Source organism: Xyrauchen texanus, chromosome 43, assembly GCF_025860055.1.
Source record: "Xyrauchen texanus isolate HMW12.3.18 chromosome 43, RBS_HiC_50CHRs, whole genome shotgun sequence".
NCBI lineage: Eukaryota > Metazoa > Chordata > Actinopteri > Cypriniformes > Catostomidae > Xyrauchen > Xyrauchen texanus.
Window position 1 is genome coordinate 5,843,542 of NC_068318.1, and position 144,179 is coordinate 5,987,720.

The following is a 144,179-nucleotide window of genomic DNA, read 5'->3' on the forward strand; positions in this document are numbered from 1 at the left end:
TCTCCTCGTGAGACTTTGTCGCTGGCTCTACCAATTTCTATTCTTCAGTAAATTTTGATTCTTTAATTGAATTTCTCGACTCCTGGTTTTTCTTTCTCCATATCTGGTCCGGGCCATAACTGTTATACCCCTAACAATAGCAACCCTTCTGCTGTGATAATGCAACTTCAACTACGCTATCAATATCCAAAGTAGCCGAACGTAATGTCGCGTTTTTTCTCGAAGTTGGCAGTAACTTATCAAAAGTTTTTAATTAAATATAAAGAAGTTATACAAATTTAATCCTTACTGTTTTCTCCAAGGAACTTAGCTCCTTCCTTAGGCACTGGATGAGGTCTGCTCACTCTGCTGGAAAATGACTCTAGGGGCAGTGTGCGTCGAACACGTGTTCCACAACAACACTAGGCTGCCCACAGATGCGCCTGCCTAATAATCGGCTTGATATACTTGGATATTGGCCGATGCCGATTATGTTAAAAAATGCAAAATATTGGCCATTTAATCGGTCGACCTCTAGATAGAAGTCTGTATGTCTGGACTGAAGTCGGAAGGGAATGTCTCGGTTACGTACGTAACCTCGGTTCCCTGAGACAAAGGGAATGAGACATTGCGAATGCTAGCCGCACCACAAGACTCAGAGTTCTGGAGGCACGAGCAATGCGCTCCTTATTCTCAGTCAGAAATTCTGAGGAAATGGTGTGTGCGCACCTGTTTTATAGTGGTCAGTTCGCGCCGAAACGAGCGGCCAGTTTCGCACCAAAACAGGTGGAATATTAGAATATTGCCGTTATTGTAGAGAGGTTTCAAATAGGTCGTGTATGAAGACACTCCCCATATGCGTTAGTAAATGCAATGTCTCGTTCCCTTCGTCTCAAGGAACCGAGGTTACGTATGTCACCGAGATGTTCTTTTAAGCGGCTCTTCAGAATAAAACCGTTCAAACGGTGTAGTTTTCAGTGTGCGTCTTCCAGTGTCAAATGTCAACATATACAAAATATATAAGATATTAAAATGAATAAATGTCTATTTTTCCAGCCCAGATACAGTTCCTATATATCGTTATTTACACAGGGCAAATATACTATTTATTACATGTACTTTAATTACGTATCATATTTTAATGGGGATATAATTTATTACAGCTAACAGTTACACAAGCAGACAAGGTTTGAACATCAACCGTAGCGAGATAAAACTTATATTCACGGCTTTTTAACAGTTCTGTGTATAAATTTGAAGGCTTTTTATTGGATCAATACAGCTAAACTTCATATTATGCGACTACACATTACTTTATGGAGAGTTTATGACTTACTAGTTAAGTCTTGCCTTAAAAACCGGTGATGCAACCAAATTAAGCACTGACATAGTTACAAACTAACTACTTAGCCCTTAATGTGAACTTTCCGTCCTAAATTACAAGAGAACTTACACACAGCTGGCGCAACCCTACCCAGGTGTCGGCACGGAAGTCAGAACTAAGGTAAGCAATGAAAACATGATGAAACTAAAGTAAGTTTCTAAATAATACCGATGGTCTTATTTTCACATACATTATTGGCTCCTGTATACAGATGGACATCAGAAAATTATTTGGACGAAGCAGGGCTAGGAAACAGAAAGGAGAGATGAGTTTGTGGGAGGTAAACAAACTACATGATTAACAAACTACATCCTTAGCCATCAGAGTCAGGTTTCAGACATCAGATGAAAAAGCATCAAGTCTCAGGAAAACCTCTGTCAAGTCTATGGAATTGCAGAGAAAATAAACAAATTTTTGTGTTCTGTAGTACTGTCTTTGATTATGATAACATTGAATCAATCTTTTGGATATGAAATTAATAATTTAATTAACTAGCGCTAGTTTAGAACACTACATAAACAGTTGTCACTAACTATGGCTGCTGTGTGCTACTTACCTAGCGACTAAAAAGACTATAGTTTGACTTGTTTTGAGTTGTTGTTGCAAGTAAACTTAATGAGTTTCAAACGTCAGTTTAAACTTACACCAATTATGTTAGCTAGCTAGTTATTAATTTATAGAAACGACACACCTGCATTTATAAAGTTAGAGATAGCTCAGCTAGTTTCACAAGCTAGCAACCAAACTCAGCCAGTTTAGCTACCAACTCTGCCTAGCGACCAACTCTCTGCTCATTCTGAGACCTTTTTTTCTAAAGCCATTTCGGCTGAGGCCGTTTTGCCTGATGTTGGATAATGCAATTCCATAGACTTACTTGACAGAGGTTTTCCTGATGTGTAATGTGTATTATAGAAGAATGCAAATGTGCAAGAAAGTTATCTCCGGTTTTGTTATTTGCATATACAGTGTATGCATTTTATGCCATAAAACATTTTGAGAATGTTCATGTACAGTATGTTAAAGATACTTAAATAAATATTTTCATAAAGATTAATATCTCTACATGTTTACCTTTCCCAGTACTTGTTGCAGTATAGGAATAGTGGGTTAAGCGAGGTTTTGTATAGTGCATTGTGTTGCACACTTCTTGCACACAGCAGGCTTTCAAGAAAGAAAGAAAAAAAGGGATATGAGTAATGGGGGGGGCCTGTGCCCCAGTAGACCTTTATGTCTAGCAATGCCCCTAATCTGCAGGCTCCATCTAATAATTTAGAAAATATAACGGAAAAAATCTTAACTTTACAAAACGTCTCGGTTACGTACGTAACCTCGGTTCCCTGAGATGAAGGGAACGAGACATTGCGTTACTAACGCATATGGGGAGTGCCTTCATACACGACCTATTTGAAACCGCTCTACAATAGCGCCAATATTCTAATATTGGCTATGGTGTTTGAGCCAGCCTGTTTTGGCCCGAAACTGACCGCTCATTTCGGCGCGAACTGACCGCTATAAAACAGGTGCACAGACACCATTTCCTCAGAATTTCTGACTGAGAACAAGGAGCGCATTGCTCGTGCCTCAAGAACTCTGAGTCTTGTGGTGCGGCTAGCATTCGCAATGTCTCGAAGTAACTTATTAACCTAAATTGGAAGATTGAAAACTCAAACAATTGAGTTGAAATTTCATAACACATTATTTTGATCTTTAATCTAATTTGCCCCATTTCCAAACAAACAAATCCAAATTCCCCAGTCTTCTAGATGACCCTTCTTCGAAAGCCGCCAACTTCTCCATCTCCAAGCACCACTCCTGAAATGGGGGCACTCCAGCTGACTTCCATCCCCTTAAAACAACTTGTCTGGCAATCATGACACTGGTTAGGACACATTTTTTTTATGTCTTTAATCCCTATAGTGATGATCGCCCCATTGCCTTAAATACAGTGTATGGGGCAAAATAAAATTTTAGTACCAATACGTCACACATAAATCTCTGAACCTTGAACCAAAATTCTTGGATTTTAACACGCCACCAAAAAACATGGGTTGTGTCTCCAACTTCTGATTGGTCTTGCCAGCAGGTGGGTGTGTCTTTAAGACCAAGCCTATACAATCTAGATGGGGTCCAAGAGAATCTATGTCAAATCTTGAATTGCATAAGGCGCATCCTTACATCTCTAGATGCAGATTTCTATCAAGAGATTTCTCCCATAATCTCTTGATAGAAGTTAAAGCTCCATCCCCCAGACTCAGAATTAGCATCGAGTAATACACTGATGCCTCATGACCTTTTCCAAAAGCAGTAATCGCCACTCCCAGAGTATCTGCTGCTTTAAGGGGGTGTAAAAATAGTACAGAGCAGGTGGTGCAGCTGTAAATAAATCAAAACACAAAACTTTATTTTTGTTAAAATATTTGTTCATATTTAAACTGAATGTGTGTTTTGCTGCATAACCGTAGTCTTTGTTTTAGAATCTCATGTTTAAATTAAAAATGTAACAAACCTTTGTATTAAAGATATCGTCAGAATTCTTTAAAAACATTATTGCATTTTAGTCAAATAAACCTGTTTGCTAAAATACTGTATTGTTGACCATTTTAGCATTTTACGCTCTTTTTGGGGGGGTACAAGAGGCACCGTTAAATACTTCTGTGGCAGCGGGGGCGTGGTCAAGCGCCTGTCCGGGAGAGGAAAGCGGTAAGGGCGCTTACACCTGAGCTAAATTATGCCTAAACACCTGTCTCTAATTCCAGTGAGCACGAGGAGAGCGGCATAAAAACAGACACAGAGCCTCCAGACGGGGAGAGAGACCACAAGCAGACCCAGTGTTTGTCATTTGTATTGTGTGTGCAAATAGTGTGAGGAAAATATAATTAAAAAGACTTACCTTGAGGGGAAGACCTGTTTCCTGTCCTCCTTCACTAGAATGGTGCTACACTGGTGCATCAAGGCCACCAGCAATCCCTGCTTGAGCTCCGGCAGGACCAAGATCGCCAGTTTTTTGAGATCATGCGGGCTCAGGCAGAGGACCGGCTCGCCATCCGGAGCCTCCTCAGCCAGGAGACGGAGCCGGCCACAGCCGCGACCCGGACAGCCACGCTCACCTACCCCGCCCACGTTACAGAAGATGGGGGCAGCAGATGATCCTGAGGCCTTCCTCGACTTGTTTGAGCGGACGGCGAAATCTGGGGCTGGCCGCCCGAACAGTGGGCAGCCCGTCTAATTCCTCTCCTGTCCGGGAAGCTCAACTCGCGGCACAACAACTGCCGGCGACAAATCTCCTGGCTTACACTGACCTGAAGAGGGCCATTCTGCAACGGGTTGGTCGGAGCCGGAAGAGAATCGCCAGCTCTTCCGGGGCATGAAGTTGGAGAAGTCCGATCGCCCGTTCGCGTTTGCCCAGCGGCTCGGGGCGCCTGTCGGCGCTGGCTGCTCGCTGGGGACCACGGCGTCGAGGAGTAATCAACCAGGTGGTACTGGAACAGTTAGTTCAGCGGCTGCCTCGGAAGACGGCGGGTGGGTCCAGTGCCATCGCCCGGCGTCGCTGGAGGAAGCTGTTCGGCTAGCGGAGGACCACTTGGCGGCGATCCCGGAGGGCGGAGTCCTCTTCTTCTCTCTCTCTCCCCTTCCCTTGTATCTGCCCATGCCCTCGCCCCTCCCTGTGTTTTCTCCTTCTGTTCTCTCCCCAGGGCCCGTTACTGCTCTGCGCGAGGCGTGGAGGGTTCAGAGGCCTGCTCCCGCGTGGGAGAATACGCCCTCCCATTCCCCGTCTTTCAGCCGCTCTCCTCCTCAGGTGGGGGCCCGCCAGCACAAGTGCGGCCGCAACGCCTGGGCCGGCCTGTTGGAGGTCGCGGAGACCCGGGCCACTTCGGGATCAGTGTCCGCTGATGGAGGTGGGGGCGGTGGTGCTGGTCTCCGGCGTCCCGCAGGCTGCCCCTATCGGGCTGGAGCATACCGGATTCGGTAAGGATCAGGGGGTATTTACCAAGCTTTGCTGGATACCGGCTGCAATCAGACCACCATCCACCAGCGCTTGGTTCAACCCGGGCTTTGGGTTTATCTAAACTGGTGAGGGTGAGGTGTGTGCATGGGGATGTTCACAAATATCCCATGGTGACGTTGGCGATTATATTTAGGGGAAAAAACATAGTGTGGAGGCAGCGGTTAGTTCCGCCTCACCCATCCACTAATCTTGGGTACTGATTGGCCGAATTTTAAAGATATATTAGAGGGTATTTGTGCGGATGGGTCCTGCATAAAGAGGTGTCGCGGTGTCGCGATGCTTTGGCAGGGAGGCGGGCAGGACCGTCCTCGGCTGCTCGGAATGGCGAGGAAAGGGGCGAGGTGGCCGCCCCTCCTCTCAGGGAATTCCCTGAAGGGACTTTCCTCTAGAGCAGTCGTGGGATCGAAACTCTTAAACATGCTCTTGACCAAGTGAGAGTGATTGATGGTCAACAGCTCCGGCCGGCGTCGCCATTGCATACCCATACTTTGCTATGATTAAAGATCGGTTATACAGAGTGGCGCAGGACGCTCAAACAAAGGAGGAAGTGACACAATTATTGATTCCACGAAGCCGCCGGAAATGGTTTTCCAGGCGGCTCACTACAATCCTATGGCCGGTCACCTAGGGGAGCGGAAAACACTTCTCCTTCTAATAGCCCGTTTCTATTGGCCGGGCATTGGCGGTGGCGTCCGCAGGTGGTGTCGCGGCGTGCGTGAATGTCAGCTGGTAAACCCACCGGCCACCCCAAAAGCGCCATTGCGCCCTCTACCATTGATCGAGGTCCCCTTCGAGAGAATTGGGATGGACCTCGTCGGGCCATTAGAGCGGTCAGCACGCGGACATCGCCGTGTTAGTCCTAGTGGATTATGCGACGCGATATCCGGAAGCAGTGCCTCTGAGCAACATCTCCACGCGTAGTGTTGCAGGGGCACTCTTCAAGATAATCTCCGGTGGGGATTCGAAAGAAATCCTCACCCGATCAAGGCACGACTTTTATGTCACGAACACTCGCGAAACTTTACTGAGCTCTTGGGCATCAAATCGATTCGCACTAGCGTTTACCACCCGCAGACAGATGGCCTAGTGGAGCGATTTAATAAAGCGCTCAAGAACATGATTAGTAGAATTGCGTACCGAGGACGCTAGAAATTGGGATAAGTGGCTAGACCCCTGTTGTTTGCAGTACGAGAGGTCCCACAAGCCTCCACCGGGTTCTCCCGTTTGAGCTGCTGTACAGGCGACGCCCGCGGTGTCCTTGGCGTCATCCATGGCGTGGGAGGAGGACCTTCTAATAGTAAAAATGAAATTCAGTTCGTTCTTGATCTTAGAGCAAAACTCCACACACTGGGGCGATTAACACAGGAGAATTTGCTCCAAGCTCAAGAACGCCAACGCCGGCTGTATGACAGGGGTGCTCGGCTCACGGGAATTTGCACCGGGAGATAAGGTACTCGTATTACTCCCAACATCGAGCTCTAAATTACTCGCCAAGTGGCAAGGACCCTTTGAGGTCACACGACGAGTTGGGGATCTCGATTATGAAGTTAAGCGTACCGATAGAGGCGCGACGTCAAATTTATCACCTCAACCTCCTGAAATTATGGAGGGAGGCGGCCTCTGTGACGTTGGCCATGGTAGTTCGGAGAGGGCGGAGCTCGGGCCGGAGGTAAACAAAAACTACAATCTCAACACTCCGGTTACTTGTGGAGACCAACTCTCACCGCGGCAGCTCACAGAGGTTTCTGAATTACAAAAGGAATTTGCGGATGTGTTTTCCCTCTACCGGGCCGTACAAACATCATACAGCACCACATCGAGACCGAGCCGGGCGCGGTGGTGCGTTGCCGCCTATCACTTACCCGAACATAAAAAGAAAATAGTACGGGAAGAATTAGATGCGATGCTTGATATGGGCGTAATAGAGGAATCCCACAGTGATTGGTCCAGCCCGGTTGTTCTTGTTCCCAAGAGTGATGGGTCTGTTCGATTCTGTGTGGATTACAGAAAAGTCAACGCGGTGTCTAAATTTGACGCGTACCCAATGCCCCGGGTTGATGAACTGCTCGATCGGTTAGGTACTGCTCGATTTTATTCGACCTTGGATTTAACAAAGGGTTATTGGCAGATCCCTTGACACCAATGTCCCGTGAGAAAACAGCCTTCACTACGCCGTTTGGGTTACACCAATTTGTGACGCTTCCTTTCGGTTTGTTTGGGGCACCAGCCACGTTTCAGCGACTCATGGATCGGATCCTCAGACCGCACACCGTCGCCGCTGCCTATTTAGATGATATTATCATTTATAGCAATGATTGGCAGCGGCACATGCAACATCTGAGGGCCGTCCTGAGATCGCTGCAGCGGCGGGCTCACGGCAAACCCTAAGAAGTGCTGCGATTGGCGTGTGGAGGTACGGTATCTGGGGTTCCACTTGGGTCATGGCCAGGTGCGGCCCCAAATTGATAAGACCGCGGCGATTGCGACTTGCCCTAGACCGAAGACCAAAAAGGGGTGAGGCAGTTCCTGGGGCTGGCTGGCTATTATAGAAGGTTCGTGCCTAATTATTCGGACGTCACCAGCCCGCTGACTGACCTCACTAAAAAGGGGGCTCCAGATCCGGTTCAATGGTCGGAGCAGTGTCAACAGGCGTTTATGCAGGTTAAAGCCGCACTTTGTGGGGGGCCGCTTCTTCATGCACCTGACTTCTCTCTCCCTTTTATTTTGCAGACGGACGCTTCAGACAGAGGGCTGGGGGCCGTACTCTCGCAGGTGGTGGAGGGGGAGTAAGCTCTCCTTAAGGGAGACTAAGTACAGCACTGTGGAGAAGGAGTGTTTGGCCATCAAGTGGGCGGTCCTCACCCTCCGGTATTACCTGCTGGGGCGGGCCTTCACCCTCTGCTCGGATCACGCCCCACTCCAGTGGCTCCACCGCATGAAGGATACTAACGCCCGGATCACCCGTTGGTATCTGGCTCTCCAGCCCTTTAAATTCAAGGTGGTCCACAGACCGGGGATGCAGATGGCTGTCGCCGACTTTCTCTCCAGGAATGGGGGAGTGGTAGACAGGCCAGATGGTGCCCGGCCTGAGTTGGGCGGTGGGGGTATGTGGCAGCGGGGCGTGGTCAAGCGCCCGTCCGGGAGAGGAAAGCGGTAAGGGCGCTTACACCTGAGCTAAATTATGCCTAAACACCTGTCTCTAATTCCAGTGAGCACGAGGAGAGCGGCATAAAAACAGACACAGAGCCTCCAGACGGGGAGAGAGACCACAAGCAGACCCAGTGTTTGTCATTTGTATTGTGTGTGCAAATAGTGTGAGGAAAATATAATTAAAAAGACTTACCTTGAGGGGAAGACCTGTTTCCTGTCCTCCTTCACTAGAACGGTGCTACAACTTCGTATCATCTCAAATACAAGGCTCCATAGACAACCGCTTTTGGGGGGTATTCGTGCACTGGTCAAGCCTCGAGCCCTTCGCCCAGGACAGCGAGCCACAAACGTTTTACACTATCCTATAAGCAGGTCTACATTAACTTGTGAACTACTGTAATGGAGTTTTATAAACAAGGTTTGGGAGGAGCAAGGTAATTTAATCTGATTAAATTAGGACAAGTCTCAGTTGCCTCTGCTTCTGAGACCCTCAATCAATGCATCTTATCACGTGGTTTGTTGTGCATCACACGCGGAGACTCACAGCACTGGATGCTCATGCTATTCCCCGCGATCCTCTCACAACTTACCACATGCCCCACTGAGAGCGAGAATCCCTAATCACGACCACAAGAAGGTTACCCCATGTTACTCTACCTAGCAACTGGACCAATTTGGTTGCTAATGTGACTTGGCTGGAGTCACTCAGAACAACCTGGATTCAAACTCGTGACTCCAGGTGTGGTAGTCTGTGTCAATACTCACTGAGCTACAAAGGCCCCCAATGAGCAGCATTAGTACTTGAACATGTTGCTTAATATTTAACAATAAATTTGAGCCATGTGTTAAGGTTAAAATCTCATGGAATTATTATAAATCTGCAAACCGTTAAAGTATTGCTTATAATAAAGTAAAACTTACTTTGAGAAATGTGAACTCAATGGTCATCAATATTCATCAGACATAAATTATGAATATTTATTACTGTGCCTTTCAGTTACAGAATTGTGTTTTTATTGCAATTGTAACAGTAATGGTAGGCATGGCACTATAACAACCAATCAAGACCTATTTCATACTGACAGACAGAGAATGTTATTTATGAATCTGTCAGTAGATCACAATAAAAAAGAATATTAACAGAAAAAAATACATATTTGTCATTTATCTAATGCCTTAATTGAAAAAAATACAGTAAAATATGAAAAATATTATTAAAAATAACACAAATAAAGCAGTCGAGTCATTTCTTTCGAATTTCTTTCCATTTGAATTCTACTTGCTTAAATTCAAATTTGAATTCTGCATCCTGTTTATTACATCAATTCAAATTCAGGTACTGGCATTCTCTAGTTTGTATTGAATGGTGCACAACCCTGGTGCGCTCTCTACTAATTTGCCATTGTATGTGTCATGTTCTCTGTTGTCTTTTGTTTTTGTGCTTTTATGTTGAAGTTTAGTTTAGTTCCTGTTTCCTGTTTGGTTTTAGTAGTCCTTTGTAGTTTCATTTTATGATTGGTTTTCCCCTGATTAGTTCTCATTCCCTGATTGTTTCCCCAGGTGTTCCTCATTCCCTTGTTTGTTCCTTTATTTAAGTCCTTGGTTTCCCTGTTTCCAGTGTTAGTTCTTGCATGTGTTATTATGCTCTGTGCCAGGTTTTCTTTACCCTGAGTTTTCCCTGTTTTTATTCATAAAAGCTGCACTTAGATCCGCATTCTCTACCTGCCTTCGTCACAGAAGAACTAACCTCAGAAGGCTCTAGCAGCAATCTTCCTCAGTTGAGCCGAGTGAACCTCCCTTTAATTGAATACTCGCGTATGTTTAGCACCATTGCCAGATGCACTGGATATGCGGACCGACACCTAAAGTCCATCTACCAGATCGGCCTCCTTGCCCATGGATGGGAGGAGTTGCCGGAGACTGGTGAGTACACTTGGATGGAGTACGTGGATATGATTTTGGAGAGGTTTGCTCCTGAGGGTACTCCCAACAAGCCAACGCCCACGCCTGCCAAGGCCAACGAGCTGGAAGCCTCGTCCTTCCCAGAGCCAGCGTTGCCAGCCTCGTCCGTCCCATAGCCAGTGTTGCCAGCTTCGTCTGCCCGGAGGAGGAGGAGGAGGAGGAGGAAGAAAGGCTTCTGCTCCCCAGTCTCCGCCTGCCACGGTCAGCGAGCCAGAGCCCACACCTGCCACGGTCAGCGAGCCGGCGCCTGTAGCCTCGACCGTCCCAGAGCCGGCGCCTGTAGCCTCGACCGTCCCAGAGCCGGCGCCTGTAGCCTCGACTGTGCCTCCCAGGGCTCCGCCTCCCATGCGCTCCCAGGGCTCCGCCTCCCGAGCCTCCCAGGGCTCCGCCTCCCGAGCCTGTCCTGTGGCCTCCTCGCAGGCCCCCTGACCTGGTCCCTGTCCTGTGGCCTCCTCCCAGGCCCCCTGACCCGGTCCCTGTACTGTGGCCTCCTCCCAGGCCCCCTGACCCTGTTACCGTCCTGTGGCCTCCTCCCAGGCCTCCTGACCCTGTTCCCATCCTGTGGCCGCCTCCCAGGCCCCCGTCCGTTGGACTGCCTGTTTGCCCCTTGGGCTCCCTTGGACAACTTGTTGTTTTTTGTTTTTTTTTTTTGCTTTTTGGAGTGTCTGGAATCCGCTCCCTAAAGCGGGGGCTCTGTCATGTTCTCTGTTGTCTTTTATTTTTGTGCTTTTAAGTTGAAGATTAGTTCCCGTTTGGTTTTTGTAGTCCTTTGTAGTTCTCATTCCCTGATTGTTTCCCCAGGTGTTCCTCATTCCCTTGTTTGTTCCTTTTATTTAAGTCCTTGGTTTCCCTGTTTCCAGTGTTAATTCTTGCATGTGTTATTATGCTCTGTGCCAGGTTTCCTTTGTTTTTCTTTGCCCTGAGTTTCCCCTTTTTTTTTTTTTATTAATAAAAGCTGCACTTAGATCCGCATTCTCTGCCTGCCTTCGTCACATTATGTCCTCCAGGAAAGCCATCAATTGATGCAATTTACAATCTATGATCAATTTTAAGGGGCCGTTCTCAGATGGCTCCATAATTAATTTACTGACCTCAAACTCGTGACCCAAACAATATTTACTCGTGAAAATCTGACAAACCCACCCATCTGACACCACTTGAACAAAAACGAGTGCTTAACCAATTTTATTAGAAGTTTTATTTCTCATTTCATGCTTGCTCTTAAGTTTGTTAACAACCCTGATCAAAAACACTGCTCTTTGGCTTGCTAGGTCTAGTCTATATAAGCAGAGCTCAGCCTTGCCTCAGGGTCTTGCAAAACAGGCAGTGGGCTGGGCCAGTGTGACAGGCTCCTGAACAGCCAATAGAAAGTCTTGTGATGTCAGCCTGTGGTCAATGTGCAATCTTACTGGGAGGGGAAGCTTTGTTTGCAAATGAGTTCTGTAATATTTCATCCTGTTCTCTTGAAGTCGAGTTAAAGCTCACAGGTATGAGAAGTTGCCTACAAACCAAATCCTATAGAAGAAATGGTAACAATCTGGGGCTGAACTTTTGAAAAACACCAGAAATTACATATAACTATTGGGGATTTTGAGGACATTTCTACAAAGTACAAGAATGGTAAGTACACCAGAGAGCTTGAGCTGTTTGTTAGTGAAATGTTTATTTAAATGGTTATTTGTTCTAGGGTTAGGCCAACCTGTTGAGGTGATGTCAGTGTTTAAAGGTGTTGTGTTCCATGTACTGCAGTGTTATGTGAAATATGACACAACTAACACATTCAGTTCAGTTTAAGTATCGTATAGTATCATGACATAATCTTTGTTTTAACGTGTTACGGCTTCATCTAGATCTTTGGACTGGTAGTCAGGAAGTACGTGGCCTACATTTGAACAAAATTGGTGGCAAAAAATAAAAATAAAATAAAAAAAAGTTTATTCTGTCTAACCAAAAATATTAACCTACCTTCTGTGGTTTAGTTTGATGAAATGTATTTGTGCCTTTTACAAATATGGACTTCCTGTCTGAACTCTTTCAAATTGAATGTTGATAAAGCATTGATCATCAGTAAACAGCATGAGTCATGTTTGTTAGATAAATATTAATATCTGCCCTATTTATTAATATAATTCACATTTATTCTGTTTTGTGTTGCCACCAAACCTTCGATGAATAGTTCACCCAAACATTTTTATTTACTAACCCTTAGTTATGTCATTTAAAGGCCTTCATATCATCTGTATGACTTTCTTTCTACTCTGAATCTGGGAAACACCAAATTAGATGTTTGGCAGGATACAGAATAAGGTTTTGTTGATGTAATCAAATATTGATATATTGCAATTATTTTTCTCGTGATATTGTATCGATACATTAGATCCCTGTATTGATATATATTCTGCTATTTGTGTATTCATTTCATGTAAACACACAACAAAGTCAGCACACTGTTAACCCCAAATCAATTTAATGACTAACTCACCAAGAGAAATAAATGTGATGCTTCGAGCTACATGCTCTTCATCAGACATCAGTATATATCTGTACCAAATGAATTGGAACTGAAAGCTTGTGAATCGTAATCTAAACAAATCATGGTATTGTTATGTATCTCAATATATCGAATTGTGACCTGTGTATTGCAAAACATCATAAAGTGCCTGGCAATACCCAGCCCAAATGCTGACTCTGTTCTTTTCCATAAAATGAAAGTAAATGGAAAAAAAAGCAAAATTACCGTTAGAGTAGTCCTGAAGACTTCGTAAGTCTTCTGGAGCAATTTGAGCAAGAAACAGACAGAAAACTGATGTCGTTATTCATCTTTTGGGTCGAGTATCAGTACAGATTTCCCTATTTGATTCCGATTCACAAGCTTTGATTTTGATCAGAATTTCCTGTTTCAATTTATTTGGATTCATTTATTTCAGGCCACGTCCACATTTAATCATTTTGGTTCGAGAACGCAGTGATTTTGCTATATATTTACTCCTCTCAACAACACTGAGAATTGTATTTTTAGAAAATGCTCTCCATAACCACATACTTTGGAAAACAATGATGTTAGGAAGCTGAAAACAGAGGTTTCAAACTTAAACTGATTAGACAATTGTGATTTACATATTCAAGGCAAGTTAAATGTTAATAAAATAAGAACAAAGAAACAAATTACAAACTATAGAACAAATAAAAACAAAGATACAAATTAAGAAAACAGGGCATATCAAGTATTCAAGAAAGCATTCAGTAAATGAAAAAAGTAATGAAATGTAACAGTATTGGGTAAAAAAATGTAATCCACTACAATGTACTTCTCTAAAATGGTAGTCAGATTACTTTACTGATCACTTGTAAAAATTATCACATCACTAATAACTTTAAGTTCCTTTCTAACACACTTTTTCACATAACAAATTAAAAATAATGTAAATATTTCTGACTTGTTCGTTGTCGCACATGCTACAACTGTAACAGAAACACAAACAGATGTACGTATGAACATAATCCAAATGTGCATTACATAAATAATATTATTTTCAAAATATGGGTAGCCCAAGTAATATACTTAAAATGCATTATATTAATTGGATGTCAGTACCAGTAATCTGATTGCAAGAATTTAAAATGTAATGCATTAAACTACTTTTGAATATAAAGTATTCAAAGTATCTAGTAATTATCTAGTAATTAGATAACAGTAACTTATTACTTTGTAATCAGATTGTACCCAACCCTGAACATACAACTACTTAAATTACTGGTCTTTATTGTATGATTGTAATACAGTAATGCTTTTAAAAGCTACTAATGTTAGAAAGCCAAGAGCAGTGAGTGGTTTCCTTGTTACTGTTATTTGTTTAATATGAACAACATACTGTATAGACAGCGGCAGGTCTATTAGACTGCATTTACAATTCAAGTCATTATTTTGATTCTTTGTCCCGCTGTTTACATTAACTTTAGACATAAATGTTTTAGTTTACATTAATACCTCATCAAGACGGCCATTTTCACAGAATTTTTAAGCATGTTGGACCGTTCAGAAATGTTTATTTTTTTATTCTGTTTTTTTTTTTTACCAATCCTTATTCGTCTTTACGGCAAAAATGATGTTGTGCCTCAACACACAAAGCTACAGTGCAACCTAGTCTCATAGAATGAACGTTACTATAACTAAATATTTGCAAATGACTGTTCCATGCTGTTTTCTACATTTCGCCGCAGATTCCTGGTGAAATGAACACTAGACAGCGCTACAACATCTGTGCATGTTATTCACTTTCATACAAAAAATTTATAAAACGGCTGATTATGACTTTATAAACGCTTATTTTTCGCTCTCTTACTCACACACTGCTATGTTATGATATAGAAACACTTTTACTACAGTGCATGATTTGAAAAACAATACGTTTTAACGCTTGTATTCATAGGCGGAAATCGCGGGGGTCACCGCACTGAATTAAAGTGGCAGCGCATTGTTCACATTAAAATAGAAATAGATTGACAAGAAACCGTAATAATTTCATCATATACGCATAATGTGTGAAACGGGCGTAATGAAGCACAAACGTAAATAATTTTTTGCACAAATGTTGCCATGTCACGTAATGTTCACGAGACCAGGGGCCTCATGTATAAAACCATGAATAGATTTCACCCTTAAAGGGGTCATGACATGTTTTTTTTTATTGTATTATTATGTTCCCTTAGGTGCAATTATAGTATTAATATATATTTTTTTAAGAAAAACTTTTAAAATCTAGTGATTTATGACCTTTTCCCACCCTGTTTCTCATCCTCTGATTCAAACAGTCTGTTTTGGGGGCGTTTTCCATTTAAGACTTAACCCACTGTTATGATTGGCTAACGTCAGTGCCTATGTATCAATTATTGACGCCCCCAGCCAGAACAATATGCAAGTAAACTAAGTAAAAACACTGCGATTATTCATATGAATGAAATTGCGCTTTAAAAAGTAGTTTAAAGTTTAAAATAGATTACTTACAGTTTGCGTCGTCGTTGTTCCCAGAATAGTCGGCACGGACTTATCTTTGAGCAACAGTTTTCTGGCAAAGCCAGCATCATATTGAGATTTGTTCTCAAAACAGTCATCCTTAAAATGTACAGAACAAACGCTTAAGTTAACACTGCCGTGACTGGAACGTCCGCAAAAAATAAACTGCATCCATTCCATTTTTCCCTGACGTCTGGATCTTTCGGCAGCTTATTCAGAGGTTTTGTTTGACCACAGCCAGGAACAGCACATCTGTGTGGCATCGTAATTTTCCTGTGCACAAGTAGTCTCTGTCAGAGCTCGCTGTCCATCGACTGAACACTTGTGAGGCGCACGGCGATACGAAATGAGCGTAGTTGTCTTGCGCTTAAATCGTAGTTATCTTGTGCTGGAGGCGGTCATATGCAAACGCTGTTACGTCACTTCTAACCGACACGTCACTTCTAACCATGAATCCAGAACGAGCTGTATTTTAAGCTTGATTAAATAAATGATTCGTTTAGAATGGGGAGGACATCTTAAAATATTAAACTTGCAGGACGTTTTAATGATACAAAGACCTCTTATATACCAAAAGATCAAGGCAAATTTGGTTTCTCATGTCATGACCCCTTTAAAGTGAGTAAGAACAAATGTCGGATTTGGCATACACACTAAAAAAAATCTGATTTACAAAACTTTACGTATGGCAGAAACAGTGCACAGTTCATTTAAAAATCCCAGCTTGCGGAAGACATATGCAGGTGATTTATTCCCCTCCCCGTCTCCTCCCCAAAATAACCATATATGGAGTGTAAAATCCCCGCTTTACTATGCAGAACCTCATTTACATACAATTACCATATGCATAGCCATCCAGACACGTGACTACCAAATTTAACGGTATGTTATAGAGATTGCTAACATGTGACCAACTGGGCGGCAACGTCATCAAAACGCAAAGAATTATGGGTATGTTTGGCCCGTTTACATGGGCTGGCATCACTTAGCAGGCTAGTGGCATGAAAATAATATAAAAAATTAGCGTGAAAAACAGAATATAATCCTACAAAATGCAGCGGGCTAAAGAAAACATTGTCGGACCATACCGCCTAAAACTACATCCTAATGCAAAGACGAGATATGACGAGAAAATAAAGGGAATCAAAGGACTGGATCCTTACGAGCATAGTGACTGGTCTGGGGAGGTCAACCTGAAAAGGCTGTGTTGTGGTGCTTTTGCAAACAGCCTGAATGTTTGCAGACATGGTTGCTTGCGATAATCAGAACTGTCCTATACAGTGGTTCCATTTAGGTTGCGTGGGATTCAGCAGCGCACCAGCCAGAGAAGAGTTATGGCAATGCGATGCTTGCACATGTCTGTGACTTATCACCCACAACCTACCTCATACATTTCCAGTTCTCTTTTCTATGGACTCTTTATAAATGTCTTCATCTAAATGTATTTACATGTTAAATATGTAAAGAAACTGAAATTAAGTTGGTTGTTACTACCATTTAAGTTATGTAATTGTGTATTGCAATCCAAACTGATTTTGCACAATTCTTCCTTAATACAGATAAAGGAGTAGAATTTCATTCAGTCTTTGTGTATTTTATTTACAGAGATGGCTAAAAATCATTACATGTGAGAAGTGACATTACAAAATCTTTAAAAAAACGAAACATATTTACATATTAGATGGGAGCATGGTGTATAATTCTAACACAACGGCTTCACAACAATACTTGGACACATATTGGTCAAAGCACAGCACACAATCACAATTTTATCCAGCAAAGTCTTGTCCTCCCCCTCACAAGGCACCACATATCCCAGGCCCAGTCAGGATCACACTCCAACATTTCATAGGCAGGTTTGCCTGCAAACACAGTCACCAAATAAATTGCTATGTAGCCTAGACGTACAACATTTAAAACTGATTAACGTTACGCTTTAGTACATAGTAAACTTAAGCTCATTTTCTAGCCATTTCATGCTAGTTAACAGTTAACATTGGCCTAACGTCAAATCTAATGGTCTGGTTAAATCAAACAAAACACGCTGGTTATTTGCTCACAACATAACATTTACAATTACTCTCTGTAACTTAACTTTGTGAAAATGCTTTGAACACACCATCATGTGTGGTGGAGTGTTATCGAAGGTAATCTTGGGCCTCCTTACTGCTGCTATCCATGCCATTCGTCGCCTTTTTGTCACCTCTGAAACATGGCTTGTACTATTATTTTTCCACGCTGGAAAACGATAAAAGGATTTTCCGTTCTTAAGCTTTATGCCACTTCTATCGTGAGAACGACTATTGCAGTTTATAACACAGCAGGTAGAAGGCATCTTGAACACTGCGTTCTTCCATCCATGCAATCAAGTCTGGCGCCTACTGTTTGTGCCGTGGATTGCCAAAATGCTTTGCGTTCACCACTGGTAATACGTCACGATGACGTCACATTAGCAATCTCTATACTATGAACGCATGAGAGAACGCAGACTGTTAATGCCTCAAGTTCACCGAAGTTAGATGCTGTTGCTAAAAATAATTTTTTTATCTTTTTCTTGTTTTGGAGAAAAATATTTAGACATCTTTAAAACAAGATATGTTAACCCAAAAAACATTATTTTATAAGATATTAATTTGTTTTGAGATTATAGGTCCGTGTACATTCGGATAATTAGTTTTCTCGTTTTTGTCTTCAAAATGAAATAACCAATAGGCCTAAACCGTTCATTTAATCACGTTTCGGTTATCTATTTTTATCACATATTATCACATATTATTTATGTTATTATCTATTACATTTTTTTTTTTCATTACGTTGTTACACCAAACGCAGGGTTGGGAGGGTTACTTTGGAAATGTATTCCATTACAGATTACAGAATACATTTGTAACATAATCTGTTAGATTACTCAAGGTCAGTAACGTAATCTAAATACTTTGGATTATATCTTCAGCACTGGTAGATTTTTTTTCACTTGTTTTCACTATAAAAACTCTGCCAATACAGTAAGACAAAATACACATGTTAAAAATACATTCTCTGAAAACCCTAAATATCTTATGCAGTGTTGTTTCTAAACAAGATAAATCTAACTGATCTTGTTTTAAGGATTTTTAGATATGTTTACAGGAAAACAATACAAACTTATTATCAAGAATACGAAATTTGGGCTAATATCAAAAATCTTACTAGAAAAAAGAAATGATGATCTAAAGTGAATTTTCTTGATAAAAAATATGATCGTGTCTGGTAACATGTGCATGTAAAATGGCTAGAAATAGCATTTTAGCTTAGCGTAAAGCTGATAATTTACACAAGGTTTATTTCTATTTCTTATGCTCCAAACTTACTTCAAAGTTACTTTAAATTTACTTCTCTATCTGCTCGTATGAACACATCATAAGAAAGTGTTTCACCGCTGTTCAATTGCACTTTGGATTGCATCATTTATGTGTTTTCCATCTGAAAGGACTAAATATTAATAGAAACAAAATTACAATAAAATGAAAAGTAATCTCTTCAGTAATCAAAATACTTTTAGAATGTAACTGTATTCTAAATACCAATGATTTAAATTGTAACTGTAGTGGAATACAGGTACTTATATTTAGTGTTTTAAATACGTAATCCCGTTATATGTATTCCATTACTCCCCAACCATGACCAAACGTGCCCTGTTCCTGATTTACTTTCTCTGACAAGCAAAAGCATTTTCTTGGTTTATTTTCAAATAAATAAATTAGATAGATGAAGAGATGTTGTAAGTGTATTGGATTCAAATGACTTACTCCACATTTAAGTTGTGTAACAAAAAGAACATTTCTTTTTACACAATCTTCACACAGCTTTTTTCCATAACACAAGGAAGATCAGTTCATTGTGACCACAGCTGTCAAGTTCTGAAATGGAGCATTAAAGTAAAACATAAAAGTAGGCCATACAACTCTATTCCAAGTCTTCTGAAGTCATACAATAGCAGCCTGTGGTCTCATGTTTAAAAGTTGCATAAGTATAAAAATGTTGTGAACCCCACTTCTCACACTCATGATGGGATTTATAAAAAGTAAACTTAATGTGAAAAATTCGTAGTACTACACAAGCTCTACCCCTTGCTTACACACTTTTTTACTTCTGTATGTGAATTGGCGACTCCAAAATTGCATCAATTTATGCTTGCAACAATAAAAATATTGCCAAGGGATATGGGCCCGTGTACCTTCGGATAATAATTTTTCTCGTTTTTGTCTTCAAAAAGGAAAAACCAATAAACCGACATGTGACGAGGAGGAGGGAGGGGCCGGGCCTTGACTATGTTTATGGATAGCAAATGTGTTTGGATGGATGGATGGATGGACCTACCCATTTGAACCTAAAAACATCCCCCTCACACTCAAAGCACGAATCCCAAGTGTAATTAATTTATTGATCATCTGTTTTATGAAACTTTTTTGTATCAATATATACCAAAAAAAACACCAAAAGTGTATTAAAAGTGTTGCACATTCATCCACACTGGTCTTGCTGGTAGGCTACATCAAGCCAAAAATCCAAGGCAAACTACATGGTGTATAGGCCTAGTATTAATAAGATTGGTTATTATAATGGGGTAATAATATTAAAAAACAAAATCAAATTGTGGCTAAAAGAGCCTTATTCAAGTACAACAATTATATTACTTAATTTTCATTAAGTTTTAAACAGATTAGCTGTCCATAATATTTTATTACTGCATAATGGTTGAACGCATGTAGTGAAGGTAACATTTTGTCTGTGTTAAAGAGAGACAACTGCATAATAGATACGGGTTTCATTTTATTCAATCAGTTTATGGTTAATTTTGTATCCTAAAAATAAAATGAAAACTATTTGTAGACATTACAAATTTAAGGTTCATTCTGTTCTTAACATGCAGCCTACTTAAAATGGACATAAATGTACTCCCCACCAACATTTCACTTTAAAAAGGTATTAGGATAGACATGTTGGGCAAAATACAGTGCTTTCTAACTGTACCTATGGCAACCTGCACACCTGAAACTGTAACACGAGCACCGCATTGACTGTAAAAAAAAAAAAAAAACTGTCTTCGATATAGGTTACATTATAAACTTGAGGTGATTTTACTCTAGCAATGTCCCTTGTGAAAATTTTTTTATTCTGAAAAAAGGAATGAGGAAGGACAGATGACATAGCAGGTATTACCAATCAGTAGAAATGGCCGTGTCACACCCATCCACTTGAATTCCTGTTTATCTATTTCTTATATGAAACGAAAATAATAATTATTATAAATAAAGTGTTTTCATAATTTTGCTCATTTCTTTCTAGATTAAAAACGAGTAAACGGTCATGTAACAAGGTTAAAATGGGAGAGGAGGAGGTGGAAACCAGCTGAACAGACATTGTCTGTGTGTGTCTCTCTCTCTCTCTCCCGAAATGCCACATCCAGCGGCAATTATCCCTCTCCTCGGCTGATTAGCCTAATTGGGGGCTGGACGTATGTAGTCACGGCCTAGCCCCGCCCTCCTTTAGTCACAGGTCGGCTTATTGGTTTTGGAAAAAAGCTGTGTGAAGATTGTGTACATTTTTTTTTATTTTTGTTACATAACTTAAAGGTGGAGCATTTGAATCCAATACACTTACAATATCTCTTTACGATCTGCTAGCTGTCTGTTCTGTGTGTATGCTGAAAAAATATCTGGTGTTTGTACACAGCCTTGGGTCTGTAAATGGGAAAATATCCACACAACACGCTTGCATGAATTTGGGGGGCGGAGCTTCTGAGGGAGCACTGAAGGGAGGGGTGTTTGTTAGCTGTTGAGTTCAAATATCAACAGTCTTTCCCAGGAATTGCTTACTCCACCTTCAAAGGATTTTTTCAACCAAAAGTGAAAATTCTCTCATCATTTACTCACCCTCATATCATCCCAGATGTGTATGACATTCTTTCTTCTGCTGAACACAAATTAAGTTTTTTAGAAGAATATTTCTTGGTTGACAAAGATTCCAGATCTGTATTTCACCCACACCCATCATATCGCCTCTGAAGATTTGGATTTAACCACTGAATTCGAATGGATTACTTTTATGCTGACTTTGTGCTTTTTGGAGTTTAAAAGTTTTTTGCCACCATTCACTTGCATTGTATGAACCTACAGAGCTGAGATATTCTTCTAAAAATCATAATTTGTGTTCTGCAGAAGAAAGAAAGTCATACACATCTAGGATGGCATGAGGGTGAGTAAACGAAGAGAGAATTTTCATTTTTGGGTGAACTATCCCTTTAAGGGTTTGGAACGACATGAGGTTACACTCTCTAAAAAATTTCAATATTGATAATAAAATTCCATCAAATTGAATTGAGTAATCTTTAACAAAATACATTTAAACAATGTTTTTAATAAGTTTCATTAATTTATTTTTGTAAAAAAAAAAAAAAAAACAACAAAAAAAACAATACACAATACAATTTTATGGAATTTTGTTATGAAATTGAAATGAATAAATCCTAAAAATAGGCTAAAATATATTCCTGAGTGTTAGAAAATAATGATAGAATTTTAATTTCCTGATTAAGTATTCCTTGGACACAAAAACATTTTTACAACAATTTTACAACATAAAACTCAAAGACTTCACAATGTTACTTGCTTAACTTACTCTTGTTGAGAATATTATTATATTGTCCCAGACTCTTAACTCATCTGCTTATAAACTCATGTAGGCTAACTACAACACAGAAGCACAGGCGCCTACCAAACTCAGTCAAGTTCAGGATCAAGTCAATGATGTTAAAGTGATTCTCAAAGACAACATCAACAAAGTACTGGAGAGAGGAGAGAGGTTAGATGACCTGATCGGCAAAACTGATGACCTTCAGGCCACGGTAAGCCTCTTACACACAAGAAGAGTTGACTTTCTTAAAAACAACACCAACATATTTTCTTGCTGATATTTTATAATACCTATTGAATCTAAAACTAATTTTTTTTGACAATAACAGCTGATTATTTCTGTAATTATGTGCCCTCACCCAGGCTGACTCATTTCAAAAGACATCCACACGTGTTGCCAGAAAGATGTGGTGGAAAAACACTAAGATGATGATTATAATTGGAGTGGTTGTGCTTGCTGTTGTTGTGTTAATCATTCTGTTAGCAACAGGTGTGATTCCCTCATAATAATAAACAAAGTTAATGTACAAATGTTCCCATTCAATAATTGAATGGTTAATTACATCTACATCCTGGTAAAGAATAATTGGATGGCTTTATGGTCTGGATAAATGTATGTGTACAGTGCTATTTATTGGTGTTCTATACATTTCATAGGAAATAAAATATAAATCTGTGAAGAGTAGATCAATAGAGTTTTTGTAAATATGCTTGATCTGATATTTCTTGCGATGAATTGTAATTAAACTCAAATACATTTTTCAAGATGTATTTTCAGCTTTTAGTTTGAGACTAACCACTGTGACTTTACACTTTCATCCCAGGAGAATCAGAAATATTTCAGTCATTGTATTTAATAAAAAATATTGCTGTCAAGGCAACATATAGGGATTTATAACATAGTTGCAGTGACGTGCGGCGATGTCTTAAAGAGGCTAGGCACTGAGTTATGAAAGCCAGATTACCTGATTTATTGTTTAAGCTATAATACGTAATATCAGTAAACGTTACGCACAAGTGCGGCATATCAAGAAATGTACAAATCAGGATGTATATCGTGTACACACTCTCTCTCTCTCTCTCTCTCTCTCTCACACACACACACACACACACACACACACACACACACACACACACACACACACACACACACACACACACACACACAAGCGCGTAAACAGTGAACGTTACGCACAAGCGCAGCATATCAAGAAATGTACAAATCAGGATGTATATCGTGTACTCTCTCTCTCTCACACACACACACAAACACACATACACACACAAGCGCGTAAACAGTGAACGTTACGCATTTATCAGATCCTTCAAATCCTCACGGTTTTCCTTTACCTTTTCATTGTGGTAGGTTATATTCAGCTTCCTTTGCTCATCAAGTGCAAGGTTGATCCGAGATTTTCCAAAGGTTTTCAGTGTAATTTGACACTGGATGTGAGCTGACGACTTTTCATGCTTGGTTAAAGCTGCTGGCAGGTTGTTCAAATCACAATATCCTGCTGAAGTCCAAACAGTCTGACAGGTTGAAAAAAGCAGGCAGGGATAGCAGTACAGCCGCTGATTGTTAGAACAGCCACATAGCCAATCTTTTCTTACATACCAATCAGTTTGAAATGATCGGATAATTTTTGGGCCCTTTTGCTGTGCTAGTCCATCTAAGGCTGGCGTAGACCTCCCTCTTGCAATTAACTCATATTTGGTTATAAAATTTCCTAATTCCGTGATTACGGCCGGTGTTCTGTCATTTTGAATTTGGCGGGGATTAGGCATGTACGCTAGCTGTGGTGTAATGACGTTAGCTACGCAAATGTCCAGAAATATCTCGATTTTAATTGGTCCATGTCTGATACGTAACGGAGATGATTACGGGCATAACATATTTACGTCAAAAGGCACAGCAGATTTGTGCTTTTTGCCGTACATGTTAAAGAATACAGGATCGAAGTGCGCATGCGCAACATGGGTTTTCCGCTTGTTGTCTGCAATGAATGGACCGTAAAAGCACTGCTTATTCTACCATATGTTTTTAGTTGATTATGCGTAACTGCTACATTTGTCATCATAACGTCTAAACAATTGGAATAACACACATATTGCATATATAAATCACAAGAATAAAAAGTAAAAATACAAATACAAGTTTATTATTTAATAAACATTTTATTTTTGAATTTTGGCAGGGTAGGCAGTACCTAGTTTGCCTACCCAGACCATTGTTGCCAACTTAGCGATTTTAGCGACTTTTCAGACCCCTTTAAAGGTACGTACACACTGCCAGCGACATCGCGCGCGACAGCGACTCAATACCATTCATTTTCAATGCGAGCACAGCGACTTCCGGCGATACGAGCTGTCGCGACCGTTGGCGCTAGATGTGGGCGTGTCCAGCGACGCGACAAAGTTGAGAAAAGTTCAACTTTGGAGCGACTAACGGAAGCGACAGCCAATAGGAGAGATGACGGGAGAGCTCACGTGATCCTTCTCTCTTTCTCTCAGCTCCTGCAGTAACGGAAAGATGGATGAAAGGCTAATTCTTGCTGTTAGAAATGTTCCAGTGCTCTATGATATGTCTCTTCCCACGTACAAGGACATTTTAAAGAAAAATACTGCGTGGAAAGGTGTATCTGAGATCGCGGGGATTTTATGGACCCATACAGACCGACATTTGCATTTTCGCCGCAGATAAACAGCCGCTATGGCAAACAGCACGCCTTGTTTCTCATTCATCTTTGATATAAAGCATTTTATGTACTGATTCCATTTATATTTAGTCTTTTCCCTACAAAATGTTTGTTTTTAGTGGCAAGAAAAGAGATTCGCTGTCAACAGCAATGGAATGACATCCGTGAATGTCATTTATAAACGTTACTAGGCAACCAGTAGTGGGAACACCCACTAGCGACTTCACCGCCAGCCACTGGCGACCTGCAGCGATAAAGTCGCTGGCAGTGTGTACGCAGCTTTAGCGACATTTTTTCAAAAAAGCGACTAGCGACAAATCTAGCGACTTTTTGGACAAACCTTAGCAACTTTCCAAATTCCAAATATCGCCAGTACTGCAAGCGTCTTACTTCCCCGCTGCGTCTGCTCTGTTCAGTGAGCGGCTGATAGCAGCAGCACATTCCGTTGACTGCACGCCAGCGGACATAGACATGAATGAGCTGCGCATGTGCACGCTGTGTTAGCAGGAACGAATCAGTGATCACATAGCAGCTGCCTTCTCCTTTGTTTTAATTCAAAACATTTAATTTGACCGTTTTTCGGCTATATACTTATATAAAAACAGAATGAGCACGGTTTAGGGGAGATAACCGTTATTATAAACTAAAGTAGGCTACAGTACCGACAAATTAGGCAGAATGCAAATACGACGCGATGACGTCATTAATATGCTAATGACGCATGACGTCATCTGGTGACGTTTAGCTACTTTTCGAGCAGGCTTTAGCTACTTTCCATTGAAAATAGTTGGCAACACTGACCCAGACCGCACGTCAGTGCATAGTTGCATACCTCCAGACCTTTGAGTCTTCGGTATGGCTGGAAGGTTGTATATTTCATGAAAATGTCTCAAGTGACTCCTGCAATGCAAATTTCAAGCTTTAAACTACTGTAAAATCACTTTGTACTCATGTCATTGAATATAAAACTGACAAAGTCCATGCTCTTGGTTTATTGTGGAATGTTTTTGTTTATATCTGCTTTTAAAGTTTAAATTCACGCTCTTAAATGTAGCAATGTGTACCACTGTTTTTGTCAAGATGATGATTAACTTAAATAAATAATATATTCTATTGTGGAAAGACTGATTGGCCTGTAATAATATTGTGTGAAAGGGCGGAGGGCGGGACCGGGTGTGTATAATCACGACCCGGCCCCGCCCTCCGCCCTATCACATATTGTAAATCAAGCATTTAGAGGAATGTTCCGGGTTCAGTACAAGTTGAGCTGAATCGAAAGCATTCATGGAATAAGATTACTACAAAATATTTTCAACTCTTCGTTTTTATTGAAAGATTAAAGCTAAAATCTGTGTTACACGTACAGTGGAAGTGAATGGGGCCAGTCTATTCATTAAAATACATTTTAAAAAGTATAGCCACTAGACGAAAATAATATGTGAACACGATTTTAGCATGATAAATCGCTCAGGTTATCGGTATAAAGTTAGATTTGATATTACAACTTCGTCGTCATAACAACACAACACTGATAAACCCGCAATTTTAACATACTAAAAGCATATCAGAGCTCCTAACTCTACCACACTAGAATCACGTTAACATGTATGTTTAAATCTTGTGGCTATACTTCTGAAACAGTGTTTTTATGGACTTTGTTATGTCTTTTGTTAACGAGAAACAAATTGATTTTTTTGTAGTAATCAACCTTTTACTACAAATGCTGTTGATTGATCTTAACTTGGATTGAACCCGGAACATTCCTTTAAAAGGATAGTACCCAAAAAGTTAAATTGTCATAATTTACTCATACTCACCCTCATGTTGTTTCAAATCCATACTTTCTTCTGTGGAACCAGAAGGAGATGTTTTCAAGAATGGTATTGCTGCTCAAAAAATATAAAAAGGCAAAATAGTCCATACGACTCGTCATTATTTTAACTTTTAGTCGTTATTCACTTAAAATCTTCCTTTTCGCTGTAGCTCTAAAATCAAACATGCCATAAGATGATATGCGTCAGGTTTGATGCCAGTGACTTATTGAGAAAAATAAGTGTGTAGTAAACGGATTAGGTTTTTCAGGTGAATATTAGATGGAGGTTTTAATGAGTAAAAAGTACCTCCCTAAGCTAAAACTTTAAACTAAACCTGACCAACACGGTCCTTAAAACAAATGAGAGGTAATCAAAACAGACATCCTTCACTAAGCCAACACCTAAACCTAACCGATAGTATCCTAAAAGCAAATGTGAAATGAAAAGCATTCATGTCACTCCTACTTTAGTCCTGTGTGTCAGCATCAAGATTAGAACCTCACTCAATTTTTATAGGCCATTCATTTTTTATCAGGAACACCACAAGTGTGACAAACTTATTTAATTTGGTACAATATAAAAGCATTTCAAAATAAACTTTCTGGTTCAACATTAAAGCACACTACTGTGATAAATAGTACAGAATGAGAGAGTGAGTAAATGATGACACAATTATCACTAATACTGGTTCATACTGGTATTCCTTTAATCATTGAAGAAATGACAGACTTGAAGTCCATACACTTTAATGCATCCATTGTATTTTTCAATGGTTTACATGAGTGTAGCAAAATACTGTAATATGAAATTAATATGAAATGGCCAACACTCTGTGTGCGTTATAAACAATAAATTAATAGCTCTGTATACAAATGAATTCTAAATGATTTGGGGTTTCTACTAATCATTTTACTCAACGCAAAAATGCATGAGAGCTTCTCATTAGTGAATTACACAACTACACAAGCTCTAGAAAACCAAATGGCAAAAAAATTCAAAACACACACAAAAATAAATTCAGGAAAAGTTCATCATCCAACACTTAAATTATTCTTTAGTGTGCACACTTCAATGATATTTCTGGTTATGCATGAAATGGTGAATTCACTTGCATCCAGAGACAGCCTACAGCTGATAACTGGAAATGTGGTAAAACGTGTAAAGTCTTCATCAATTCCATATTTAACATGTCTCACCCTCTTGGTTTCTTTTCTTAGCTTGACTTTCTCCATCATTCCATCTGTAAAACAAAAAATGAGAATATTAATCATGTTTTAAAAGACAACATCTCATTAAATGTAAAGGAAACCCAATTCTTTAAAATTTCAATAAGCAAACAAGAAATTACTTTCAAATAGAATCATAGTAGCAATAATTAAATTCCGTTAGCTAAAAAACTTGAAAGTGAAATAGACATGTTTACAAATTCATAACTCATAAAATTAATGCAAAACCTTCAATTGAATGAAAATTAAAGTATAAAAGAAAAACATTACAAGCAACATTCCCCATAGACCATATGTTCTTTCCAAGATTCCGAAAAGTAAAAAAACAAAACAAAGAGAATTTGTTAGATAAAATTAACAATGTTTACAAGTGAAGCTTTTTCCACCGCTGTCAGTAGAAAAATCAAACAATACAAATATTTAAAAAAAGCACTTCTCCAGCACAGCTGCATCCAAGTACAAAATGGCTTTTAGCTCATGGACTACAGGAAATTACAGCTACAAATAAGAAAAAGCAAGCATTACAGGTAAGATTAAAAGTGCATATATTAACACTGGAGAAAGTCCAGAGAAAGTGACCAGTTAATTAATTTTTTCCGGCTCTTGTCATATTTTACCATTACTTGATGGTGCCTGAAAAAAATGGCATAACATTATAATATATTATTACATTAAACCAATTCCAAGAAGATTTCAGAGGAACATCAAAAGGATAGTTCACCCCAAAAATGACAATTATGGCATCATTTACCCACTATCATGTCATTCCATGCCGTATGTCTTCAGTAGAACAGAAAGAGAGAAATTCTGAACACTCTTCTGGTCACTTGTTTTCACGCAATTACAATAAATGGGGACTCAAGTATTCAAGTTACAAAAAAGATGCAAAAAGACCATAAAAGTGGTCCATACGAATCGTGCACTTTGCGTGAGAAAAATTCCTAAACAAATTATTTAGACTAGGGATTTAACACGTTAATTAAGTGCAATTAATTATATAATAATTAATGCATTCAAAAATAAATACAATTAATCATGCCCCCTGATCTTTACGTAAATTCCATAAAAAATAAAACAACAATTTTCCTACTATAGGAGCAATTTATAGGAGCAAGTGTTGAGTAAGTTACTAAAAAATAAAAATTCAAAACAAATTCCTACTGTAAAATTGCAGACTTTAGTAATGTGATCACATTTTATGTAGTCGGTAATTCATTTTAAGTTACTTTCTAAAAAACCTTTCACAGAAAATTATTTTAGTTTTTCCGCTCAATCAACCCTTCAGCTGTCACAAAATGCAACTAGATACTTAACGTAATTCATGTTCAACTGATTTACACACACACACAGTTTATTTTTAAATGTGTAACCCCAGTAAAATAATTAAAAGTAATTACCTTATTTGAAAGTCAGTAAATGCAATCTAATTTCAAGATTTTGAAATGTTATGTGCAATATATATATATATATATATATATATACACACACACACACACACACACACATGCCTAATTGTGTGTGTGTATATATATATATATATATATATATATATATATTTATATTACACATAACATTTCAAAAATCTTGAAATTAGATTGCATTTACTGACTACACACACATGCCTAATTGCAAATTTTACATCCTTTTTTAGCTTGAAATTTTGGAATTTCTCTTTTTATGTACCATGGAAGAAAGTCATACTTACATGTTTGGAATAATGAGTGAATAATGACAGAATTACAATTTTTAGGTAAACTACCCCTTTAAAAATAAAAAGATAAAAGCTTGAAGTGTCCTTTTTATGTTTTTTTGTTGCTGTAGTTGTTGTAGTACAATTCGTATACAGGATGTTGGAAGACCATACCAAATGGGAGCATTCGAGAGCGTACGTCTCTCGTACCCTGTCCGCAATGAGCGGGCGTGAGACAATCGGGAAGTCAGCTCACGGCCTGCAAGGAAGTCCCCGCTGGCAGGTACAAACAAGGTATATGTCAGAGTTAGGAGACAACATTCTTCGGTTTTCTTTGGTTGTAAATCCATATTTTCTGATACCCATTTAGCAGTACTGTACCTGTTAATTTTTACAGTTACAAAATGACAAGAAACAGCCAAAAGCCAGCTGTTACATTATTGCCAAAAGACCGAAGTCTCTATGTTACCACTAATGTAAAGCACTTCAGGGTGCTGTGAAACTTTAAAGAAAAACAAAAATTAAGCAATGTACATTACAAAAAGATCAAATAGTGCTTTATAAACTAAGAATGGCTTGCGGTGAGCAATGCAATGACGTACCTGCGTGTTTCTGGTAGCGTTTAAACATTAGTAAGGCTTGTAACTGTTTTGATGGCCACCACGGCGTGGGGATTTGCCGTAACCACTCTGCTGATCTAGAGATGGGAGCACAAAACAGACACAATGCAAATGTCGACGGTTAAAAATGGTGGTGTACAGTTGCCTGAGAATATGTCTGAGAAAGACGAATTAAAAGAACCCATGTATGATTACAGAATATGTAAGAATACACCCTCAGAATGGAATTAATGAGCCAATTTCAAAAGATAAATCTCGTAGTTTGACGTGATACTTGTGAGATACTTACGTTAATTGTATTCAAACATTTTGCAAAATACTGTATTCTGAAAATATGGTGAGAGACAAAATCTGTGGAGTGAATGTTTGAAAATTGTTTTATTCTTTTTTTAAATGGGCCAGTGGTCATTTTTGCATGGCCTATACATTTACATGTTCAGTTACTGTCCAATGGATTCAAAGGCACTTTGACAAATGTGTTTTCCAGACATCCCTTTCTATTTAGCACCATCGTTATTATAATACATATGTACAATATAGCTCTGTGCAAGCAAGCCTTCCCTGTAAGACATAAGCAATTGCAGCAATAATCTAGAGGTTGGTCTCAAAGCGCAAGGCATATATAATACAAGCATGTGCATTCTGCTCTCATAATTTAGTGCACAACTGTCATTGTCCAGGTACAGTACCAACAATCCACGACACAATATATCCTTAGTTTTTTTCATCTGCGTTCACAAACAGTATTACATACTGCTGTAGTCACCATATCCGTAGTAGTTGTTGTAACCAGAGTAATCATAGCCCCCGTATCCACCATAGCCTTGATTGTTGTAGCCATAGTTTCCATAATTTCCATAACCTTGATTCCAGTAATTTCCGTATCCCTGGTTCCAATTCTGATTGGGACCTGAAATTAGATACCATATTTATTTTACAAAACTCAACAGCTGAGGTGATCACAAGTGAATATATAAAAGGATGTTTTATTTGTTTTGAGATGGAATTAGCTGAAAATATTCTGATTATAAAATTACAGGTTAACCCCCCCAAAAAAGTTCCATTTAAAAATAAAAATTTATAAAATATGCCACAAAAATCTTCAATTTTGTTAAATGTGACATGTCAAAATCAAATAAACAACATTTAGAATCAGATACTTTAGTCATTTTTTTAGCTCCATATGCGTTGAAATTCATAATATTCAGAGTTATTCAAAACTGATTTGAGAATCTCTTTTAAAAGTCCAATTCAATTCCTAAATTTGAATTGATGTACCAATTGAGATTCAAATTTGATGAAAAGCAGAATTGAATTCAAAGAAATTAATGTATGTGTGACATTTACAGCACTAATAATTACATTTTTGATACACGTTTATTAAATAACACAGTTATAGCTCAATATTTTATATAATCGATATATAATACAATTTTAATTATACATCAATATTTATTTTATAATGTTATCTGGAAAAAAATTGTTATCTGAAAAAAAAAAAAAAAACACTGTAGTGCTGTATGACAAAATTAAACTGCTTTGATGGTGGTGTTAATTGTTTTGGCAGAACTGAATTTTTTTTCAGAAAATTCCATTCAGAAAATGTATTCCACATATTAAGAGAATATATACATTAATGCATTAATAAATCAGTTCAAAATACTGGTTTTGTTTTTGAGGCCTTTGATGGATTAGATCCTTTACATTTACAGAATGAAACAATCCTTTTGCTCCTGTCCACATTGTTAGGTCCAGTACTGCAAACTTGCTTGCTGTACCTAAATTTAGACTGTCTACCTTTGGTGGTAGAGCTTTAAGCATTGCTGCACCAAAACTTTGGAACAAACTGCCTCAAAATCTATGTGAAATTATATATCTCCAAATCTTTAAAACCCAATTAAAATGTATTATCAATCTGTTTTTTCCAATGAATGATTCATGCAATGCTGTTGACTCTGTATTACACTTTTTTTGTTTTACTTTGTACATTTATTTCTACTTTTGTCCATGCTTTGTGAAGTGTCCTTGGGTACTTGAAAGGCACTATATAAAATAAAAAGATTATTATAATTAAAATAAGTTTTGATTTATTGATTATTGGAAATTAATGATGTCATTATTCATGTTTATCACAAAAAAAATTGGACTAATGAAGTTCATCTGTTGTGTGATTTTTAGGGCTGGGTATCGTTCAAAAATTTCCGATACCGGAAACCTTGGGGCTGAGGGATTAGTGAATATTCTTGCTTTATTGATTTTGCTTTGAAAATTTTATAATTTATTTAAAAAAAGAAAAACTTACATCAAATACACTTCTAAATTCAAACTGCACTCCAAACGATACAAAAAAGCAAATAATTAAATAATAAAGTGATAAAATAATATATATATATATATATATATATATATATATATATATATATATACACACACACACACATACGCAACCACCTTTCCTTTACCTTCAGGCAAGAATCCGTCTAAACATGCAGGCGGAAAATTACTTACACAAATGAAGACATAAAAACAATTATAAATGTAAAAATACTAATTATAATGATGAGAATAATCACTGAAATATAAATCATGGTTCGAGGTGAATGTGTTTTTGTATTATTTTATATAGTTTGTATTATTTTATGTTGCGAGTTGCATTCACAATAAACTGCTGTGTGGAAATAAAGTGAACTGAACTCAAAGCACCTCCTGAGCTGAGATGTCTGAGGTCATTTGCAGCACTCAAAAACAGAAAGAATCGGAAGGCAGAAACAAAGTGTGAGATCCTTAGAAGCGTGTGTTCCACGAGACTGCACGCCTCTGTATCAGCGCGTCATATATGCCCATATACGGCTGTTCTGTCATCTGTACATAATAATATAATAAAGAGTGTTTCTTCAAACGTGTGTCTTTGTGTCTACGGGCAAATTATTTGTAATATTAATTTGATAATAATAATAATAATTATTATTATTTAACAGATTAATGGGAAAACGAGTCAAATATCATCATGACATGATCAAAGACATCAGCTATTGGCGATCACTCTGACCATCATCGATCGTCTGTTTGCTCAACCCGAATGTACATTTCTCTCTATAAATTAACAAAATGTTCAGACAGTCTCTTGCTGATTTTTCCGACACATTCAGAATCATTACCGCTATTCCCGCTGTCAATGCGGCTCACTTTGTGTGCGCTTGTAAAAATTATATTTTAAAGGCTCTTTATTACATTTTAGTATTTCTCTGCAATGTAGAACAGTGTTAGTACTGATAACATTCTTTCTCAGCCCTGGAACTCAAACCATTTTCTGCTACTAGTGTTTTTCCTTGATGCCTAAACACAGTCAATCACCGGCACTTTTAGATTTGGGCACATCTAACATGCTACATGCTTATTACTGACGCTGATGAGATTAACCCCTTAGGTATCGAAATTTGATACCGAACAACAAGACATTTTTCGATACTCGATTGTTTAGAGGCAATTCGGTCAGTGCCTAAAATGTATCGAACTCGATACCCAGCCCTAGTGACTACATTTCTTTGAATTGTAATTCATTAAATTCATTACAGTCATTCCAATTCTAATTCAACATGAAACATTGTCAAGTCAATTCAATTCAAATTCCTCCTCGTGAAATGAAAGAAAGCCAATTCTTAAATTCGGAACTCTGGTCAACCCAGATAATAGGGAACGATGTGCTATTAATTACTAGGTTATATACATTTTTATTTTAGATTTGGATTATATATATTGGGATATATTTGAAATGAAATCGAGTATAATCGTCATGTGGTACCTCCTCTCCCTCTGGATCTGAAGGAGTATCCTCCTCTCCCGCCCCACTGCTGCTGTAATTGGTACTGCTCCTTTGACATGGCCACCTTTATCTCACACTGCACACATAACAAATACCAGTTACAAAACCATTACATTCAGAGAAGCATTTTCAAGTGAATCTCATGAACCTGTCAAGACTATGTCTAGGTCATATAAATATGAAGCTATTTACTTTCTATTTAAGTTGACAGACTTTTTAGACTACTATTAAAAGTTATGTTAGATGTATGAAGACGTATGACATTTTAAAATTAATTGAGGCTTATCAATATAGCACTTTTCAAAAAATATATAGTTCCAAAGAAGTTTTACCAAGAATATTGCCTTAAAATAAGAGCAATATTCAGTGAGCAAGCTAAAGTTAACATATGCAAGGAGAACCACCCTAAAATTATTCACACTGGAAACTATTCTGGAAAGTATGTATGTTGCAAGAAAGAAGAGATGAACTCTTAGAAATGAATAGAGAAATGCTGATTTTAAAAGTGTGCAGATTTGTTTTTATTTCTTTCTGTCAAATTGATAGCTCACCCAAAAATGAAAAAAATCTTAATAATTTTATAATTAAAAATAAAATTTAATTATAATTTTTAGAAGAAAATTTCAGCTCTGTAGGTCTATACAATGTTAGTTAATGGGTGCCAAAATGTTGCCACTTGAAAAGTCACATAAAGGCATCATAAAAGTAATCCATACGACTTCAGTGTTCTAATCCATATTTTCAGAAGTGATATTATAGGTATGGGTGAGAAACAGATAAAAATTTAAGCAAATGCTTTGCTTGAAATTCTTCTCCCTACCCAGTAAGGGGCAATGTGTATGAAGAATGTGAATCAACAAAAACACAAAAAGAAGAATGTGAAAGTGAAGATTGACTGAGGAGGGAGAATTTATAGTACAATATTGATCTGTTTCTCATCCATACCCATCTTATCACTTCAGAAGAAAGATTACTTTTATACTGATTTGTATGATTTTTGGAGCTTCAAAATTTTGGCACCAATTCACTTGCATTGTGAGGACCAACAGAGCTGAGAAAGTCTTCTAAAAATCTTAATTTGTGTTCTGCTGAAGACAGAAAGTCATACATATATGGGATATCATGAGAGTGAGTAAATGAGATAATTTTCATTTTTGGGTGAACTTTCCCTTTAATAAGTACAATAGCAAAATTAAGTAAAATAAGTCAAATTAATCAACTCATAATATGTGAGCAGTCTCAAACAGTAATGTCAAAATCATTAAACATGAACTTCTTTGATTTTTTTTCCTCATTTACTATACTTTTTTCCCCCTTATGGCCCTCTGAGAGTCTCCGCACCCCAGTTTGAAAACCCCTTCTTTAAACGACTTTTACTGTTTTATTTAGCATTTTATATACTATTAAAAAAATATGCTCATAAAGTTCCACAATCAAGATTCAAAACCCTTTTTTACATGTGTTTACTTGACAGTTCTATACAATTACGTATTTATCATGCCTCTCATTTCAGTCTAACCAGCAAATGGATGTCCCATTCCATTTTGCGCTGCCCGCGCTACTCCTGCCAACAATACAAATAAATGTTTTAGAATGTTTGCTTTGACATGTCCAGTGTAGATGGCCTCAAGCCGTTGCGTCGCATCAACAGACACACCCGGTGTAGAATTAGTTAAGAAAACTTGGCAACCATGAAAAGCCTACAGTTAGGAAAAAATAATATTACTTGGTGGAAGAATATTCTATTCTGATATATTTTACTCATGACTAAAAACACCGCTTCCCATGGTAAAAACACCCTGCCTCTTGTGGCGTGTGGCGTATGGCTTAGTAAATGAGTCCTTTAGGGATCTGACCATCCTGCATTAAGACTATTCTACTAATGTTAGCAGTGTCTTTGTCATTATGAGGCATTTTAAGTGTATAAATAAAAAAACATGTTGGAAAAGTTCCAATACATCTCAATTATTGAGATTTTGCATAAAGTTATTATCGTTTTAACCGTTAAAATGTATCATTAAACGCATCATAATGTCAAAAACCAGGTAGTCTGCGCAAGACCCTACCTTGCTCAGACCGATGTTATGGTACTTCTTCTCCATAATTTTCTTCACTGGTTCCTCCTCTTTAAACGTAATGAAACAGAACCCTCGTCTTTTATTTGTCTTATTCTCCATTGGCAGTTCAATGGATTCCACCTAGGCAAAATCCACACATGACATACAAATAAAAAAATAAATAATTGTAATTTTATTTTATGTATAAAAATGTATCGAATATACTCTCTCAATACCTCTCCAAAAGCATCAAAGTACTCTCTGATCTTCTCTTCTGGAGTATCTGGGGAAAGACCTCCAACAAATACCTTCCTCACAGGCTCTTTGGACTTCATGGCTTTTGCTTTCTTAGGGTCAATTACTTTTCCATTCAGTTTGTGCTCCTTTTGGATGATCACCTTTGACAGGGAACAAATGCATCAAGATTGAATCAGTCAATGACTCTTGCATCTCTGGAGCAAGTCTATGATCCCTTAAAATGCTGCCTACGAAGGGTGCTCACTGGGTATCACAACAGAGCTGATGTGTTGTGATATTTTGCATTATTGCTCTTTGGACAGTCTGCACAGATACCTTTTCAACACTTTCAGCATCTTTAAACAGAACAAAGCCAAATCCTCTGGACCGACCCGTCAAAGGATCCAGTTTTAAAGTGCAATCGACCACCTCGCCATATTTGGAGAAGTAGTCCTTCAGGTCTTTCTTGGTTGTGTCCCAACTTAACCCTCCGACGAACATTTTCCTGTAAACAAAGAGATGGACGTGAGAACTGATACTAGCAGGTGATGTCAGTGTGAATCACAGAACATCTCATGTTCCAGGCTCTTATCACAGGCTGGTTTATTATATTTGCATAAAGCTTTTTGATTTCTTGTAAACGGATGTTTCTTTCGAGTAGCAGAAAATTCCAACATCAATACAGAGAAACAAACCTCATCATAGTTTTAAGAATTAAATGTAAAAAAATTAAAACTTTCGTAACCCCTTAAATTGAGTCTTTTTCAATCAAATGTACTGATAAAGGGACATACCTGTTAATCGAAATAAACCCAGATATTAAAATGTACTTGCTGATAGACAAGACTTATTCATGTCTCTCAAGACGCCACCTTGCCATTAAGATTTGCACTTATAATATCTGATTTTGAGTAGTTGACATGAAATGGCATGTGATATGTTATACAATTGTGACCACCTACAGGACCTCAAATACAAATGTCAAAAAAACTTTAACCTGAATTCCTTGGCTGTGTCTCCTTTGGAAGGAGTGACCTCCTTTAAACAAGCCTCGTTTAAACGAGATGGGCTTCGTAGGACAAATGGAAACGGAATATAACATGGTTGCTATGCCAGCACCCACTCTTTAACAAGCGTGAGCGCTTTGAGTGAGAAGGGAACGAAGTCCCTTTAGAAGGGAATGCATGAGGTACATTTTAGGAGAGTTATAATGGATGTAAAGAGAAAAGAAAATTTATTTTACATGTGTACTTGTTTTTTTTAGACATTTCCGTTTAAGCAATGAATTGTTGGTTGTGAGTGCCCACGAAGGATACACCTCATGCATCCTCCGAATTCCCGTGAAAGGTCGCATTCGAAGTGTCCTTCTCGCTTTTTTTTTTAAGTCATCTTTATTGCCAAAAAAGGATACAATTCACAAGTGACTTATCAAAATACACATAACAATTTTCAAACATAATATGTAAACAAAATACAAGAATTTTGCCAGGGGAAGCTTATAGGTAATTAAAACGAAAAAAGGACCATATGTTGACAGTTTTAACTGCCTTTTTGTTGTTGGAGCCAGAAATCAAATTAATATAATGTACAACTTCATGGAGAAAAAGCACAAAATTAGTTTTTTTAGTGCTGAATTTACATTTATGAATGTGAAATTTTGCCAACAGAATTAATAAATTTATAATGAAATACATCTTTTCTTTACTTTGCCTTCTATAAAAGCAAAATATAACATTCTCCCACAATAAGGCAAAGTTTTTATAAATATGGTCAATGATGAATCTGCTGACGTTTTGCCAAAATGTCCTGGTGTGTGAGCAATGCCAAAAGAGGTGCAAAACAGTTTCTGGGGGGACTTCACAAAAAGAACAGTTTTATTGATGTCTCTTTTAAATTTAGCCATGTAATGATTAGCAGGGTAGTATCTGTGAATCATTCTGAACGACACTTCCTTCACCTTGTTTACTATCAGGTATCTGTGAGGAATCATCCAAACTTTTTTCCAATCAATGTAATTTACAAAAAAGTGTCCTTCTCTCTTTTCTGAAACAAGACAGCCTCGATGACGTATGTATGCGGCCAACAAATGTGACCTCCGGAGTGCGCAGCCTTCCAAAGAGACACACTCGCTGTGAATGTTATGAGGCAACAAACCTTTTATTTCATCTGCATTTATGATAGAAAACGTGCCGCATAACTAACACATACATTTGACAAATAAACCCATCAACTATTTTAATCCACAGGGAGCTTTCACGGACGTTCATGACATTTGACAAACTTGTATTTGACAGGCAAATGTGTTTGGCAACGACGGAGGATCTGAGGTTACGTGAATATTCATGAATCACTCATGAATATTAATTAATCAAGCCCTTCAATGCACCTTTAAAGATACATTTGCACGATTTTCATACTGTTCGTTTCAAACGTAGCTTTAATATTGATTTATAATTAAAAAGAGATTTTAGACAATTATTTAAAATAATGTTCCAGGTTCCGTGCAAGTTAAGTGTAATTGATAGTATTTGTTCCATAATGCTGAATAGTACTAAAATATTTTGACACGTCCATATTGATCGCATATACATAAACTACCAGTATAATGTCTGAATCAAATGGTATGTTTTGCGGTCACCATGTAAACAATGGAAGTGAATGGGGTCAGTCCATAAACATTGCAATACAGACTTTCCACAAATATAGTGAAAAGATGTCATCATTATACATGTATAACATGATTTTAGTGTGTTAAAATCGCTTATCTTATGTGTAGTTATATGCTAATATTTCAAATTCGTTGTCATGATGCTGTAACGGCAGTAAACCATGTGCCGAATTTATCACACGAAAATCCTGTAGAACATGGACTTAACACTAAAACCATTTAAAACTGTATAACGATTGTTTTGTGGTTAACGTTTGAAACCGTGTGTATTTTAACGTGTATAAACCGGCTCCATTCACTTCCATTGTAAGTGGCTTGAATGAACCTTGTTAATTAAACTTGGACTCTAGAGATGCCAAACTGAGCAAATATTAAACTAATGATCAAATTACTCCACTAGTGTTAAGAATTTTTCTCTAGATCGAGTTATTGCAGTCACCGTAACTCACCCCTCATCTTCCTCATTTTTACTGGCATCTATCTTTGAGCCCTCCGTCTCTCCCAGTCCCTTATCAACAGAGCCAACGACCTCCGGGATCTGCTCTTCACTCGGAGCCTCTCCGTCATCTTCCTCCATCTTCCTCATCATCATCGCATCTTCGCCCAGAGTCTGCTCCTCCGACATATTTGATCAACTACCGGCAAAAAAAACAGCGAATATAGAGGACTTCTTTCGATGGAAAACTTTTTCGGATATAATTAATATGAACCGAGTATTAAATCAAGTCGATTTGTAATAATCGCGTTCCTTTCCGTTTATTCAAAGGCTGCCGATATAGTGAGGATTCCATTCACAAAATGGCGGCGGGGGCGGAAGTTTGACGCTATGATGTCATCAACAGTACTGACGCTACTCGTGCGCTCATTGGCTGCATTTCAAAGCATTCTGCGCTAGCAAACCAGACAGCATTTTGGCCGCTTTTAAACCATCATTAAAAACTGAAACATGTACCTTAAAGTAATCTGTACGAATCCACTAATAAACAAATTATTATTTGTATTTATACCCAAGGTAATGACACAAAGGTAAAGTTGGCACTTACTTATATAAAAGCAGAGTAGGCAAATAACCATATCTCCTAGAAGTAAAAGAAAAACACGACTAACAATTTTTTCCCCATTTTTTTAATCCTGTTATCCAAAAAATAAAAAATAAAATAGCAGAAAAAGAACTAAAATACAAAATAAAAAGGACACTTTCCTAAACAATATTTAAGAACAGGTCAGCACAAAACCTACAGGTTCAATCTGAACAAAGCATGGAATAAGACAAATTTGGAAACAAAACACCACGATATTTACAAGGTTAGACACGGAGTGTCACCAGATGACCAAATAACATTTTTAATAGTTGTTTAAGGACAGGATTCCACAAGCTGCATCCAAGGAACAATGTCAAACTCTCAAGCCAGCCTGCCAGCCTATAAGAGAAGATACACAAGATGAATTACTATGATTTATAGACACAAAAATAATAACAATAAAAACAGCATGTCCAAGTTTGTTTAACTTCTTGAGCTGTCGATTTTAAACTAAGAAAACCACCATTAAAGATCATATGTTAAACTTATTGAGAATCACACAACAGCTAATAAGCCAACAAAAGCTACAGCTCCACTTGGTCAGATGACAATCTCACCATTAAGGAGTGAACCCAAATGTGTTTTGTTCTGAAAATTGGATGTCATTTACCCAAAGCCAATCAATTACTAAAAACCTGTATAATCCAGATTTTCAACAGCTTTTAATGGCTTCATAAACCCGCTATGCATATGATCTTTAAAACCTATGTTTAGGGGAAAGACTTGAGGTCAACCCATTTGAAGTTCTCTAGGGGCTCTAAAGAAAAAGCAAGCATTATGAGTTTATGCAATTTACAATGGAGATGACGGGTTTAAAGAAGAAACCAAAGAACAAAATTCACTGAAGCTCCACAACTGAAATACAAGAGCACTAAAATTGAAAGAGAATACAACAAAGCAGTTATCAATCACTTTTAGGTTACATTAATTAATACCTGTAAAAAACACATTTTAAACTTTTAAAGAAAAACGGCAATTTAAGGAAAATGCTGGAAATCTCCTTTAGTCTTTTGCTTTGTTTTACGCTGGTACAGGAAGTTGGAAGAGACCATACCACAGGAGAGCGCTTTCTTGTGCATGCCGTGCTCTCTGCCCGCTATGTGCGACGCCCAGAGAATGTTGTGCTTGGTTGACACACGGCCTGCAATGAAGTCCTCGCTGGCAGGTACAAACAAGGTACAATAATCAGAATTAGGGAAAGAAAGGAAAAATAAGGAGAGGCGCCCTTACTCTGTATCCACTTAGCAGTACTTTACCTGTTAGCATTGCTATCAAGTCTCTATGTTATTCCATAATGATCACCTGTTAAACGCAGGAGGAAAAGAAAAACCTACAGAAACCTCCAAAAATTTAGCCGTGCTAAAAAGGCAAAATGGCTACACAAATATTTGCCATTAAAGATCTATAGACATTTCTTCAATTGAGGTACATCAATATTGTGTGTCTATTGATCTTTAACATTACGGTGTTGAACCAAATGGTAGAAATGATGTAATCTTACCCATTAAAATGAAAATGTTTCGTCAATTCATCAATACGGCTGGTAGCTGTTCTGATGGTTTCCGCTCTCCCGTGAAGCCTTGCCGTAGCTGCTCTGTTGACCTAAAAAAAAAAAAATTGCGCAATGATAATCTCAAAATCACATTTTACTCGAGTGTTAGACATGAAACATATTATACATACCTCTATGCAAGCTAAATTGAGTCAGATAGCTTAACATAATGCAATCCAAGTACAGATTGCATTCTCAGCATTGCCACAAGGGGCGTTATAGCAGTTTTTAGCGTAAGGGCCGAAAGATGCACTACACAAGTAATGCAGTTTACACTACACGATTTTAAGCCCGATTTTCGCTCGCAGACAAAAGCCTGAAATCGTGGGCAAAACGGAGCTCGCTCCTATGAACGACAATCGCAATGTATGAACTATCAAAGACGCGATTTGAGAGAAGCGCCAGCGCGTCGCAGATGGCAGCAAGATATCTAGGATGTTAAATATCTGGACCCATCTGCGATTCCAAATCGTGCAATGTGTAATATGTTTTGACAAAACAACAGCAGTGTTGACCTACAGCCAATGTAGAGCAAGAAATGGGGCACAGGAAGTTTCAGTGGGAGGAGTCTTGATGTACCTGCAACAGAACATCAACTAGCATGGCTGCGGTATAAAGAAAGTCTCATTGGACTGAAGAAATGGAGGAAAAATTTGTGGAACATTGGCAAGAGCACCAGTGCCTATTTGATGTTTCATCTGAACTGTACCACAACCTGGTAGAGAAAGAGAAGTGTTAGAGAGAAATTGCCAATTCTCTTGGACAGTCAGGTAAGCAAATAGGTAGAATTTACAGGAGGAGGTACTTTTGCATATTGCAACCAATGAAATATATGATGACTTTTAAAAACACACACATCATATTCTGAAATGCATAACATATGATCATGCATTTGTTTTCATATATCGTATCACTTCTCGCATGTATTCTGTTGTGAAACATAATTTGGAGTCCAGGCAGAGTCGTCGGGGATTCGTCAATAGTGAAATGTTCAGTAATGTGCTCACCCGTCTCGGATTCGTCATGTAATTTGAAAATGCTACGACTTCAGTGGCAAAACAGACAGTTGTGTAATATGAACGTTACCACGATCCAACGACTTTGAAAGTCGTGTAGTGTTTAGGAGCCATAAGTGAATATAGACGCATCTTGCAACTAGGGCTGAAACAATTGGTCCACACAATAAAAAACTGGCGACAAAAATTTTCGTTGTCGAATAGTCATTTGATCTCGTTTAACGTAACATGAGATCATATGAAACTAATGACGTGTGAGAGCAGCACTTCAGCTCGCACCTGATTGAGGAAGAAAACAGCTCACAGTCCAGAAGAACTCCAAACTTTCCAAACAGCATCAGATGTAGATCGCAAAGTATGAGGGAATAATACAAAATAAGTAAATACAGAAGCACTCTGAAGCAGAACTTGCGTGTCGAGCATCTTTGAATTAAACACCCCCGCGTTATATCTTTAATGCAGTTATATGTAATGCGTTATAGCTTTATTAATGTTCAAATAATAAGGAAGCAAGTAAAGTAAACAACTACAAACTTCAAAACTGTCATTTGTCTGTGCGGCAGTGCATCGTGTGGTGTCCCGATCTAAGGGCGAAGAGATTGAAACTGCACCCGGCTGAGGCACACTCTGTTGCAGAGATGCTTGTCCCCCTCACGCATTTAAAACAATGTACAACTGTAGCAGCTATACTGCTGAATAAATTTTTTTATCAGAGAATGTTGAATATAATATTAAAAATGAAATATTTTTAAATATCTAAATATCCTTAAAAACAAAATCCTGAGAAACAGCATATAAGATATTTAGGTTTACCGAGGTATTCCCAAGCCATGAAATCCATTATAGACAAATGACCGGTTTTAAGACCGAGACGTCTGAGGGATCGGAGATCACATGCATTCATAAGTGGTTTTCCAGCAGGACAACACCAAACCACATACTACCTGGATTACAAGTGCATGGCTGCTAGGGCTGGGATAAACGATTATTTTTTAAACGATTAATCTAGCGATTTATTTTTCGATGCATCGATTAATCTAACGATTCATTTTTTTCAGTCCGATTCGATTAATCGACTTGTGACAACGCCGGTAATACCGGTTTCATCGGGGGTGGGGGTGTATAAAATGTTTAAAAAAAAACATTTGCCGTGAGTTTGATTGACTGGCGATCTGATCAATCAATCATAATACGCCATTTTTATCCGACAAAGTAGTCAGTAGAGAGAAGATTAACGTCGGTGGATTTGAATTTGAATAATGGATTGTAGGCTACTGTACTGACATCTTTCTGCGGTTAAAACAACAATCCTTCTGATGTAGGCTACATTCATGTTTAGCCTATTTGATGCTATAAATTAACCAAGGAAAAGATGATCGGTTCACGAGCAGCTTTAACTGAGACAATCTGTCACGACACATTAAAGAGCCACAAAATAGTAGGCCTATTTATGGTTTAATTTTCCTTGAATTACCAAATTTGAAAGTTGAGACTTTATTAAATGTTACCTGCTTGGTCCTGTCTGTCCACGCGTTGTCAGTGTACTCTATGTATTTTTCACGACATTCATAGCTATAAGCGCATTATTAATAGCTATAAGCGAAAACTTTAGGTGTTGACAACGTATTATAGCCTACTCCAACATTGAGTGCAAAGTGGAGAGTTAAAAAAAAAACGTACGGTGCTCTGTCATCTGCAGCTGCAACCGGGTGGCGCCTCTTCAGATGCTGGTGCATTGCCGTGGTGCTAGAATGGAAGGCCATCTCCATTTTGCAAAGACGACATATCACGGAATTGTTTCCTTTTAAATGAAAGAATTCACATACTTTAGAGGAACGAGTGCATGCCGCCTTGCACTTCTGAGTCTGAGGAGCCACTCGTGTTGCTACTACGCTCCGGCGCAGCCATCTTTGTTTTGGGTCCGACGAATCGACGCGCATATTTTGCGTCGACGTCATCGCATTGCCCCAGCCCTAATGGCTGCATAAGAAAAGAGTGCAGGTCCTAAATTGGCCTGCCGTCCTGATCGCCAATTGAGAATTTGTGGCACATTAGGAGTACAATACAGCAAAAAAGATCCAGTACAATTAGGCAGCTTAAAATTCCACTTGCTAAACTCAACCTTGTGTCTTAAGTGTCCAAACGGTTTTTTAATGTGTTGTTGTAGTGCTTTTAAAATACCACTGGGTGAATAGAATTTACAAATCACTTTTTTTTTTTATTAGCATTTTCCATACTATTCCAAATTTTCATTATTTGGATTTGTACATGTAGGTCATGAAAGTGTATCTAGACTTACCACTGTAATCATCATAGCCTTGTCCATATCCATAATTTGGATAGTTGTATCCTGTAGAGTCATAGCCAGAGTATCCATTATAGCCCTGGTTGTATCCATTGCCTCCATAGTTCTGGCCATAGGAGTTGTCGTAGCCTTGATTATAGCCCTGACTCTGTCCTGCTTGGAAAGAGTTAAAAGAACCTTTATTAGTTTGACATCAACAGGATATAGTAGCTTTCCAGAGTAAGCAGTAATCTAAAATAACCTCCTCTTCCACGGCCTCTGAATCCTCCTCTTCCTCCTCCTCCAAAGCCCTGGTCACCTCTGTTCTGCTGCTGTCTGTAAACTTCTTTAGGCTGGGCAACTTTGATTTCACACTGAAAACAGAGGCAAACAGCATTGCTTACATGAAGGAACAGTCGATATATAGAATATACACATTGATTTTGCTGGTGATAAAATTAAGCAACACGTGTAGGGCTCGATGGTAAAGATGTTCTCTGCTGGCCAGTTTTACTTGCCCTGCCAACATTTGGACTTTCTTAGCAATGTATTTCTGAAATATACATAATAATCTGTAAATAATAAAGAGAGCTAAATTTGTGTCAAACTATTCTTATGTTAGCTTGAGGAAGCAAATATATTGTTATTTTGCAGACTTTAAGGTCTTTCCAAAATCTCTAAACAAAGACCAACACTACTAATAGTAACTCCTTCAGCTTTCAAGCTACCTCCACTGAACTTGGCACAGACCGTCAGACTTTTCTGAAAGGCATTGCTTATATCTTTTCTAACTGATTGAAAGTATGACTATTCGCCGATTACTGCAAAGTTGTATTAAACGTGCTTACTAACAATAAAGAGCACAAAATCATCTTTTAAAAATCTCTCTAAAAGATATTCACTGAATTAACTGGAAAAAAAAATACTTTTTATTAAGTTCAATTCAGTAAAAAAAAAAAAAAAATTCACTGCAAAAAATACCATCTTTATCAAGTTTTTTTCTTTTGTTTTCCAATTAAATTTTCTAAAAAACAAAATACATTTACCTGAGAAGCAACATATAAGATATTTAGACTTGCTTTAAGAGAATGTATCTGAAATACAAGTGTATTTTTCACTTGGTTATATTTCTGCGAGTGCAGTAAAGACAAAATATACTTATATTCAAGATCTATTCTCTAAAAGCAAGTCTAAATATCTTATGTACTGCTTCTCAGGTGAATGCATCTTTTTTTTTTAGATACATTAGATATTTTAAAATATTATATTCATCATTCTCAGATAATGTTTTCTTCTGCAGAATAGCTGCTAAAGAAAATGTACATTGTTTTAAGAGTTTTACATATTTTTATTGGAAAACTAGCCAAAACAAAATCAAAAACATATTTTGTTGCAGTGTATTATGGGGTGAAGTCAACCCTCTCTCACCTTTCTGTTCACTTAAATCCATATTTATCTCACTAATCCATCTTCAACTCACTAAAAAACAAACTCCCTCTTATTAATAAAGCTTCATATTGCCAATTTCCTTCAGGATAAGAAATGCACAGTGACATTATGATGCAATAAGTTGCGAGCCACCACGTTCTAATCTAGCTGCATTAAGCGTGCATGCTCGAGGGATGAGCGTCCCCATGACAGAGTGTGCCTCAGCCGGGTGCAGTTTCAATCTCTCCCCCTTAGATCGGGACATTTGTGCAACTCATAGAAGAGGTGCTGACTGCACAGAGAAATGCCAGTTTCGGAGTTTGAAGTTATTTACATGATCTGCTGTGATATTATTTGAACTTTAATAAAGCTATAATGCAATAAATATAACTGCATTTAAGATGTAATGCCAGGGTGTTTCCTTTAAAGAGCTTCAGCTCCGCATATTACGCGAACTGCTATCCTGCTCTCGCGCACCATCATTACAGTTTAATGTGATCTCATTTTACATGAAATGAGATTAAAAGACAATTCGACAAACACAATTTTTTTTCGCAAAAAAATACAAACTTACACCGACGGAATGTTTAAACAGGCCACCGGAATACTTCTTAATTAAAACTTCAACTGCCAATAAATGATCATGTAAACAAACACACAAGGCCTGCCATATCATGGCATTAGGTTACAAAAAAAATCTATCTATCTTTTTGAAGGTTTGATCTGAAGATCTTCTTTACTATCTATCTTTTTAAAACTTTCAGACAAAGGCTTTGTCTAGCCAATATCAAAGTTTGGCTTGACAAACTTTACCCATCTAGTTAGATATTATGATAATGTCAACATACCTTCCCTGATCCAATTTGATGGTATCTGCTCTCTACGAGTTTCTGAACTGGCTCTTCTGAAACATATGTTATAAAGCAGAATCCACGCCTCTCATTGGTTTTGGTGTCAATGGGAAGTTCAATGTTTTCAATCTTTGGAAAGGACAAAGACAAGCACACAAATCAGTTTGTTAACTGGTTAGATTAGATTAAATAATAAAAAAAAAGACTTGGAAGGACTTCATACATATCCAAAGCGAGATAAACTATTATCTAAGTTACTCACCTCTCCATAAGCCCCAAAGTATTCCCGGACCTGTTCCTCAGAAATGTCTGGACTCAGACCACCGACAAAAACCTTCTTAGAGGGTTCCTTGCCCTGCATGGCTTTGGCTCTCTTGGGATCAATCAGTTTGCCATCCAGCTTGTGTTCATTTAGCTCCAACACCTAACCACACAAAGAACATGCTTTAAATATATAGTGAAAAAAATGACTGCACTTTAATATAAATGTCAGGTGACATTTACCCTATCAACACTCTCAGCATCTCTGAAGAGCACAAATCCAAAGCCTCTGGAGCGTCCAGTCATGGGGTCTGTTTTGATAGTGCAGTCCAGGACTTCTCCGAACTTGGACAGGTAGTCTGTAAGGTCTTTCTTGCTGGTGTCCCAACTGAGTCCACCAATGAACATTTTCCTACACAAAAAATTAAAATGCATTTAAATCACTGAGTAATCAATGAATCAATATAAAATGATAATACACATGATACCTGCTAAGTAAAGTGACCTACAATGAACTTCATGCCATTAGTTGCCAAGATGCTAAATTACAAACACTTTGAAGGCGGGATTTTAACTGGTTAAAACTGTGTACAAGCGCTTTAAACCGAGTTAATCGGTTCTGGAGACCATTTAGAATACAAAGAAAAGTATACAACAGGCTAGCTGAGAACGTATGTTCGAGCCACTTGAAAGCAGACTTATATTGCTAATACTTCAGCGCACTACTAGTAAGAAATACCTGTATGGCCATTTTGTTTTAGCCTTTTGAGGCTCAACAGCTTCTCCCCATTCACTTTAGTAGTATTACTGAGCACAACATGTCGAATACTCAGCCTATTAAAACCTTGTTTTGTGTTTCACGGAAGAGCGAATATAATAAAGGGTTGGAACGACATGAGGGCGAGTTCATGATGAGAAAACAATTATGCTGTTATACTCTAAATCAAGCCGCGTGTACTGCAACCGCTCCATTTATTGTAATGGCAGTCTGTGATGGCCTCTGAACACTCACCCGTCATCTTGCTGATTTTTACTGGCGTTTATTTTGGATCCTTCTGGAAACTCGTCGGTGCTGAAGTCAGTCTGCTCTTCAGTCTGCATGTTAGAAAATATGGGGTTTGATCCGACTGTAAAGGGTTGAGAGCCTGAAAAACAGAGGGTTTAAGAGGTCGAAGATTTCCACACAGATAAAACGCGGCGCCGCGTTGGGTAAAATGGTGGACGGAGAGATCAGTGACGCAACATGTCTAGATGAGGAAGAGGGGCAGGGCTTATTCAAACAAATTATTTAAAGCTGCCATTTAAATATTGTCAAAACAATATCATAAAAATTTTTAAATTCCTAAAAAAGATATATGCAAACTAAAAACTACAATAGCACATATATCAATCAAACTACAGGTTTAGGCATAGACAAAAAAAACCATAGCGTGCCATATTATGGAGGACCAAATGTGACAATATTTTAAATACAAATTCTAATAAATATATTTGCAAAGATCAATTGTAAAAAATAAATAATAAAGTGTACATAAAAATAAATAAATACATTTTAAAATTGGACATAAAAGTGTAATTGCATTTTTATTTCCTTATTTATGCATTATTGTATGTATTAATTCCACATGTATTTATTTCTGCATTTATATATACACATTTATGTAGTTTTAAATTTATTGATTTCCACATTTCTGTATTTCTACATTTCTGTGTCTGCATGGTAATGAGGGGGTGTGCTTTCTACTTCAGGCATAACAATCAAGCTCAGAGTGCTCTAAAGTGAAGCTTGGAAGGCCACAGTGACATCTTGTTGTTGAAAAAATTAAGTACTTGAAATATGGCCACAGGTGTGTGTGGGTGTGAATTGAGAAATTGTAAAATGTATCTGTGAGTAGAGCAATTCAAATAGGAAATTAATTATCTCTACTGAATGAATGACTTAGTTGACTTGAAATGACCAAAATCTTTTATCACTGTTTAAGTAATTTTATATATCTGTAACTCTGTGTATGTAAAGTGACCATACCTGTACAGACTATTTTCCAAAATTTCTGGGACTCTGCAGAAAATCTTGGCACGTCATTAACCTATTTCTAAACAAACTATTCTCCTTCAGTCTACCCCCCATCTCTCTCCACTATACTTTGATCCAGTTTGATACATGATTTTGCATGGCATGCAGTTACAGAGAGTTCCCAATTCATTTTCGATTGGTGTAAGCAACAGGAGGCAAAACTAAGTGTGACAATTTAAATGCCTAAAATATAACACATATTTGCATTTTCCAAGATACTCCTTTTGGATACAGAAGGATAGGCTGATAGTTATGACCACAGGAAGGTGGCTATTCGAGGTCATATAAGTGAACATTTTCAATATCACGAGATGTTCAACTTTCAGACCCCGAAGGCACCTGTTCAGCATTTACAATGAAGGGGCATTCCAAACCCAGTGTTACATTTTAATGTATTAAAGAAGTTTTAATGTCTTAAAGAATTTTTTCAAAGCATTTAAAACATCAAAACATTGATGCATTTTGATAACATTTAGAAGTCACTGGCGTTAATATGCAATAAATCTTGTGGTGGAAAAATCTGGTGGAAATTTAAAAAAGCCCAAATCTCAAATAATTTGTAGGAAACAGGGTGTTTCAACCCCACAAACAAAGACAGGTGCATGAGTGAGAACTGTTTGAATGAAAGGTGCTCTTTATTAATTAGTAGCCTATCCTTCAGTATCCAAGAGGAGTAACTTGGGAAATGCAAATATGTGTGATATGTTAGGCATTTCAATTGTCACACTACATTTTGCCTCCTGTTACTTACTCCAATCGAAAATTAATTGGAAAGTCTCTTTAACAGCATGACATGTAAAATCCTGGATCAAACTGGTGGATCTAAGCAGGCGCATTGTTTTACCCTGTCTTGTTTTGCCTCTGTCAGATGGCAATGTCACAGTGAAATTTGTCTATTTGACAGAAGATGAAGAAACTTGTGTTGCTGTTCATCAAGTCAAGTCAAGTAGTTTTTTATTATTATTTCAATGGAACCGCTCTTGTAATGTCCAGTCCAGGGGCTCAATTTTAACCCCAAAAGTCACTAAACAGCACACAGTCTCCCACCACAGTCCACTGAGTGAATCAGTATTTTCAGTCCACAGTCAATTAAATATTTGCATGAATACCATAACAGGAACTAAATGAGCACAAACTGATAATATGGGGAAAAAAAATTACACATATATGTGACTACTTTCAGGGTGTCACAATTGCACATCTTAATATCAGCTGCGTGCAACTTTACACCATGTGATACATTAATTCCTGTGATTCCCATGTAAATATATTGTTTATCTTACCAATCGTCACGCATATAAATGATGAATTTAATGACCGTATACAGATATCAATCAGAGACAATACACACTTGCTGTACATGTTATAGATGCGCCCTAAAACGGCAGCTCTCTTAAATTGTGTGCATTGAGCAGATTTATTCTATGTTAGTGGACATGTATAGAGTATAGTGGAGAGAGATGGGGGTGGACCGAAGGAGAATAGTTTAGTCAGTAATAGGTTAATGACGTGTTGATCTGGCAGTGATAATTCCAAATGAATAGCTGTGCGTCTCCTCTCGTTCTCTTTCTCTCCCTCCACCCTTTTTCCACCCTCCCTGGGCTGCCTTGTTTGGCTATTTATCGCGCCTGGTCATGAATAAATCAAGCTCCTATTGCCAGGGTTGAGGAGTGATGTAATACATGTAACAGGATTAGAAATTTTAAATCCAAAATATTAGTAACTGTATTCCACTACAGTTATCATTTAAATTGTTGGTAATCAGAATACAGTTACATTCAAAAAGTATTTTAATTACTGAAGAGATTACTTTGCATTTTATTGTAATTTGTTTAATTTAATATTCAGACTATTCAATTGGAAAACATTTATCCTTATAAATGATGCAATATAAAGGGCATTTGAACAGCAGTGAAACGCTTTCTTATGATGTGTTACAATCACGAGCAGACGGAGAAGTAACTTTGAAGTAAGTCTGAAGCAGAAGAAATAGAAATTAACCTTGTGTAAATTGTCATGTGAACGTGTATGCTTATGCTACGCTAAAATGCTCTTTCTAGCCATTTTACATGCAATTGTTTCCAAGTAAGGTGTTTTTTTATGAAGAAAATAAACATTTGATTATATTCTTTCTCTCTAGTAAGACCTTTCACAGTAGGACAAAAATCTTATTTTTGGTGAGAATCCTTAAAACATGATAATTTTGCTTTATCTTGCTTTAGAAGCAACTCTGCATAAGATATTTAGGTTTTTCAGAGAATGTATTTTTAACATGTGTATTTTTTTCTTACTGTACTGGCAGAGTTTTTACATTCAAAACAAGTGAAAAAATCTACCAGTGCTGAATATGTAATCCAAAGTATTTAGATTATGTTACTGACCTTAAGTAATTGTAAGGAATATGTTACAAATTACATTTTACAGCATTTATTCTGTAATCTGTAGAGGAGTACATTTTAAAAGCAACCCTACCAACCTTGCCTATTGCCAACATCTGCACGTTTGCATTCATTGATACTGAATAATTTAATGTGAGCACACTGCTTTTTGTTAAAGTGTCTGTTATTAGATCTGTCATTCATTCAATAGAGATCATTCATTTCCTATTCAAATTGCTCTAATCACAGTCACAGGTACATTTTACAATTTCCCAATGCATGCTCACACCCGCCTGTGGCACATTTCATGTATTTAATTTTTTCAACCACAAACTGTGGCTTCCAAGCTTCACTCTAGAGCACTCGGAGTTCGATTGTTGTGCCTGAAGGAAAAAACACGCCCCCTCATTACCATGCAGACACAGAAATTTAGAAATACATAAATAAATGTAGAAATAAATAAATATATACATGTGTAAATAAAAAACATGGAAATATAAACATATATAAATAAATACATGTATAAATAAATACACGTTGAAATAAATAAATGTATAAATAAATAAATGAGGAAATAAATACGTAAAAAAAAATATTAATGTGGAAATAAATAAATACAATAATACATAAATAAGGAAATAAATTAGCAAATACTTATTTATGTTAGATATAAAAATGATTTATTTATTTATATATACACTTTATTCCTTTTTTCTTATATATATATATATTTCTTTGCAAATATATTTCTTTTGTATATTCTCAAATTTGGTCCTCCATACTATACTGCCTGCCTGTAATATTATAAATAATCAAACCACCAAATGTTCTGACACTAAAATTGGTATGAATTAATGTATTATTATTTATTATTTGCAGAGGATAAAACGTATTTGCATCTTATATTTTGTTTATGGATGCAGGCTCACATTTACTTCCTCTCTTAAAAGCCCTTCCCAGCCAGTGTTGCCAGATGTGAAAAAAGAAATCCCCTTTTGCACAAAAACTTTTCTGTATTAAAGCTGAATTTTGTAAATGTTTCTGTGTTCAAATACATTCTCTTATCCCAGCTATATTCAGAGACAACTATAAATAGACAAGCTAAAATCAATTTGATTCTGTTATTTTCCGAAAACTCTACACACTATATCTTTGTGGTGATATAAAAATATTTTTTTCATTTTGAGAGACCTATCCAGCCTGACACAAAAACATTAACTCAACCTGAGATGGGGACAGGACTTTCTGTTTGTTCGATCAACCAAAGACAGGTGCGTGATGCATTCATAAAGCTGTTTGAAAACAAATGTTGGTGCTTCATCTGTACATCTTTTAATATTCAACAGATTGTGTATTTAGTATGTGTTTTTAAACTCATTTGCATGTATCAACATTAGAGTCTTCTATTTTCCATTAACTGTTTACTCTATTAAATTAAAATTTTGAGATGTTGCATATTGAGCAATATAGCTGACACATTTAAATAACTAAATAATCAGTTAAATAAATGCATCAACAATCAAATACACATTGAAATAACATTGAAATGTAGCATTAATTTCATACAAATACAATCCATACCCAAATTATGACTGATAAGATGGGGCATTTTTGTGAGTAGGGTCTGGCACTGAACTGCCCCATGTGTTAGCTCGCTGCTAGCTATTATGGATTCATTTGTCAAAATCTAAGCTGCTCATCTGATACAATTAAATAGAACAAAGGATTTCAACAGACACGTTTATTGTTTGCCATTGATAAAATGGCAGTGACTGCGATTCCAGAAAATACTAAAATCTTTCTGCTGGACATTGAAGGAACCACGACGCCCATCACGTTTGTCAAGGTAAAAGCCCATCACTGACATTGAAAATCTCATTCATAATTTATATGTGAATGAAAAGCATAACTTGAGTTTGTTTTGCTCTTGCACGCACAGGAAATTTTGTTTCCATACGTCATTGAGAATTTGGAGGAGTATCTGTCAGCTCACTGGGAAGAGGATGAGTGTAAACAAGATGTACATCTGCTCAAAAAACAGGTAAGCATCTATTAAAACATAACATAATGGGCCTTACTTGTTGGAGCTAACATAATTTCACTTATGTTGACATAACTATCCATTAATATATTTAAATACGAAATAAATATTGGGTGTGAGTGTAACAATGTTTTGTTATGAAGCCTTTTATACATGTTTTACAATAATGTTTATGGTTTACAGCTTTATCTCAAGACAGAAAAATAAATAATCTATTTTATCTGTGATGTGTGAAAGACATTAATAAAAATGACTAGGGTATAACCAAGTTTTTTGTTGTTGTCATTATGCCATGATATATAGACATGTTATCTGCTAGAACCATGCTATTTTTAAGTGCCATCTAAGTACAATGGTATATGAATAACCAAACAATGCAGGTGACATGAAATACATTTGAAAAGTTGACATGTCCTGCTGTGACATGCTGTAATTCAACTAAAACTGTTTTAAGCAGCTTTTAGCTAATTCTTTTGTAATTATTGTGCATGCAGTTTTAATGAAGTCATATAAACACAAAACTCACGTTCGCGCGAGTAACGCAAACCCCACGTATTCCCCATTCTATTCCGGAAAAGGATACTAAAGGATACGACATGGTTCATAGTAAAGAACAACCAATAGCTGGAATCAAATACAAACGCATATTTTCAGAATTTACCAGGTAGTCCAACTTCCTCGCTCACTTTCCTCCAAGCGAATTCTTTTGTCTCTGTACATGTATGATGTTGTGTCATACAATTCCGGGTACCCACACACCACTACGACAATTTTTTTCATAAATTTTTCCAGATGTCTTCTGCTACTACATCAGTATGTCAGTGACATCTGGACAATCTTAATGCAACAACACGTCATACACGCTGTCCGGCGGGAATTTGCGTCTATTCGCATCTTTGCATTGACTTTGTATGTAATCGTGCCATGCAAAACACTCCCTTCACATTGTATGTGAATGCACCATTAGTCTTTCCTTGATGAGACATGGATGCTACAAGAATCCAAAATGAATAAAATCCTAGATGCATTTTATTTTGCTACCAAAATCCCAAATTTTAACCATAAAATAGATTTGGTCCACAACGCAATACTTTTAAACTTTAAACAATCCTTGAACTACACACTCTTATTTGGAAAAAGTCTGTGCTCCCAGCCAGAGATGATTTAGCAGAGAAGGGCCACTTCTTTTAAAGTAGATGGGAGAAATTGGAATGCCCAACCAAGGAGCTCAAAGCACCCAACTGTCAACAGATGTAGAAAGGAAGTCCCACCATTAAGGTAAAATAGCCAATCACCTTTTAGATACAGTCATCGCCTGCCAATCAACTCGAGAACGTGCATGATGTTAATTAGAATGCAACCCCAATAGAACCCTTATAGATCACCCAGACGTCTATTTGTATTTGTTGTGTGTGTGTTCACATCTGGAAGACGTATTGTTTTAGATCGTTTGCTCATCTGCAACATAACTATTAAACATTTCCTCTCGAATGTCAATAAGACATTCAGCAGATGTCTTTGAGACATTTATGTTTGTAAAGCTGATCTTTTTAAGATGTTTAGCAGATGTTAATTGGATTGTGAAGCTTTCCAAATAAAAAGATCCAAAGCAGACATTTCTGAGCTGTATGTGTGATGTCTGGGGAAAGGAAATACACCTGCAGTGACTATATATGGAATCTTTCTTAAATTGGATGTAGATCAAATCTTTTCACTGAAAGAAGTGTCTATTTTCAGTCTGAAGAAGATCTGAGGCAAAATAAACCATGTCCAGTTCATGAAGTTGCTCAGACAGTGCACACAGATGAGGAGAAGGCGATTCGTGAGGTTGTGGAGAATGTGCTCTGGCAGATGGCTGCAGACCGGAAAACCACCACACTCAAACAGCTGCAGGGCCACATGAGGAGAGCCGCCTATCTGACAGGCAGAATCAAAGGAGGGTAAGAAACCTCAACTATTCTAGTGCATACAGCCAAGCCCAAATGAGTGAATCTTGGCAATGGATTTAGGCTTTATAATTTGAGAATGACTGCTGGTATTATGTGGTGTTAAATCATGCAGTTTGAGCATTATTCACTGGCTAGGTTATGACTATGGGGTTGCTTTGTTTTTTTTTCTGAAAGGGTGTACCAGGATGTGGTTCCAGCCATCAGAAGGTGGAGACATCATGGTCTAAATGTCTACATCTATTCCTCAGGAAGTGTGGAGGCACAAAAACTGTTGTTTGGCTATTCTGTTGAAGGCGATCTGTTAGATGTAAATATAGTGTTTGCTTGATACAGATTTACTTGACTTGACTTGACTTGACTTGACTATAGCATTTATATGGGTTGATGGGAAAGTGCTGAACTTCTATTTAAATGTCTCTCTCAGCTGTTCGATGGTCACTTTGATACCAACATTGGTGCTAAAGTAGAAAGTAAAAGCTATGAGAACATCGCAGAGAGGATTTGCTGCCAACCAGATGAAATCATGTTCTTAACCGATGTCACACGAGGTGGGTACACACTAATGCCTTAAATATGATTTGAAATTATTTAAGTAGTAATAATTGGTGATGTGTGGTATTAATATAGGTAATGTATCCATTACAGAGGCAAAGGCAGCAGAGGATGCTGGAGTGAATGTGGCTGTTGTAGTAAGACCTGGTAATTTGGAGTTAACTGAAGAGGAGAGGAACCGTTATTCAATCATCACATCTTTCAGCCAATTAGAACTGAGTGGAAGTGTTTGACGGCAAAGAACTGGGCTCATGACATTGGGTCGCCATGAAAAGCTTGTTTTATGTGGAAAAACCCAATGGTTATGTTGCCATTCTACTGGACTGAAACTCCAAGGTTCCCAGGTGCTTGTTTTTTACACTGAGACCCATCTATGAATTATAACTCATGTACATTCTCTTTGAATGTTTTATATTCACCGATAATGTAGCATATGACATACTTAATGTCTGGAAACTTTGTCTTTATGCCTCTTACATTATACGGAACCCCTACGGACAGAGACAGAAGTTATTTTCCCTCGCAATAGCTTTATCTATGCCTAGTAATAATCAATCTTGGTTTTACTACAGTAAGCATAGTTGAACTGTGGCATTTGTAGTAAAAACATAACCACAAAATTTACCATGGTTTTTACCACAGTAACATATTTTTTTAAACACAATATTTGTGCAATAATACAGGAAAACCAAGACTATGGTAAAAATCATGATCATTCTGAAGAAAAACATGGCTATTATGCAACTTGGTCAATAGATACACTATGGGTAATTTGCATTACCAAGGTACTTATGACAATTTTTTATTTACATAGTTATTGCAGGTTTTACAGGTATAGTAAAACCATGGAACATTTTCACAAGGACATTGTTTTTATTTTATTTTATTTTTTATTTTTTTTGTTGGAATCCATGGCTTTAAAAAAACATACTTGCACCACTAATTAACAACGGTGTCACTATAGTAAAACTGTACCTACCAATGCTTTTTTTGTTGAGTTATTTTTATTACCAGTTTTCCTGTAATAAAACTATGATACTATGATTTTACTATAAATACCATAGTTAAAAACTCGTTACTGTAGTAAAACTATTGTAAAATTAGTCTATTATGGTTTTACTACATATACCATTGTTGAACTATAGTTAATGTAGTTAACCAAAAAACTTCCATGGTTTATGTAATAAAACATCATAATTTGTATTATGTTTTATTACATCATAATAGTTATGATTTTACTACAAATACCATGGTTAAATAAAGTTACTGTTGTAAAATGATTGTAAATTGTTTACTTTGGTTTTACCACAAGTACCATAGATGAACTATATTTACTGTGTTAAAACCATGTTTTGTTTTGTGTTGTTTGACTATAAATACCATAGAAAATATAGTTACTACAGTAACATTATTGTACATTTTGTTTACTATGGTTTTACTGCAAATAATATAGTTAAACTTAAGTCACTGTAGTACAACCATGGTCAATTTTGTGGTTATGGCTTGACTACAGATACCTTATTTAGAATATAGTTACTGTAGTAAAATAATTGTAAATGTTGTTTACTATGGTTTAAACACAAATACCATAGGTGACTATGGTTACCATAGTAGAACCGTGGTATAATTTGTGGTTATGGTTTTACGTCAAGTCAAGTGGCTTTTATTATCATTTCAACCATATACAGCTAGTACAGTACACAGTGAAACAAAACAATGTTCCTCCAGGACCATTGTGCTACATAATACAACATAAAAACAAACACAGATCTACGTGAGACTACACAGCTAAATAAGACCTACACATTACTACATAAAGTGCATTTGTGCAAACTGTGCAAGATGGTACAGTAAATGCTAAATATTCAAATAGCAAAGGGTGTTCAGTTGTGTATGTGTGTCAGTCCAGTCTCTTGAGTATTGAGGAGTCTGATAGCTTGGGGGAAAAAAATGTTTCACAGTCTGGCCGTGAGGGCCCGAATGCTTCGGTACATTTTGCCAGACGGTAGGATGGTAAAGAGTTTGTGTGGGGGGTGCATGGGGTCATCCACAATGCTGGTGGCTTTGCGGATGCAGCGTGTTGTGGAAATGTCCATGATGGAGGGAAGAGAGACCCCGATGATCTTCTCAGCAGTCCTCGCTATCCTCTGCAGGGTCTTGCGATCCTAAGCGGTGCCATTTCCAAAGCAGGCAGTGATGCAGCTGCTCAGGATGCTCTCGATAGTCCCTCTGTAGAATGTGGTGAGGATGGGCGGTGGGAGATGGGATTTTCTCAGCCATCGCGTAGAGACGCTGCTGGGCTTTCTTGGTTATGGAGCTGGTGTTGAGGGACCAGGTGAGGTTCTCTGCCAGGTGAAACCATGGAATTTTGTGCTCTTGACGATCTCCACAGAGACTCCATTGATGTTCAGCGGAGAATGGTCACTCTGTGTTCTCCTGTAGTCAACAACCATCTCTTCTGTTTTGTCCACATTCAGAGACTGGTTGTTGGCGCCACACCAGTTCGTGAGCAGCTGCATCTCCTCTCTGTATGCTGACTCGCCGTTCTTGTTGATGAGTTCCATCACTTTTGTGTAATCACCGAACTTGATGATGTGATTTGAGCCGTGCGTTGCTGCAAAGTCATGAGTCAGCAGAGTGAACGGCAGTGGACTGCGCACACAGCACTGGCGGGCCCAGTGCTCAGTGTGGTGGTGGTGGTGGTGGAGATGCTGCTCCCGATCTGGTTTGACCGAGGTCTCCCAGTCAGGAAGTCCAGGATCCAGTTTCAGAGGGAGGTGTTCAGGCCCACAGGTTCAGCTTTCCAATCAGGTGCTGAGGAACGATTGGAGGTATTATAAGAGGGTCACGGAAGACTGACCTGTCCTCAAGACTCTATCACTTTCACACATTCAACAGAAATAGTGACAATACACACAAGAACCAATGTGGCAATTTATTTTCCTCTGCCTTTTCCCAGCTGTGTTTAAACTTTTGCCTGGAACTGCAGCGCATCCTGCGTGCACAGATCTCGGCAGCCCAAAAGCTTTCATTGTGTCAGGTGTGCTCGCAGGGATTATTTAAACAAAGATGGATTCGTGTGCGCCATTTTCAAATGGTGAAGAGGTGAATTAACACTGAAGTTTTGGTCTGTTCCTCACACAACACTATCATATGGCTTCAGAAGAATTGAAATCTAAGCATGAGTGTTATGGACACTAAGGTGCTTTGATGTGTGATTTTGGAGCTAGGACAGCCACAGACATGATCCTCTCATCCTTCAATTTTGTGTTTCACGGAGGAAAATAGTCTTACTAGTTTTGAATGACAAGGGTGAGTAAATGATGGCAGAAAGGTCAGTTTGTCAGTATCATTAATTAGGTGAACTGAAAAAATTAGAACGACTGGTTTAGAGGTAGACCAATATATTGGCTTTACAGATTAATCGGTACCCATATTTGCTTTTTGGAACTATCGGTTATCGGAAAAAAATATTTGCCGATATTTTATTTTCATTTTTTCCCCCACTGTTTTTTTATTCTTTATCAATAAACCTCATTTGGTGAAGTATATACATAAACTCTTCATCTGGTGAATCTATAGGCTAAAAGCTTAATTTGGTAAACACTTACATATAGAGCTTTTTAACTGAGCCAAAACTCTGTAATTTCAAACTATGAGTCCCCGTTGTATTTCAGGCTTGTTTAAAGTAAAAAGTCCTGCGTTATACACCAAATCTTCATTTCTCTGGTTATTATTGGGATTTTGGTTGAACAATAAACTGCTTTTGGGATTTTATTCATTTTGCAGACTCAATGTATGTGCCCTTCATAGTAAGGAAAGAATACGATTTATTATTGTATAGATTTGTCGGCCTTTACCACCACCTTGGTTATTGTATCTGCAAAATCCACTATCGGTTGACCACTAGCAAACTATAGTTATGTAGTTAAGTTATGGTTAATTTTCATAGGGGATGGATATACAGTTGAAGTCAGATGTTTACATACACTTAGGTTGAAGTCAATAAAACTCATTTTTTAAGCACTCCACAGATTTCATATTCACAAACTATAGTTTTGGTAAGTCGTTTAGGACATCTATTTTGTGCAAGACACAAGTCTTTTTTCCAACACTTGTTTACAGACAGATTGTTTCACTTTTAATTGACTATATCACAATTACAGTGGGTCAGAATTTAACTGTTCCTTTATGCAGCTTGGAAACTTCTAGAAAACAATGTCAACCCTTTAGGAAATTAGCCATTTTAGATTCTGATAGACTAATTGGAGTCAATTGGAGGTGTACCTGAGGATGTATTTTAAGGCCTACCTTCAATCTCAGTGCTTCTTTGCTTGACATCATGGGAAAATCAAAAGAAATCAGCCACGACATCAGAAAAAATTATTGTGGATATCCACAAGTCTGGTTCATCCTTGGGAGCAATTTCCAAATGCCTGAAGGTACTACGTTCATCTGTACAAACAATAGGACGCAAGTATAAATACCATGGGACCATGCAGACATCATTGTGCTCAGGAAGGAGATGCATTCTGTCTCCTAGAGATGAACGTAGTTTGATGCGAAAAGTGCAAATAAATTCCAGAACAACATCTCAAGACATCAGCCAGGAAGCTAAAGCTCTTTCGGAAATGGGTCTTCCAAATGGACAATGAGCCCAGGCATACCACACATTTTTTTTGGCAAAAATGCTTAAGGACAACAATGTCAAGGAATTGGAGTGACCATCACAAAGACCTGACCTCAATTCGATATAAAATTTGTGGACAGAACTGAAAAAGTGTGTGTGAGCAAGGAAGCCTACAAACCTGACTAAGTTACACCAGTTCTGTCAGTAGGAATGGGCCAAAATTTCAGCAACTTATTGTGAGAAGATCGTGGAAGGCTATCCAACGTGTTTGACCTAAATTAAACAATTAGAAAATGCTACCAAATACTAACAAAGTGTATGTAAACTTCTGACCCACTGGGAATGTGATGAAAGTAATGAAAGCTGAAATAAATAATTATCTCTACTTTTATTCTGACATTTCACCTTCTTAAAATAAAGTAGTGAACCTAACTGACCAAGACAGGGAATGTTTTCTAGGATTAAATGCCAGGAATTGTGAAATCTGAGTTTAAATGTATTTGGCTAAGGTGTATGTAAAATTTTGAACTGTAGCTACTGCGAGGGAATGTAGAACTATTTCAGATGATAAATTCTCTGCCTGTCCTTTAAGGGGCTCAGTACTTTTCAGTGCAGTGTTCTTTTGCAAAAGGTTTACCTAACCACCTAGACACAGATTTGTTGTAACTCTACCTCATGTGAAGCATTAATATGTCTTGTAAAACTCAATATTAAAAGTTGTTATAAAATTTTAATCCAAATGGATATATCTAACAAATAACATTTAGATACATCTGCACCCTAAAACAGTAAAAACACTTTCATGGGATGTTTGTTTTAGTAATAGAATACAGAATTAAGACCAATGCCAGATATGTATTGAAATGTAACATCATGCTGTTTGATCCAAGTATAAAATGCACCATAAGCTACTTTAAGTTTCTCAATGTGCAGTATTAATATGAAAAAAAAAAAAGCACACGTACTTGAAAACAGATTCCATTCCAAGTTCTTTTTTACATTAAAGGAATAGTTCACCCAAAAGTCATTTCTGGATGAACTATTCCTTTAATTGCTAATTGTATCTTCACACTAATTAAAAAAGGCATAGTTTAAATCTAAACTGTCAACATCTTTGAAGGATTATCTTGCCAAAGGAGATTCTGTATCTTCTCACATTGAAAGTGTCCTTGTTGCTTCACTTATTTGACACATAAAATAGAACACATCACATTAAATCGTTGTGCATTTCATGAGTTTGTTACTTTTAAATCTATCTACACATTCAGAAAAAGAAGAACATACTGATCCAGAGAGCTTTCTAGAGAGATTCTTTTCAGCAATACATGCATAAAGTTGTGAACACTGGAAGCACTGGGCTGAACAAAGGACTATAGCTGGTCAGATTGGTACTCTGAGACCTCCGAGAAGCTTTCAGTCAGACTAAGGGGAGGGTCCTGGTCATCACTACACACAATCTCAAAATGGTAATGGCGGAACTCCATGGCAAAGGTGCCCAGGTAAGTCAGGAAAAACATGACAAGGGCCCACTGAGCGCGGGCAGCGTGCATGTGCAGCCGTTGCGCCATTAGAGCAAAATCTGAGATTGAAAGTCAAGGCTGCAATTTAGAAAAATTGGTCAACTCCTGTGAATGAAGCTTATTGAGTAATCATTAAAGTGTAGGGCTGGGCAATATACTGTATATTGCATATTCAAGATATATACGCAATGATTTTGCTGGGAATGTAAAATAAGGCAACATAGGGAATAGTTCACTCCAGAAATTCAAATTCCTCATCATTTACTCACCCTCATGCCATCCCAGATGTGTATGACTGAGATGTAATATGAGACAAGTAATGTTTGAGGAAAACAAAATTCAAAGTAAAAATCACTTGTGAGCAAATGTTTTTTATTGGGCATAATTTCCAGTTAAGTGCATTTTGCCAAATTATACAAACAGTGCAAAAAATTATTTAAATATGTGTATTTGGGAACTTTAAGAAAAATTACATAAATATCCTGCTTTGCAATAGACCGTGTCAATAGACATATTCAAATATGGTGAAAAATGTTTTAACCATACTTTATGTTCTAGAAATCCACAGTGCTAAACATGCCTAAAGTTGAAGAAACACCAATAAAAACCCAGGAAATAAAAGTTTTTTTTTTTTTTTTTTTTTTTTTTGTGAACGTGAGAATAACAGAGAAAACTTCCCATTACTATTTTTACTATTTTAGTTCTCACATTAATGTGCATGTGGAATAATTAATGCTTCTCAACAACTTCTTTGGCTGGGTGGTCAGAGAAAGGAAAAAGGAGGAAAAAAAAGAAAAAACGTAGTTAGATCAATTCAGGAGTAAATCCAAAATCTATGGTTAAAAAAGGGTGAACGGACCCTCAGTGAGATTATAAATATATAGTAATAGTATATATAGAATCATACGATGAGTGGAAGAAAATAAAACTATTCTGGGACATAGGTCCTGAACAAAAAGAGACTAATTAAATGCATGCAGCGGTCTCTGTTTCAAAACAAGCCGCCTAAACATGATATTATAGTGAACAAAGCTTTAACCCCTAGCTTACCAAAGACACCATGCGCACTGTTGTATCACGATTTAACACAATTTAAAGGGTAACTCATTCGCTGCAGCCGCGGACGTATTCGATTCAGACTCAAAGAAAAATACGAGCAAAGATACAACAGCTGCATTTCTTTAATCAAGTGCCCAAACGGATATAAAATCGTTTCAATAACATTGTCAGAGACGCTGAATAAATGCAAAGAATTACTATATAAAACCGCATACCTTTATCATCGAAACTGGCGCATCTAATAGATCATTTACAGCGCATTGCTATGAGGGCTCTATTACAGGACGCACTCTGAACTCTGTGGGAATGAATGGCATTCCTGTAAAGTGTAATATGACACCAAAATTCCCCGTAACATCTCCAGATAACACAAACTTGTTTAAAATGCATGATTTTGCCTGACTCGTCTGTAATCCGATGCATAAAATTGGGAAAAATAACTTTTGATTCTAACTAATTACAATTACTGTTTCCCTCAGTATATTTTCAGTCTGTGTATACAGGACATTACGGAGAAGTTTGCAGCTCAACGTCTGACAACACTTCTGCTGCGAAACAGGAAATGCTCAACGTAGACCCAGCGCTATGGGCCGCCCACAAAGATGAGGCGGGCTTTATTGATGTAAGACCATATGTTGCCAAACTCTCTTTAACTTACCAGTATAGCAAACTGCAAACAGTATCCATTTTTCAAAGAAAAGAACAAGGCATTGGCCCAATAATATAGCAATGCCTGTCACAAGGTATTTTGAAACACATTCACTCATCACAAAAATCATCAATTAATCCTATGAAGAAAGCTAATAATACATGGAAATTAACACAAGATTTGAAAATTAATGACATTCTGACCAGTGGTGCCGGATGTGTGCACTACTATTAACTAAATTCCAGCAGACCACACTCATTTTATTATTAGTAATTTGTGTTAATTCAGTGTCAGTTATGCCAATTACACAGCCGCTGTTCACATTCACATATGGAGGCCAATAGTAACAGAATTTAGAGACTCGCCTGCTGTGTTCTCTGCTGTAGTACACGCTACTTTGAAGGACACCAAGCTGCCACCTGTCTATTGCAGTATGCTGACGACATCCTGCTTTCCGGCCCGGACATCATGTCATGCACAGCCACTTCAACTACAGTGTGCAATATATTAGTGAAGGCTGGCTTCAAGACATCAAAAGAAAAAATGCAATGGGTGAAACTGAACTTTCAATCTGGGTCATGAACTACAGAAAGGAACAATATGTCTCTCCACAGACAGAGTGAAGATGATTAATACCTTCCAACACCCTAAAACATAGACTCAAATGCAAAGCTTATTGGGCTTAGTAAACTATTGTCGAGCATGGGTGCCAAACTGCTCGGTATATGACAAAATCCTGAGAGAAGCAACACTCTCAAGGGCTGAGGAACCTATCAAATGGACTGCTGAAATGAACATTACTACCAACTCATGATGAACCCTTTCATCTGTACGTGCACGAGGCGACAGGCACAGCAGCAGCGATCCTCGCTCAGTCCCATGGCGGAACATATAGACCAGTGGCGTACTTGTCAAAAAATTTTAGAGGCAGTTGCCAAAACCTCCCTGCATGTTTGTGAGCAGTGACTGCTGAGGCGTTGATGGTACAACATGCAGAACGCATTGTACTCTCACATCCATTAGTTGTGCACACCTCTCACCAGATAGGAACAATCCTGCACAACATTACCACATGACAGCATAACATTGATCGGGGTATCGATTACTAACTAAAGGTGAATTTTCTGATGACACATATAATTGATTCAATCGCCTAAAACATGTACTTTATACAGGCCGGATGTTTCATCATCCGCCCTGGAGGAGGGGAACCATTGGAACGTTGATGGGTCCTGTTTGGTTAAGCTGTAATGGAACTTCCAAATCGAATTATTGAAGATTATTCGCTCCCATATAAATCTACACAAGCTGCTGAGTTGTTTGCGTTGATCAGAGCATGCCATTTGGCTAAAGGTAAATCAATCGATAAATACACAGACTCGAAGTATGCTGATGAGGTAGCAAAGTGGGCTGCAAGGGAAGTTGTGGTAAGCCCAGAGCTGAATCAAGCTGAAGAGACTTTTTCCATGATACAATTAATACTGGTAAAAGACATTAAATTGTTATAGGTAAATCCATCTGAATCTGACAACATTGGGCCTCAGATTAAGTGAAATCAAACTTATTGCATAAATGGGGTACAAAATGCAGTAAAATGTATGTCTTGTGTCTTAATGTGCGCACAGAACAACAGACACAAGCCTACTGAAGCACGACTCAATACCACACTCGAACTGCAATTCTAAACGGACAGAAGCTTTCCTGTGAGGTAAAATTATAAAATGGTGAAAATTTGGCAAAATAAATAATACAGAGATTCGGCTGACTGAGCTCAGAATGTCACCGTCCTCTGTTGTTAATCCCTGCATTTGAAATACTAATGGGTAAGCCTTTCCCGACCCCTTGGGGTCAAAGGTCACGCTAGCTTTCTCTCCACAGGTGACACGGAGGTGGTGATTGCAGAATATCTGGATTCCCTCATTAAATATTAAATGGCATAAATGATGATATCTCTCTCCCTCTGCCTGCAGAAAGCCCTATTCATTTGTTCAGAATCAGCAGGTTCTGGTGAAGTGTCTGAAACCAACGAAGTTAGGTGAACCAAAGTGGGCCAATCTGTACTGCCGGTGACCAGAACGGGGGTGCTAACTGACCTTCAACCACAGTGGATCCACGCAAGCCGCGTGAAGCTTGCTCCAGAGGAGGGCCTTACTGATTCGAGGTGAACGGTGAAAGCACTGGAGGAGCTGAACACGCAGCGCCAGTGCCCAACCGGGAATCTGTGAATTAGGAGGACCTGAGGAGGGACCCGGAACAGTCAACATGAAGACATTCCTACTGACACTTTGCATATGGCAGGTGTTCGGTGCTTGCCTATGACCATTCAGTATCAACACAACAGCAAGGAGTCGCAAGTGTAATTCCAGTTCCTAGAAATAATGTATGATAGTTTATGTTTTATGGTAATGTTACAGGAAGAGGTTTCTGTTATGAAGGTACGGGTAAACACCCGGAAACGAAGGTACATAGAATGTGATGCCTCAGTGACCCTGAAGTATATCTAGACAGTGTTGGACAGCCAAGAGGTATTAAATGTTTGGATTAATTCTTGGCTAAAGATGGAGGAGGAATATGTAAAATATTTGGTGACAAATGCTATACATACATCCTGGGTCACATTGATGATGATGGTGAATTCATGAAGGTATGAAAGGAAATGGATAAGTTGAATAAAGGATTAGCTGCTGATAACATCAGGGAAGATGGGGAAATTTTCAATGTGTTTGGGTGATTCAGCACCCTGGATGTTTTCCATTATATCGATTGCCATATGCATTCTACTTATGTTATTATTTGGCCCATGTTTGCTACAATTACTAATGCAAAAGATGAATGTAATGATAAACAGGCATAATATCGCCATGCTGCATTATATGCGTGTACCTAACACTGAAGTTGGTTGAGAAGGCTATGTGATCCTTTCAGGATCAAAGTGGGCATTGTGGAATAATTAATGCTTCTCAACAACTTCTCTGGTGATGTAATGTGGAATAATGAAGGCCTCTTTTATGTATCTCTTGTTGGGGGTAGCTACAGCTGCTCCCTGCTCTAAAGATGTTCTAAGGAATGTGTTTTTGTCTCACGTTTCGCACGTAGCTCAAACATGTATGTCACCCCCATATAAGGTAAAGAACTATTTCATTGGTGAGGGTCCAGTGGAATGTGGTTTTCTGGACCATAAAACAGAGTGTTGGGACAATAAACGTTGAAGAAGGATTTGATAGCATTGGTTCTCTGTGTCAGTTCTTTCTTCCCTCAGCTGAGCCATATCGAGACGGGGATTGCAGATCAACAAATAAATTAAATACATTGGATGACAAAATTATCTAACAGTGCATTAATATTTTGAATCAATTTGGCAACAACACCTGATTGGTTATATTATTCAATGTCTTCAAAAAGCTATTTATATATATATATATACACTGACGTCCACAGAACGGGAGCTACAAGGGCACAAGCCCCTGCCTGTTATGGTTACCCTGTCTTGTTTCACTGTTGCCCTCTTGTTTTCCATCTTGTCACTTTTGCACTTCTTAGTTTTCACTTTAGAACGTGCGAACTACCAACTGCTCCGCTTAAAGCAAGAGGACCGCCCCATTCAAGACCACATCCACGATTTCCTGAACCTGGCGAGTGTCTCAGACTTCCCGGACTCAGCCTTGGTGGCCTTCTTTAGGGGCAATCTGAACGTGGCGCTGAGGGAGCGGTTGCCACAGGCAACGCACGGCTGGACGCTCTGCGACTTCCTGGAGGCGACCCTACTAGTTTGCGGCTCACAGCTCACCGTGGGCGTCGTGGAGGAGGACCCTACCCCTCCACCCACTGTGGAGACCCTTCAGCTGTCCGGGGCCCCCCCGTCACACCTACCCTGGTCTGCAAGCCAGAACCCACGCCTGCCCCGGTCTGCAAGCCAGGGCCCACGCCTGTCACAGTGAGCGAGCCAGCGGCCACGCATGTCACAGTGAGCGAGCCAGAAGCCACGCATGTCACAGTGAGCGAGCCAGAAGCCACGGATGTCACAGTGAGCGAGCCAGAGGCCACGCATGTCACAGTGAGCGAGCCAGCGGCCACGCATGTCACAGTGAGCGAGCCAGCGGCCACGCATGTCACAGTGAGCGAGCCAGCGGCCACGCATGTCACAGTGAGTGAGCCAGCGGCCACGCATGTCACAGTGAGCGAGCCAGCGGCCACGCATGTCACAGTGAGCGAGCCAGCGCCTACGGCCTCTACCATCAGCAAGCCTGAGTCGTCGTCAACCACGGCCAGCGAGCCTGAACCCACGCTGACCAGGAACAGCATCCCAGCCTCCCCAGTCGCATCAGCCCGGAGGAAGAGGAGAAAGGGTGTGGTCTCTGCGCTCCAGCCTCCGCCTGCCGCAGCTCCATGCCCTAAACCCCCCTCGACTCTGCCCTCAGCGCCCGGCGAACCTAAGCCGGCACATACCATGGTAACCCAGCCAGAGCCAGTAGCCTCAGACGTCAGTGAGCCAGTGCCGTTAGCCTCAGACGGCAGTGAGCCAGTGCCGCTAGCCTCAGACGTCCCTGAGCCAGCGCCTGTAGCCTCGGCCGTCCCTGAGCCAGCGCCTGTAGCCTCGACCGTCCCTGAGCCAGCGCCTGTAGCCTCGACCGTCCCTGAGCCGGCGCCTGTAGCCTGTAGCCTCGACCGTCCCAGAGCCGGCGCCTGTAGCCTCGACCGTCCCAGAGCCGGCGCCTGTAGCCTTGACCGTCCCAGAGCCGGCGCCAGAAGCCTCGATCGTCCAAGAGCCAGCACCTCTCGAGTCTCCCAGGGCTCCTCCTCCCGAGCTTTCCAGAGCTCCGCCATCCGAGTTTCCCGAGCTTTCCAGAGCTCCGCCATCCGAGTTTCCCGAGCTTTCCAGAGCTCCGCCATCCGAGTTTCCCGAGCTTTCCAGAGCTCCGCCGTCCGAGTTTCCCGAGCTTTCCAGAGCTCCGCCTCTCAAGCCTCTCGAGCCTACTAGGGCTCCGCCTCTCAAGCCTCTCGAGCCTACCAGGGCTCCGCCCCTCAAGCCCCTCGAGCCTTCCAGGGCTCTGCCTCTCAAGCCTCCCAAGCTCTCCAGAGCTCCGCCCTCCGAGCTTCCTAGAGCTCCGCCCCTCGAGCCTTCCAGGGCTCCGCCCCTCAAGCCCCTCGAGCCTACCAGGGCTCCGCCCCTCAAGCCCCTCGAGCCTTCCAGGGCTCCGCCCCTCAAGCCTTCCAGGGCTCCGCCCCTCAAGCCCCTCGAGCCTTCCAGGGCTCCGCCTCTCAAGTCTCTTGAGTCTCCCAGGGCTCCGCCCCTCAAATCTCTCAAGCCTCCCAAGCTTTCCAGAGCTCCGCCCCCTGAGCTTCCTAGAGCTCCGCCCCTCGAGCCTTCCAGGGCTCCGCCCCTCGAGCCTACCAGGGCTCCGCCCCTCAAGCCCCTCGAGCCTACCAGGGCTCCGCCCCTCAAGCCCCTCGAGTCTCCTATGGCTCCGCCACCCGAGCCTCCTCCGGCTCCGCCTCTCGAGCCACTCAAGCCTTCTACGGCTTCCCCCTCAGAGCCTCCTACGTCTCTGCCCCCAGAGCCTCCAGAGTCTTCCTGGTCTCCGCTCCTAAAGCCTCCCACGGTGCCGCCTACCCCGGCTCCGCCTCCTGAGCCTCTTTCAGCTCCACCTCCTGAGCCTCCCTCAGCTCCGCCTTCTGGGCCTTCTGAGCCATCACCTCCCTCAGCTCCGCCTCAGAGGTCCACCTTGGCTCCACCTCACGCAGCGCCGCCGGCCTCCCCTGTGGCCACTCCATCTCCTAGGCAACCAAAACCGGCCTCTGTTCCGTGGTCACCTCCCAGGTCCCCTGAACCGGCCCTTGGCCCACGACCACCTCCCAGGCCACCAAAGCCGGCCTCTATCCTGTGGCCTCCTCCCGGACCTCCTGACCCAGTCCTAGTCCCGTGGCCTCTTCCCAGGCCTCCTGACCCTGTTCCCGTCCTGAGACCTCCCCCCCCGGCCTCCTGACCCAGTCCCCGTCCAGTGGCCTCCTCCCAGGTTCCCCAAACCTGTCATCGCCCTGTGGCCAGCTCCCAGGCCTCCTGCACCTACCCTTGCCCGGTGGCCAGCTCCCAGACCATCGAAACCTGTCCCTGCCCAGTCGATACCTCCCTGGCCCCCTAACCCTCGTCTCCACTTGTGCCCCTGTGGACTGACTCGCCTCCATTTGTGCCCTCGTGGACTGTCTCATTTCCCTCGGACTTCCTGCCTGCCCAGTGTGCCCCCCCAGTCTGCCTGTCTGCCCATGTGCCCACTTGGACTGTCTGTTTGCCCCTGGTGCCCTCATGTTGTTCTTGTGGGTTTTTGTTATTTGTTGTTAAGGATCGTCTGGAAGCCGATCCTTTGGGGGGGGGGCTCTGTTATGGTTACCCTGTCTTGTTTCACTGTTGCCCTCTTGTTTTCCATCTTGTCACTTTTGCACTTAGTTTTCACTTTAGTCCCTTTTGTAACTCCATAGTCCTCTGTTAGAGTTCGTGTTCCCTGTCATTGTTTTCACCTGCCCTCATTAGTTTGCCGTTTGCTTCTGTTAATCACCTTATTATCTTGTTTGAGTTCTGTTCGTTCATTGGCCCCTTTTTCCCTTGTTTGTGTATTTATACCCCGTGTCTTTGTTCAGTCTTTGTCGATCGTTGTTTGATGTCAACCCGGTGTGTGTTTCCTCCTCGAGTCCCCTGTTTTGCTCACGTCGTGTGTAGTTTACTATTTTATGTTTAATTTCCCCATCGTGGGTTGTTCCTTTGTGTTTTCCTGTTTTGGTTCGTCTAATAAAGTTCAAGCTGCGTTTGGATCCGCATTTCCTCGTCTGCCTCGTTACTCAAGCATAACACTGCCCCTATCATTCATACATTTAAAAGTACCCTTCACAAATGTAAAGGTGCCCTTTTAAGCGGAGGTGCCTTTAAGAGCACGGAGATTTAAGCGGAGGTGTCTTTACTACAACACTACTATATAAATATTGTCACAAAATGACCCCTGGGTATCTGCTCTGGATTGTGTGAAGGTTCGTTTATGAGGCAAATAATAAATGATGATGGCTCTACCCACAACAGCACTGTCGTGCAAGGTGTAATTTATTTACAGCACCGAAGATATATAAAGTGTTAACTCCAAAACCCAAAAATACAAAGAGTCAAAGAAACAACAAACTGGAAAATAAAGATTAATATATAGACACAAAGGGTATCTTCAATATTCTTGCTTCAGTAGTTTGCACCACAATTGCACGCTCGCATTTGACTTGGATAAAAAAAAGAAAGACCTACATTTGAGTCTGGCCTCCCCTTTTATAGGCTAGACTCCGCCCCTTCTATGGACATCCCATCTTGTGTAATTAAAATCATCAATATTCCATCAAACTTCACCTATATACAATAGACAGACTTAAACACAAATCCTCATATGAACATAATAAAACATAACAAAAACACAATAACACATATAACTGACACTTTCTTCCTTATTTGTTAGTCCCCCTACAAACAACACAAATGGTTTTGCCGGACTTTGAGCGCATAATCGTGCGCCGCTCAATCGATCGGTTTCGCCGACTACACCAAAACCCTCACGAAACACGACAAACAAATCACAGAATACATGACACAAATGTGACAAAATGTGTGTGGTGTACTATGTATGATCGGGATATGACTACAGCAGGGGATTGTAGTGTGTAAAATTGTTCATGGGCTATCCGGCTACTTGTGCACCCGCTCCACCGACAACCAAATGGAGAGGAGGGGAAATCAGTGTGGTAAGTATGTGAGTGGAAATACAGTATGAAATGCTCACATGTGTTGCTGTAGTTAAGTGAGTTATGCACTGGAAGGAAGAAGGATACAAAGCAGCATGCAGGAAGTGACTTCCCCGGACAACAGGAAGCGGGGGATGCCTGCTCGCTTTCCTTCATTATACAAGTTGACCTTTAGTGTCATGAAGGACTGTACCCAGCAGAAGAGCGTGCCTAGGCCAAAGGTCATGGATGTGCCAATATTATGCAGTTCCTCGTCATTTGACAGCTATTTCAAAAAGACAAACATAAGAATGCATGGAGCTTTTAAACAAAATCTGGTGTATGTAGCACATGGAAATAATTCATACCTGGAAATTCCCTACGAAGGTCATTCCGAAGCAGGTAAGAGACAAAGCCACCAGACTGCCGATGTTGAGCCAGGGTTTTTGAACCCTCGGTTTCAGCTGCAGATATCGAAGCACTCCGAGAATAAATCCTACAGCCCAAGAGACCATGAGAGAATTAATTTTCTTGCTTCATTTTGACTGTAGCACAAAGTAAAAACTAAAGGATATTCATATTGTAATATGATTCTGGAAGGATAGACTATTTGGACACTGCATATTCTAGAATTTAGTGCATATTAAATCAATCGTTCCTAACTGGTTTCGCTTCAGGACCCAGATTTTACACTGGACATCAAGTGGCGACCCACATACTGTACATCCATCCATCCATGTTCTATAGCCGCTTGTCCTATGCAGGGTCGCAGGTAGTGCTGGAGCCTATCCCAGCTTTCTCGGGCCGAAGGCAGGGAAACACCCTGGACAGGTGGCCAGTCCATCACAGGGCAACACACACTGATATACACATTCACACCTACAGGCAATTTAAGGTCTCCACTTAACTTATCCTGCATGTCTTTTTGAACCACACGTGGTGTCAAAATTATTTCCTGTACAAAAGATATGGGAACACTGATCTATATATATAACTGGATTGCTCATAAAATTCTAAACTGCCAGCAGTAGGTGAAGCTACCGGAAGTGCTCTGGTGGCCATCTTACTATTCCCTACCAACAGAGGGCATCGCGTCGTTTAACCGCGAAACAACACTCACTTAAGGATGTGGCTAGAGTGCCCACAAGTCGTAATTTATGACTATGTACCTATTATGCACACATTAGTCGTTATCCCCATGTAGAGTGGGCATAACGATCATAATCTTTAAGAATCAACAGTAAAAATACAACACCAAAGTGTATTAATATCCCTTTTTAAAGCAAAAGTATCCACTATCGACATCTGCAGATTGTTACAGGATGCAACGTTTCTCTGCCTTCATAGTTTAAATCTGTTGATGCTCATTGTTCATAATGTTGACAAATTATACATCTGCATAATTTGCTAACATTATTAACTCTTTTGACTAGATTATATAGTCAAAAAAGTATCTGTGTGTGTGTGTGTGTGTGTGTGTATATATATATATATATATATATATATATATATATATATATATACATATACACACACACACATACATTTATTTACCTTTACTTAATGGAATTATCCAGTTTCCATTCATTTCTGGAATATGTACATACCACCTTGTGAGCATTTAATTATTTCAACAATCCCCTGATCTTTTAAATCATAATCAGAAATAAGTTTATTGACATATGCACTCAAGGCAATCATAGGCTACATATTTATTTGTTCAATAAAAAAAGCTTCAAAGTGCACACAAAAATGTACATAAACTGAACAATACAATAAAAATGTGCAGATATGTGGGGACAAATCTGCTTATGGATTTAACAATAATCCCACATTATTCAGCTTTCAAAAGAATGGTAGCAAGACATGCCATCAGAGCTAGTGGCAACAGTTCTCCACCGGATAGCACAGTGACACTGGAGGCAACATCTTCTGATATGCTGGCATTTCAGTGACATTCAGCCTGAAACAGAAGACACAGAGGAAAAACATCACTGTATGTCTTCCCAGTTTGTCCATGTTCAAAGAGGCTGTGGTGGGGTACACAGAGTGCGAATTACCCCACCATAATTGGGGGGTACTGCTCCTTCACTTCTTCTATGACCATCATGGTCCACTACCATATCAATCCCCACCGTGATCGCCAAGTGCAACACGTGTTGTGCAACACACATACAAGGTCTAAACATGCGACAAACTGATAATCAGTAGGCTACAGAATATCTCATTGTTATTATATATCCAAAAGTTAGAAGTTAAGTGCACTGAAATACCATTCTAATTACTAGTAAAAGTAATACCTTTACAAGAAGCCTATTGCCTATTTCATGAAATATTGATTTGGTTTATTTTTAGATTTCATAAGACCTGGAGGTAAGACTCAACCCTCTCATATACTGTGTAAACAGAAACCAATTTTCCATTATAGTCTATGGTAGTCAGTGTCAAATCAACACAATTACTTGAAGATATGTGAAACCTGAGCAATCTTTAATGTGATTAAGGAGCATACTATGAAAAACCATACTACCACAGAAGAACTACATAGCGGTAACACACAAGAATTAAATTTGAAACGATAATACTAACCGTCAGTACATTTTATAGTGGTTTATAGTGAAACCGTAATCGTCCCATCCCTACAGGTAAGTAGCCGGTAATTCAATGTATGAAGACGTGACATGAGCTATGAAAGAACAAAACACGTTAATAAATGAAGGTTGTAAAATCAACAAGCTAGATGTCAGCTAGCAACTTACATTTATCCATGCACGTCAGCAGCAAACCGTTCTCTATCTCCATTGCTTCTAGCCGCCACGGTGGTTAAAAATGGTACAGTCCACAATAGGGGTGTCTGAAATCGCTTTACATTAAAATGTTCCTACAGTGAAAATAGGAGTTGACTTGTATTGTAACCGTAAATATATTTTTTCACAATATCAGAAAAATTATCTGACCCCCCAAAACTGAAATTTCTGTCCCTTTGGGGGGGTACTGGATCTTCATTGGGGGGTATAGTACCCCCCAGTACCCCCTGTAATTCGAACTATGGGGGTACATAGTAGGCTTTGCAGTTAAAACAACTATGCAGATGATTCTGTGCACTAGGCCTACCTGTTTATCAGCACTTAAGTGTCGAGAGCTCTTCCCAAGATGAACACACTGATTGACATGAAGTCCTGAGGTGGATTTATAAGACCGTCAGATAGCGTCCTGAAAGTCTGCAAGACAGCTGAGAGATTTCTTCAACAGCACACACTAACAAGGCCCATCTCTGTCCCCACCAGGGTTTCCATTGTCCGGTAATTACCGGACATTGGCCGGTAAAAAAATTAAATGTCCGACAAAATTAAATCTCTCCGGTCAAATTGTCCGATTAAAATTGCCTAATAATCCCGTCCCCCTAACACAATCTGAATTTGAGAATAAGCCTAAAATGTATAAAGCAAAAATACACCGATCTCTTGCTATGTTATAAAGGAACAGGCTCTATCGTTTGAAAGTTATGAAACAACATCTCATGCTGCATTTCAAATAAAGCGCACGCCTAAAACGGCTGCAATATAGACCTAAACAACGAACGATTGAGTGAGACGTTTCAAATATGGCCAGGCCCAGGCAGACTAGCTTTAAAAGCTTTTTTCAGAGGCCAGACGATGGTGAATCAGGAACATCTCATTATAGATAGATCAGTGCTTCTAATCCGCGCATTCGTGCATTTTTTTTCTCTCTATCATCAAAACTGAATAGCCTATGTTCATCAGTGCATGGTTACAGTCTATATAAAGCAGGGACACGTTTGTGTGCATTTTATTTTGTGATTTCACCGGAATTAATAGAGAGTCTCCGCAACGGCGATAGATTGAAACGCGCGTCCTAGTGAAGATTGCGCAACTCGCGCAGCGCGTCGTCCATGCAACTGATAGCAGAGAACACGAGCGCTCAGCTTGATTTAAAAAAAAACAGATTTCCGCGCTAGATCACTTATTTAATAACGGACTAAATGAATGATCTGCTAGTTAACTGGAGATGTTTTATTTATTTGTATTAGGTACATCCGTGCCTCAATGTTTCAAAAAGTGAATGTGTGTGAAACCACAGTAAAAAACAATTGGCGTTGATTGACGCCAATCGGACGTTCATGTTTTTTTTTTTCGTCTATTTGAAAGTTAAGCTAATAATAATATGTTGCATTCTATACGGCCTGATTATGTCATTTTTTAAGTTACATAGACTGCCTCCAGTTTTCCTCAACTTGACTAATTAAGAGGCGATATAGTTGACCGGCATATCATCAAAATGTCCGGAAACCACCATTTTTTTCTAGCGGAAACTCTGGTCCCCACAAATGTTCTGGATCTCCATGGTGGTTCTGCATTCAAGGAACTTAAGGCAAACATGTTCAACCTAGAACCATACAACAATCACATCTTCATACTCAAAGTGCATTGCAGAAAGCTGCACTAACATCAGGCTCCACTTCATTGCCAAGGAAACATGTGCTGCATCACACTCCAAATGGCTTAGGAAAACTCTGGACAAGCTTGTACTGCAAAATAAAAGAAAAAAAAAAAGTTTGATATTAAGATCAGGGGCCGGTTGCACCAGCTATACGAAAGTTTAAACTTAGCCTAGTTGTGGCGTAAATGGGCACGATTTATGCACTACTAAATATTTGAGCATTGCACAATTAAACTTTGGTAGAACGTAACCCTATACTAAATATTTACGGAAGACTCCGACAAGGAGTAACAGATGGAATAAAAAAGCAGACTGATATTTTATGACATCAATAAGCTCATGTTTTGCATGACAGGCATCAATCATGTCGACATACATAATGATGTTGACATTTACAACAGAGAAAAAACCTTACTTTTAAGCGTCTCTTCTGCATGAAACCGTTCAAACAGCGCAGTTTTCAGGATGCGTCGCCCGGTGTCAAGTTTCAACACACAGGCATGTGATCAGCAAAGGACAAAAAAAGAAGGCTGCAATCTCAGCTAACCAAACCCCCCATTTCTCATTTGGCCACACAGAATACGAATCATTGTAATTACTCAATTCTGGCAATTATAGTTTTATCAGTAAATTCTGTGCTGTCGGCATTAATCCGCATGTAATAATAGTTTTTAAAATGCAGCATTTTGCAGTTTTAGTACATTTAAGTAGCTAGTAACCCTCTACATTTAGGCCTAAGTAGTACCCTCTACGATCATGTAAAGAAGCATCATTGGTTAATACATTTTTGTTTTTACTCGCCAGAGTATGGAATGATATTCCGGACATTATTCAAAAGGAATTGCAAATTGTATTTGCAATTGCGTTTTCAATTTGTGGATGCATAAAATGTGACATAATCCAAACGCAATTTCAAATCGCGCATTACCGTTTGCTTTTTCGTTTAAGCGAACGCACAGTGACTGCCAGATTTCAAATGGAAAAGCAAAGTCCGTTTGCAACTGTGTTTCCCATATCTCACCAGTTTTGGCCCTGTCATATTTAAATAGCAATTTCAATTACCACATCTGCTTTTTCACTTTCTCAGCGTCGCGTATGTAGCCAGCCAAAAGTCAAATGGAATACTAATTCTTTTTTTTTATTGCAATATTAACAAACAGAACAAGACGATACATACAAGAAATATAAACAATCTTTCAAAACAAAAGAGAAATTATGGTTCAGAATACATTAAGAGAGGAAATGTGAAAGAAATTTAAATATATTCAACAATAGTCTAAAAAGAAAAGAGAGTAAGAGAAGAAAGAAAAAAAAAAGAAGAAGAAGAGGGCACAAAAGAAAAAACATTAAGAGAGAATATTAAACATGGCACTAATTCTGGATGTTTTCATTGCTTTCTTGTTAACAGAAGTTGAAATTGTATTTAAATACATCTTCAATTCTTCTTTGAAAAAGCTAAAGTGGGGTTTACTTTTCATATATTTACATTTATGGATATGAAACTTTCCAATATACAAAAGAAGGTTTATACAAAAACATGCATTAATTAGATTCTTGTCTTTAACATAAAATCCAAAAAGAATGTGTCTATATGATAAAGAAAAGTTACATAAAACCTTTTGGACAATCAGAGCATCAGTATTGTTCCAGAAAGACCGAGTAAAAAGACATTCCCAAAACAAATGATCAACAGTTTCAGAGGAGGCTTCACAAAAAGAGCAGGAAGTATCAATATCATTTCTAAATTTCTTTAAAAAAGTATTTAACTGGATAAAATCTATGAATAATTTTATAGGATATTTCTTTAACTTTATTAGTTAGAAAGAATTTCTGGGGATGTGACCAAACATATGACCATTTAATATCATCAAAAAGGTTATTCCAATAAGAAATGGAGGAAGGAATTGAAGTAACAGGGTCCAAAAATAATGACCTAATTTTATAATTGGATTTATGTATTGAAAAACAAACAGAACCAACCACAGTAGATTCAGGGCTAGGGGGAGAAACAGAAGTCACTGTAGCACTATTATTGTTTCTAAACAGAATACAGATTTCCAAAGAGATGGCCTTGAAAACTATATTCAATTCTTTACTAGATACTGGGAATTGGTATCCTGAAACAAAATCGGAATAATTAAATAAATTACCTTCACTATCAAATAGCTGGTTTACTAATATCACCCCATTATTGAACCAGTTTTCAAGAAATAAAGATTTCCTCTTATGAAGAATATTACAGTTGTTCCAAATTAAAAAATTGTGTGGCGAGAAATTATGCTTGTAAATAAGTTTCCAAGCCATAAGCATCTGCTGATGATAATTGGAAAGTTTGACAGGAAGTTTACTAATTGAATAATTGCACATTAAAAGAAAATGTATACCTCATAATTGAGAAAAAATATATCTTGGGATTATACTCCAAATAGAAGATTGATTGTGAAGGAAACGTTTAAGCCAATTAATTTTTAAGGTATTGTTAAGAGAATCAAAATCAATGAAATTTAAGCCACCTTTATTATAAGAATTCAAAATAACTGATTTTCTAATACTCAAATGGAACACTAATTCCCTTAGTATTTCCATTTCCGATGCCTTACACAGAAACCTGTCAATCAGGGTCAAGGGTGGGATTATGCTATGGGGCGTGTTTGTCTTGGGAAGTGACGTCACTCACAGTCGACGGTCAAGAGGTGATGCCCTGAACAGACGCCGGTTTATCAAATCAAATCAAATCAAATCACTTTATTGTCACACTACCATGTACACAAGTGCAACAGTAGGTGAAATTCTTGTGTGCAGTTCGAGCAACATAGCAGTCATGACAGTGACGAGACATATACCAATTACAATAAACAACATACTTACACAAAACAATTTACAAATCAAATGTACACATACTTACACAACACAATAATTATATACAATGTACAGTAAACAATACACACAATATACAATACAATAAGTAGGAGTATATGAAATATATATATATATATATATATATATATATATATATATATATATATATATATATATATATATATATACAGTATATATGAAGTAGTATATTGAGGAGAATATGTTGACAGTCCAGTGTGAGATTATAGATGAATAAAGTGCAGTGCTAATTATTGATCCTGATAGACTGTGAGTGATGTCACTTCCCAAGACAAACACGCCCCATAGTATAATCCCACCCTTGACCCTGATTGACAGGTTTCTGTGTAAGGCATCGGAAATGGAAATACTAAGGGAATTAGTATTCCATTTGAGTTTTGGCTGGCTACATACGCGACGCTGAGAAAGTGAAAAAGCAGATGTGGTAATTGAAATTGCTATTTAAATATGACAGGGCCAAAACTGGTAAGATATGGGAAACACAGTTGCAAACGGACTTTGCTTTTCCATTTGAAATCTGGGAGTCACTGTGCGTTCGCTTAAACGAAAATGCAAACGGTAATGCGCGATTTGCAATTGCGTTTGGATTATGTCACATTTTATGCGTCCACAAATTGAAAACGCAATTGCAAATACAATTTGCAATTCCTTTTGAATAATGTCCGGAATATCATTCCATACCAGAGTTTTGACAACATGCAAGTTTAATTTAACTAAAAAATATATTAAGCTAACTGAGGGGGGACAATTCATATATATTCACGCAATATAGTATATTGCATTTTTTTTTAATATTTTCCTTTATGATTTTAATATCATTTTAGGTTTTTAAAAATTTTATCAATTTATATGATGACATAAAATCACATTTTTAATAATGATACAAGCTGTTGTCAATTTTGAAATTTCATACACATTTTTAACAAAACGTATGGGAAGGAACCTAATAATTCAAATTAGGGGTCGTGATTGTGAGATTTGGCTGACAATTAATTGTCAAACAAATAATTGTGATTATGACAATTAATTGCCTGTTTTAGGTGTTTCATGAATAAGATGATTAATTACCATAGAAACTCACTAATTCATTTATACAAATTTAGCATGAGTCATATAATAAAATAAGGGTATGATTTCCTTTTCAGGCTTCAAAAACATGAATAACAGTCAAATATAAGAGTATAAAATGTTCAATAATTAAAATAATATTTTAATTATCAAAATATGTCTCTCAAGGGATCTGCTCTTGTGACGTCCGCAGTGGCAGTGACAGTTACGTGAGCAAACAAGGTTTGTACATCAACCATAACAAAATCAAATTGAAGTTCATGGCTTTTTAATACTTCTGTGTACAAATATGAAGGCTGCTTATTGGATCAATGCAGGTAAACGTCATATTATGCGACTATGCATCACTTTACAGAGAGTTTACAACTTACTAGTTAAGACTTGCCTTAAGAACAGGTGCAACCAAATTAAGCACCGACTTAGTTGAAAACTAACTAGTAGTTACGAAGCCTTGAACTTTCTACCCCAACTTAAGACCTTATGCACAGCTATTTACTCAACCTCATGTCCTTCCAAACCTGTATTACTTTTTCTGTGGAACACAAAAGATAACATTTAAAAAAAAAACATTTGTCCATATAATGAAAGTCGTTGGTGACCAAAACAAGCTATTTTGCTCACCATTTACTTTCCTTATATGGAATACAAAATACATTTTTGGGGGTTCTGCAAAAGAAAGTCACATGAATTTGGAAGGACATGAGGTTGAGTATATGATGACAGAATTTACATATTTGGGTCAACTTTTCTATTAATAATAAATGTTATAACTATCTGAAACACAGTAATTTTATAAGACTATTATTATACTGCATGTTGCAAAAGTATCTTCATTGCAAATAAAAACAGATAGTATTACATCTTTTACTCTGTTAAAACAGCTCTTCAGTGAAGCCAGGCTGACAACTGTCTCCTCATACAGCTTTTCCTCCTGTTGCAAACCAATTCCAGTTTTATCTAACATTCAGTGGGATGCAAACTGCAAACTTACCTTGTTTAACTTCAACAATATCCATGTGCTCCTTGTCAGGGCTGGACTGGGAAGAGAAATCGGCATGGGGTTTTACATAGCAACAGGCTCAAAAGTTGTTGGGGGAGAGTGTTCGGCGGCTCATTTTAGCTTATCGTGGTTGATACAGCGGCCCGCTCGGTTCTCCCGATGGCCAGTCCACCCTGATCGGCCCCAAAGTGCGTCGGTCCACTGGAAAAATGCCCGGTATGCCAGATTACCAGTCCAGCCCTGCTCCTCGTCTATTCCAAATGATCACTTTAGAAATTATGCCCATGAGCTGGACCGTATTCAGGCCTGCAAAAAGTACAAATCACACACAGAGAATTAATGCAAGCCCACATTATATTCATCATATGTAACCGGTGTTGTTCTGCAATTAGATATTCAACTTGACCAAAAAAGCTAACTTGGTGAGTTATACTGTTATTCATTGTGGTTATTTTCCTAAGTTAACGTTAGCTGCATAGCTAATATTAATTTATCCTAAGAAAATAACCACAATGAATGTTCAACGTAAACAAAAGACTACAAAGCATAATTATGTATTCAGAATAAAAACTTTAAAGCCTGCAAAAAATATGTTTGAAAATGTCTACTGATATATTACCTCAGTTGCTTAAACTTGTTAAGTTGGCTTGTGAGAGCCAACTTACTGAAATCCTATTTAAACTTATTAAGTTGGCTTGTGAGAGCCAACTTACTGAAATCCTATTTAAACTTATTATTATTATTAAGTTGGCTTGTGAAAGCCAACTTATTGAAATCCTATTTAAACTTATTATTAAATTGGCTTGTGAAAGCCAACTTACTGAAATCCTATTTAAACTTATTATTAGTGGTGCTTGCAAAGCATCACTATTGTAATCTCACATACTTATTATACTTTTTATTAGTGGTGCTTGCAAAGCATCACTATTGTAATCTCACATACTTATTATTTTTTATTTTTTATTTTTATTTTTATATCTCTTAACAAAACTTGACACCTAACTCGTCCGCACCGTTTGGCGTAGACACCACGAATGAGGTGTCAAATCGAGCGACCTATTGAGGACACGTGTGCTATGACTTTTATAAGCGTCGGAGTGCGGTATTTGCCCCAGGGGCAAAAAGCGGCCGAAAAATCACATAGACTTAACATTGAGACAAACTTTGGCGTCACAGCTCCAAGCGAGGATTTCGTAGAAGCGTGTGATTTGCCACATTTGAAGAGGCTGGCAGGCTCTGTAAGAGCATACCTCAATATGGGGTAAAAGTTGCACCCCTGGGGGCAGGAGCTGCCCAAATATGCCCCAATTGACTTATAATGGTGTAGGGCGGCCCATGAAATGAAAAGGCATAGGGATTTGTATTGAACATAGCTCTGGATCACAGTGTCATAGAGACGAGGGGTGGGCTCATTTTACTCAGACGACCAATCAGTCTCTCAGGATCATTGTGAAGCTATCAAGCCACGCCCTAGCAACCATTAAGAGCACCTTAGCAACAAGTCCCATAGACTTCTATTGAAACATATCAAAGGGATATCTCGGGATAGAAGTGTCATAGAAACACAAGGGTGGTCTCGTTTGACTCGGGACAGCAAACAGCCAATCATGCATCAAATCAACACTTCCTAGCCCCTCCCTAGCAACCATTGTGGAGCACCTTAACAACCAAAATCCATAGAGGGATATCTTCCATTCTGAATGTCACAGAGGCATGGGAGTTGGTTTATATCATTCATACTGACAAGCAGCCTTTGGAGATTCATGATTGGCAGCTGCCAAGCCACTCCTAGCAACTAAACAGAGTACCCTAGCAACCGTTTAGCAGTAACTATATCTCTGCACCAGAAAATCAGAGAGACTTCTGGGTTGATTTATTTCAATCAGGATGGCAAGGAGACTTGATTAGTATCACTATGGTAACTGCCTAGCAACCAGATGGGGTTACCCTAGCAACCGAGTAACAAATCACATATCTCTGCATCAGAAAAGCGTAGAGACTTCGGGTTGACTTATTTCAATCAGGATGGAAAGGACACTTCATTAGTATCACTATGGTAACTGCCTAGCAACCAGATGGGCTTACCCTAGCAACCGAGTAACAAATCACATATCTCTGCATCACAAAAACATAGAGACTTCGGGTTGACTTATTTCAATCAGGCTGGCAAGGACACTTGATTAGTATCACTATGGTAACTGCCTAGCAACCAGATGGGGTTACCCTAGCAACCGAGTAACAAATCACATATCTCTGCACCACAAAATAGTACAGACCTCTGGGTTGATTTATTTCATTCAGGATGGCAAGGACACTTTATTACTATCACTATGGTAACTGCCTAGCAACCAGATGGGGTTACCCTAGCAACCAAGTAACAAATCACATATCTCTGCACCAGAAAATATCACAGACCTCTGGGTTGATTTATTTCACTCAGGATGGCAAGGACACTTGATTACTATCACTATGGTAACTGCCTAGCAACCAGATGGGGTTACCCTAGCAACCGAGTAACAAATCACATATCTCTGCACTAGAAAACAGTAGAGACTTCGGGTTGACTTATTTTACTCAGGATGGCAAGGAGACTTCATTAGTATCACTATGGTAACTGCCTAGCAACCATATGGGGTTACCCTAGCAACCAAGTAACAAATCACATATCTCTGCATCAGAAAAGCGTAGATACTTCTGGGTTGGTTTATTTCAATCAGGATGGCAAAGACACTTGATTATGATCACTATGGTAACTGCCTAGCAACAAGGAGGGGTTACCCTAGCAACCGAGTAACAAATCACATATCTCTGCACCAGAAAATTGAAGAGAATTCTGGGTTGATTTATTTTAATGAGGATGGCCAGGAGACTTGATTAGTATCACTATGGTAACTGCCTAGAAACCAGATGGGGTTAACCTAGCAACCGAGTAACAAATCACATATCTTTCCACCAGAAATTTGTAGAGATTTCGGGTTGACTTATTTCACTCAGGATGGCAAGGAGACTTCATTACTATCACTATGGTAACTGCCTAGCAACCATATTGGGGTTACCCTAGCAACCAAGTAACAAATCACATATCTCTGCATCAGAAAAGCGTACAGACTTCTGGGTTGGTTTATTTCACTCAGGATGGCAAGGAGACCTGATTACTATCACTATGGTAACTGCCTAGCAACCAGATGGGGTTACCCTAGCAACCGAGTAACAAATCACATATCTCTGCACTACAAAACAGTAGAGACTTCGGGTTGACTTATTTTACTCAGGATGGCAAGGACACTTCATTAGTATCACTATGGTAACTGCCTAGCAACCATATGGGGTTACCCTAGCAACCAAGTAACAAATCACATATCTCTGCATCAGAAAAGCGTAGATACTTCTGGGTTGGTTTATTTCAATCAGGATGGCAAAGACACTTGATTATGATCACTATGGTAACTGCCTAGCAACAAGGAGGGGTTACCCTAGCAACCGAGTAACAAATCACATATCTCTGCACAAGAAAATTGAAGACAATTCTGGGTTGATTTATTTTAATCAGGATGGCCAGGAGACTTGATTAGTATCACTATGGTAACTGCCTAGCAACCAGATGGGCTTACCCTAGCAACCGAGTAACAAATCACATATCTCTGCATCACAAAAACATAGAGACTTCGGGTTGACTTATTTCAATCAGGATGACAAGGAGACTTCATTAGTATCACTATGGTAACTTCCTAGCAACCACATGGGCTTACCCTAGCAACCGAGTAACAAATCACATATCTCTGCATCAGAAAAGCGTAGAGACTTCGGGTTGACTTATTTCACTCAGGATGGCAAGCACACTTGATTAGTATCACTATGGTAACTGCCTAGAAACCAGATGGGGTTACCTTAGCAACCGAGTAACAAATCACATATCTCTGCACCAGAAAATAGTACAGACCTCTGGGTTGATTTATTTCACTCAGGATGGCAAGGACACTTGATTACTATCACTATGGTAACTGCCTAGCAAACAGATGGTGTTACCCTAGCAACCGAGTAACAAATCACATATCTCTGCACCACAAAATAGTACAGACCTCTGGGTTGATTTATTTCATTCAGGATGGCAAGGACACTTTATTACTATCACTATGGTAACTGCCTAGCAACCAGATGGGGTTACCCTAGCAACCAAGTAACAAATCACATATCTCTGCACCAGAAAATATCACAGACCTCTGGGTTGATTTATTTCACTCAGGATGGCAAGGACACTTGATTACTATCACTATGGTAACTGCCTAGCAACCAGATGGGGTTACCCTAGCAACCGAGTAACAAATCACATATCTCTGCACTAGAAAACAGTAGAGACTTCGGGTTGACTTATTTTACTCAGGATGGCAAGGAGACTTCATTAGTATCACTATGGTAACTGCCTAGCAACCATATGGGGTTACCCTAGCAACCAAGTAACAAATCACATATCTCTGCATCACAAAAGCGTAGATACTTCTGGGTTGGTTTATTTCAATCAGGATGGCAAAGACACTTGATTATGATCACTATGGTAACTGCCTAGCAACAAGGAGGGGTTTTGCCACGACAAGCACCACTCACATTTTCTTCAGGAAATGTACCTATCTAGTTATTATTATTCTTCTGAGACTAAAATTACCAAGACTAACTCCTCCTAGAGCTTTTAAGCTACAGGCACCAAACTCGGCACAGACCTTCAGACTAATCCCGATTAGTGTGCTATATCTTTTCTAACTGATCGGACTTACGGTTTTCCTAAAAATGATGATCAAACTCGGAAAAAACTCCCATTGACTTAACATTGCGGAATGTTCAGAAATTCAAATTCTAACTGACATTTTCACACACACAGACAAAAAGGGCCTGTCAGCCCTGCATCTCTCCCTCTCTCTCTCCCTCAGAGGATTTCTTTTATCAAGCAGCCAAAAAGTAATGACCTAAAATCTTCCTAGCCACACGCTAAAACATGCTAAAAGCGTGCTAGCATCTATCTGAGGGTCAATATCTATCTATCTATCTATCTATCTATCTATCTATCTATCTATCTATCTATCTATCTATCTATCTATCTATCTAGCAACTAAGTTAAACTTTTTAACACTACACTGTAGAACTGGCTCATTAGAGTCATTCATTTGGGAATCAGACTACACTGGTCACACTGTATGTTTCACACTGTAGATTCAAAAGAACTGGCTCATTAGAGTCATTCATTTGGGAATCAGACTACACTGGTCACACTGTATGTTTCACATTGTAGATTCAAAAGAACTGGCTCATTAGAGTCATTCATTTGGGAATCAGACTAAACTGGTCACACTGTATGTTTCACATTGTAGATTCAAAAGAACTGGCTCATTAGAGTCATTAGTTGGGAATCAGACTACACTGGTCACACTGTATGTTTCACACTGTAGATTCAAAAAACTGGATCATTAGAGTCATTCATTTGGGAATCAGACTACACTGGTCACACTGTATGTTTCACACTGTAGATTCAAAAGAACCGGCTCATTAGAGTCATTAATTTGGGAATCAGACTACACTGGTCACACTGTATGTTTCACACTGTAGAGTCAAAAGAACCGGCTCATTAGAGTCATTAATTTGGGAACACACACAGACAAAAAGGGCCTGTCAGCCCTGCATCTCTCCCTCTCTCTCCCTCATTGCATAGGGATTTTGTATTGAACATAGCTCTGGATCACAGTGTCATAGAGACAAGGGGCGGGCTCATTTTACTCAGACGACCAATCAGTCTCTCGGGATCATTGTGAAGCTATCAAGCCACGCCCTAGCAACAATTTAAAGCACCTTAGCAACAACTTCCATAGACTTCTAATGAAAGATATCAAAGGGATATCTCCGGATAGAAGTGTCATAGAAACACAAGGGTGGTCTCGTTTGACTCGGGGCAGCAAACAGCCAATCATGAATCACCTCAACACTTCCTACCCCTCCCTAGCAACCATTGTCGAGCAACTTAACAACCAAAATCCATAGAGGGATATCTTCCATTCTGAATGTCACAGAGGCATGGGAGTTGGTTTATATCATTCATACTGACAAGCAGCCTTTGGAGTTTCATGATTGGCAGCTGTCAAGCCACTCCCTAGCAACTAAACAGAGTACCCTAGCAACCGTTTAGCAATAACTATATCTCTGCACCAGAAAATCAGAGAGACTTCTGGGTTCATTTATTTCAATCAGGATGGCAAGGAGACTTGATAAGTATCACTATGGTAACTGCCTAGCAACCACATGGGGTTACCCTAGCAACCGAGTAACAAATCACATATCTCTGCACCAGAAAATCAGAGAGACTTCTGGGTTGATTTATTTCAATCAGGATGGCAAGGAGACTTGATAAGTATCACTATGGTAACTGCCTAGCAACCACATGGGGTTACCTTAGCAACCGAGTAACAAATCACATATCTCTGCATCAGAAAAACGTAGAGACTTCCGGATTGACTTATTTCAATCAGGATGGCAAAGAGACTTCATTAGTATCACTATGGTAACTGCCTAGCAACCAGATGTGGTTACCCTAGCAACCAAGTAACAAATCACATATCTCTGCACCAGATAATCGTAGAGACTTCTGGGTTGATTTATTTCAATCAGGATGTCAAGGAGACTTGATAAATATCACTATGGTGACTGCCTAACAACCAGATGGGGTTACCCTAGCAACCGAGTAACAAATCACATATCTCTGGACCAGAAAATCGTAGAGACTTCTGGGTTGGTTTATTTCAATCAGGATGTCAAGAAGACTTGATAAGTATCACTATGGTGACTGCCTAACAACCAGATGGGGTTACCCTAGCAACCGAGTAACAAATCACATATCTCTGCACCAGAAAATCAGAGAGACTTCTGGGTTGATTTATTTCAATCAGGATGGCAAGGAGACTTGATAAGTATCACTATGGTAACTGCCTAGCAACCACATGGGGTTACCTTAGCAACCGAGTAACAAATCACATATCTCTGCATCAGAAAAATGTAGAGACTTCCGGATTGACTTATTTCAATCAGGATGGCAAGGACACTTCATTAGTATCACTATGGTAACTGCCTAGCAACCAGATGGGGTTACCCTAGCAACCGAGTAACAAATCACATATCTATGCACCAGAAAATCATAGAGACTTCTGGGTTGATTTATTTCAATCTGGATGTCAAGGAGACTTGATAAGTATCACTATGGTAACTGCCTAGCAACCACATTGGGTTACCCTAGCAACCGAGTATCAAATCACATATCTCTGGACCAGAAAATCGTAGAGACTTCTGGGTTGGTTTATTTCAATCAGGATGTCAAGAACACTTGATAAGTATCACTATGGTGACTGCCTAACAACCAGATGGGGTTACCCTAGCAACCGAGTAACAAATCACATATCTCTGCAACAGAAAATCGTAGAGACGTCTGGGTTGATTTATTTCAATCAGGATGGCAAGAAGACTTGATAAGTATCACTATGGTAACTGCCTAGCAACCATATGGGGTTACCCTAGCAACCGAGTAACAAATCACATATCTCTGCAACAGAACAACATAAAGACTTCTGGCTTTGTTCATGGGACTCAGGGTAGCAAGGATCAATCAATCAATCCATCCATCCATCCATCCATCCATCCATCCATCCATCTATCTATCTATCTATCTATCTATCTATCTATCTATCTATCTATCTATCTATCTATCTATCTATCTATCTACACTGCAAAAAATGATTTTCTAGACAAGTATTTTTGTCTTGTATTCCTGTCAAATTATCTAAACTTTCTTAAAACACGATTTATTTACTTGTCAAGCAAAATGGGATAAGATATTAAGTCTTGTTTTAAGATAAATCTAACTAAATTTAGTGAACTTTAGACTCAAAACAAGAAAAAAAACTGCCAATGGGATAAGCAAAATAAACTTGTTTTCCTTTTAAATTAAGTTTATTTTGCTTACCACATTGGCAGATTTTTTTCTTGTTTTGAGTCTAAAGTTCACTAAATTTAGTCAGATTTATCTTAAAACAAGACTTAATATCTTATCCCATTTTGCTTGACAAGTAAATAAATCGTGTTTTAAGAAAGTTTAGATAATTTGACAGGAATACAAGACAAAAATACTTGTCAAGAAAATCATTTTTTGCAGTGTATCTATCTATCTATCTGAGGGTCAATATCTATCTATCTATCTATCTATCTATCTATCTATCTATCTATCTATCTATCTATCTATCTATCTATCTATCTGTCTCTCTGTCTGTCTGTTGTCTATCTATCTATCTGAGGGTCAATGTCTATCTATCTATCTATCTATCTATCTATCTATCTATCTATCTATCTATCTATCTATCTATCTATCTGAGTGTCTGTCTGTCTATCTATCTATCTATCTATCTATCTATCTATCTATCTATCTATCTATCTATCTATCTATCTATCTATCTATCTATCTATCTATCTATCTATCTGTGTCTCTGTCTCTCTGTCTGTCTGTTGTCTATCTATCTATCTGAGGGTCAATGTCTATCTATCTATCTATCTATCTGTCTATCTATCTATCTATCTATCTATCTATCTATCTATCTATCTATCTATCTATCTATCTATCTGAGGATAAATATCTATCTATCTATATCTATCTCTCTATATATCTAAGGGTAAATATCTATCTATCTATCTATCTATCTATCTATCTATCTATCTATCTATCTATCTATCTATCTATCTATCTATCTATCTATCTATCTATCTATCTATCTATTGACGCATACGACACACTCTCGGTAATGGCAAGGCAATTTTAGCACACACATTACAGAACCATGCGCTAATCTTCACACTAAAGCTGCATATCACTGTTTTCAGAATTTCATTGGCTATACGATGCGTCAGTCATTTCCACTCTTCGATGTAATTGGTTTGATCAGTAAACAAAGGAAAGTGGGTATGCCCTTACATTCGACACAGACTGTGGTTGGGTATTGAAGGCTTTGGATAGGACATGGAAGCTCCTATTGGGTCAAATGAGGTGTCAATCGAAAGGTCAGAGTGCGTGCTTCCATTTTGATACCGGATATAGGAAATGTTTACATCTGAACTGAAGTTATTATCGATAATATGTGAAAGATTAGGCACAGCTGCCAGGTGCTTTGAAATGATGCAACAAGAGTCTGTGGATATTTATTGATGTAATAATGTGATTTGGATTAAACATTTTACTTGATTTGATCGTTTGGACATTTGACAATGAAACAACACCGTTTTTGTCGGGAAGTTATGGCTCAGTGGACTACTATGAGGCTTCATAGGTGAGTTGCCTAAATTTTGTTTTTGGTTGTTTATATGTTGGTGGTCTGACAAAGATATAGATTGTACCTTCTGTTGTGATTGTATCTTAAAAAGGTTTACATCGTTCGAATCACGAGTATCTCAGCTTTCCAAATATATGTATTATGGCATGAACAGTGCTTTTTTGTTGATATCAAGCACCCTTTTCTGCACACCGCTATTTTTCCCCCGCATGTTGCTACCGTTATCACCTAGTGTCAATATATTGAAACAACATCAAGTGAGTGACAGAAGGGGAACAAAAAATGTAAGGTAAATATCACTTGATTATGCAAAAAGTGTAAAAATATTGTTTAATTATGTGTATTTAGTATACAAAACATTTTAGCTATCAAAACAATCTTAGCAAGACAAGAGTTGGCCATTTTATTTCAAAAACATTTAAATGGCATTTCCATCTGTGTCATTTCCAGCACAGAATTCTGTTTAACACAAAACAGAATTTGTGATGTGCTGGAAATTATACTGTGGTGGGAATTTTCATAAAAATAGTGAGTGTTTGAAGAATGCTTTAACAAGACTTAACTTTCAAGAAACCCACAGAGCTAAAAGTTGAAGAACCACCCAATTATTAGTTTTAACTGCTGTGCAACAGAGGTAATTTCACTTACTTGTACTCCAAACTGAGGGGGGTGATTTTGTCATCCTCCACAGCAATGAAATACCTGTTTTAAATGTTAAAATAAATAGAAAACATTTGAGAGGCCATACCAGTTTAATACCAAATATGAACTTTCACTATTTTACTCAATCCTCCCATGTTTATATTACTAAAAATAAATAAATAATGTAAACAAGGGAACTTAAATGAACTGAGTTGATTCAACTAAAAAGTGTCTTGTTAGCTTTACTTAATCTATTTGTGTTAAGACAACAAGAGTATTTTTGGTTAACTGAAACTGGGCAAAGGATGTTTTTTATATGAGATTTAGAAGAATTGATGACTTTAGAGAGTGCAGACCAATGGGGCACTAGTCAGCAAGTCCATGAGGGAGCATGATTGGTAAAAGTGTGCATTTGGGACAGAATTCATGACATCAATCAGATGACGCATTTTTACATTATGTTTATATTTACATGCAGTTTTACAAATTATTATTTAAAAAGTCATGGCATTGATAGATAGGGTAAAGGAACTTTAAATTAACTATTGAATATTTGTTTTTATTAATAATTTCAAGCAACACACTGACAATAACACATTAGATAATAAAGAACCTCTGAAAAACAAAGTGCACATATGACTACAGCACCAAAACCCAATTTTTTCATATCTTTAGAAAACAAATAAACATTATTCAGCCATATACCACCATACCATTTGCAAAAATAATAATAAAATACACACTTCTGCAATCTTACAAGCTACAGCCATGTTCATTACATTATTCTTTCATGTCTTGATATTTTAGAGACTCAAAATAATTCTAAAATCCTCTTTGAAACAACAATAACAATAAATTAAAAAGGAGTAATTCCATATCTCTGGAAAATTAAATAAAACAAAGTTTACACAAGTTCTACACATCAGACTTAAAAGTGATTCTATATACCCATGATAAGCAAGTGATCCGCCGTTGACAATCAGGAAAAAGAGATTATTCAACTAAATGATTAATCCGCATTTGAACATCGCCTTGTCCGCCATGTTTTTTCCTCCAGCTCAAAAACGATTGGTCTGTCGCAAGGACTGTTGGGTAGCAGACACCTGTGAGCCCGCAGCAGTGTGGGCTTCGACGAAGACCGCATCGAGGGCGCAAAGGGGGCGCTAGCGAGAACCCTCACAAGCACTAAAATCACTAATGGAACACACTACAGACTCGTACACTACACAAGCATGTGCAACTGAAGCCCACGAGACCGTAGGTCCACATGAAGTGCGCCATTTGGGACAGGGCGACTGAAGAGACTCATTACCGCTGCCTTTAAGAACTGAGTGTGCCTGTCTTCGGGAGATTGGTCTCTACCACTGGCGTCTTCGTAGTGCCAAGATCGGCACTGGGAAGTTCCGCAGTGAGTTAAACATGTCGCCGGACCTAACATTCCGGTCCCCCGCCACGAATTAGGTGTGATGCCAGGGGTTTGGAGCATGCGTCACGCCAAACAGGCAAGGATACCAGGCCGCCATTCCCTTCACACACTGCAGCCCAGGGAAGCCGGGCCACTCTGATGAAGCTGCCGCAAAATGTTAAATTTTTTCGGGTTCAATTGATTTGGTTACCTATACTTGAAGCATAAGTTGATAATACATGATAATTTTAATTTAAGAAAACTCAAACATGTGGAGCCACTGTCCAAGATCAACAAAATAAATAAACAAATAAATATATATGCACCTGTAGGTAATATAAATTGTTTTTTGATAAGAAAAAAAAAGACAGCATGCGTTAGAGCTGTTTGATGTAAACAATTATAACAAGATATAACAATTGTGTCCAATAAAAAAAAAAATGGCAGGGGTGTAAAGTAACGAATTACAAATACTCTTCTAACTAGTTTTTCCCAAGAATTTTACTTTAAGTAGTTTAAAGATTTTATACTTTTACTTGAGTACATTTTAAGTGCTGTAACTACTTTTAATGGACTATTTTTCCACTGTTTGTGTTCACTACATCCCTGTTATGATTTTATTTTTATCTATCAACATGATTGGCTAGGGAGAGTCTAGTAACTCCCGTCATATCAAATCACACAAAAAAACTTGAATGGCAGCTATAGATCTGACGCCAACTGTTATGGATGTGGAGGATGCCTCAAAAACCTTTCAACACCTGAACACCACGGCCGAACCTGAAAGGGATTTTCGCAGTTAAAAAGGCCAATTGCTTGACTGTGTCATTTGAGTTTAACTTGCTCAAGCCAGATATCAGCATTAATCCTGCCTCTAATTTTAAGAAACATATGAATGTATATTTCATATTTATGCTTACTAGATCCTGTGTGTCTATAACATAGCCTGTAATTTAGCTTTCTGTCACTGAGATTATTGGATTGACGTGAGAGATTAAGGCAATATTATCAATAGGGCTGGGCGATAAAATGTTTGATGTTTATCTGAAAAAAAGAAGAGTAATTGTTTTGAACTTTTGAGTGATTTTCTATACTTGGCCAATGTTCTACATATATACCAGGGGTGTTCATTACATTGATAGCAAGATAAAATATAAAAGATTGACTTTTTATTTGCTGACACCTATAGCTGCATGCAGTTTGATTGACAGGTGGCTAATGTTTTGCGGGAACACACCTAAATGGTAAAATACACATTATAATTATGCCAGTACCCGTCTTGATGAGGCATTAATGTGAACGCAGTCAGTTTGGCCTAAAGTGAAGGTAAACAGTGGGACAAAAAGCATATTTGCATCAAAATATTCCCAGGAAAGTAGAGATAATAAAATAATTTATAATTATGCTTAGCCTTTATCATGTTTTTTCTAATGCCTGATAGAAAAGTATCAATATTTGTAGAGTAATACTTCAGGCAGAACATACTTCCACCAGACACTTGTGCATCAGGCATTAGAATGAGAACACAACTATTGTTGGACTTAAAAGATACAAGAACTAAATCAATTTGGAACATTGTATCTCAAAAGGAGGATAAAGTGGCCCCCCATGTGCTACTTAAAATTCTCTTATCATTTACTCACCCTCATGTCATCCCTGATGTGTATGATTTTCTTTCATCAGCACAATACCAATTAAGATTTTTAGAAGAATATTTCAACTCTGTAGGTCCATACACTACATGAATACGTGAATGGATGCCAAAATTTCGATGCTCCAAAAAGTACATAAATGCAGCAGAAAAAGTAACCCATGTTAAAAACATTACTTCAGAAGTTATATGATAGGTGTGGGTGAGAAACTGATCAATATTTAAGTAAATGTTTGCTAGAAATTCTTCTCCCTGCCCAGTAGATGCATGAAGAATGTGAATCACCAAAAACAAAAGAAGTTGACCAAAAGAGCTGAAATATTCTTCTAAAAATCTTAATTTGTGTTCTGTTGAAGAAAGAATGTCATACACATCCGGGATGAGATAAGGGTGAATAAATGAGATGAGATAATTTTCATTTTTACGTGAATTATTCCTATAAAGCCCAATGTGGCCCCTGCACCAAACAACTACTCTACCGACTCTATTGTGCAGGACATTAGGCGCCAAGTGACCCTGCTTTTTCTGTTTTTTTTTTTGCATTCCTTGCATTGTTTTGAACATGTTTTATGCGCAACAATAACTCTCTCAGTCAGCATGAAGGAAATTTTAGACCCTACACAAACTGATTTGAATGTAATTGTTTCATACATTATGATATTGAAAACAACTTTTTAATCTTTACATTACTGCAATCATGTCACCCTTTTATTTTTTTATTTTTTTATCCGATTCATGTAGTGTTTACACTATCATAGGTAAGTGATGTATTTTAAAAGTTGTCAATCTCAAACACCTTTAAAATACCTATTTTTTTTTATTATTTCTGGCAAACAGCCATAAAAGGGAATGTAAATTACGGTATGTGTGCTACATTTTTAAATTGCAGCATAGATTTTTTATTATAAATGGGCATAGCTTTCGCAACTCAATACTCAATACTCACTACTCATGAGTACTTTTAAATGAGCTACTCTTTTACTCTAACTTGAGTAGTTCTTATGACAGGTACTTTTACTCTACTCAAACAAAAGTTTTTAAGAAGTAACAGTACTTTTACATTTTTCAGTACTCTTTCCACCCTTAAAAAATGTACACTAGCCATGTGCTTATTATGTTATGATATCTTGTGCATGGTTTACAGATACTTAAGCTGCCATCAAACCAGTGTCAAAAATGAAATAAAAATATTGAAGCTGATTAAGACAGGTCATGCACTCACACGACCCACAGGCCAGCAGCTGTGAAGAGAGAAAACATACCAGGCAGAAACATCCAAGGACTGCACTTCCTCATGACTCCTTCTGAACTGCCCCCTGCAACACAATAAACACCCCATTCTGAGAAACACAGTTGCCCCCAAAATAATTTGGACTCTTAAATAAAATAACTGACCAGTCTCAAAACATCATGGAGAATTTCTGGTATGCTAGTGGGCCAGTGAAAAAATAAATAAACCAAAACATTTTACTCATTTATACCCTTGTGTTGCTGGTACGTGCGACCACCCTTAAACGCATACCTCAGGTCTTAATGACCCGGAACCTCATTCCACACCCTGTGCCTCATCCATTTTTTGGAGTTGTTCCCTCACCTCTTAAATATTCCTCAGTCTATCTATTATACATTGTGTAACACTCATCGCCACATATATAATATACTGTATATATATATATATATATATATATATAGTGGTTTAAGTAGCCTACCAAAAGTGTATAGGGTAATTAGAGACCCTATGTATGTAAGAGTGTCAGGTTTTTTTTCGCTTCCATAAATTATACTTTTTTTATTATTTCATATCTGTATATGTTAGTATAAGTTTACTATCACATAATATCTATTTCTTTCTTTATTATAAGAGAAATTAGTACTTTGTTCATACAAATAAATACTATATCACATACATTTTTATGTTCAACAATGAATTATCAACAATGGTGAATTATCAGTATTCTATATGCGTATACACATACATAATATACAGTACAGTTTGTAGAGTAGTAGAGTTTGATCCAAGATGGCGGCGCGGTAGCATGCAGCGGCCACTCCGGATCCACAATGGTGCTATTTTTGTTAAAAAAGCCCGACTTTTGCAACACATGGACATCGGAGCAACCAGTGTTCGTGTCTACCATCGCCAGACACTACTCAAATATAAGACTCATGCAAAAACCAAGCTGCATGATGACCTGCAGGAGGCGCTACGGCGTACTCGGCTTGCTGCGGAGACCAGGCCTCCAGCCCTCGGCGTCGCCTGATGCCGGTGGCCGGGGAGAGGACGTCGTAAGCGGTGTGCGAGAAAGCGAAGCGCGAAAGAGGGCGGGGTCCATGCTAGGCTAAAAACAAACCCTAGCCGGCCGGCTCTCCCGTCTATCCTGCTCTCAAATGTTTGCTCCCTGGACAATAAACTGGACTATATCCGACTCCAGCGGGCTACGCAGCGTGAGTTTAGAGACTGCTGCGTCTTTGTTTTCACGGAGACGTGGCTCAGCGACAGAGTTCCGGATGCCGCCATTCAGCTAGACGGGCTCGCCTCGTTTCGTGCCGACAGAAATACAGCTCTCTGCGGTAAGACTCGCGGTGGTGGCTTGTGTGTTTACATCAACACGGAATGGTGCAAGAACTCTATGCTAGTCTCTAGTTACTGTTCATCGCTGTTGGAGCTTGTGACTGTTAGATGCAGACCTTTTTATCTACCACGGAATTCACCACTGTTTGCATAACCGGAGTTTACATTCCCCCAGCGCTAACGCTAAGGAAGCGCTCTGTGAACTGTATGGGGCTATGAGCGAACTGCAGAACGCTCACCCCGACGGACTGTTTATTGTCGCTGGAGATTTCAACCATGCAAATCTCAAGACAGTGCTCCCTAAATTCCATCAGTATGTGGACTTTGCAACGAGAGGGGCTGAACACGCTTGATCTTGTTTACACAAACATCCCAGGCGCTGCACGGGCGGAGCCCCGCCCCCACCTCGGCTACTCAGACCACATCTCTGTTATGTTAATTCCAGCATACAGACCGCTCGTCAGACGCACAAAACCGCTTCAGAAGCAGGTGAAAACCTGGCCAGCAGGAGCCATCTCTGCTCTTCAGGACTGTTTTGAGTGTACTGACTGGCACATGTTCAGGGAGGCTGCAACATATGGCGATTCTACCAACTTGGAGGAATACACAGCATCAGTGACCAGCTACATCAGCAAGTGCATTGATGATGTCACTTTCTCCAAGACCATCACCACACGCTCCAACCAGAAGCCGTGGATGACTGCGGAGGTGCGCACGCTGCTGAGGTCCCGAGACTCCGCCTTCAGAGCAGGCGATAAGGCAGCCCTAAGAACAGCTAGGGCCAAACTGTCACGGGCAATCAGAGAGGCAAAGCGCGCACACGCCCAGAGAATCCACAGTCACTTCCAGGACAGCGGTGACACGCGGCGCATGTGGCAGGGCATCCAGGCCATCACCAACTACAGGACAACATCAGTTGCCTGTGACAAAGATGCCTCCCTTCCAGATGCGCTGAACGACTTCTACGCTCGGTTTGAAGTGCAGAACGACGTGATGGCGAGGAAGTCCACCCCTCCTCCCAACGACCAGGTGCTCTGTCTTACCACGGCAGATGTGAGGAAAACTCTACGTAGAGTCAACCCACGGAAGGCTGCTGGACCAGACAACATTCCTGGCAGAGTGCTCAGAGGATGTGCAGACCAGCTAGCAGATGTTCTTACCGACATCTTCAACATCTCTCTGAGCAGCGCCGTTGTTCCAACGTGCTTCAAGGCCACCACCATCATCCCCATGCCAAAGAAGTCTTCAGTGTCCTGCCTCAACGACTACCGTCCCGTCGCACTTACACCCATCATCATGAAGTGCTTCGAGAGGCTCGTCATGAGGCAGATTAAGACCCAGCTGCCCCCTCACTAGACCCACTGCAGTTTGCATATCGTTCAAACCGTTCAACGGACGATGCCATCACCACAACCCTCCATCTGGCCCTCACCCACCTAGACAATAAGGACTCATACGTTCGAATGCTGTTCATAGATTTCAGCTCAGCATTCAACACAATCATTCCCCAGCACCTGATTGGAAAGCTGAACCTGCTGGGCCTGGACACCTCCCTCTGCAACTGGATCCTGGACTTCCTGACTGGGAGACCTCAGTCAGTCCGGATCGGGAACAGCATCTCCACCACCACCACACTGAGCACTGGGGCCCCCAGGGCTGTGTGCTCAGTCCACTGCTGTTCACTCTGCTGACTCACGACTGTGCAGCAATGCACAGCTCGAATCACATCATCAAGTTCGCCGATGACACGACCGTGGTGGGTCTCATCAGCAAGAACAACGAGTCAGCATACAGAGAGGAGGTGCAGCGGCTGACGAACTGGTGTAGAGCCAACAACCTGTCCCTGAATGTCGACAAAACAAAAGAGATGGTTGTTGACTTTAGGAGAGCACAAGGTGAACACACTCCGCTGAACATCGACGGCTCCTCTGTGGAGATCGTCAAGAGCACCAAATTTCTTGGTGTTCACCTGGCGGAGAACCTCACCTGGTCCCTCAACACCAGCTCTATCACCAAGAAAGCCCAGCAGCGTCTCTACTTTCTTCGAAGGCTGAGAAAAGCACATCTCCCAACCCCTATCCTCACTACATTCTATAGAGGGACTATTGAGAGCATCCTGAGCAGCTGCATCACTGCCTGGTTTGGGACTTGCACCGTTTCGGACCGCAAAGCCCTGCAGAGGATAGTGAGGACAGCTGAGAAGATCATTGGGGTCTCTCTTCCCTCCATCAAAGACATTTTCAAAAAACACTGTATCCACAAAGCAACCAGCATTGTGGACGACCCCACACACCCCTCACACAAACTCTTTACCCTCCTCCCGTCTGGCAAGAGGTACCGAAGCATTCGGGCCCTCACAGCCAGACTGTGTAACAGCTTCTTCCCCAAGCCATCAGACTTCTCAATACTCAGAGACTGGTTTGACACACACACGTGTCCTGAGTTGCACTTTAATAACTGTCACTTTATAACTGTCTGCTACCTCAATAACTGCTATGTGCATAGAACATTATCTCATAGTATGTTATGTTTACATTTTTAGAAACTGTCATCTTTTTGCACTACTGAGTACTGGTCGGCGCTGCACTGTCTATTGTCCTGTTCATTGTCAGTAATTTGTTGTACTGTCCTGTACTTTTTGCACATGTTTGCACGTGCACTTTATATAGGTATATATAGGTAGTTTATATAGGTATTTTATTTCGTTGTGTAGTCTCATGTGGTCCTATGTTGGTCCTTTGTTGTTTTTATGTAGCACCATGGTCCTGGAGGAACGTTGTCTCGTTTTGCTGTGTACTGTACTAACTGTATATGGTTGAAACGACAATAAAAACCACTTGACTTGACTTGACTTGACATGCAATGCAATGACTACTGTCTTTTGGGTGTACTATTGAAAGTATTTAAGTTGTGTAATGTTGTCTATTTAGACTCAATATTTGCGTGATAATACATATGTGCAACTTATGTGTACTTTATGTGTAGAAAACTGTATGTTATGTGTAGCTCAATGTGTGTCTCATGACATTTCAGTGTGAAAATCATGAATCATGTCCTAGATTTGTCATGATGACATAGTCCCAAGGAGATCGGCGAGTCGCTGACTATGCGATTGAATTTCACACCCGCTTCCTGTGAGTGGAATGTCCGGGAGAACCTTGATGTCACGTAAGGAGAAGCGGCCAGGCCATTTTTCTTCTGCCTGCCCGTTAAAAGACACCGCTCATCAGTAGGAATGGGGTTAATGGTGTCACGAGCTGGGCTCGAACTTGGGTCTCAGAGGCGGAGAGTTGAGTGTTCTACCACTTAGCCACAGAGGAGGTAAAGTTGGACCCAAACAAAACACTCAAGGCAGTAGTCCAGGTAAAGTAGATTTATTAAAAAAAAAGGGTGCTTTGCAAGTCCACAAAAATCCAACAAAAGTTCTTCTCAGAAAGAGGTATTGTTAAGGTAGAGATAATGAAAATAATAACAGGAGAGAACTCAAATAACTCCACGAGGGGAGAAAAAACAAAATCAGATAACTAAGAACAGCTTACTTGGGATTACTTGGGATAGCTTGGAAAGCTTGGAAAACTTGGAAGGACTCGGTGGGACACAGCAGGCAAGACTCAAAAACCGAGTGAGGGACAAGGGGGAAAAACACAGCTAAAGTACTCTAGGGGAAACAAGGCACAGGTGACCTGGATAATGCTTAACAAGGACACACGAGTAAGAACTAAGGCAGAGAGGAACACAGGTGACCTCTAGAGGCCCACAAACAACAAACAACAGGAGGCAGGATGCTGACAAATGGTGACCGCAACACCCTTGAACAAAGCCCCCGGCAACATACTCTTCTACCAGCCCAGCTGCATTATGGCTCACTCAGTCACACAGTCTCGGCTCTGGTGGATTCCGGAATCAAAAGAAACTTCATTTGACATCGACGGCCTTTAACACTCATAGGGGGTACTTAAATTATTTGGTTATGCCTTTCGGATTGGTCAGCACCCCCGCCGTTTTCCAGGGCATGTAAATTACATACTTAGGGACATGGTCGATCGTTTTTGTGTTTGTTTAACGTGACGATATTCTGATCTTCTCCCAGAATATCCAGGACCATATACAGAATGCCACAGAGTTGGCCGTTTGTCAAGGAGTGTGCTTTTCATGCATAGTAGTTTCTGTTCCTGAGGTTCATTGTTTCATCCGAGAGAGTGTGTATGCTAAAGTCAAAGCTGTCTCCAATCGGCCAACCCCAGATTCTCGCTAGGCATTGCAGAGGTTTCTGGGGTTCACAAATTTTTATAGGAGGCTCATTAGAAACTACAGCCAACTCGTTGCAACTTTGACAGATCTCACCTCCACCCACACCTTTTCAGGTCCCCACGGGCTGAAGCAGTGTTTTCCAAGCTAAAGGAGCGGTTCTCTACCACTCTCTTGTTAACTCCCCACCCTGCAAGTCAGTTCGTGGTGGAGGTATATGCATCCGAGGTTGGTGTTGGAGCGGTCTTTTCGCAGCATTCTCCCTCGGATGGAAATGTACGTTCTTTTTGCAACGCTTAACACTAGCTGAACGGAACTATGATGTCAATAACCGAGAATTGCTGGCTGTCCGGTTTGCTTTGGGTGAGTGACATCATTGGTTAGAGGGTCTGGGGATTCCTTTCGTGGAGTGGACTGACCATAAGAACCTAGAGTACATCCGTAGCGTAAAATTACTCAACTCTATACAGGCTCGCTGGGCATTATTTTTCACTCAGTTTAATTTCACCCTTTCATATCGCCCGGGCTCTAAGAATGTCAAGCTCGACTCCCTGTCTCGATGTTTCAAAATCTAGACCTCCACCATCCCACCAGATACCATCCTACCTGTCTCTCGAGTGGTGGGCATGGTATCCTGGGAGGTGGAGTCTAAAGTCTGTGTTGTGCTATGAAACATTGCGCCCTCTGCCACATGCTCAGTAGGCAGGTTGTTTGTTCCGCAGTCAGTCCGGATGCACGTCCTACAATGGGGTCACTCCTCCAATGTCGCTTGCCACCCAGGGGCTACCCGCACAGAGGCACTCATTAGATAGCATATCTGGTAGCCATCGCTTGCGCGGGATGTATGCCAGTTCGTTGCCGCTTGCCCCATTTGCGCAACAAATAAGACCTCCTGTAACCCCCTGGCCGGGCTCCTCCAACCGCTGTCTGGAGGTACCTGGAAAGCCTTGCACGTGGCTCTCGCATCAAGAGGTCAGCGGACCGACACAGTTTACGTGTACGGTCAGAATGTTTGGTTGTCCTCCAAGGACATTCTGCTCTGACTGCCCTCCCTTAAGCTGGGTTCCAAGTCCCCTGCATCTTGTTAAGGGCTCTCCAGCGTATATGGTCAGGAGACTGATCAACGTTAGGTGGAGGGGCAGAGGGTACCAATACCTGGTTGACTGCGAGGACTATGGACCTGTGGAGAGGTGTTGGTTCCTGGCTCGGGACATCCTGGACTGTGCCCTCATTGATAAGTTTCACCTCCAGCAAGTTAATTCTGCTGGGTATACAAGGAGGTGTCCCTAAGGGAGGGGGTACTGTCACGGCTCCAGTGAGTTTGCAGGTTTATTTTGCTGTTTTTTTTTCTCTCTCCCTCATGTCTTGCAGCTGGAAACGACACACATGATCAGTGTTTCCAGGGAAGCGCTGATCATGCCCCTGATTAATGTGCTATCTACACCTGTTCCACTCTGATTGCACTCCCTACTTAATCCTTGTGTGTCCTCACTGTCTTCGCTAGATTAATGCTTGTGCTGTCAAGCGGCTAACCTTGCTGTCTTTGTCTGGTTGGTGCTGTCTCGTGTGTCTGTTGGTTGCCTGTCTCTGCCCACATTTCAGGAAGTGTGGTTGCCTTCCAGTTTGCTGTACGCCTGTCCTCGCTGCCCATGAATCGCCAGTGGAAGATTCCTCATCTCTGCCCGCATGTCAGGAATACAACTGCCCTAATTCGTCTGGGCTCTATTCTTCTGACTCTTCCTACGGATCTGCTCATGACTTCCACAACGCATACACCTGTCTATGAACATGGTGTTCCTCGCCTCCTGCTACTGCTGTCAGGACGCCTGTTTGATCACCCTAGTTGTGTTTGTGTCTGTGTAGTTGTTCTTCCGGAGCGCTTGGCTGTCTTGTTGGTCTGCCCGCACACGCTTCGGTGTGTGGTGTTTGTGTTCGTTCACCATGTGTGCCTACACGTGTTGTTTTTCCATGCGTTCGACTGTCAGTTGTCGCCACTCCCTCTTTTTACCTTGTTAGTTCAACATTACACTCACGTGTTACTCCTCATTAGCATCTCTTTATATTCCCTTTGTGTTGTTTATCCCTTGCCAGATCGTGTTTTGCGTGTTGTTATTCACTTCTTGCTTTTTATCTTGCTGTTCTTGGTAGTCTAGTTATCTAGTCAAGTTTTATTTTTCTTCAATTTTGATCTGCTTTGGATTCCAAGGTTTTTCCTATTTCTCTTTTCTTTTGCTGTGTCTTGATCCCAGCTTGTTATCAGCCCTGATGATTTTTATCTTTATTGATTATTTTTATGTATTTTTCCTATACATTAACTTAGCATAGTTAATAGGTTTTTGCTTTATTTTTTCCCTATCCCCTGTGGCTTGCATTCCGAGCAGTTTAGTCTTTCCCCTTTTTCTTTTTTTTTTCTCTCTCTCCAGTCTCCCCATCTTCCAGGCTGCTGGAAAGAGCTTATTCCCCCGCCACCTCCGGCCTACCAGCAGTCATCTCCCTTCCCCTTTGCCATGCCTCACCTGCCACCACTGCCTGTTGCTTCCCCCATCTTATTCGCCACCATCCTTGACCTCTTGTGTGGACTGCTATTGGCTCAACGCTTTCTGAGGCCATTATTGTCTGTGGACCTTATCCCATCCGGCTCATGCTTGTTTATTTCCCAATAAACCATGGTTTACCCTGCAATTGAATCCTCTTCTTTTTAAACCCTGACAACTGCAGCCACTGCTGGGATTCTAATACTTCGCCAGCACAATTTATGTTGACATTTGTTGTTAATTAATCCTTTGAACTGTTCTTCTGCTATTGGGTCTCTATCTCGCTCTCGCACTTTGACTGCATTATCTCTTTGATTAATGAAAAATAAAACATAAAAATGTATCAAAATATATTTTATATTCGGCTCAAAACAAGTTAAGCACAATCGACTGAATTTGTGGCATAATGTTGATTACCACAAAAATGTATTTCGACTCACTCCTTCACTTTTAAAAAGCAAAAATCTGGCTTAAAGTGCAGCACCTTCTATAGAAGTTAATGGGGCCAATCTGTAAATGTTTAAATACTTACTGCTTCAAAAGTATAGCCTCAAGATGAAAACAATATCCATGTTAAGAAGATTTTAGTGTGGTAAAATCGCTTACTAACTTTTTCTATGTAAAGTAATATACAAATTCTTTGTTGCCATAATGCTGTCACTGTAAAACAACTGTAAAAATGATGATATAAACAATTATACAACTCAAATAATATACAAGTTTTAACAGAATAATTAATTTAAATGCTGTTGTAAAATTATAAGCTTCACATTTCCATCTTTAAACCCTCCAAAAATTGGCCCCATTCACTTCCATTGTAAGTGCCTCACTGTCACCTCGATTTTGCTTTTGTTAAAGAAAAAGAGGAAGGATATTTTGTGGTAATCAGTACAATGCCACAAATGCTATCGATTGAGCTTAACTTGTATTCAACCCTGAACATTCCTTTAACTCCAGCCCGCATGAAGCTAACGATTACAGCATTTAGGTTCTTGATTTTTTGCTCTTGAAGTGGACAGTTCCTAGTGCTGAAACTGGGTTTACTCTGTTGTTGAAAATCCGGCTAAATACGGTTGCAGAGCCGTAATAAATATGGAGACAACATACCAGGAAATATGTTAACTTATAGCAGCTAAATATTATCTTGGTGTGAGGGACTTATTATATAACTATGAAATCAATTTAAACGGTTAATGATTAGAGTTCTTAAATGTGCATTAAAAATGTATCCCTAGAGATGTATCTATGTTCCCTCACAGAAGACAAAAGCGAAACGAAACATGTCTATGCTCATTATGAAGCATTTGGAATCGAAACACACAGCCTCAACTGTCTGAAATATCGTCAGCATTTAGCAGTGAGGACGTCAAAAGGCAAAGTTGTAATATGTATTGCCGCCGATAAAAGGCAATGCGCATTAAATCGTACCTTGTAAACGGTACACTCTTCTTTCGCGGATTAAGCCCGTGTCCTCTTCTTTTCACGAGGACTCTTAGACAGACATCGTTTGCGGTTGTAGCCTATGTGAGATGTCTAGAGTCGACGTTTTGAAAACATGAGGGGAGACTTTAAAGGATGTATCGGGCCCTGACGGACTCGGTCTGAACAGAAGCTTAAATGGTGTTCAAACATTGCATGTTCGATTTGCGAAAGAGTTGTTCCTTTGAACCTGTTCTTGATTCGTTCGAATCGATTCACTAAGGGTATGCGCATCACTCGGAGGTGAGGTGGGAAAAATGTTTGCGCCATTAACAACACACAACAGAGGTTATAACCTATTTGAAAACATAATCATAAACAGCAATATTTTTATTAGAATGCATTTTACTAAAAAAAGGGGGGAAAAAATTCTATGCGAAATCAACAAAGGTACAATGGTTCTTTCAACGAATATGCCTCTTATGAAAAGCCATTTGGGCTGTAGGGGGTTCTTGAGTTGTCTATACGTTTTTTGGAGATTATAAAAGATTTCGATGTTTCATTATAAGCATTTCAGATCAGTATTTGTTTCTAAATTCTTTAGAGTAGCTACGTAGAAGGTGACGACTCAAATGAATTGGTGAATCGTTTTTAAATCGGTTCATTGCAACGAATCGTCCGAATGAACCGATTCGCTAAATTAACCGGACATGCCAAATGATAAATAGCGGATTTAAAGGAAGATTCAGTTTTCAATTCAAGTTGATCTTAACTGACAGCATTTGTTGCATAATATTGATTACAAAAATAATAATAATAATATTTAACATTTTTGGAGGGTTTTTTTAACAGAACATTTTTCTGTTAAAAATCATGTAATATTTGAGCTGTGAAGTTGTTTAAATCGTAATTTTTACAGTCATTTTAGAATTGGAGAGCTCCATACCGAGGCGGGCATCTGTGGCGCCATCTTGTATCAATCAATCAATCAGTCAGTCAGTCAGTCAATCAATCAATAATGACATGACTAAATGTACATTTTGTAATGCTCAAGAAGTGTTTAGACACTCAAGTCACAATAAGAAATGTATGATGAGTGTCGTTCATTGCATTAGACAACAAAATATCAAAACAGTGGGATTTATATATTTACAGTAAAAAAATAAAAAATAAAAATTAGAACAAGTGTGAAAGTTCAGTGAGCTTTATGGTTGTCAAACATGAGTAGTGTAACCCGCACACACACACACAAGACGAGACAGTCACAATGTGAACAAACACTGCTTTTATTTAAAGAGCAGGCGAAGGTACAGTAGGGAAAATCCAGAGGGAGAATCGTCGAGGAAGCGTAAGGTCGAGGCCGGGGAATCAGGATAGGGCAAAAAGGGCAAATCTACAAATAGAGTGGTCGAGGAAAGCGAAGGGGTCAGAGCCGGGGTAATCAGAATCAGAACAACGAGGGAATCTAACGAGTAGAATAAACAGGGGAGCTAGGGGAACACTAGAGCTGGCAAAGTGAAGGGGTAACTAAACAATAACCAACCCCAGTGAAACGAATGTGCTGTGGTATTTATAGAGGCGGGTGCAGGTGTATACAATGAGTGTGGTGATTGAGGCGAGTGCAGGTGTATTCAATACTATGACGATTGGGAGCGGGCATGTGAGCCCGAGGGGGGAGATTGAGAACGGGCATGAGAGTTCAAGGAATCGGAACGAGCGAGTGCGCTCGAGGGAGCGGGGCGAACCGAAGAAGCGGGGTTCGTTACAAGTAGAACATCAAAAGTTTAGGGGCACTTATTCTTTTTTTTTCTTTCTTTCACATTTTAGAATAAAAGTCATCACAACTATATAATAACTAATAATAGACATGGATATATGTGAATTATGTTGTGACAAAAAAAAAAAAAAAAGTCATATTTTAGCATCTTCAAAGTGGTCACACTTTGTACCTAAAAGTACCTAACAGACCTGGCGGCTCGTCCGTGACAGGTAAGACTGATTTATTATCAAGTATTAACCTGTCTGATGATAGATTGAAGAGGACATAGTTTAATTTGACTCAATATCATTAATAACTCTTCATAGAGACGATATTGCCCTATTATAAATAGGAAGGAGTTTTTACCTCATCACCGCTGCAGCAGTTTAAAGGTTATCCTTATTCTGGTGTGAATAAGAAGGGGACGGAATTGTCCTGAGGAAAAGACGGAGAATAAAATTAAGAATTGTTCTGCATGAACCGTGTCAATTGGGAAAGTGTTGGTAGAACCATATAATTAAAAGGGTGACATTATGGGACAGGAAATAAGTCGCCCGTTACCGAACCGAGTGGATGTTTTGCAATAATCAGGGTTTCAACACTGAACCTTATATCAGTAATCTGCTGGATGATCAGAAGGAAAAACACAATTAGATCCATATCCTAGAGATGGCTCATTTAGTGATTGATTCATGAGCAAATCCAAATCTATGGTTAAAAGAGGGTGGGGGGACCCTAAGTGGGATTATAAGTACATGAAAGAGTCATACGAGGTGTGGAAGAAAATGAAACCATTCTGGGACAAAGGTCCTGATCTGGTGAAGAGGCCAATCTTTTCACACTGCTAAATATTATCTTGAAATGAATATTTCCATGGTCTCATGTGTCAGAACAACTGCCTAAAAAAGATACTGCACCTTAACACCTAGTACCCCAACGACACCATGCACACTATTATATCCCAACTTAACACCATTTAAAGGCAAGTCATTCGCTGCAGCCACGGCCGTAACGGATTCAAAGTCAAAGAAAGACACGAGCGAAGGTACAACAGTTGCATTTCCTTTTATCCAGTGCACAGACGGATATAAAATCATTCCACTAACATTGTCAGAGGCGCTGGCTTTATGCAAAGAATTACCATATGCAAACCATATACCTTTCTCGTCAATATTGGCGCATGTAAAATTTCATTAACAGCGCATTACCATGAGGTCTCTATTACGGGATGCACTCTAAAATCTTTGGGAATTAATGGCGTTCCTGTTAAGTGTCAAATGACACCAAAATTACCCCTAACATCTCCAGATAACCCAAATTTGTTTAAAATGAATGATTTTGTGATTTTGCCTGACTCTTTTCTGCCTACTGGGTCATGATCTGATGCATAAAATTGGGGCAAAAATAACTTTTGATTCTATCTCACTACAATTACCTGGACCTGGACCTCAAGATGGCGCCGAGTATGGCTGCTGCGTTGCGAGCTCCGTTACAACACTGCGGTTTATTGTTTGTTTTGTTTACAGTTCTTTGTTTTTTTGTCTTGGATGTTGTCTGCCTTATTGTTTACGACAGACAAACGCTTTTGGACATTGGCTCTACAATTACACATCGAAAACCGGACTTCAAATTCCTTAATGCCGACCCGCTGTTTACAAACACGCCGGCGGAGCCCTTTGTCTGGGCTGCTCGGCCGCGGAAACGCAGAAGGAAAAGAGGAAAACGAGCCGGCGTTCTCATCAGAGTAAACGTCGTGCAAATCGACCCCCACTACCCAGTATACTACTGGCAAATGTTCAGTCTCTGGACAACAAGCTCTGCGAGCTGAGAGCGCGGATCTCTTTCCAACGAGAGACGAGAGATTGCTGTGTTATCTGCCTTACAGAAACCTGGCTGGCTGCGGAGATTCCAGACTCGGCCATCGAAATCACGGGCTTTTCCGTGCACAGAGCGGACAGAGCGAAAGACCTCTCAGGTAAAAGCAGAGGTGGTGGTGTGTGTTTTATGATCAACAAATCATGGTGTGATCAGAGGAACGTACATTTCATCAAGTCTTTCTGCTCTCCTGATCTGGAATATCTCATGCTTCTGTGTCGACCATTCTGGCTGCCGAGGGAATTCACAGCGGTCATCATCACAGCTGTGTACATCCCCCCCACAAGCCGACACAGACCGGGCACTCAGGGAACTGTATGGGAGTATAAGTGAGCAGGAAACCGCGCACCCTGAGGCTGCGTTCATTGTTGCCGGGGACTTTAACAAAGCCAACTTCAAAACAATCGCTCCAAAATACCACCAACACATAAAGTTCAACACACGAGGGGACCGGGTTTTAGACCATTGTTACTCTCCTTTCCGGGATGGCTACAAATCCCTCCCCTGCCCCCCATTTGGCAAATCGGACCATTCTTCCGTTCTACTTCTACCTGCTTACAGGCAGAAACTAAAACGGGAAGCACCCACCCTCAGAACGATCCAGTGCTGGTCGGACCAATCAGACTCTGCGCTACAAGACTGTTTTGATCACGCGGACTGGGAGATGTTCCGGTCCGCCTCTGATGACGACATCGAGGTTTACGCTGACAGCGTAACGTGTTTCATCAGGAAGTGCGTAGAGGACGTTGTTCCGACCAAAACTATACGGATATACCCCCAACCAGAAACCATGGGTTAACGGCGATGTTCGCGCGGCACTCACTGCGCGGACCTCCGCTTTTAATTCTTCTAACACGGAGGAGCGTAAACAAGCCAGTTATGCCCTCCGTAACACTATCAGTACAGCCAAATGCCAGTACAGGCACAAACTTGAAGGTCAGTTCAACACCACTGACTCCAGAAGTATGTGGCAGGGAATTAACACAATCACGGACTACAAACGGAATAAAGTCTCTCCCGGACGAACTTAATACATTTTATGCTCGTTTCGAGGACTACACCACCGCCCTCGCGGAGAGAGCACTCGCGGCTGACGCTACAGAGCGTCTCCGTCTCTGACGCTACTCTCCGTCTCTGTTGTGGACCGCTCAACAACCGCTCCACAGATGATGCCATTGCATCTACAATACACACTGCTCTCTCCCATCTGGAAAAAAGGAACACATATGTGAGAATGCTGTTTGTTGACTACAGCTCAGCATTCAACACCATAGTGCCCTCCAAGCTTGATGAGAAACTCCGGGCTCTGGGCTTAAACAGCTCGCTGTGCAGCTGGATCCTGGATTTCCTGTCAGGCAGACGTCAGGTGGTTAGAATGGGCAGCAACACCTCGTCATCACTGACCCTCAACACTGGAGCCCCGCAGGGCTGTGTTCTCAGCCCACTCCTGTATTCCCTGTACACACATGACTGTGTGGCAACACATAGTTCCAATGTCATCATTAAGTTTGCTGACGATACGACGGTGGTAGGTCTGATCACTGACAATGATGAAAGAGCCTACAGAGAGGAGGTGCACACTCTGACACGCTGGTGTCAAGAGCATAACCTCTCCCTCAACGTCAGTAAAACCAAGGAGCTTGTTGTGGACTTCAGGAAGAAAGACGGAGAACACAGCCCCATCACCATCAATGGAGCACCGGTGGAGAGAGTCAGCAGCTTCAAGTTCCTCGGTGTCCACATCACTGAGGAACTCACATGGTCCATCCACACTGAGGCTGTTGTGAAGAAGGCTCACCAGCGCCTCTTCTTCCTGAGACGGCTGAGGAAGTTTGGAATGAACCACCACATCCTCACACGGTTCTACACCAGCACTGTAGAGAGCATCCTGACTGGCTGCATCACCGCCTGGTATGGCAATAGCACCGCGCACAACTGCAAAGCCCTGCAAAGGGTGGTGCGAACTGCCAGGAACATCATCGGAGGTGAGCTTCCCTCCCTCCAGGACATGTACACTAGGCGGTGTGTGAAAAAAGCTCGGAGGATCATCAGAGACTCCAGTCACCCGAGTCATGGGCTGTTCTCACTGCTACCATCAGGCAGGCGGTACCGCAGCATCAGGACCCGCACCAGCCGACTACATGATAGCTTTTTCCCCCAAGCAATCAGACTGTTGAACACTTGATCTATCAGGATCAATAATTAGCACTGCACTTTATTCAGCTATAATCTCACACTGGACTGTCAACATATTCTCCTCAATATACTACTTCATATATATATATATATATATATATATTTCATATATTCCTTACTTATTGTATTGCATATTGTGTATTCTATATTGTATTCTATATTGTGTGTATTGTATATAATTATCGTGTTTTGTAAGTATGTGTACATTTGATATGTAAATTGTTTTGTGTAAGTATGTTGTTTATTGTAATTGGTATATGTCTCGTCACTGTCATGACTGCTATGTTGCTCGGAACTGCACACAAGACTTTCACCTACTGTTGCACTTGTGTACATGGTAGTGTGACAATAAAGTGATTTGATTTGATTTTGATTTGATTGGAATTACTGTTTCCCTCAGTATATTGTCAGTCTGTGTATACAGGACATTGCGGAGAAGTTTGCAGCTCAACGTCTGTGAACACTTCTGCTGCAAAACAGGAACTGCTTAACGTCAACCAGGGCTGTGGGCCACCCACAAAGATGAGGCGGGCATCATTGACGTAAGATCATATGATGACAAACTCCACTCTAACCTACCAGTATACTGCAAACAGTGTCCTCTATCAAGGAAGACAGAGGAAGGCATTGGCCCAAAAATACAACAGTGCCTGTCACAATGTGCCAGTCGCACTTGTTACACAGCCCCTTACGCATTCACATAAGGCCAACAGTACACTTGGACCAGAATGCCCCAGGGATTTAGAGACTCGCTTTCTGTGTTCTCCGCTGTAGTGCACGCTACTCTCAAAGACACCAAGCTGCCACCACAGACCTGTATGCTACAATATGCTTACGATATCTTGGACTATATTTTCCGGTCCTGATGCTGAGTCCTGTACTATGGCATCGATGATTGTTTGCAATGTGCTTGCTCACACAGGTTTCAAGACTTCCAAAGACAAGCTGCAATGGGTGAAAATGAAAGTTATCTATCTGGGTCATGAGCTACAGATAGGAACAGTTTGTCTTTCCACAGAAAGAGTGAAGAAGATTACTACCTTCCAAAACCCTAAAACAAAGACTCAAATGCAAAGCTTCTTAGGTTTAGTGAATTATTGTCGAGCATGGGTGCCAACTGCTCTTTATACGACAAAATCCTGAGAGAAGCAACACTCTCAAGGGCTGAGGAACTCTCTATCAAGTGGACTGCTGAAATGGACATGGCTTTCAAACATCTACGAACCAGCTTCAGCTCTCCACCAGCAATAGGCTTACCAAATTATGGTGAACCCTTTCATCTTTACGTGCACGAGGTGGCAGGCACAGCAGCAGTGATACTGGCTCAGTCCCATGGCAGAACATATAGACCAGTGGCATACTTGTCAAAAACTTTAGATTCAGTCGCCAAAGGCCTCCCTGCATGTTTGCGAGCAGTGGCTGCTGCGGCGTTGATGGTACAACATGCAGAACGTATTTGTGGCAGCGGGGGCGTGGTCAAGCGCCCGTCCGGGAGAGAAAGCAGTTAACACCTGTCTCTAATTTCAGTGAGCACGGGGAGAGTGGCTTAAAAACAGCCACAGAGCCTCCAGGAGAGAGAGAGAGAACCTGACAAGCCGACCCAATGCGCTTGTAGTTATTGTGAATGTGTATAAGAGAAAACGGCAATTAAAGCCTTACCTGTATTTCCAAAGCCCTGTTTCCTGTGTCCTCCTTCTCTCCTTGAAGTCGAGTCGAGTCTCACAGTATTGTTCCATCACATCCATTGGTCTTGCACACCTCTCACCGGGTAGGAGCAATCATGCACAACAATACCACACAACACATGACAGCACAACGTCGATTGGGGTATGAAGCTATTTTAATGGCTACTGCTAATCTGACCATTAAACCAACCTCTGTTGTATTGACTTTATCATTACACAAATTGTTAACTAAAGGTGAATTTTCCAACAAATCACATGATTGCCTCGATCACCTGAAAACATGCACTTCCTGCAGGCCAGATGCTTCATCATCCGCCCTGGAGGAGGGGGACCATTGGTACATTAACGGGTCCTGTTCCAAGCCAAATGCTAATCTGACCATTAAACCAACCTCCGTTGTACACGGCCCGACTTTATCATTACACAAATTGTTAACTAAAGGTATATGTAATGATGAGCTGGACAATAAACTTTGAAGAAGGATCTGATACACTCTGGTGTCTGTGTCACTTCTTTCTTCTCTCAGCTGAGACGCCTAATCGAGGCGGGGACTGCAGATCAAGAATAATCAAATATATTGCACAACAAAAAAGTACCTAACAAACTCCATGGTCAGCTCCATGGATACAGGTGGATGTACATATACAAAATGTAAAGAAAACAACTTGCATGTTCGAAAAGAAGATGTAAGTTTCATTTTGAGTTTATTAGATCCTAGTTGTGTAGAACACAGAAAACACAGCTTGATGTCTCCATCTGCACACTTATTTCTCAAAAGGACCAAATTAGATCTGGCACTTTGATTCTTATGACAAACTGAAGTCATATGGTATTTGAATAAGCAGCAGTATTGACGGCTTTTCAACGGCTTTTAATGTTTTAACTAAACCAACATATGTATTTTTCCTTACAGGATGAATTGGACAAGACTGTGCATGTAATTAGACCTTCCAAGAACGATTGAGTGCCAAGCGGTAGACCTAATATCATGTATTTGTTCCCAGAGCTGTACAGAGCAGAAAACTACCTGTCGCTGGTGGAGAGTGGTGACCTACAGAATGCACATTTCGATCATCAATACCATGTGACAGTGATGTCTATGACATTTGTAATACTGTCATGGCTGAGACATGCTTTGATCTACCAAAAGACTCTTATCAAGCAATAGACTTGTACTTGCATTTAAGGAATGAGATATTAACCTCATTATAACCTGTGCTTAGCATGTTTATTTTATCTGAGATCCAGATATAAAATTTATGTATTCATACTTCTTTAATATTATTGTCAATGTGTTCACATTTGTTACAGTTATTTCAAAGTTTAAGATTGAAGAAACCACATATGTATTTTTCGAATATTTACATATTACATATATGTACCTGTGAGTATTGCCCCTGGTTTGTTACTTAAACAGTCATAAACTATTAAATGAATAGTTCACCCAAAAATCTAAATTCTGTAATTTCCTCACCCTCAAGTTGTTCCTAAATCACATGAATTTCTTTATCGTGTAGGATGAATGCAGAATGTTAGGGACTGACAGCCTCAGTCACCATTCACATTCATTGTAAAGAATATTAATGCAGTGAACGTGAATGGTGACTGAGGCTGTCAGTCCCTAAAATTCTGCTTTACATATCCTTTTGTGCCCTACACAATAAAGAAATTAATGTGATTTAGGAACAACATAGGGGTGAGTAAATGGTAGAATTTTAATTTCTGGATACTGTGTTTTCCTTGGATGTAGGCTATTTATTAAATATGTTTCAAATGCTGTGTGAAAATAGTAAGGGATTTGTGGATTATGAACAAAATGGGGTTGTTTATTAACCAGCATACTGTTATAACAGACAATACACTGCTGGCATCGACTGACAGTGTTTACAAAAATGGCTACTCAGACCTCTGACCATGTGTTTGCTGCATTACAGTAAATTATAATAAAATAAATGACAAATATACACAGTATGAATTAAAATTAAAGTGCATAAGAAACTTGTCTGAGTCTTAATTTGCATTATAACTGAATAGGCATAGCTTTTCACAGCTGAACAACTGTTTGACTAAAACATTAAAAACGTTTGATTTGTAAAACACTTCTGCAAAACAGCAGAATACAAACAGTCATTGATTTTCTTCAATTACAGTATGTCCATTGCAAAGCAATCTCCAGTTAGCACATGGTCAAACATGGCACCAAATTCTGGGTATGAGTTGTAGGTACAGGGTAAGTCGAGAACTGCTCCACATGAGTGTGCAACAGGCCTCCATCGAAGACCACCTAATCCATTAAACAAGACTTTACACATGACAGTAGATCCTTACATAACCGTAAGAAGGTCTCAATATTTCTTTGGTCTAGGCTTCTCACATAGCGTTGCAAATGATTAAGGGTCAGTTGCTCCTGCTGGTTCAGAAAATCTTTTGATGGCTTAATCATTTGAGCCACTTTCTTGTTTGTAGCTTTCTTTGAATATATTCAGAATGCCACTTGCCATAATTGAACGGAAGCAGTCAATTATAAATTTGGGGTCTTGAAGGAGGTCTTTGTGAGCCATTGTCAATATAGCAGAAAGCATGTTCTGTTTTGGAGTCAAGCAGTATGAGCCCATATGTGAGGAGAGGTCAAGTAAATCTTCTTCGTCACTTTCATCCATGCTGCCTTGAACTGCTTATTCGGATTGCTCTAAGATAGACAAATATTTAAAAAATGAGGACATCAGATGCTCCTCATCCACAGTTTCAGCACCCTGATTACATACCAATATAAATGCTGGAGACAACCAGACAGGAATCAAACAATGATCCACATATGCTTTCACGCACAATCTTCCAACAGCTTGCCACTCTCTTTCAGAGTAGTCTGGCTGCAGTCTTTGAACTCCTTCCTCACCCTCACACTGAGGAAGGAAATCTTCCCAGAAGGCTGTGTACAGTTCCCGTGACACTCCATTGTCATTGTGAATTCAATTTGCAGGGCTATTTTCAGGGTCCATGAACATCTCCAAAACATCTTTAAGGTCTTATCTTCACATCTCTAATCTGCTTCACTCCCTCGGATGCTTCTAAAGCTGTCATAAGGTGGTGTTCAGAGATTGCTCCATCTAATTGGAGAACCATTTAATGGTTGATCATATAGGATTAAAATATTGTATTACGTGTGTAGATAACATTAAAAACACAGTGCCAGTGTTACTGAGCTTTTATTTCAACCACCTGGAAACACATCCAATCCATCTCATGAGTCATGTTAATACTTATACTATTATACATTTATTGTGTCAGTTGTTATAAAGCCTAAACACATAGTTGTATTAAAGCATCTGGCCACATTGGCACTAAACAAAAAAAAATATTTGTCATTATAAGATATACAGTAATGTTTTACAGGTAATATAGTTCACCCAAGAAATGAAAATTCTGTCATCACTCTCATGTTATTGCCTTCTTATTATACATTGCTTATTGCTCTTATGTAAGTCGCTTTGGATAAAAGTGTCTGCTAAATTAATAAATGTAAACAAATTAAAAAGGAAATAAATGTAAATCATTTACTCGTTCTAATGTTGTTTTAAACCTGTATGATTTCTTTATTGTCATGACCTCAAAATGGTAATTTTTGAAGAAATCTTGATTGCTTTTTTAATGAATGGTGTAAATATAAATGGTCTGCACTTGGGGACTCAACGAATGGGGGATGGGGTCTGTCAAAACAAATTGAATGATTAAAACAAAGCACCATAAATTGTGTTCTATTTTCCAAGTGTTCTGAAGTGGTACAATAGTCTTGTGAGGAAAAGACAAAAATGTAAGTTGTTATTCATTGAAATTCTTTGGATCTTGACAGATGAGTCCTCATTCACTTTCATTATATGACAAGGAGCAACCAAGATTGAACCAAGATTGTGCTCTACAGAAACTACAAGTTTGAAACAACCTGAGGGTGAGTAAATTATGACATAATTTTCATTTTGGTTTAACCCTTCCTTTAAAGTTTTTTCTTTATATTTATTATAAATTTAACTACCTGTCTAGGATCCCCACCATCTTCTGTAGTCTAGGGAAGAGTGGAATCAAGGATGTCATAATGATCATGAACAATTCCAAACTGAATCTCTGAGTTCTCCAGGGATAGATCACGAAACAGCAACAGATGGCCCTGAATCTTCATTAAAATCATCCAAACTGACGGTATCTTAGTGATACAGAGAGGCTCCACCATTTTCCTCTTCAGAATTTTGATTGGCAGAATTGCTATCCTCCTGTTCAGAGGGTGTTGAATGACTGACAGCACAGGGTCACTAGTTTGAAGAAGGGCTTGTCTTGTTCTTTTTGCTGTTGTTCTGGTTCTCTTAGCCTGTTGAAAGAATCCATGTAAAACCATATTATAAAAACACACAAGCTCTACATCTATCATAACAATCTACATGCAGGCAGAGGTGGGGGACTTGAGTTACATGACTTGACTCGAGTCTGATTCGAGTCGCAAATTTAAGGACTTGTGACTTGTTTGACTAAATGAAGAAAATTACTTGATTTGATTTTGACTTGAGAACCAGCGACTCGAGACTTGACTTGACTTGAACTTCATGACTCGACAATGACTTGACTGAACTGCGCAGTTAACGCTGCGCTCCCAAGCCAAAATGACAGATGACTGTCGAGTTCCCAAAATAATCTCCCTTGGATATAAAGATTTCTAATTGGTCTGTGTGAATAACAAAACTATGAAAATATACAACGCAAAAATATCAGATACAACCACCACAACCTCGAAATTCATCAGACATTAAAAAAACCACAAGGTAAGTAAATCATTTCATTATCCAGAAAGATTAATATGTAAAATTACTGTTCAAATGTCTGATGGTTGTCAGTAAATTAAAATGATTCACTATTAATCTCATGTTTTGTACCATGACAAGTTTGAAACAACACAACATTGTCTTTAAATGTGTGTGTGTGCCTTTTCTAAACCTTCTCAACAGTCAATAATATACCATAAACATTTGTTGGTAATATAAAAACATAACATGCAGATTTGCAGTAACAACACTTTATTTTTAACATGACAAGTAATATAAAATACAGAATGACTCGTGACGAAATCCAAGTGCTTTCACAGTGATTATGACTTCTGAAGACTTTAACTAATGCCCTTGAATGCATAACCTTTATGATTATTTTATATAAATGTATCACTAAATGGATCTGACTGCCTTCAGAAAAGTTTTGATGGCATTTTCTTTTCATCTTACCTCCAAATAATGCATAATAAAGTATTGTTTATAAGCACAGGGCTGCTTTGTGTACAGCTATCTGCTACATTAGCGCCACTTACTGTCAGAGAGCGAATTAGCATTTTCATTCAGCCCGTCTGGAGTTTTTGTTAGATCAATGTGAAAATCTGACCGCATTTTTACACAGCATACACGCAGTGTTATACATTTTAACCGGTTCTAAATATATATATATAGATAGATAGATAGATAGATAGATAGATAGATAGATAGATAGATAGATAGATAGATAGATAGATAGATAGATAGATAGATAGATAGATAGATAGATGTTATAAAGCTTCCATCCTCTAGGGGGAGCTGTAATTTCTTATGTTCCAAATTGGGTTACTGAGCCTTTCATTAGTGTTGAAACTGTTGCTATGCAACAGATTTGCTTTTCCTCTGGGAAGGTAAGAAGTGTGCTCTTTATCTATTAATCTATTTAATTTCTTTATCAATATTGCCCATCCATGTTCTGCAGTACAATTATACACATGTTAAAATGTTTGTAGAATGGTAGATGGTGTTATTTGTGGCAGATGGGTGTTCAAATTCAGTATTTTTGTACTTTTTGTACATTTCAGTATATTTAATCCTGTTTCTGAGACTCATTTAATGATTACATCTGTCTTTATTTTTGTATGTCAGACTATTAATCTTTGTTTGGTTAACTTTTATGTGTTTTAATAGTTTTGTGAACCATATTTAATTGCATATCATATCCAATGCACATACTCCCTCTTTTATTTAAATTGTTTTATGGAAAAAATATTTATTTGTGCATTTACCATTAATATGTGAACTGAACAGATTTGTTTTCCCTCTGGGAAGATTCGTGTTCCCTCTGGGAAGCCTACTGTTCTGCTTTTGCCTGATGTGGAGAGAGAGAATAGAATAAAAGAGAGCTGCCCTGCTTCATACACAGCAACGCCTGGTGTCCCCTCTCCTTTCTCATTCACACCCTAACACAACGCAGAGACTAAATTGGTGAAGAAGAGGGGGCTTATTATGCAGACATTGCCAAACAAGGGTTACATCTTTGGTGCTGTGACCCGGATGCTGGTTTCTACGTCGACTTGAGTCAGCTCTCTGGCTTTGAAGAAGTGTTAAAATCAGTATATCCTTTTTGATCATTTTAAAGTGAAAGTGTTATATATTAATGTGATTGCTGAAGTGAACTGGGTTAATAACTTTTGAAGTGTTACTGTGTTTTAAGTTTTTGAATTGTGATATTTGACATAATTTACTGAGAAATATTTGAATTTGTGTTTTTGAAACTACTGATATTTTGATATCTATAATTGAGACATTGACATTGCTGTTATTTATTATTATTGTTATTATTATTGAGAAAGAGGGAGCAAAACAAGAAAGATACATTGATTTACCACATATTATTTACAACTTCAAATATTTACATATCTACAGGTAGGCCTACCTTTATGGTATATTGCAGCTCAAATCTACAAATACTACACATAGTACACATCTGAAACATCATACCAAAAGTGAAGAAAAATAAAATATTGCAGAGCTCTCATGAAGACACTCCTTATCGACTGCCTCCCGTTATCAACAATGAGACAACCTTTTCATGGCACTCCGGGGTTACCTGCAGACCAGGATGGATGTCAAAAATATAAAATACTGTCTGATGATCCAAATAACAAACCTGTTGCTCAGGCTTCTGACAAGCCATCCCTGAAACAGCCTGTAAGGCCAAAGTTGTTTCAGACAATGAGATAAACACAGTCTGTGCCATCCTAAGCAGTGAGTTGGTATCAGATGGGAACAACTCCCACTCCACATATGCAACATCAGCCCTCAGTCCATATGCAAGCCTCAGCAAACTCTCCCTATGGGCTGCAAGCTGACATGTCGACTTATCAGCCTGACTCTCCACCACCTCAAGTCATTGCTGAATCACCCCCAGCTAGAATACCTCCCCTTCCAGTCCCGGTTTGAGCTCCATTTGCATCTGCCTGTAGACTGCCTACTGTTACATCTGCCTCCCCACCTGGTCCACACCAACCACTAGTACAAAATGTATCATCCCACACCAGCATACAACCTCAATTAGCCCATATTCAAGGTACACAAACATCCCTCCATGGGCTGCGAGCTACCACACTTCAATAGTTCTTTCACCACAGACCCAGCTGTCTAACAAGCAAGCCACCAGTCAAACTACCCCATCCCCAATGCATAGGATGCATGTGGCTATGCCTCTAGTGCCCACTTTCGCTCTCCAAACTGACATTTCTCCTTGAAAAGACCCTGTCCAAGCTTCACATGCCTCCAATAATGATCTACAAAACATGCATTCAAACCACATCCTCAACTCATCTGTATGCTCCTCTGGTAATGGTCTGGTCTGCACTTATACAGCACCTTTTTAATCTTAGCGGTATATAAAGCAGTTTACACTGCATCTCATTCACCCAATCAAACACCAATGACAGCAGAGCTGCCATGCAATGCGCTAGCCTGCCATTGGGAGAAACTTGGGGTTCAGTGTCTTGCCCAAGGACACTAAAGCATGTGGATTCATGTGGGCTGGGAATCGAACCACCAACCCTGCGATTAGTGGACAACCCGCTCAACCACCTGAGCCACAGCCGCCCCACAAAATGTACTGACCATGCAACAACCAAGCTTTACACAAACACACCAAGTAAGAAATTGCAAGTATTCAGTGGGGGTCCAGATTGTTAGGTACTAATTGATGACTGGATAAGAGATATGCAGTACCTCCCTGTTATTTTCCCAGTGCTGGGAAATATTGGACAGAACACACGCTGGGTTATTTTTGACTCTGCTTGCTGGGTTATTTATTTTAACCAGTGTGCTGGGATGTTTATTTTAACCAGTATGCTGGGTTGTTTCTTGATTCAATGCTCGGTTAAAGCGACTACGTTTTAAAGGTTATTTATTTTAGTTAATCTACTACTACTAAAAAGAGAGAGGAAAAAAAAAACATTTCACAAAATTCCAAATAAACAAAACAGTATACATGTACAACATAAATTTTATTTAATTAGTAAATTTTTTCTGAATCAGGCAGAAAATAACAAAAACTTTGGGTGGAACAAAATTATAGCAAATAGTTATTTTACAGAATATCAAATTAAATAAATACTATACATTTTTATTTAAAATTTAATTTATTTAGTCCAGCATAAAATAATTAAAAAAGATTTTTAATAAAAATTTTGGAACAAGGCAGTGCTTTAATTATTAAGAATGTACCCAGCAAATCAATTCACAATAAATAAAAATAGATACATACATGTATACAAAATACCTGCATTAATTAGTTTGATAAACAATTTAGTCCTCATCAGCATAAATAGAGGCACGCAAAAAGCGAATTGTTAAATTTTCGAAACCAGGCAACTCATAAACTACCTGCTACAAAAACTCCCAGGCAGGGGCACATGGCTGAAAAAAAACATCTACTGCCTTGAAGAGAGTCTGCTCTTCTAGGGCTTCCCCATTCACCACCACGAAAAACTGTCCACCAACTCCAAGTTCTAAGACAAATGGGAAGGTCTTCTCCTCCCTCTTTTTTAGAAGCTACTGCACCATGGTGGTTCCAGACTAAATAAGAAAATAACATAAATCATTTGGTAAGCATGTTCTCCTTACCAAACAATTGTTACAGGTGTAATGCACTTGAAGAACAGATGTAATTTAAAGTAAATAAATAAGCCTGCTTGTGTTGATTTCACATGTTCTACTTACTGGTTGTGCTTCAATGAAAGTTGGCCGGAAGGTTTTGTGGCCAATCTTGTATACTGATGGTGGAAGTATTTAAGGTAACATTTTCAGTGCCATGGTGCCTTTGGTATCTAAAAGGAGATATAAGTTAATTTCAGTGATCCGATCACAAGCGATCAGCACTAAATACAGGTGTAAATGGGGCCCCAAAAAAAAAAAAAAAGCATATACTGTATGGAGGTCATCAAAACACAAGTGACCACATCACATTTTAGGTGTAAACACTAATCCATCCTCAATGCGCCCTGGACAGTAGCTAACGTACACATCTCAGCTCCTAAACAACCACTGCACTAACAAGAGTTTTAAACATTGCTGGTTCTGTGCAGGCCATAAGGTAAGATTAAACAATATCATTCGATCGTTCTCAAAGCAGAGCTTTGTCATTTGAAAATGTATGCATGAAAGGAGACTGCATTTGTGTTAGAAATGACATTATTGTCATTATATATGGCCAGTGGTGTAATCTAGCTGACTTTATATATTGTGTATACTGTATACTGTGCTGAACATCCAGGCTCGGTGAGACACAACGGCTAACTTAAACACTAAAGACTTTATGCATCCCTGCCCATTTTAAGTGGAACTGAAATCTTTGTACTATACGTGGATAAATTGCATATACCTTTGCATCACATAGACTACAGTACTGAACATAGCCTAACAAACACATTGGTCTGTTTGCCTTCAGGGACTCCTCCCAACATCAGCTGCAAGTAGCAACAGGAGCCAAAAGACCCAGAATGGCTTTGATTGAAGAGGAGAAGCAGAGGCTCTCTGAAGAGGTCTGCGACACCATCCTGGAACACACCAAAGCAAGGTTCTCTTTCACTGGCCACCTTGTGAGTGCTACCTTACTGCAAGCAGATATGTCTGAAAGGTACAGCCATTCATTTCCTGATGAGGCTCTGAATGCCACTGCAAACACATATCCCATGCTGAACAAGGCAAAGCTCAAGACAGAACTTTCTCTGATCTATGAGAAACACTGTACAAGGTTCTCATGAGCTACAACCTCCAGGAGATATTCTCTGAGACTGTGAGTCTGTTGAACATCCTCATACTACTCCCATGACAACAGCTGAAGCTGAGAGATGTTTCTCAACTTTGACACGAGTTAAGACATTCCTGCAAAATTAAATGGGCCAGGAACGTCTGATTGCACTGGCCATGCTCAACATGCCTGATTTCAATGAGAAAGTAATTGACCGCTTTGCTTCATTGAAAGAGAAGAGCACAGGTTCAGTACAAGTAATGTAGCCTGTCTCTCTCTCTCTCTCTGTCTCACACACACACACACACACACACACACACACACACACACACACACACACACACACACACACACACACTCCAAATCAGTTCACAATTGATGTTGTTTTAAATAGTTATTTTTCATTCATTCAAAAAAAAAATGTTAAAAAAACATTTATTTCAGTAATTCCATTCAAAAAGTGAAACTTGGATAATGTATACATTCATTCCACACAGATTGATATATTTCAAGTGTTCATTCCTTTTAATTTTGATGATTATAACTGACAACTAATGAAAAACCCCAAAATCAGTATCTCAGAAAATTAGAATATTGTGAAAAGTTTCAATATTGAAGACACAGGGTGCCACACTCTAATCAGCTAATTAACTCAAAACACCTGCAAAGGCGTTTTGGTCTCTCAGTCTAGTTCTGTAGGCTACACAATCATGGGGAAGACTGCTGACTTGACAGCTGTCCAAAAGACGACCATTGACACCTTGCACAAGGAGGGCAAGACACAAAAGTTAATTGCTAAAGAGGCTGGCTGTTCACAGAGCTCTGTGTCCAAGCACATTAATAGAGAGGCGAAGGGAAGGAAAAGATGTGGTAGAAAAAAGTGTACAAGCAATAGGGATAACCGCACCCTGGAGAGGATTGTGAAACAAAACCCATTCAAAAATGTGGGGGAGATTCACAAAGAGTGGACTGCAGCTGGAGTCAGTGCTTCAAGAACCACCATGCACAGACGTATGCAAGACATGGGTTTCAGCTGTCGCATTCCTTGTGTCAAGCCACTCTTGAAAAAGACACAGCGTCAGAAGCGTCTCGCCTGGGCTAAAGACAAAAAGGACTGGACTGCTGCTGAGTGGTCCAAAGTTATGTTCTCTGATGAAAGTAAATTTTGCATTTCCTTTGGAAATGAAGGTCCCAGAGTCTGTAGGAAGAGAGGAGAGGCACAGAATCCACGTTGCTTGAAGTCCAGTGTAAAGTTTCCACAGTCAGTGATGGTTTGGGGTGCCATGTCATCTGCTGGTGTTGGTCCACTGTGTTTTCTGAGGTCCAAGGTCAACGCAGCCATCTACCAGGACTTCATGCTTCCTGCTGCTGACCAACTTTATTGAGATGCAGATTTCATTTTCCAACAGGACTTGGCACCTGCACACAGTAGGGATGGGCGATATGGCCTAAAAAATTTATCACGATAATTTCAGGGATTTATTGCGATAACGATACAAATGACGATAAATTATTTTCTTCTGTAAAATATCAGATTATGTTATGTTTAAGTTGTGTTTCAGTGACTGTGCTGAAAAACATCACACAACAACAATTAAACAATAATAATAATTCAAATCAATTACAAGTTTAAATGTAAACACAGATTCTTTATTTATTTATACTCTCATGGTGGAAAAATAGTGCAAAGCAAACAGCAAAAGTAACAATCACCAACCATGTCTTCAGTTGTGTTTCAAAATTACAACTGCAAATAAATCCTGATAAAGTAAAGAAGTTCAGAGTGAAACACACTCTTAGAATGTAAATATAATTTCTATAATTTCTTAACCCTAGGTCCACTTGTAGTTTTCGCCTCCGTTGCCTCGCGTATCTTCAGACATTCGTCATACTCTGGTTTGTGTTTCAGATGGTGGAACAAATTGGACGTGTTTCCACTCTTTGTAACCACCGTTTTTCTGCAAACTTTGCATATTCCGGTAGTTTGCTCCTCATCTGATTTTCTGTAACCAAACCAGTTCCAAATTGTGGAGGTAGCTCCTCGCTTAACAACAAGCTCCTCCTCAGCCTCACGTCCGCATTCCGCCATGCTTGTTTTCACTCCGCACAGACAATGTCCGCACGTAAACAGTGAATCGCGCGCGCGCGCGCACAAAACTACGTCATCAACTGGACTTATCGTTATTATCGTGAAGAGACACATTTTTATCGTGAGGAGAATTTTCAATGATATATCGCAAACGATAAGATATCGCCCATCCCTAGCACACAGTGCCAAAGCTACCAGTACCTGGTTTAAGGACCATGGTATCCCTGTTCTTAATTGGCCAGCAAACTCGCCTGACCTTAACCCTATAGAAAATCTATGGGGTATTGTGAAGAGGAAGATGCGATACGCCAGACCCAACAATGCAGAAGAGCTGAAGGTCACTATCAGCTCAACCTGGGCTCTCATAACACCCGAGCAGTGCCACAGACTGATCGACTCCATGCCACGCCGCATTGCTGCAGTAATTCAGGCAAAAGGAGCCCCAACTAAGTATTGAGTGCTGTACATGCTCATACTTTTTATGTTCATACTTTTCAGTTGGCCAACATTTCTAAAAATCCTTTTTTTGTATTGGTCTTAAGTAATATTCTAATTTTCGGAGATACTGAATTTGGGATTTTCATTAGTTGTCTGTTTTAATCATCACAATTAAATGAAATAAACATTTGAAATATATCAGTCTGTGTGTAATGAATGAATATAATATCCAAGTTTCACTTTTTGAATGGAATTACTGAAATAAATCAGCTTTTTTATGATATTCTAATTATATGACCAGCACCTGTATACAATTAGCCAGAATATGGTTGTTCATTTTTCAAATCAAAGAATCATAGAAATTATTTTCAAATGCTGTTTTCAGGCAAAATGTCTATCACTGTTCATGTTAATTTTCACAAAACTGTACAAGAGGGCAGAATATAGAAGTCTATACAAATTGCTTATTACCAATAACTTGCATCAATGTTTTCAGTAGCCTCTATCAAAAGCTTCTGCTCGCATGTTGTGAATTATGCTCTGGTGCACATATTTCCAATTCAACCATGAGGCCTTTTAGAAGTAAGTAATTAATGTGTATATCAGAATTCTTTAGTTAAACTTGGCAGCACCTCATCATTCTGGTTTGGTCTTCAATGTGTAAAGCCAAGATGCACAGACCACACTAGGTCAAGCCTCACTTATTCATTCACTTATTTGGGACAACTTTACTTTGCTTTTATTAAGTAGCACTTTGGTGATATCCTACATTCCAGAAAATGCAGTTCTAAAGATCCACTTCTCTCAACAATTTGTCTACTTGTATTTTCAGCTGATATTTCATTTGTTTATGGAAATGCAGATTGTTTATGCAGTGTTGAGGAATGTGAAAGAACACACTTGATTATTTGTACTGTGATAACTTATTTTGCTTTTGTAAGCCAATACTTTGAGATCAGTCAATAAATGCTTCTGGTATTGACTTATATGCTGCCCCCATCTTTATGATGTTGTAGGACATTTAAGTCATAAATGTAACATAAGCTGGATATTAAGTCTTGTTTTCAGAGAAATCTGACTTTATTCTTACAAGAAAAATTATCTGCCAATGGGGTTAAGAAAAATTAACTTTTGTTTTTCCCAATGAATTAAAGTAGATTTTTCTTACCCCATTGGCAAATTGTTTTAAACAAATCTTACTAATATTTAGATTTTCTGTCATAACAAGACATAATATCTTATGCCATTTTTCTTGTCAAGTAAATTTATGTTGAATGTTTAGGAACGTTAACTTGAAAAGTCTAATAATAATAATAAAAAAATACTTTTGTTGTCTACCACCTCTGGTTGTACATTGTTTTTCAGTAATTAAATGGATCATTACCAATTATTCCTTAAATTACTTTAAAGTTATATTTTAAATATTTTAAAGAAAGACTATGAATATAGTCAGGAAAGACATGTGTCCACAGCTTGATTTCCTTATATTTACAAAGGGTGCAGTAGTTCTTTACAAGCAAAAGTCTTACTAAGAATGAAAGTCAACCTCTCCTCACAGACAGGCACTACTGAGGGCTGTGTTCTTAATCTCCTCATCCTCTTTATTATATTGCGAAGGCGCTCCTCAAGAAATCCTGTGGAAGGCCTGATTTTTCGCCCATGGCTGAACCAGACCTCCTGAAAGATAATGTTTGTCGTTGTTGTTATATGATGTTTCAAAATCTACATAGTATCATTTGCAACCTTAAATCACCAATGTGCAAAAAAACACCAGTAATGGTAGACTCACATAAAAAAAAGTTAAATGACAGCTGAGATAGATAATGTTGGTCAGCAGAATAAAATAAGATGAATATACTCACAAAGCCATTTTCTTCAGGGTCACGGAGACAGGGAATTGTCACTACTAGAGACATGGCCATTGCCTTTTTGATCTCCGTTGATGGTCTGTATTATGATTGCCAAATAAGAAAGAAAAACATTCTCATTCTGTCTTGATTTGGGTGAAAATACATGCAAATACAACGTATTTATACTTCTGTTTCGCCATATTTCGCAATAAGATAAGAAACAGTAATTCGCACCATTGCATGTCTTTGCTTTGCTTGGTGGTAATTTTATTACTCTCTAGACTCTCCACAATGGAGGGTCCATGTGGTGCTTTCATCAGTATTGCACGGATATTCTGGTACATAGCAGAGTTGTCAGTAAACTACAGTGTCTTACCGTAAATGTAGGAAGTGTTACTTTACAAAAAGGTACTGTCAACAAATTAAAAATAGTTGTCAGTTGTCGTAATTTTCCTAGTTGTCAGGAAACATACAAACATGTTATCTGGAAAAAGATTAAGAACAAATGTTGGTTACGCGTTTTCTGGCACAGTGCTGGGCTGTGTATTTTCCGAAGCAGTGTTGGGCTGTGCAATTTCAGATGCAATGGTGGCCTGCGCATTTTCATATGCAGTGCTGTGCTGTGGTGGGATACTGTTCTACAGAACAAAACAAAAAAAAACTATGTTTAGGCAAATACAATATACATTATTCTATATAAGAATATAAGTTAATTTAATTCATTTAAAATGAACTGAGAAATTGATAAGGAAGACTTGGAAATACAAATCATATTTCTTATTGCACTTTTTGACTCACACAACAGCCAAGCCTGAAATGTGCACAAATTCTATGTCAAAGGTCTACTGGTCCTGACCTGTCTCCATAGCTGGTTTGTGGACATAGGTGCCTCTGGTTTCACAAAACTCTATGCATGCTTGGAGCTAGATAATGATGAAGCTTGCCTCCAACTAAAAATATCTTTCCCTACAAAATGTGTTCAACAAAATGTAAACTGATTTTCTAAATTTTTAAAAAGCCTTCAATAACACTAAACACAGGGATCCCACGGGTCATGGAATTTCTGGAATGTCATGGAATTTTAAAAGGTCTATTCCAGACATTGAAAGTCAGGGAATTTTATATATTTTTTGTCCAAGTCATGAAATATCAGGGAATTTAGTTTGTTGCTTTAAATTTTAGATTCCATTTATCAAAATGTAATTTTTCTATACCGATTTTTTTTTTATCGCGCTGTTTCACACATCTTTCTGTATTGTTGTGCTTAGGCTATTTTTAGCGCCATATTTATTCCCTTCCCGCTCAATTGGAAATCACTTAGTTAACAGGTACGGGTGACTGCATTCGACTAAGGCACTAACATGCCAGGAAAATGTAAATTTCAAGAGATTTGGCTACAAAATGAACAATTTAAAGACTGGGTGTTAAAAGTAGACGACAGAAAAGCTAAATGTAAAGTTTGTAAAACTACTATTGAGCTATCAAATATGGGTGAGGGTGCACTTCGCAGCCACGCAAACAGCAAGAAGCACGCTACTCGTATGAAGCCGACAGGAGCATCATCTTCGGCCCAAGTGCCCATCACTGCTCTACTGCAGCCTCCCCATATAGCTCCAAGAGAACCGCAATCAGCTAATGAAGCCGCTCCCACCCCCAGCAGTGACGGCAGAGTGAGACACAGTGGAGCACGTCTCGGCTTAACACAAGCAAAGACCCTGGAGGCTGAAATCTTGTGGTGCCTTAAGCTTACCGAGTCCCACTGGTCATACAAGTCATCAGAACAAAGTGGTATGTAGCTATAATGTTAGCTAGCTAACTGTTAGTTATAATTAAAGATTATTTTTGTGTAACGTGTATTTTTGTGTAAGTGTAATGTTTAGCCTAGGTTAGGCAGCATAAGTGATCGCTGACAAAATTGAAAATGTTGCTAATTAGTTTGCAAGCTAATTACTGTTAACTCTTGACAAATTCTTAGCCTATGCAACCGGTATTTAGCCATGTATGTAAACTCATATATTTGTGTAAATGAATCGTTATTTAATGTTTTAATCAATGTTGTATTAATGATACAACAGGCCCTTGAAATTAAATGAGGCAATTCAATCTAGCTTCCAGTCCAGCTTTGTTTGGGAATTTAGCACCGTGTCCTAAACAGATGCGACGTGACAACAGCGATAAAATACATTTTACATGTTAATCATTTGTCCTAACCTGCCGACATGACAAAAGATTCTATTTTTGACAATGGGATTTTGCAGCTGATAGTTCAGCCCATACAGAGGGAACAACGACATTAAGCAACAAATACTTGTCATTGTGCATTTCAGTTTGAACGTTCTTGTTTCCTTTCATTTCTTTTCAAAATCTGAGGTAAATTATCCATTGTTGTTCTCATAGTGGCAATCAAAGTCTCACAAAATGATATTCAAGCTCAGACCATTTTAAGCTCAAACAAGTGCATTTCATTACAAATTTTGTATCAGTCACTGATTATGTATTTTGAATAATGTTTAATGGTTTAATTTTGTTTAATTCCGTTTGGTTTTCGTGCTGTGAACAGAGCCCACGCACGGTTATGATTGGCTGTGATTTATGACTGATTTTGTCGTCGTGTAGCTTTGTCACGTCAGGTTAGGACAAGGTAAGCTAAAAAAATTATAATAATTATAAAAGGGTCACGGTAAGCAGCCTTTTCACTGCACACGACATTAGGATACGATTGTCGCATTTCGCCCCCTAGTGGCAGTAGCACATAATTTTAAAATTGATCATGCGCAGCCCTTATCTTCATTAATTTACCATGGTAGAATTAATAAATCAATATATGCAACACAGCGGCCTGTTTTGCCGTTCATTATAGGTCATGGAAATTCATCTTTTTAGTCAGTGAAAGTCAGGGAAAAGTCAGGGAATTTGACATTTGGTTTAGAGTGGGAACCCTGTAAACACTAAGAAAAGTTGATTTGGATTAAACCAGATATGGTTAGATTACATGTTATTAAATGACATTATATTTGACCATTTTAAAGAATAACTGATATCAGTTTTTTTTTCAGACCCATAAGAGAGACACATAAAAACAGTCATCATTCTTTCTGAATGACTGAACTGTATGAACAGGATGATGATCAGTCAGATCAGTGACATCATGTGACGACATGAGTGCGTTGCATAGCAAAGGCAAATAAATGCCTTTCAAATCCAACAGTGACTTCTCAATCACAAATTTGAATTTGGAGTTAAAAGCCAAGCAGTGTCTTATACATCCAAATTGTGGGTCACCACTTGAACAGTAAGACACAAACACTGTCATACCTGGCCTATATGTTGTTCCTTTAAGTTTTACCCAGGATGGCACATTCACCTCTGTGTAGGATGTAATATTTTCCAAGCCTCCTTGGATTTCCTCACAAGATCAGCGAGAATAGTGCTGTGACCTTGACCCATTTCAACATTGTGATCAAAGACACCTCCAGAAAAGAAATTGTAACACAACATTACTTGATGTCTAATGGCCACCTACACCTTCTAAGATGTCATGCATAATATCTGGCACCATGTTTTTGTTGACATCAAAAAAGTGGAGATCATTGAGGGCACTTGCATGTTTTAGCCCAGTGTCTGACACACTATCAAGACAAATGTCTCTCTCATTGGACTCAGCAGTTTGGAGAATGCCACAGTCTTCTTTTACCAGTACCCTTAGGACATCTTTTGGAACACGGCATAACCGGCAAGCATAATTGCTTGTAAAGCTTTCAGTAAATCCAAGAAGTGCATTCAGCCCCAAATTATCACCAACAACCTGGCAAATGCTGACTTTTACTGTTCACTCAAAGGATGATGTTTTGATATCAACACCCTCTTTCTCTAATGATTTTATGTCCTCCACTATGGGCTTTAAAACAGCATCAATGCCATAGGTTTTGGCGTCATCAGTTTTGTAGACTGCCAGCAAAAAAAGTGAGGAAAGGCTGGAAAGCAGCTCTTTCGGTAAACATTTGATAGCAAAATACATAAATCCTAATTTGTGGACAGATGTCTTTGAGCCAAGGGGATTCACATCATCAATGTAAAGAAGAGGAATAGAGACTTCACAGGAGAACTGGGAATGGAATTTGCAGAGCTCACCATCACAAAAGTCTTGCAAAGCTCCACTGTCTTGCTTCTGCCATGCAATAACCTTAGACATGATGCCTGGTAGTTCAAGTAACTTTTTTTAGGAGAGGTCTAAGTGGAATGTGCTGAAATGTGTCACAGACTGGAATTTGCTTAACTGTACCACTGTTGGAATCTGTGTACTGAACATTGGAAATGCCAGGGAAAGCCTCCTCCACTGGCTGAATGCAAACTGAATGAAAGTTACCAGACTGCATAAAATAATTAATTTGCCTATATTCAGTTTCTAGGCCTTTGAAAGACTCAGAAGCTGCCTCTAATTGAATCTTGTTCAAGACCTTTAAGCAAAGACATTTTTCTTTCCTGAAGCTTGGAGACAATATCAGACAACAGACTTGATGTTTCCTGCACTATAAAATTCACAGCAGTGAAAGTCTCTGAAGACTTCGATTTCAGTTTAGCCAGGAAAAGAGCTACCCGATCTGTCATATCCTCTTCGTCCCAATAATGTCAGACACTCCCATACAAGAATGTTCATGAGCATCAAATGTCAAACTTGGAGCCTGGACAGAATCACACCTAGATGAGCTGCTGGTGTTATGATCATTATTGTGTTGAACTAGGTGCCTTCTGTATGATCTCATATAATAAAAAGTCCTTTGACAACCATTCAGATTGCATTCAAAATGTGTGGAAGCACTGTTAATGCTGTGGATTGCCCTTAAGTGTGTAAAAAAAAAATTCAAGCCAGCTATGCTGGCTTGGCAACGAAAACAGATATATTGCATATCTAACTTACTAATTTTAGTTCTTGGAAATGTTTAAAAAATTAGTCGGAGGCCAATTTTTGGAATGAGTGCTGCAATTGTGTTCTCATCCAATAACAAGAAACTGTCATCATCTATCTGCTCATCTGGAAGATAACAAACAAAAACAAACATTAAAAACGGGCATGGATTACTTTAAATACATTCTATATTACTCTGACACTGTTTAAATGCTGGAGCTGGCACTGGTTATATCGGAGAAAATCATAATTATGTAAAAAAAAAAAAAAAAAAAACCCTTGAGAGAATTTGAAAAAGATGTTTGTGAATAGTTACCTCCAATTTTTCAACTAGGCACTCAAGATTCCATTTGGTGAGTTTTTGTTTCACAAAAATGTCCATTGCTGTACAAAAACACAAGGAAACATCTGATTAGCAATATCTTGACTAGGTTAGCTAGTTACTGCTAACTAAACCTAGCTAGCACTGTAGTGTGTCTTGCTAGCTAGTTGTTGTCTTTTAGTCTATTTCAGCTATCCTCAAAGACACAAGGTTGTAATATGCCTAACAATTCAACATTATAAGGGTTTTTAAATTTACTATTTTGTGTTTAATAAAACATATTGCACCCTTTTTGTGATGATATGATGTGTATGCTAGTCATTGGTTGTTACACAGCAGGTGCCGGGTTGCTAAGTTACTGGGGTTGGTACTGCACTTTGGTTTTAGTGAGACGGCTGCTTAAACCTTACCTTTCTGAATCCTCTTTCCTTGGTTTACTTAACGGTTTCATTGTGGCCTGATATTTTTTCATCTTATCATCATACAATTTCATAGTTTGATAAGGCTGAAAAACGCAATATGGAAATAACCTGTTTTATACAACCACTAGAGCATTTAAGACGAAAAAATTAATGTCTAAATAAATAATAATAATACAAATAAAAGAACTACGTCTTGAAATGCAGTAACCATGTTTAAACTGAATAATTGATGCCGGCCAATTTAATTATTGTCATTAACGGGCACCCGAAGAGTAATGGCCACGACACAATTACAACCTCAGAGTGTTAAATCAAAATCAAATCAAATCACTTTATTGTCACACTACCATGTACACAAGTGCAACAGTAGGTGAAAGTCTTGTGTGCAGTTCCGAGCAACATAGCAGTCATGACTGTGACGAGACATTACAATAAACAACATACACTCACCTAAAGGATTATTAGGAACACCATACTAATACTGTGTTTGACCCGCTTTCGCCTTCAGAACTGCATTGATTCAACAAGGTGCTGAAAGCATTCTTTAGAAATGTTGGCCCATATTGATAGGATAGCATCTGGCAGTTGATGGAGATTTGTGGGATGCACATCCAGGGCACGAAGCTCCTGTTCCACCACATCCCAAAGATGCTCTATTGGGTTGAGATCTGGTGACTGTGGGGGCCATTTTAGTACAGTGAACTCATTGTCATGTTCAAGAAACCAATTTGAAATGATTCGAGCTTTGTGACATGGTGCATTATCCTGCTGGAAGTAGCCATCAGAGGATGGGTACATGGTGGCCATAAAGGGATGGACATGGTCAGAAACAATGCTCAGGTAGGCCGTGGCATTTAAACGATGCCCAATTGGCACTAAGGGGCCTAAAGTGTGCCAAGAAAACATCCCCCACACCATTACACCACCACCACCACCAGCCTGCACAGTGGTAACAAGGCATGATGGATCCATGTTCTCATTCTGTTTACGCCAAATTCTGACTCTACCATCTGAATGTCTCAACAGAAATCGAGACTCATCAGACCAGGCAACATTTTTCCAGTCTTCAACTGTCCAATTTTGGTGAGCTCTTGCAAATTGTAGCCTCTTTTTCCTATTTGTAGTGGAGATGAGTGGTACCCGGTGGGGTCTTCTGCTGTTGTAGCCCATCCGCCTCAAGGTTGTGCGTGTTGTGGCTTCACAAATGCTTTGCTGCATACCTCGGTTGTAACGAGTGGTTATTTCAGGCAAAGTTGCTCTTCTATCAGCTTGAATCAGTCGGCCCATTCTCCTCTGACCTCTAGCATCAACAAGGCATTTTCGCCCACAGGACTGCCGCATACTGGATGTTTTTCCCTTTTCACACCATTCTTTGTAAACCCTAGAAATGGTTGTGCGTGAAAATCCCAGTAACTGAGCAGATTGTGAAATACTCAGACCAGCCCGTCTGACACCAACAACCATGCCACGCTCAAAATTGCTTAAATCACCTTTCTTTTCCATTCTGACATTCAGTTTGGAGTTCAGGAGATTGTCTTGACCAGGACCACACCCCTAAATGCATTGAAGCAACTGCCATGTGATTGGTTAATTAGATAATTGCATTAATGAGAAATTGAACAGGTGTTCCTAATAATCCTTTAGGTGAGTGTATTTACACAACACAATTTACATATCAAATGTACACATACTTACACAACACAATATAATATAATATACAATGTACATTAAACAATGCACACAATATAGAATACACATACAATAAAAATGAAAAATAAAGAGTATATAAAAATATATATATGCAGTAGTTGTATTGAGGAGAATATAATTATGACAGTCCAGTGTGTAAGGTATGGCGGAGGATCAGTGCCTTAACAGATTCCCGAACAAACAAGAACTTAATGTTAAAAACCCCCCTAATTACTGAAATAGCGCCAACCAGCCTCCACAAGCACAATAAATGTATTGACAAAGAGACAATGAACTATTGACAGAGAACCGCATGTGACATCCGCAATGCTCACCACATGCTTATCGTGTGGACAGGAAGGGGAAACTTTGAACGTAAAAATGTGTGTGTGTGTGTGTTTTTCAGTTAAACACAGAACTGCATATTGCTAATGAAATACGTGTAATCCCTGTATGTTGTGTATTTCTGAGGTATATCAAACTCGTTAGAACTGTTTCGTTGTGTGTTTTAAACTCTGAGGCCTCATATTTAATAGCCTCAGTGTATATTCCCTTATTAAGTGTACTAAATATACCTTTCTTGGTATCAAATTAAACCTTACGATTTGTCCGAGCTGAATTCGAATATAAGATCTCTGTAGAATGATATTACGCGATGTTTTACTATCTTTTGAGTCATTCAGCCCAAAATCTCTTACTGTCATAAACATGCAAATGAGCTTTGACAAAGGAACTCTCTCATGCTGTAATGGAGAGTAATGGAGGCCTTTACGACCTCCAAAGGAATGTTCAGAGAAGTGCTGACCCTCCCTTCATTCTCTTACTGAGAAAGAGAAATGAACCCTGTTAATCCTATATATATATTCTATATATCCATGTGATAAATATTGACATGTATCTAATGTGCCATCTCACATTTTCCCTTAAATGTGCTTGATCTATGTTTTCTTGCAAACTAATGGGTTAATGTTTCAGACTTTGCATACTATGGTTAACCAAAATCATATGTGTGGCATATTTGGTCTCTATAACTTGGTATTTTGAAGATTGAAATGACTGTGTACATGATATGTCGATAACAACAACATATTAGTATTAAAAGTATATGTCCTATTTTCTTTCTTGCACATGCAATGGGCAATTTTACAACAAAGAGCAATAAACCAAATTCCCGCCTAGAACTCAAACCCTTCTTATTGGTCGAGCCAATGAGAGGTGGGACATGTGTGCTAAGGGTATAAAATTGCTGCGCCCACTTCTCTCTATCTCTATCCTCTCTCTTATCTCTTCGCTCTGTTATGCTCCTCCGGCTTCCTGCCTTTCTGCTTTGACAGTTTAATTCAAATGGGACATGCAAGTATCAAACTTAGTCTCATTATTTGATACATTAAGTATCCTTAACCCCTTTCTAAAAAGGGCGTGTCAGAACTAATATGATGGTTTGCTCAGGCTGTTGATCTGCTGAACTTCAAACAATGCTATAACTTCTTGCCTTCCTGTATTCTGCTTCAGCCCTCTTTCCCTTGGTAAACTGTATGAATGTATGTATATGTATGTTAGAGTAGTTTAAATGTTTAGTCTAGTTAATAAAGTCTTGTTCATGTCACATGTAAAGTTGTCTGTGTCTCAAGCTCATATCTAAAGTCACTAATCATAGATTTTGACTACTTGCTCTTAATACTTAGTAAGAAAGACATTTCCCTTGCCCCGAAATGTACATTTCTATTAATTAATTAATTAATAACCAATATTGAGTGTTCACGGGATGAACCGAGTATTTGGTTGTAATGTTAATGTAGCTACATCAAGTTAACCCGATTAACTGATCCAAATATTCATAATTGATTATAACAAGTTATGATTGATTATTAATATTTCATAGAGCTGATTCGCTACCTAATGGTGGAAGAATATAGAGCTGATTCGCTACAAGTGTGAGATAATAGATTAATAAAGTGCAGTACTGATTATTGATTGTGAGAGATCAAGTGTTCAAAAGTCAGATTGCTTGGGGGAAGAAGCTGTCATGTAGTCGGCTGGTGTGGGTCCTGATGCTGCGATACCGCCTGCCTGATGGTAGAAGTGAGAGCAGCCCATGACTCGGGTGACTGGAGTCTCTGATGATCCTCCAAGCTTTTTTCACACACCGCCTGTTATATATGTCCTGGAGGGAGGGAAGCTCACCTCCGATGATGTGTCTGGCAGTTCGCACCACCCTTTGCAGGGCTTTGCGGTTGTGGGCGATGTTATTGCTGTACCAGGCAGTGATGCAGCCAGTCAGGATGCTCTCTACAGTACTGGCGAAGAACCGTGTGAGGATGTGGTGGTTCATTCCAAACTTCCTCAGCTGTCTCAGGAAGAAGAGGCGCTGGTGAGCCTTCTTCACAACGGCCTCAGTGTGGACGGACCATGTGAGTTCCTCATTAATGTGGACACCAAGGAGCTTGAAACTGCTGACTCTCTCCACCGGTGCTCCATTAATGGCGATGGGGCTGTGTTCTCTGTCTTTCCTCCTGAAGTCCACTACAAGCTCCTAGGTCTTACTGACTTTGAGGGAGAGGTTGTATTCCTGACACCAGCGGGACAGAGTGCGCACCTCCTCTCTGTAGGCTGTTTCATCATTGTCAGTGATCAGACCTACCACCGTCGTATCGTCAGCAAACTTAATGATGGCATTGGAGCTATGTGTTGCCAAACAGTCATGTGTGTATAGGGAATACAGGAGTGGGCTGAGAACACAGCCCTGCGGGGCTCCAGTGTTGAGGGTCAGTGATGAGGAGATGTTGCTGCCCATTCTAACCACCTGACGTCTGCCTGACAGGAAGTCCAGGATCCAGCTGCACAGCGAGCTGTTTAAGCCCAGAGCCCGGAGTTTCTCATCAAGCTTGGAGGGCACTATGGTGTTGAATGCTGAGCTGTAGTCTACAAACAGCATTCTCACATATGTGTTCCTTTTTCCAGGTGGGAGAGAGTAGTGTGTATTGTAGATGCAATGGCATCATCAGTGGAGCAGTTGTTGCGGTAAGCAAACTGCAATGGTTCCAGAGAGGTGGGCAGCACAGAGCAGACGTGATCTCTGATTAACCTCTCAAAGCATTTGCTGATGATGGGGGTCAGAGCAACAGGATGCCAGTCATTTAGGCAAGTGATTTTGGCTTGCTTCGGTACAGGCACAATGGTTGACGTTTTGAACCATGTGGGGACTACAGACAGTGAGAGGGACAGGTTGAAAATGTCCTTAAAAACACCAGCCAGTTGGTTTGCGCACACTCTGATGACGCACCCTGGAATGCCGTATGAACCCGCGGCTTTACGGATGTTAACCCGTCGAAAGGATCGGGTTACATCCGCAACAGAGACGGAGAGTGAACCAACCTCTGTAGCGTCGACCGCGAGTGTTGTTGTCCTTGAAACGAGCATAAAATGTATTAAGCTCATCCGGTAGAGAGGCAGCGGTGTTCAGGGCGGAGTTTTTATTCCCTTTGTAGTCCGTGATGATGTTAATTCCCTGCCACATACTTCTAGAGTTGGTGGTGTTGAACTGTCCTTCAATTTTGTGCCTGTACTGGCGTTTGGCTGCACTGATAGAGATACGAAGGGCATAACTGGCTTGTTTATGCTCCTCCGCGTTCCCGGAATTAAAAGCAGAGTTCCTCGCATGAAGTACTGCGCAAACATCGCCGTTAACCCATGGACCGCTCCGCGGTCTCAGCTCGCAGAGCTTGTTGTCCAGTGACTAAACATTTGCCAGTAGTATACTGGGTAGCGGGGGTTGATTTGCACAACGTCTTACTCTGATGAGAACGGCGGCTCTTTTTCCCCTTTTCTTTCTGCGTTTCTGCGGCCGGGCAGCCCAGACAAAGGGCTCCGCTGGCATGTTTGTAAACAGCGGGTCGGCATTGAGGAATTTGAAGTCCGGTTTTCGGTGTGTAATTGCAGAGCCAATGTCCAAAAGCATTTGTCTGTCGTATACAATAAGGCAGACATCATCCAAGACAAAAAAATTGTAAACAAAACAAACAATAAACTGCAGTGTTGTGTCGGAGCTCGCAACGCAGCAGCCATACTCGGGTGTTATCCATCCATCCATCCATCGTCAACCGCTTATCCTGTGTACAGGGTCGCAGGGGGCTGGAGCCTATCCCAGCTAACATTGGGCGAAAGGCGGGGGACTCGGGTGTTAATAATTTTTTATTTATTTGTATAATTTTCCCAAAAAATATCATACTTCTCACTAGTTGAAATAAAGCTAGTTTTATAGATTTATAGCAAAACAAATATCATCACTCACCTTTACTCATATACTGTCCAACATCGTCCTCCTATCGACCGTTATGTTATGGCTTTGAACAGCGCGAGGAGATGAGATAACCCAAACGCTGGGTCAATATGAGCCTTTACCGAGAATATATCCCAGCAAAATAGGTTAAAATACTTAACCCAGTGAATGGTTAGAAAAAATAACCGAGCATACCGCTTCATACCGATTCTTTAGAGTGTATGAAGCCCTGGGTTCTGAGTTTTCATGAACTTCAAACAGAACGCCGCAATCTAGCCCGTGAGACAAAGAAGTTTCAAATTCAGCCAAAAACCAAAAAAAACCTACAACCAGGTTCAATTTACCACTGCGAGCTGAATAGAGTGCAGAAAACCTGAGGAAATAAGAGTTAACATACATCTGCCTGATCTGTCTGAACTCACAGCTTTGGTAAATAAACTGGCAAGCAGCCAAGAAGAACATATCAACAGGCTCACCCAGCTAGATGCTAAAGTTTGAGCACCACCAAACACTTCCTCAAGCTAATAGACTAAAATTTAATGGCGAAGTCGGAGGCATAGTGTGCTACCGATGTGGCAAAACTGGGCATATTGCTCATCTTTGCAGGACTATGCTTACATATTATACTGACCAAGTTGAAATTGAAGGTCAGTCTGGGCAGGCTTTAAATGCTTGGAGTGAAAATGAAGTAAAATCAAGCTGATACACCCCTGGTAGGTCTTTGTAATTAAGGAGAGGTTGAAGTAAATGTGGAAGTGTGTAAGGCTCTAATTGACTCTGGCTCTCAAATAACCACCATTACTGATGAGTTTTGGTGCAGGTATCCTGTCCTATGCTTTCAGAAGCTGCAGCCTTCAGATATACCCATTGAAGGTGTTGCCGTCCAACCTGTATCTCAGGTTGGTGTGCTCCGTTTCAACGGAAACAATGTACACAAATGTCCCTGTAACAGAATATAGCACCAATGTTCCACTGCTCATTGGGACTAATGTAATCAGGGCTTCAAGAAACTACCTCCAAGCATCATATGGCAGGCAATATCTCACCAAAGTGAAGCTGACTAATCCAGAGTGGCACACCTCCCTGCTGAAAGTAAGCAAAAAGTAGCTTGGTGGAGCTGAAGGCAAAGTGGGTCCTTTAAAATATACTGGTCACAGAATACAAGTACCAGCAGGGAAAGAGTTGGATGTTTACTGCAGGGTCATGGGTGGACCTAAGAACGCACCTTACACAGTTCTTTTTGAGAGCCAGTCCTCCTAAAGGGTTCCAGAAGGCCTTGTGGTTGCCAGGCTGCTTGCTAATGTAAAAAAGGGGTGTGTTCTGGTCCGTCTTCTGAATCTGTCTGAAAGGGAGGTGGTTGTCAAACCAAGAACTTACCTCGCTGATGCCTTTTTGATTCAGAGTGTGGTTGAAAGAGGGGATGAGTGCCAAATATACCAGTTAATCATGGAAGAAAGAGTCTGGGCAGAGTACAGGTCCTGGGTCATATGTTGAGTATGAAAATGGTTTAACATTTGGGGTGGATCTTAGAGCTGCAGCAGTGGAGAGTGAAGAACAGCTTTTGATGCTAAAGGATTTAATGAGAAGGAATTCTGATATCTTCTCCAAGCACTTCATGGACTATGGATGCACCACCACTGTGCAACATGAAATACCTCTGGTAGATCCAAAACCATTTCGCCAGCCTTACAGAAAAATACCCCCTGTCAGTACCAAGAGGTTAGAAAGGCCTTATCAGAGATAGAGGAAGCAGGTGTTATTCGTGACTAACAACTATATTGTTGTTGTGACTAAAAAAAGATGGCTCACTGAGGATCTGTGTGGACTACAGAAAACAAAATTCCTGTAGTACAAGAGATGCTTTTCCTACGCCGAGAATAGGATGTATTGGATGCATCTTACTTCTGGGTACTTGCAAGTTGAAGTGGCTGAACATGACAAGCACAAAACTGCTTTCAGCACACCAATGGGACTAAAGGATGGCCTGTGGGTTGCAAAATGCCCCTCAACCTTCCAAAGGTTGATGACATGCTGCTTTGGTGATCTAAATTTGAGAGCCTTCTAATCTACCTCGATGACATAATTATTTTCTCTCTGACTTTTGAAGAGCACCTGGAGTGGCTGCAAGTGGTGTTCGATCGGCTCCGCAAACATGGCTTAAAGCTGAAACATCAAAATTGCAGTCTACTGAGGAAAGAAGTTTAGGACCTTGGCCATGTGGTATCCTCGGAGGGTGTACAGACTGATCCAGAGAAGATTAGTCAGATCAAAGTTTGGAAACGACCATCAAATGTGAGGGAAGTGCTGAGGTTCCTTTGCTTCTCTGGGTACTACAGGCAATTCATTGAGGGTTATGCAACGCTGACTGCACCCCTTTATAGACTCACCTCTGGAGACCCTAGGAGGAAGAAATGAGGTGGTAAAGGAACACTTCAACCTGTAAAAACATTTGAGTGGTCAAATGAATGTGAGATAGCATTTGAAACCCTGAAGGAGAGGCTCACATCAGCTCCAATCTTGGGCTACCCGAATTACAATCCCCATTTGTTTTACAAACAGATGTATCCAGGGAAGGTGTGGGAGCTGTCCTTGCCCAAACTCAAGATGGTTTTTAACAGGTCATTGCCTATGCGAGACGAGGACTGAGTTCACCTGAAACCCGCTATCCAGTGAACAAATTAGAGTTTTTGTCTCTTAAGTGGGCAGTGACAGACAAATTTTATGACCACCTATAAGACCAAAAATTCTCTGGCTTAACTGATAACAACCCAATAAAATATGTGAGGAGCACTGTCAAATTGGATGCAATGGGCCAATGGTGGGTGTCACAGCTTGCCATTTTCAACTTTGACAGTATAGGAAGGGGAAGTACAACTCAAATGCAGATGTTCTATCAAGAATGTCTAGTCCGGAGGTCACACAAGCACTCCAGTCCTGCCCACAGTGACCTCCTCTCTCCAACAAGACCAGGCTAGTGAAACTAATTTGGCAACACAGAAAGCTGAGACCAGTGGTGAGTCAAGATGGAGAGTCTATGGTGGGGTGTGATGAGCCATTTGATTCTTTTGATGGAGCTGGGACCGATGCTCTACCTGCAATGACAAAGCGGGAGATCAGAAAAAGTCAAAAGGAGGACCCTGTCATTAGACCTGTCTTACACTACAAGACATTGAACAACAAACCCAGTTGAGGAGAAAGGTTAGAGAAAGAATACACTGCTTCTCTTAAAAGAGTGGAGGAGGTTAGTGGTAAAAGACAGAAATGTGTACCGGCAAGTGAAAGATGTTCAGATACAGTCTACTGATCAGCTTGTCTTGCCAGAGAAAATGCAAGTTCTGGCTAAAACTAATCTTCATGATGACTCTGATCATTTGCGATTCAAACGTACTTTTTGTGTTTTCTGGCCCAGAATGCATCATGAAATTAGGTCCTGGTGTGAACAGTGTGAAAGGTGCTGTCTGAGGAAAACCCCCACTTCAGGCATCAGGGCCCAACTGGTAAGTATCCAAACTAATGCGCCCTTGGAACTTGTCTGTATGGAATTTCTCATCTTGGAAAAATCTAAGGGAGGAATTGAAAATGTGCTGGTGGTCACTGACCATTTCTCAAGGTTTGTCCAGGCCTACTCCACGAAGGACCAAAAGGCTGTCACCGTGGCAAAGGTGCTGTTGAAGAATTTCTTCTGTCGCTTTGGTTTCCCAGCCAGACTCCATGCAGACCAGGGCTGCAATTTCGGGAGTGCAGTAGTGAAGGAGCTTTGCAAATTAACTGGGACTACTAGGACCCATACCAGTCCCTACCATCCACAGGGTAATGGGACAACAGAAAGATTTAACAGAACTCTAATGAATATGCTGGGCACTCTTGATTCTGATCAGAAATCCCAGTGGCATGAGTATGTTGATGCACTGACACATGTCTACTATTGTACTCGACACGATTCAACTGTTTTTTTGCCATTCTTCCTAATGTATGGAGGACATCCATGACTTCCTGCTGATCTCATCTTTGGCCTGTCCACTGGCAAATAGACAAGCGAATACATTGAATATGTCCAGAAACTTCGTGAGTGTCAATATGATGTCAAGGCATGCTAAAGATCTCCAGAAGAAGCACAATGAACATGAAGCAAAAAGCCCTATGTTTCAGTCTGGTGACAGGGTAATGGGGAAAGTGTGTCACGTTGAGGATTAACAGAAGCTGGCTGGTGGGAGAATTAATGAGAATTTGCTACAGGCACCATATGTCAAAGCCAGCTGTATAACAGGGGAGCTCGGCTATGAGAATTTACACAGTGAACCCTTTGAGGTCACACTGCGAGTCGGGAAGTCATTTATGAGGTTAAACGGATGGATAGGGCTGGAGCAAAGCCAGTTGACCACCTCAACCTGTTAAAAACATGGAGGGAGGTGGTCCCTGTGTCTTTGACAACGGTGGTCCGGAGAGGAAGGAGCTTGTGCTGGAGGTGAATGTTGCCTCTCTGCATATGCCTATATGGATGACATCATCATATACAGTAATGATTGGAAGCAGCACATGCAGCATCTAAGGGCGGTTCTGAGGTTGCTGCGGCAGGCAGGACACAAGGCAAACCCCAAGAAGTGTGCAATTGGACAAGTGGAGGTACGGTATCTGGGGTTCCACTTTGGTCAAGGGCAGGTGTGTCCCCAAATTGATAAAACCGCAGCGATTGCGGCCTGCCTGAGACCAAGACCAAAAAGGAGGTGAGACAGTTCAAATGGCATCCCACTGACTGACCTCACAAGAAAGGGAGCCCCAGACCCGGTCCAGTAGGCGGAGCCATGCCAACAGGCTTTTATGCAGGTGTAAGCTGTGCTTTGTGTTGTTACATGCTTCTGATTATTCTCTCACTGTTGTTTTACAGACCGATGCGTTGGACAGAGGGTTGAGAGCCACGTTATCCCAGCGGGTCGAGGGGGAGGAGCACCCAGTGCTGTATATCAGTCGGATGCTCTTGGTGAGAGAGGCGAGGTACAGCATCATTGAGAAGGAGCATCTGACCATCAATTGGCAGGTTACCTCTTGGGATGGGCTTTCACTCTCTGTTCAGACAAGACCATGGTTGAGCACCAGCTTGTGAATGGAGAGCGAGATCGGGAGATGAGAATGGTAAGGAACATCACCGAGCAGTTTACTGAGTTACTGTAGGAAATGCCTTTTGATGAGAGAGGTCAACAAAGAATGGCCAGACCGGTTCAAATTGACAAAGTCTACGGTAACTCAGATAACTGCCCTGTAAAATTGTGATGAGAAGAATATCATCTCAGAATGC

At 39.6% G+C, this 144,179-nt stretch overlaps 5 protein-coding genes across 18 annotated transcripts; 2 read left to right on the forward strand and 3 right to left on the reverse strand.

Annotated features, from left to right (window-relative positions):
- The first annotated feature begins 11,909 nt into the window (after nt 1–11,909).
- On the forward strand, nt 11,910–24,413 carry si:ch73-234b20.5 (uncharacterized protein LOC449923 homolog). Its single transcript, XM_052116014.1, has 3 exons — nt 11,910–12,101; nt 22,220–22,381; nt 22,533–24,413. Exons 1-3 carry the CDS (start codon nt 12,099–12,101, stop codon nt 22,674–22,676), a joined length of 309 nt encoding a protein of 102 aa, XP_051971974.1. The 5' UTR covers nt 11,910–12,098; the 3' UTR covers nt 22,677–24,413.
- Nucleotides 24,414–26,110: 1,697 nt separating this feature from the next.
- Nucleotides 26,111–39,922, reverse strand: LOC127635531 (heterogeneous nuclear ribonucleoprotein D0-like). 8 transcript variants are annotated; one of them, XR_007969484.1, is made up of 9 exons: nt 39,450–39,922; nt 36,669–36,837; nt 36,332–36,493; nt 36,105–36,236; nt 34,018–34,114; nt 30,970–31,125; nt 30,198–30,292; nt 29,770–29,871; nt 26,872–27,919 (listed from the first exon to the last, which is right to left on the reverse strand). XR_007969484.1 is itself a non-coding variant. In XM_052115616.1 (8 exons), the coding sequence occupies exons 1-7, from the start codon at nt 39,623–39,625 to the stop codon at nt 30,225–30,227; spliced, it is 960 nt and encodes a 319-aa protein (XP_051971576.1). In that variant the 5' UTR covers nt 39,626–39,922; the 3' UTR covers nt 26,839–29,871; nt 30,198–30,224. The 8 variants fall into 8 exon arrangements, 6 of the variants coding, with proteins under 6 accessions (XP_051971578.1, XP_051971575.1, XP_051971576.1 ...); XM_052115616.1 differs by having other exon boundaries at nt 26,839–29,871; XM_052115620.1 differs by having other exon boundaries at nt 26,846–29,871; nt 30,982–31,125.
- A 351-nt stretch (nt 39,923–40,273) lies between these two features.
- LOC127635532 (heterogeneous nuclear ribonucleoprotein D-like) lies at nt 40,274–48,679 on the reverse strand. 2 transcript variants are annotated; one of them, XM_052115622.1, is made up of 8 exons: nt 48,487–48,679; nt 47,718–47,886; nt 47,476–47,637; nt 47,211–47,342; nt 45,197–45,308; nt 44,950–45,111; nt 41,584–41,684; nt 40,274–40,421 (listed from the first exon to the last, which is right to left on the reverse strand). In XM_052115622.1, the coding sequence occupies exons 1-7, from the start codon at nt 48,573–48,575 to the stop codon at nt 41,614–41,616; spliced, it is 897 nt and encodes a 298-aa protein (XP_051971582.1). In that variant the 5' UTR covers nt 48,576–48,679; the 3' UTR covers nt 40,274–40,421; nt 41,584–41,613. The 2 variants fall into 2 exon arrangements, with proteins under 2 accessions (XP_051971582.1, XP_051971583.1); XM_052115623.1 differs by lacking the exon at nt 40,274–40,421 and having other exon boundaries at nt 41,245–41,684; nt 44,950–45,108; nt 48,487–48,676.
- On the forward strand, nt 41,160–57,468 carry LOC127635533 (enolase-phosphatase E1-like). Of its 2 annotated transcripts, none has more exons than XM_052115625.1 (6): nt 41,160–41,258; nt 53,866–53,967; nt 55,705–55,907; nt 56,091–56,223; nt 56,341–56,464; nt 56,562–57,468. In XM_052115625.1, the coding sequence occupies exons 1-6, from the start codon at nt 41,160–41,162 to the stop codon at nt 56,699–56,701; spliced, it is 801 nt and encodes a 266-aa protein (XP_051971585.1). In that variant the 3' UTR covers nt 56,702–57,468. The 2 variants fall into 2 exon arrangements, with proteins under 2 accessions (XP_051971585.1, XP_051971584.1); XM_052115624.1 differs by lacking the exon at nt 41,160–41,258 and adding an exon at nt 53,689–53,772.
- A 508-nt stretch (nt 57,469–57,976) lies between these two features.
- LOC127635415 (transmembrane protein 150C-like) lies at nt 57,977–105,491 on the reverse strand. Of its 5 annotated transcripts, none has more exons than XM_052115453.1 (10): nt 105,327–105,491; nt 95,807–95,860; nt 91,495–91,548; nt 81,491–81,805; nt 75,187–76,621; nt 74,662–74,953; nt 73,943–74,035; nt 72,441–72,568; nt 72,181–72,358; nt 57,977–62,677 (listed from the first exon to the last, which is right to left on the reverse strand). In XM_052115453.1, the coding sequence occupies exons 7-10, from the start codon at nt 74,028–74,030 to the stop codon at nt 62,469–62,471; spliced, it is 603 nt and encodes a 200-aa protein (XP_051971413.1). In that variant the 5' UTR covers nt 74,031–74,035; nt 74,662–74,953; nt 75,187–76,621; nt 81,491–81,805; nt 91,495–91,548; nt 95,807–95,860; nt 105,327–105,491; the 3' UTR covers nt 57,977–62,468. The 5 variants fall into 5 exon arrangements, with proteins under 5 accessions (XP_051971413.1, XP_051971414.1, XP_051971416.1 ...); XM_052115454.1 differs by having other exon boundaries at nt 74,662–74,758; nt 74,832–76,621; XM_052115456.1 differs by lacking the exon at nt 74,662–74,953.
- Nucleotides 105,492–144,179: the final 38,688 nt, after the last annotated feature.

Bases quoted from the DNA above. Each gene is read 5' to 3' on its own strand.
- LOC127635531 (XM_052115615.1), bottom strand. From the start codon at position 39,625: ATGTCGGAGGAGCAGACTCTGGGCGAAGATGCGATGATGATGAGGAAG. The intron at 36,494-36,668 runs GTATCTGTGCAG...TCCCTGTCAAAG, and splicing joins ATGCTGAAAGTGTTGAAAAG to GTGATCATCCAAAAGGAGCA. The intron at 34,115-36,104 runs GTAGGGTCTTGC...TTATGTGTGCAG, and splicing joins ATAACATCGGTCTGAGCAAG to TGTGAGATAAAGGTGGCCAT.
- si:ch73-234b20.5 (XM_052116014.1), top strand. The intron at 22,382-22,532 runs GTAAGCCTCTTA...GCCCTCACCCAG, and splicing joins CTGATGACCTTCAGGCCACG to GCTGACTCATTTCAAAAGAC.
- LOC127635415 (XM_052115455.1), bottom strand. From the start codon at position 74,030: ATGTCACTGAAATGCCAGCATATCAGAAGATGTTGCCTCCAGTGTCAC. The intron at 72,359-72,440 runs GTATGAATTATT...TTTTTGAAATAG, and splicing joins CCTTCGTAGGGAATTTCCAG to CTGTCAAATGACGAGGAACT. The intron at 62,678-72,180 runs GTATCCTTCTTC...TTTCAATCTCAG, and splicing joins CACTTCCTGCATGCTGCTTT to ATTTTGCTCTAATGGCGCAA.
- LOC127635532 (XM_052115622.1), bottom strand. From the start codon at position 48,575: ATGCAGACTGAAGAGCAGACTGACTTCAGCACCGACGAGTTTCCAGAA. The intron at 47,343-47,475 runs GTGAGTAACTTA...TCCTTTCCAAAG, and splicing joins ACTTTGGGGCTTATGGAGAG to ATTGAAAACATTGAACTTCC. The intron at 45,112-45,196 runs GTTATTTTAGAT...ACTCTTTCCAAG, and splicing joins CAGAGGCCGTGGAAGAGGAG to CAGGACAGAGTCAGGGCTAT.
- LOC127635533 (XM_052115625.1), top strand. From the start codon at position 41,160: ATGCCGTGCTCTCTGCCCGCTATGTGCGACGCCCAGAGAATGTTGTGC. The intron at 41,259-53,865 runs GTACAATAATCA...TTGCACGCACAG, and splicing joins CGCTGGCAGGTACAAACAAG to GAAATTTTGTTTCCATACGT. The intron at 56,465-56,561 runs GTGGGTACACAC...TATCCATTACAG, and splicing joins CTTAACCGATGTCACACGAG to AGGCAAAGGCAGCAGAGGAT.